This window comes from Rhopalosiphum padi, chromosome 1, assembly GCF_020882245.1.
Source record: "Rhopalosiphum padi isolate XX-2018 chromosome 1, ASM2088224v1, whole genome shotgun sequence".
NCBI lineage: Eukaryota > Metazoa > Arthropoda > Insecta > Hemiptera > Aphididae > Rhopalosiphum > Rhopalosiphum padi.
In genome coordinates this window covers 79,505,662-79,649,840 of record NC_083597.1, presented here as the reverse complement: position 1 = coordinate 79,649,840, position 144,179 = coordinate 79,505,662, and the positions used below count along the sequence as shown (strand labels likewise).

The following is a 144,179-nucleotide window of genomic DNA, read 5'->3' as shown; positions in this document are numbered from 1 at the left end:
TGGCTGTACGCCGCATACGACTCGACTGTATAGGTACGCCGCTCACGACCGTTCTGTCCCCGTGACTTTATGTTATAGCAATATTATGTGTTCTATATAATATTCAGAATGTGTGTATAAACATTTTTCGTATTTTATATTTTTAAAGGACGCGGTGACAACGGCGGTGGATGGTAAACACTATAATAATGTATAGTATCGGAATCATAAACGGCAACTGCAGGCTACGACTCTACGAGGATATTATTATATGAACGTGAATAGCAATAATACGTATAACGCGCGTAGAACGGCTGTGCGGCGTCTTATACGAACGACTTTTTTTCCATCAGTCGTTTTACGACTTTTTACGATCGAACGCCACTTTAAAAGCAGCTGATTTTCAAGGTCACTTTTTTCTCTTCTCCCTCTCACTCGCTCTTTCACTCTATCTCCTCCTCCCCTTCCCCCCCGACCACCAAATATAATATATCGTACATAACAGATGCACGCGCATAACCCCACGGATTGTTGATGATGTTTATGCCTACTGAGTGTTATTATTATTTTTTTATTATTATTATTATTATTATTATTATTATACTATGACTATTATATTAATATATGTGTGCCAAACCTCGTATGAGTAACTCGGCTCTAACTGCTGACTAAACGTACGCGTGATAAAGAAAAAATATAAATCTTACACCGGAGACGAAATAATTTCGATAAATGACGTCCATTGCTATTACTTTTGTCTCTTTGAAACGTGCCGACAAAACCTGAGGACGAAATGCGACCGCATCATCACCTCCACGCGCGCTGGATCAACAACCCATTCCACAATGTACATATTATAATAAATTTCGGACGACGATGAGAAGCGATTCTTTAATTAGAACTGTAATTACACATAATATAACAGCCTAGAAAGAATATTAACACAATTTATATACATATACATATTACTGTGTGATATGAAAAATGTTTTTTTTATTATACACATACCATCATCCATATTAAGTTTTGTTGTGTGTTAAGTATGTATAAACGCAATAATGTCCATCATTAGTATATAGTTTCCTATTAAAAATATAATATGTATCTTTTATATTCATCACCGTTTTTTTTTTCTGTAATCGTTTTCATTCCGTAAGAAGAAAGTGCTCGAATTATTTGTAACGATTTAACAGAAAAAAACAATTGATTGAAAGAAACATTTTTTTTTATTATTATATTATTATTTAATTACTTTTGCTAAAAAAATGTATACAGCAATAAATACTAATTACAGCACCTTATTGCATTCTTAGATAGGTACGAGTAGATTTTAAGAATTTTTTTTTTATAAAAATAATTTTTAATAGTTTCATTATAATACACAGCTGTTTTTCTTTTAATAAATATTTTATTGGTAATAGTAATATTGCGACAAGTCGGCTCATAATTTAATCAAAAACTTAATTAAAAACAAAACGGTATCATCACTGTATACTTCATAATCGTATACCACGGAAATATGTAAACAAAATAAACTTAAAAAAAATGAAATTTATTATGGTTTCAAATAATATTAATAATATATATATTGAAGGTAGGTAAAAGTGAATTAGCACATGCCGAAATGTTTTGAAATAGATATACCTACATAAAATTATAATTTAGCTTCTTTGAGTTTTGTATAAGACTATAATATATATATAATATATCATCCATATCACATTAAAATGTCTGTGTATTAAAACCATGCTCTATGTTTTAGACCCACAAAAACCCACAATGCTTTAAATTATCCAAGATAAGAAAAACATTAACTATATACCATATTTTGAATAAAATTACTAGATACATTTACTTGAGTATAACAACTTTAATTTGTTTTTTTCAAAATATAATAATTGATTTGTAAAATATTGTATAAACCACTGTAAATTAATAATTTATAGAACAAATTATAAACACTTAAATAGAGTCGATAAATAATATATATTTATTATTTGAATATTGATACTCGTATGCCATGTATGTGCCTACATCAGAATGGATGCATACAAAGTTTTTAACGTTTAGTAACATTCAGTTATTTTTGATTTTTCACTACGTCTGTATATAATATTATTTTCAAATTTTAAATATGTAAACGTCGAACAAAATCGTCAACGGCAAAATTGGTTTCTATAATGTATACGTTGTATACAAACAAACCATTCTTTTGTCACACCAGGTAATATAATATTTTAGTTAGCAAACATTCAAAATAAGCGATTACCAAGGGGTTTCAAGTTTATACTCTAAACGTATACGACGGTACCACAACTACGGTAACAATGATTAATATTTGCGATCAAATTCAAAAGCAACAAATCGTAGTCTCGATATCCATACCGTGTCGCGTCCGGTCGTCTCCGTATGAAATTGACGGGTTCCCCAGAGGGAAATAAACAGATTTTCCTTTTCCGATTTGGCCTCGGGTAAAGCTGTTTAAAATCGATCTCCCTTCTAGAAGTGTGCAGCGAAATCAACATTACTTTTCTTTTATTCAAAAAAAATATATATATATATATATATTATTTATACATGTGTATTTGATTAAAATAGCCCGTGGCAGTGTTTTACGCAGATGTTCTTTGAGAGCCATTTTGCAATGATTATATTGATACAACGTGAAAGGGAGCGATGCTGTAAAAAACTGTCGACTTTGAAATACTCTAAAGTGTTGAAAGATCGTGTTAGTTTCAAAAGTATATAATATACTATATACAGCAGGCTTATTATTTTGATTGAACGAGAAAAAAACCAAATAATTAAAATCAGTAGTTTTAAACCAGAATCGTTATTTTTTGTTTTGAATATCACCTTTGTATTCTTGCATTAGATTAAAACACCAATTTAAATAAAAAAATATTTAAGATAGTGTAAGAAGATATACATTTACAACAATATCATATCATTATGGGGATTTCGCATCATATCATACAGATTAAACTAGTCATCGAAATTTAAACTCATGTAGTGCTCGGTATACTATATAGGTAGTACTTTACATCGAACTTAAAACTAAAATCTGTTTTATTGTTGTTAAATATTTTGTTATACTAATTTTAAATGTAATTGTGATGTACATTTTTACTATTTATAGTTATTTAACTGAAAGCTAGTCAAATGGGTTATTATTATTAAAATAATAATATAAGTTAAGTAAAATCAGATAATTTTAAATAACACGTGTTTGTATACATATTTATATCATTCAATCATAATTTTTTAGTATTAAATTGTTAAGTTTTCGCATATTTTTTTTCAAATCCTTACTATCTCCTTGTATATTTACTGATAACACTAACGATTGGGATAAAAATCAATATGACTTATGCCACCTGTAAACAAATGAAGTGCGCTGATCGTTATATCGAGTGAGATGAACGATTGATATGATTTCTTATATCAACGAAACCTACACAATATATGAGTTATATACAGTGGATAACACGCGGTATGTATTATTAGTTGTCTACAATATACAATATCAAAACACGTATTTATAATATATAGGTGCGTACAAAAAAAAAGAACTGTTGACAACAGATTTCGATGTGGCAAGGACTTTAAAAGGTCACACGAGTATTTCCGTCGATGTCACTATATTCATGGGGGTAAAATATTAATAAAAAAAAAAAAAAAACCCTAGCTAAAAAAAAAATTAGTGAAGGAACGGAATAGCATAAGACAGGTGCGCGAGGACCGTACCGAATGTTGAATTCTGGAAACCAAGACGACGATGGTGTTGCGGCGGTGGTGGTGAGACAGAGAGAGCATGAGTGATAGCGAGCGAGGGAAATGTAGGGGAAAAAAATAAAGAAATACATATTTATGTCGTTTGGCACCTTTTGTGCGGTTTAACAATAAATTCTGATTAAACTCTCGGTCGCCTTAACCAATCGCCTTTTACGGGTCATTAGAGTACGAGGGGGCGGCGGCGGCGGCGGCCGATCGGTTGGGAAACGTATTTTTTCTCCTTGTGTTATTTTTTTATTTTTTTGTGATACAATGATTTACTGCCCTGTTATTTAAAATATATATATATGTGTATACGCTTTACAAGAAATATCCATAGCCACTTGGTTAATAACACGGACGCATGTGAACAGAACGGATTCCGAATTATGAGTTTTATCAATTTATTCGTGTATATACGATAATTTATTGCTTTTTGTGTTTACGTTTGGACCGAACAATATCAGGGGTGCCCGAGTAAAAAAAAAAAACAACTATCAACAGTATTTAATATTTTTTAAGTTATTCCCGTTTACGACTTCTGAATTGTGTTATTTATTATAATTTATATTATTAAATTTCTTTCGAGATGTACTCCATGTACCTACTGCATTTTTGTGGTTGGCCGCCTTACGTACAATTTATTATGATATTATCAGAAGCTTCCGAAATATCGATTTGAAAATCTTTTAAAAGTACACGCTGTTCAAGTACCCATTGGAAATCGATGAAGTCCTCAGATGTTTGCAACATATACGACGATGTCGTGTGCATTGTACTTTTCTGGTATAAGCCATGCGATCCGCTCGAAGCATAATGCATTCAATCAAGCGTGCTCGTAAAAATATTCGGCAACTATTCATTATCATTACAACGTGACATGTGCATTCGACGAGACCTTTCATCATCTCGGTGTGGGGTGTGATGTCGTGGGGGTCGTCGTCATAAACAAAGACGATGGGAAATTTTAATACTATTATATATTATGTGTGTACGCCGTGTACGTGCGTGTCATACTGTTACGATATTATACACATATAATGTATTATTATAGTTTATTGAACATCACTGCATAATGATATTATAAAGCCGACGGGTTTTGATTAGTAATTCTTTTTCGTTCGACATTTTTCGAGTCTCCGTATCGTTAACGAAAAACTCAGACAAAATAACTATCGAGTCATACTTATGTGTAGCTATATCATATATATATATACATACATAAAGAACAAACGAAAAAAAAGTACATAAAAAAGGTATCCACGATGCCAATTTGGAATCCTGCAATAACGCTGTTCCCCTCCGATCTCGTACACGCTTCCACCTCGCCTTGTGCATATCCCTCGGCGGCGACTGCGACCGGTGTTCGGGTGAGCATGCATTCTTCTTTCGGCGTCGACAAAAAGACCTGTCGATGATTGTCAACACTATAAGTACACTACGGTCCAAACATATTCAGCATATTTGCCACCTGCCTCGTATAACTATATATTTTTTTCCTCCTCTCGTTTTCTTTCTTCTTGCGTTCACACGGACGTCTCTTAATGGCCAATCAGACATATATTTCTTTTATGGATTTATTTATAAAAGTGTATTTTTACGATTGTTTATCAATGCGATTTTTATGGTGGCCATATAACAGGAAGCCGGCGGACCCCTTTGATCCCGGTCAGATCAAACACGATAATTTGTGCCGTGGGCTTACTCGGCAGCGGCAATGGAAATATACACTTTTACATGATAGTCCGCCGCCGCCGCCACCGCCACTGCTATGCTATACCAGAGACTATTATCAAAGTATTGGAAATATTCATCAACACGTTATTATTGTCGTTGGCGCCAAAACGGTTTGGCACAAAGTGATTGGATTCAATTTTTTTGGGGTAATTGTATAAACACCTTATCTCATTTCCGAATGTCGTCTTACAAACAACGCCTTGTGTTGATTTTTATATTCTTAAAAATACCTATTTTAATTTTTAGGTATTAGAATACAATCAAGTCGTTTGTTTAAAAATTTTAAAATAATGCAACCAGTAAAAAAATGTAAAATCAATATAATCAAACATGTTTATAATATAATTGTATGTATATAGTTAAAAAAAAAACTGTATAGCGGAAAAATTTATTACTTTTATTACATACTATTTACATGCTACGAGCATAAGTACTTTAAATGAGTGAATATTTTTTTAAATATAAAAGTTAAATGCTAAATAGTCAATGCAATTTAAATAAAAATATAAAAATATATGTTTATAATACTAGGTAATAATTTAAATTATAGTTATCAATATTATGCTCTATCTAATTCTTAATGTAAAAAAAAACGTGACATTTTATATATTTATATAATTTTTATACTAAATAATTATATGATACCATCAGTATCGGGTACATATAAAAGGAAACTGTGGTTTGATCCGATCGAAGATCAGAAAAATCTCAATAAAATGTCATACTAAAATATCACACGAGCACTGCGAATAAACGCAATTATTGAAATCGATTCGACAGCAGAATATATTATTTACACGTAGTCGTCATTCTACAATAGTTTGTGATGGTGATATTCTACGGTCGTCGGCACAATCGTTATAATAATTAGCATATGAAATGCGCACGTCAGACCTATACTATTTTAATTATTGTTATTTTATTTAAATTCACGACACCCAATATTGTTCATTTTCGTTATAGCGCTTCATCGTTTTCCAAATCCTCTCATCCACTGCCGCCGCCGCCACCGCCGCCGACACCTACTCGGCCACTTTTCTTCGCTATATAATAATAATGATAATATGTGTACACAGTATAATATAATATAAGAACGGGTTGAAAAAAAAAGTCAGTAGGTTTATCTTTATTGGTCGCTAATGGTCGAACGTTATAAATAACATAATAAAATCGAATGATAAAGGAACCGAAAAATGTTGCATTTTATTGCCGAACAGACGTTCTTATAATGGTCGGGTTACAATATTATGTTAATTGCGTTCGGTCGATTTGTGTGTGCGTGTGTCCGCGGTATACATATAAAAAACATTTAGCCGACTGAATATATTACGTTATTGCTTTAGAACCCGGGAGCCGCTCCGGTATAATAGGTGATGAACGATCGAATTCCGGGGCCACAAATCCATGATTTCCATCTTATATACATATATACGTAGGTATATATATATATATGACCTGCACGATCCTATAACTATACTGCCACGTGCATTATGTTCGAAAATTCCCATTCATGTCGGCCCCGTATATATATACAATCGTTATTTTTTCCCTATTTTGATTTTTATTTTTTGGCCGTCGTCGTACTCTCACGACATTAATCGTTCCTCAAATATTATTAATGGTGTTAAAACGCATAACCAGTATCTCGAAGTTAGTGCGGTGAATACGACACGAAACCCACAGTAGTTAATTTTGTATACCTACCAGTTATTTACTCATAAATATATAATACGAAAATCGTAATAATAATATTATTACAACATAAATCGATAGCGAAGAAATTAGTGAAGTCTGACGAATCGTTTTTAATAAAATTATTGTACGACTGTGGTTCTTTTTGTATCGAAACAAATAATTAAAAATAATATGACTGATACTCGTAAATGTATGATGACTTTAAATATAAACATTATGTGTGTTGTTGAAATAGATTTAGTGTAATAATCACTGATCATAATATAAATATAAATAATTGTACATATTTAAATATAATATAAATAAATACGGCGTACGACTCGATTTTTATGAAATAAACATTTTATATTGTGATACGGAGATATGCAATATACATATATTTTATCATTATGCTATATGGAATTAGGATTATAACAGTTTGTACCGATGAATGTATTATAGCTGATATAGTGATGTCGTATTAATTATTAAACGATTCACCAAACGTGTATACTGTTTTATGGTGAATGAAAGAGTTGACGCAAAATAAAAACTCTTTTACTTCTGAACTGGCTCACTGCATATAATAATATGTTGAAACGACTACATTATATTAAAGTCATTGCAACTGTAGTTATATTATTATATTTTATACTTATACAGTCTGTGTTCTCACAAAATACGCTTTTTAAAATATAACAGACAGTTCAAATGTTAATCTGTGTTCAATTGACGATTAGAGCAATTGTATTCTTTCTCGTATAAAATAAAAAGGTACGTGGTCGTATAATATATAAGTATGTTTCGCATAAAATACCTGATAGGAGTCCAATATGTCAAAAAGGTATAGTCAACAATTTTTATTTACATTTTAAAAACAAAATTAATACTGTTTTCAAACGTTAAAATAAAAGAATTCCTAAGATATTACTGCAGGTTCGCCATAAAATAATCACTCAGTATTCATACCTGTGTAGAATGTATATACTATATTGATAAGGTGTAATATAATATAAAAATCATATATTTCGTCGACCAAACTTTTAACGATCACGTCACTTTTGACTTTTCCACACGATTCACGATTTTCGTCGATATAAGTGCGACGCGTGCATGGAATTTGCAGTGTGATGAAAAAAATATATGTGAAAACCAATTACAGAAACTCTAATATAATAGTTGAACATCATAATAATATTCTTTCGTATAGATACGACACGAAAACGATTTCCTACTCGATACGTAATCTTCCACACTTTCGTCAGAGGTGTGAGTACACACACAACCGTGCGATATTGTATGTTTGACCGGGACGGGTATTATTTTCGAATTATCAATTTTTTATACTGCATGTCGCACGACGGCCGATTACACGCCTACGCGGCGTGCCATCTATAATCAACACGTGGATTACAATAGGATATTATTTCTCGGGCTATCGGTGTCGCGTCGGGGCTGAAATGTACATGGAAATATCAGCTCGCGCGTGTGTGTGTGTGTGTTCGATGCGACACGGAGACCTAATGGCGTGTGTATATTTATAAAAAAAAAAAAAAACGATAATAACAATAAGACATAAAAAAAAATGTACGACACGAAGTGTTAACGGTGATTTCCGATTATGAAATGATACATTGTGCACGGGGCGAACGAACCCAGTTCTGGAGAGGCGAAATTAAACAGACGCATAGAGGACAGAAATAATATAATGTCCGGCGGCGGCGTGTGTTTTAATTTTTCGGACTTCGTGGGCGTAGATACCTACTCCTCCACGCCGTTAGGTCGGGGTGTGAGAAAAAATTGTTTTATCGTGATTTTTGTCTTCTCCTTCCCACCGCGCATTTACTCCGCTCGCCCTGTAAAATAATATGACGTGAATTTCGAAATAACGGAAATCATCATCGTATATGAAATCGTTTCAAAATTTCTAGAAAATAATTCACGCACGAATAATAATAGGCATATATTGTGCACTCATTTGTTCGTATTGCAATATTGTTGCATTATATACGAGTGTTTATTATGCTTCGTTTGTACCCCAAATTTCGTCGCTTGTACTAAAAGCAACGAAGAGTTCCACGATTTCTTACAAAAATTTAATGTGGGGTAAAGGGCTAGTGTAAATCTCAAAAGAGCATAGGTCTCAGATTTTATTTTTTTCAGTTTCTTTAAGATTTTAAATAATTATACATATTACACTATTTTTTCTATGTATGAAATCATATTTAATTTCTCTTTTTACGGACAATTCTTGCTTTATAATATAGAATATTTTTTCTTTCATCACTTCATCTTTGGCTACTTTATTTCCAAATATCAAGTTTATATAATTTACTGCTATTGCGTTAAAAAAATTCTGAATATACTATTTGTATTGCATGTACATTGTATACATACAATATAATAATAATATATATAACTATACTGTAATCCGACAATACTGCGTCCTACGACTTATAGCAAAATATTATACACACACACATATATATATATATATATATAGTAGTATTACGAGCGATTGGCATTATATATATTACAAAATATATAGGTTGGTATTTATATAATGTATACGTCTTCTGAGGGGATAATAGCAGTGATCAATGGTCGCGGCGGAACTTTCTATCGGAGCTCATTGCAACTCCGTCATTGTAGGAAATATTATGCACACTGTATATATAGCTTCCTACTTTATTGTAATAAGAAGAGATATCCTATTAATATATATATATATATACATTCAGTATAGCTTATAAATGTATACAGTATGCATATGCCAGTCGATTATTGTAACGTGCCACGGATATATTATATGGTCTCAGCCTCATCTCAGGACACCTCGTAACGCCGCCGATTTCCGGTCGATTAATCACCACCGGAAGTATATATACATAGGTATAAACTTAGAGCGGGGGCCGAGGGGGTCAAGTTAAGTGTGTGCCGCTTGTACTTCTACTGCGAGATATACATATATATATACTTACTGTGTATATATTGTATAAAGGAAACGCCGCGAGAGCGGAGAAAGGGTTGCGAGAAGAAAGTGATGGATCCAGCGGCAGCGGCCCGTCGTTCGAACGATATAAATCAGGTATGCAGGACAGGAACAAAGGGGGTTCGATGCGCGTTGTATATATCCATTTATCAACCCGTTAAGTAATAGGGTCGAACGACTATACTGAGAGGGCAAGATCAGGGGGGAGGACGGGCGAGAGACGAAAGCCGCGATTATTCAACCAGATCATGATTCGTGATGCGCAAACACGAGACGTGTTCCTCACCAGGATAACCCTATACATATGTATACGAAATACGCGTACATATACGTATACTATATGTGCGTGTACTACATATTATATATATATTGATGATACGTATATAATATATAGAAAAGAGGAGACCATGAAGACCGTTTAACGAATATTTTATCAAACAGCTGGTATGAATTTTTTTTTACTCATATTTATTTATCGTAATTTTTTTTTTGTGTCTGTGTGTTTTGATTGCGTAAGAAAAGAACAGACAATAAATTTAGAGGATGCGCTTTCCTCGTGCCTATGAACTGCATTTAACCGCTGCACGGCTGTATACACATATACCTAATTATTATTATATGTCTCAACGCCATGGTTTGTATTATATTCATCCCCAAACGACAAACTATTTTTTAGTTGACAATATTGTCGTCTGCTTATGACCATGTTCGGTGCAAACTGTACAGTTTTCTATAGGTTCAAATTATATATGATCTTTTTTTTGGGCGGGGGAAGGGAGGGCGCGTGTCTGAAGTTGTCGCATTATCCTGGAGAGTGGAGATGATAAGATATTCAAAAAGAATACAAAAATTTATATAATTTAAAGTAAACTAATTTTTATTTCATTTCGATTTTATCGATGTCCAATATCACAAAATATATCTATTCTAATGTTATTATTATTATTATTTTTTATTTTGTTATCGTTAAGCTAGGAATATTCTATTATAATATTATATCAAACTTTTAAAAAAAAAGGATTTTAATAAATTTATATTGTTAGAATAAAAATTTTTCAACGAAATAAATGTCTATCTTATTTTAAGAATCTATACCCAAGACTTAGTTTACCACTTTCAATATTATATGCATATAAAAAATATGTGTATAGTATTCAAAATTCATATTATATTTTATATACGTTTCGATATGCCCTCCGTTGCAAAAATGCTAAATGTAACCCCGAAGTCAAAATGCGAATACGTTCGATATTATTATGATGAATTACCCGTACTATATAGTATAATTTATGAATAGTGAATACCCATATTGTCTACACAAATCGTCGAACAATCAAATGACCTCGTTTACAAGAAAGGTATAAAGAACATTATTTCTCGAATCGCGGTCGATCAACAACCCCAACGGGATCATCGCAAATCGTACATTTTATAAAGGCGGCTATATATCATATATTAGGCATGTACTATATAATAGTGTGTGCATGTGGTGTGTACCGATTGATGGGAAAAACAAACAACAGATTTCGATAATATGTTCTCTGATCTCATATTACTTTCGAATTCATAATAATCGCTGTCAGCCATATAAATGTATACAATATATATACGGTGTGTGGCGCCCTGATCCGTCCCCCTTTTCGCATACAATGTTTGCTCCGGACGTGTCGGAATAAAGCAGATTTATAAATGCAAAATGTATTTTTACACAGACTCCGATCTCGTATATTAGTATATATTTTAAAAGAAAAAAATGGCATACCGAACGCGCGTGTGACGTTCAATGATAACAACTGCGGCAATATGTTTAGTTCTTGACGCGAAATTGAAATAAATGAAACACCTACGACCCGTTAAAAGTATTATCGTTTTATGCGGTATAAATCATGTCCGTCTAATAATAGCGAAGAGACGATTATTTAATGCAAAACTGTATTAGAAAGAAAAAAAAAATTATAATACTCGTTCAATTAGTAAAATTTTAAATTTCGTCTTAACTCGCGCACACACCGCATCGTCGTCATTGTTATCCATCGTTTACTATAAAAGCCAAACAAAACGGTAAATCATTATTATTATAAAAAAACAAAACAAACCGTGCCAAAATGTCGTGTTCAAAATGAACGTATTTTTAAGATCCAGTTAAAAATGCATTATTATAAAACACGTCTATGAATTTAATAGTACAAAGCCAGTAAATACGGCTATTTTTTGGGAATAATTATATTATATAATGCGATTTTTTCTTTCAATTTTCGTTTTCATTCGCCCGACGGGTTCGGGGCTGACCACGCGCACTACGTCATAGTTACTTGGTTGTTACCTACACTATATACTATATAGGTACGTAATACCGAGTTAGTACAGGTATATGGTGGCATAGTGCTGGTTAGTGGTTATGTAGTAATGCCATAATGGTCATATACTGCGGCGTTTGGTCGATTCACGAGTGGCGCGTACATTTATCACACTGGTATTTAGCCCACGGAACGTCCAGGTTTTGATTTCACCTCGTCCGCCAGTCTACGCGTCGTATACATGAACGCGTAATAATAATAATAACGATACTAATGTGCTGTTGTCTTGTCAAGGGTCGTTAGGAAAATTTGCATTCGATTCGCGGGCGCGTCACTCGTGGACCATTTTATACGACACCCGTTTCGCGTGTAATTCATTGATATTGACATATTTCGGAAAAAAAATCCAAAAAAACGAATAATAAATAATAAAGAGGAAACCGGGTTACGGCGCGCGTGACTTAACATCTGTCGCCGACAGCAAATTTTCTGTTTCTGCTCTGCCGGCGGCCGTATACAAAGGAAACCAGATTGTCGCTGCCGTTTTTTTCTCTTTCGGTTTTTACGTTTCATATTTTACATATCAAACTCGACGGAGACAGCGGCAGTGGCGGGTCGAACGTAACTGCAGAAAAAACAACGATTAATCCCGTTTGGCGACTCTTGACGAGCGAGCAGCCGCCTCGTTGCATACGATCTAATATATGATCGAACGAATGCGTATACCACCGTACATCTAATACTATTATACCTGACCCACTTATATGCTGTATCGGTCGCGGAAATTCTGAATTAAATCGTCTAAAAAAGTATACGCCCCGGCATGAAGCTGCGTGAAATCCCAAAACGCTGCAATCTCATCCGCGTTCGTATATATGATGTATATACGCAGTTTGCTGCAGCTCTCTTAAAATCGTATCGCATATTCTCGATTATACGCGTATAGATACATACGTAAACATACAAAAAATAAGGCACCAGAAGAGGCGACCTACTCACCGTCGTCCTACTACCCCCTTTAATCATATATATGCTTCATAATGTTATTAAGACGAGACCGTGAGAACCGCTGAATTTTTGAATTATCATTACGTTTTATTGCCGTGGCGGCGGTCCGGCTTACACTATACTATACTATACGATGTTTCTATACACAGAATCGTATGAATTTAAATTTTTCCTAAAATATGTCACTGGAAAAACCGATGAGTTTGCAAATAATTTTTGATCACAGTACGTGTGTGATAATTCTAAGTATATCTACCTGCCAAAATTGTCTATGTTAATTTGATTTTTTGCAAACAAACGTGTATTCATCCGATTTTTAACCAATAAGTTTCTATTCGAATTTTAATTTTTGAAAATATAAGCAAAGTTTATATTTTTGAATGTTTAGATTGTTTTTATACACTCAATGATTGTTTTTTTTTTTTAGAAATACAAACTTTTTTTCAAGTGAGTATTTTCTATTTGTATTCTTATTTATATTGTTAAGCAAATGAATTTTTTTTTTAATGTTGATGTGCCGATACAAACAATGTTTGGACGAGTAATGATCAAACTATTGTACTTACGGTTGTGTATACTCACTACTGATAATAGGCTGGATAATATAATGTATTGAATATAATATAATAATGAATATCAATGCGGGTTTATCATCTATATGGTTACACATAAAACATAATTTGAATAAAATAAACTCAAATATTTCTATACATTACAAACAACTGATAAACATCTATAAGTATGTATTGCATATTATAACTATAGTTCATAAATTCTCAACATAATATATCTGTTTATAATATTGTATTCAATAGACTTTTATCCTCAGTACTCAGTATAGTTGTATCAAGTAAAAACATAATTAGGAAACTACTCGTTCGAATTTGAATATCAATACATCAACATTTTCAAAACAAATATGAAAAAGATGTTATCACCACAAGATATTTATAAAATTGTCATAAAAATATTTGAAAATATGGTCTAATAAGGCTTGAACTTAAAATATCTAAGAACTAAAATTTGAATAAATGCATAATTTCATCATAAACATAGGTCAACGATGCTAAAAATAATGCTTATATACGTCAAACACATCTTCGGTTGGAATATAATTAGGTACAGCGGCACGTTTGTTATCGCGAAATTTCAAACGAATTTTCGTCGTCCGATCATTCGTTTTTATTATTATGTACCTTCGTGTCTGACAATTTCCTATGTGACTTTTATAAATATGACACTCTCCGCACGCTGCAGAACAAATGGTTACCGGTTTACCGACCAACAGGTTTATCGATTATGGACAACAGATTAATATATAAGTAAACGGTTCGATTATTATAATGTAAGTATGCTGGTATATAATATTACTGGCAAAATTAGACGTCGGAGGTCGACGGGAATTAATTTTGAAATTTCCGAAGAATTTCGACGACAACAAAATCAAACGGGTCCGGATTGTTAACATATCTACTTGGTATTCATTTTTAGTATAATTTCTTTTAACAATATTTAATTTTAATGTCGATATTTACTATAATATTGTATAATTTTTAAATCGTTCATAAAGTACAAACATTTGATATAAAAATAATTCTTTTGATTTCTTTTTTTTTAATTATTAATATTATTAACAAAAGCAATAAATATTGAATAGTTTAAATCGTCATTGTGAATTAGTATTTAAGAAACAAAAATTAAGAACATATTAATAACATATTATATACATTTACACTTCTTTATATACCTACTTAATGTTATTGTAGATGATTAAAAAAAAAAATATACGTTGAATAAATAGGTTTTATGGTCGATTTGTCAAAATAATGTTTGAAGTTAAGAGAGAGTTTCTGGATTGTTTATGTGTAAATACTAAGTATACCTTTTAAATTATTAAAATATACTATACGAACCGTACTAAAATTATGATGTATGTATTTTTCAATGAAAGCTGCATTAGGGTGATAACATTTTTATGGCTACTTGGATGTCATAAATCGCGACTCTAAATGGTAAGAAAAAAATATGTAATTAATACCCAGAGAACCATAATGTGGAGCTAAAGATACGAAGATCGTTAAGTACTATAACTACACTTATACTGTAGTTTTTTGAATGAAAAAAAAAATTATTTAAAAATACTTAAAATTCAAACTTTTCAAGCCGATAAAACAGACTATGCGCTGGTTGGTTTTTGTACTGAGGTCATAGGTATCATAAAAGTTTAATACAATTTTCTGATATCGCATGAACTAATTTTAGGTATCGTTATTGGTACCTACCTAATTGAAAAAATATGCATTACTTTATAATATAAAACGGTATCGTATTCTATTGTAACAACGAATTCCGTAGATATTTGTGTAGTGGCAATAAAGTGTACTTATCCTGTACGTCATTATTACAATAATATTTTGATATCCTGGCCAAATACTATGTACATATATATTATATATATATTTATATACATATACATATACATATATATTGTACAGTGTGTGTAGTTTGTTTGGAGAACAGAGGAAATTATTCTGGACACCTTCCAATTAATTTATCTATACGACCAAGTTTTGATGCGCGAAGTAATAAGAAACACGTAGGTACCTACTTTAAATTACGCCGAACTTGCAGCAGGAATACGTATTAATGCCAACGTATACATACAGTGGAGTCACACACGCCCGTTAACAATATTATCGTACGAATTAACGCATTCGTGGGCTGCAATGCAGTGTGAGCATAAAACTTTAGACGCGATAGGCTTGAAGATTTTTCAAAATTTAATTTAATAATAACCACAGCTGTAATTGTTGAGTTTTGAATCGCTACAGCAGCTGCTGATCTCGAAATATATCGAATACGAGACGTGAACATAAGGGACAAAGTTTCTTTTCGAGAAACACGCTGCGATAGTTATAGAACCTAATGGTTGTCACATATTCGTCAGCCCTCCTTCGTCCGTCCACCTTCCCATGCGGAAAATAACACGTACCGAACAACCGAACCGACCAACATAGCGGATAATGTGGTCGATGTGCGGCGTTTAAGTGATATTTACAAGCGTTTCGTTCTGATACAAAACGTTTTTGTTGCAAACTGCGAGTAGGCCACAGTAAGAATACGGTGGTACGACGAGGAGTATAAATGAGAAACGCTAGTGTGTGTGTGTGTGTGTGTGTGTGTGTGTACGTTTGTAAATATATATCGACGGGGAAATTTCTGAGCACAGGGCCTCACGTACGCGATGAAAAGTTTGTCGATGAAGTTTGGCGAGAGAGAAAGAGCTGTACCACTGCCACATAACGTGCTTTGATATATTATAAATTGGCGGCGAAACCCGTTGTTCGGGCCAACTCATAAATAATCCAAAGAGATACACAAATCAAACTTGTCCATCTCTCTTTCTCTCTCTATATCTATATATCTATCTCTCTGTCTCTAACTCTTTCTGTCTTTTCTCACTTCCACTGACTCATACTTATTACTCGCAATCACTCGTCGTCTTCAACCCTTCCCTCTGTGTTTTCAAAGCAACACACATTGCACCCTTACCAATAGTCTTCGACTAATGATATTTGCTATGTCCGTCATCAGTAGGTCTAAAAGTGAATTAAAAAAAATAAAATCATAAATCTATATATATTATATATATATATATATTATTTGAAGAATAGGGGTTATGAAGCAAATTATTATTATAACACGCGGACAAGAAACTGCGACATATGTGGACCAAATAATTGGACCACACATACACTTGATGGTAGATTTATTATTAGTTTTTCGTAATCAAAGTGTATACCGTGAATGGTAATCGAACAATTTGCTGTAAATTGCACTTTGTGCTTTTTTCTTTATAATATCAATTATTTACGTTTATATCATTCGTAAACCAATATCACAATAACGGAAAAATCGGATTTAAGGTTTAGCAATATTAACATCATATAAGTTTAATCAGTGTCTTCATATTGCCTTATAGGTTCCGAGAATTTATTATATTTTGACAATGTTTTATTTCCTCCGGCTTACATTTAGACAATTCCAAAGAATACGCGTTATAGGAAATATTATAATATACCAAAGAATATACCGGAAGTATTACGTAGAATGAATTACAAAAGTAAATAAATACACTTGAATATAAACAATTATTTAAATCAACTCCAAGAAAACTAGCTTTAAAATAACTTGGTTTGAGGCAATATTATACTAAATTATAAAATTCAAGGTAAACTGAGAAAGAATTATTACTAAATTCACAAGTCGTACTACTGTCGTAATTTAAAAATATAAATCATTGAGTAAAATTAAAAGAAAACCATTTCCTCGTGCTCAATATCAACACATTTAAAATAATAAAGTATATTATGTTAAATTATTTAGTAAACAATAATTATTCTGGTAATAATTCTTTTATTTTAAAAGCATAGACCAGATTGAATCAATCAAAATATTCAAATTTTATTAAAATATAATAATTTCGTTTTTTATTTACACATCGTTCATAGTAGTACGTGATAATATCTTTGTACGATGGGTGTTATACTCGTATAGTCGTATACCACACCCCCTTTAAAGTTTGAAATTGGTTGAAAATCATTTAATGAAAACTTTAAGATCCTAATCCGTTGTCTACAGAAATATGTAAACTTATAGAATTGATGATATATTATATAGTATACAACCGGCGTGACGATAACATATTATAGTATTCTCTCGATATCAAACTTTCTGTCGTCATCATTAGCACCGATCCATCAAACCGTTTATCGAGCAAATACTATAAATTATAATTGTTATTAGTTTGTTTCATCCAATAAATAAAATCGCCTAAGACGATGTATTAAGTGTAAGTAATAATAATAATAGTTTAATGGCGATCTACTCATGATTGTAAGCAAGTGTCGCGTAGCATTCGTAGGTGTTACATTATTTCAATAATAATTGCTCACGAGTGTACGTTTAACGTACTTGTGCGTGAATGTGTGTATGTGTGTATACCTATAGGTTATAATATATATATATATATGTGTGTGTGTGTGTGTGTGTGTGTGTGTGTTATGGTGAAAAAAAAACAGCCCAAGAATCGTGTAAAAATATAAATATAAACGCTTTTTCACTTTTTCGTAATATAATTTACAGCGCGTCCAGACTTGTTTATGAAATATCCGTCGTTCAAGTAAAATATCGTGTTTTATGCATTTGTTTTCGGAATGTAGTGGGAAGCACATTGCACCAGTGTCCCTGGGGTGTACAGACTGTGCATTACCAGAATATCGTATTACGCACGTTATACTTATTGGCCATCCCTCGAATATGACTTTGTCTTCGTTATCTCCAAAACGTTGTGTCCCATGTATATACGGTCGGCAATATATTATGAATTCAACTTTATATTACTGTTTTTCTCTTCGAATATATAATGAATATCAATCACATATAATTATTGTTCATGTAATTTATTATTATTATTTTTTGGTTTGAAAATAGTATACATTGGCTCTGCATTCTGTAGGAATTTGTAGATTTCCAATGTTTAGAATAATTAATTTGTACGTAATGTATGTATTTATTATTTTAATCATATTTTCATTTACTCTACAATAATACAATTGTTTATTATAATATGATTATTACTCGTATTATGACTCATAATAAAATCAATGATATTTTACAATAACTTCTACGTATATTATAACATCGATTTATTCGTATTGTTAACTGTTATGTATCTCGAAATCCTATTTTTTTCTTAATACTCTTTTATGCAGGTTTATAGATCGGATCACGATAATATATAAGAATATAAGAAATAATAATATAAAGCGCGCCAATATCCGACAGCTATATAAAAATATCGCAGTAATAAAATTACAAGGGATGGGTTGGCCACGTTGAATATTTCAAGACGATTTTAATTTTCTATTTTATGGTGAAAACGTTTTTAAAAGTCAAATTATTTCAATATTTAATGTTTGATAAGTATAGTATTATGTAAAAATTAATAAAGGCGAACTTGTAAAATTAATATTTACGGTCATGGCGGCCTGCGATAGGTCTGGTGCTATACTGTGCACTATCAAATTAATATACAAACATTTTTTTTTTACCCACACGCACGGCGTTTGATCGATTTCGTCTTTGCTCTCACATCGATCGATTTCTTCGCCGGCTATTTGTCACCGCCGTGCTGATAATAATACATACATATACTGCTATTTATTTGTCAAGTGTCGCATGTATAGACAATACTTAACAATACATGGTAATGTAGGTACATGTGTGATATATCACGGGCACGGGCACCGAGCACGACATCCACTGCGATAATAATAATAATAATAATAATAATATAATCATTGGTCGTATGTATTATACACACACACACATATATACATATTGTTATATAAACGTAAAAATTGCAAAAACGAAAAATACAAAATCGACATACACACATATCATTATAATATGTGGTGTACAGAGGAAAGACGGACGGGGCCACACACCGATCGATATTAATTCTGCACGTCTCGAGTATACACGCGTGCGATATATAGGTGTACCTACCTGTATATACATATATATATATATAGTGTACGTATATAGGTACGCTTATATAAATGCGAGACGATGACAGCTCGGCGGTCGTATATTATTATTTTAGCGATATACGCGCGCAGTATTGTGCGCGCAGAGTATCGCGTTGTTCGCGTGATAAAATTCGAAAATAAAAGACACGAAAACAGCGAAAACCGGGCGATCCGCGAGGACATGGTCTTATTCGTCCTCGTTTCGCCCGGTCCGCGCGGCACATAAATCCTCCACATCCGACGCACGCACCGCGCACCGTCCGTCCATATCCTGTCCGTGCTCGTCTGTGGCGCGTGCGTTTATAATATTATTAAAATAATATTATATCACCGCTATACCTGTATACAATACAGTCGAGTACGGAGGTATATAATGCGCGTCTCGCCCGTTTTGTCTCGCGAACCACCACCAGAGCATTGCACGCGCGTGTGTCTCTGTGTCGTGTGCTATAACAATATACGTGTGTAGTCATCGGTGTATGCGTGTACGTTATATGTATATATATATATGTATACACTATACACGTATAATAGTCAGTGTGCAAAAACGACGATTTACGGCGCGCAAAGCCGTTTTTATTTTACACGAGTTTAAAACGTTAATTTACATACGGGGCCGACGCGGGCGATTTATTAGTCCCTTATCGATCGCACAACATCGTTTGTCGATTACGGACATATTATTATTATATACATCCGTTATTCCGGTTATTCGTATATATCGTATAAATTGCGGCCGATATCGTACCTGCGCAAGCCACCGCCGGTGCAGCTGCATAATAGGTATTACATAGGCACTGCAGTCATACCGACCGATCGCCGTCACCATATGATATTATTATTATTATTATTATTATACCCGGTATGTGGTCATCGTCGCCGTGTGGTATATGCGTGCGTGTGTGTTATAATATTATTCGCGGGCTGCGAACGGCCTGATTTATCGGTCGGGTAATCTGAGGCCAACGAGTTTCGGTGTGCGAGCGCGTACCTATACAATAATAATATATATTATATACGATATAGGTAACGTATATTATTATAACGCGATGCCTACAACAAACACACGAGATATGTTTATATATAATATAACGCATATTTTTCCGTTCTTTATGGCTCCAGCGACGCGTGGTTTCTTCTTCCCGCAGACCGATGAAACGACGACGACAAAATATTATGTCCTCTTGCTCGCGTGGTGCGTGTGTCCGATCCGATTCGTGCCAATAATATTATATGCTGTGCGTACGTATCATAAAACTGGTACGTGGACACCGTCTGCCGATAGATAGATCCGTCGCATTCGCCTTGGCCCGTGTGCGAGTCGTGTGTAAACGTTGTGCGTGTGTGCAGTGTACACAATAACAATAATATTATATACACAATATAATATACTGTGTGTAGGTAAACGGACGGAGGCGGCGGCGGAGTTCGAGTGTGGTCCGACCGTTTAAATCACCGCGTGTCGCCGTCGCCGAGTATACCTATAAACATTAAACATACTAATAATAATAATAATAATATGTCGTATAATTTATTTTTCGTCGAAAAAATAAAAGAACGTTTAAAAATATCGTAGACCAATTAATCTTGTTGACGCCAAAATCTCTCGATCCACGCCAATCGAATGCGCACGAGACGCGCGCTGCGTTGCAATAATATATTATTATAATACCGTTATAGGTTTAGCGTAAAACAATACTAATATTACCATCACACGAATGTCGTAGGTGACCATTATTGCGTATTAACATCGCAAGTTCGTATAGAAGTGATACGACGTATAGAGTTGTGCTTAATACCATTTAGCTCATCTCATCTCCGTTACCAAATCACTTCGAACAGTTAGAACTGCCTTCTTTCAATTTGAAACACACGCCATCGTTCATATACATACACACACACACATATATATATATTATACATGTGTACAAAAATAATTATACAGGTTTTGTCCGATTAGCATACGATTATAAATTCGTAAGATACCTATATAGGTATCAAACGCGGTTTATTATATTATTATATTAATGTCCGTTTCCATTTCGATGGTACATATATGCTGAGAATGCAGCACAATGGGATCCCATATGGTATTATGTGTTTATATATGTATATATAAGTTATATAGTATTTTTTTTTAAAGATTTATCCTATTCAGTAGGTCCTATTATAATTTATAATATATAATATTGTATCTTCTTTATTTTCTTGTTACTTTCTCCGGTTCTCGGTGTTAAATGCACCTGCAGCGTGAACAATTATTGTATATTTTTATATGATATATAATATTATTTATAATTCATATTATATTATAAATTGTATTCTAATATGTATTAACGATATCAAACCGTACGAATGTATCGAACTTTTTATGGTACTACTATAATAATCGACAAGTACGATTTTGCAGATTTCGTTTTCAACTGTGAAAATATATAGTTCATAATTTATACACTTGCAGTACATGATTTAATATAGTTTCAATTAACTATTATGTGCTTATAAATATTATGCCTATTACAATTATATGTCGTATATGTTCAGTTTAATCATGTGTTAAATATCAATTTAGTTTTCATACATGTATGAGGTTATAATATATTTTATTACGTACAATCGATGTCTGATATTAAGCTGAGATTGATATACCACGTATAAACTGAATTGTTGTAATTTTTATTTTTTATTTTGTATTCATAGTGTCAGTGCTCATTGGTATAATTGTATAGTGCTTTTAATGCATGATATATCGAATCATAAACTTTATGATTACAACTAACACAATCAAAGTGGCAAACATAAAGTTACTAAAATATATAGTAAGTATACACTGCACACGAGTTACCGACTGCTTTTCAAACTCAGGCGTAATTATACATTAAGTCATTTAAATTGACAGCCAAAAACTAAATTGAAATATAACTCGTAAGTTTCTAAACAATAATTATCATTTATAGCTAGCGTTATCAATGCAACAAATAATAATAATATGAACTGTTATAATATAGCAATATATACAACCCGATGAGTGTACACCACCGAGCTAAATTTAACCGAACAAACTTTCTCGACCTTAAATAGTAACTTAACCTAATTTCCTAAACATATATTTAACTGTCACCCCCGCCAACAACGACGACGGCGACGTTTCGGGTGAGAAGATATACCCTCGAAAGATCTGAATAATAATAACAACAATCGACTGTGAGAGATGAAAGGAAATTATTTACTCTTTGCAGTTTCCTACTAATCTTACCGGCTGAGTCGGTGCAATCTGCTAAAACACGTACACGCCGAGAAATCAAATCGGCCCGAAATTCCTTTGCGGACGTTTCGTTTAAATTGTTTCTTGAAATCCTTGCAACAATAATATATAATACCCCCATGTGCCCCAAGTCCGTACCGGTAGCTCGAAATGGAATTTCACGTTTTCGTTCTGGCAGATTTCAAATGCCAACCAATCTCGATAGCACCGACAACGTGGACGCTCAACGGTTGTACCATCTATATATTTGTTATGTAGTTGTACGTATAATATGCTGCAGTTTGTCAATGCGAAATCCTATACGATCGTACATTGTCTAGAAAGTCGATTATTTACGATATTTAAGCAATACGACTACGTTAAACGTTTCACGCGTTTGGTAAATGTTTTTAATTTCGATAAGCTCAAAACTTAAATGTAGTTGCCAAAAATATTCGCGTACATCTGTCAGATATATTATTTATATGCCTTTCCTTGTGCAGCGCAGTGTCCTTCTGTTATTCGCACTCCTTTACTCGCTATAACATACTATACACATTTAAACGGTAAATATTTTATATTTTATATACATAAAATGTGTACAACTTATATGTTTTGCGTGTTTATACCGTTGTTTGTATGTTCGACGAATAAGAAACAATATAGGTCTTGTACGTATTTTTATGATATAATTTATTTCGTTTAAATCGTTGTACGATTCAATCGCTGTCTGATCGCACCAATAAATTGTATTATGTTCTTTATTCAATATCGTTTGGTAGTAATATGTACAAACGAAGTGATACAATCCATACCGCATATCATCATAAGATTTATAGAATGCACTCGTCCAAGGATTGCGATTTCGTAACTCTGCTAACTGTAGTACAATACTGAAAACATCGAATAATACATTTTGACCATTACTGCGATTTCGTATGTTATCATTGTTAAATATTCGTGATCGATGGTACAATAATTTAACAACAATGCATTTATTATTATTATTATTATTGTTGTTATACTATAAACGAATATTGTGTAATCGAACGCTATAAGAAAATAACAGTCATCTCGTTTCGTTTATATAAAACATACGAGGCATAATGGTATATCTTACAAGTTACAATGTCGTATTACATCGAGAAGTGTGTGTCCCCGAAGGGAAACGATATAGGTAGTCGTGCGCTATCTTATGCACTATCGATCGCGGTGTATAATATTATAATAACGTATTATTGCCTCGTCGTGAAATCGATACTGATACAGAACCGATCGTCTGTACAATAGTATCGGGACGACACAAAGAGACACGACTCCGTACAAGGTAAATAGAGGACGGTTTTTATTTTATTTCCACGTCGGTATCTTTGTAGAAGATTATGATTAATCGATTGGACGTGCGCTTGTGACCCATCCGAACGCTGTGTACCAAACGTCTATATAATATTATAAATATTATTATAGGCACCTACCGTAAACTGCATTGACATTTACACGCGTATCACACGGCGAGCGTATTGCGATCGGAATAATATAATATGGACTGGGTATTGTACGACGACGGTATTTCTGTCGTGATTTCTGACTTACAATGATATTATACTCGTAATAACGTCTACCGACCGGTCGACACATCGGTATTAAATTTACTATATTTTATTGTTATATAATATATACTGTTAATTGTTATATTTTATTGGCGTTTTACTCGACTCGTTTGCCTTCGATCGCCATATAATGTTACCCATATGACACATAATTGTATACTTGTTCAATATTCTGTACTTGCCTATACTCTTTATATTTTACTAATAATTAGGTAAGTTTACTATTAATAATTTGAAATATATTATTTTTTTTTGTAATTATTTAATGATCGTCTTTTTTTAAACCTTTTCAAAGTATAAAATATATGATATTTTTAAAACAAATGTCAGTATTTTGTCTTTTTTCTGTGAGTTATAATATAATACATATATTATGCAATAGGCTTAATGTTTTTTCATGCTTACAAAAATGTTTAAATGATATTTACACTTGTATCATTGTCCTGGCTTAATATGAAATATAAAAAAATAAAGAGCCACAAAGAAATTCTCATCTTTAAGCTGTGACCTAAAAACATGATAATATACCTTGCGTTTCTGATACTCATCCTTACCCCATTCTGGGTTGGGAGAATCGTTGTGGATATCGATTTCCCATACTTTGTGACATAGAAGTCGAAAACATCATGGGCACCGTTGATTACCTTGTCGGTATCAAACTCATCTGGTATCTATTTTACTGTCAAGCGCACCGGCGGAAGACGGGTCGCGATCGGTTGGAAATCCGATTTCCGCTGGTGCATTGCGTCGCGTCATGACGTGTCTCCAAACGGTCGTTTATAGTCGTTTAGTCGCGACAGACACAAATTGTGTCGTCGGGTAAATGGGGGGAAGAGATGGCGAACTAGAAGACGTCAAATAGACTTACCCGAGAGGGTATAGTGATCTATAGTGTTTTGGTGTTTTTTTTTTCTAAAACGCAAATTGGTCCGTAACACATATTTGGGGGTGGGAGAGAAATCGCGCCACCCCACCTCTCGGGAAGATTTAAAACCACATCCGTAATGTAGAAAGGATATATTATTGTACGCGATATGTATTAAAATAATATTTATCGTTTGCACATGTCTTGGACCGATTTTTATTACTACCTGCTGCACACGGTTCCATTAGTGGTAAAACCGTCGTGCGCGCGTATATACACAATATGTATGTAGTGTACGTTTTTCCGTCGTGTGCTCTTTAAAAGACGAACAAGCCCGTTTACGATCAGAGCAGTTATTATTATTATTATTATTATTATACGGTGCTCTCACCTATATATGTATATATATAATATATATATAGTCTAACACACACGTGACGCCTTCGCTGCCGCCGCCGCCGCCACTGCAGCGCGATGACAGGACTGCAGGGGCGCGGGAAAAGTACGACTCTAGAGTAAACGCGGTAGCGTTTATATTATTATTATTATTATTATACATATATAATACGCGGTGCCCGGAAGCGTCGATCGTAAAACTCGCGTTCGTCCGATCGGTCGTATAATATATATATACGCGTACAATATTATATACACGCGCCGTCTCGCAGTAAAGAGTCATCATCTGCGGGTCTCTTAAGTACTAAATACCTATAATATAGAGTGGTACACTCTTATGTATGCGGGAGGTGTGCGAGGCGGGCAAAGTAGATGGAATACGAGTTTATTTTCTAGTCGGAAGTAACGCCTGAAACTCTGTATAACGCCGCTTGACGTCAACGCTGTGCGTACCTATGTGTATAGTAATATCATCTTCAGTGGTGATTTTTTTTTGATATTTTAATGCACGTTACACAATATCACAGCCGATACGTATTTATTTAAATCGATTATTATATAATTTATCAGTTATCAATAATTTATCGTGGGCAATAACCACGTTAACTACTGTGCATCGTTGTGAAGTTTATATTTTAATAGATTAATTTGTTTTACACGAAATTCGTTTTAAAATTTCAATTTAAGTAAAGGTCACTCAGATGAATTCTTATAGAGTTCATCAACAGTTAATGTATTAATAGGTTTAACTATAAAAGCAACTATAGTTTAATAATTATATTATTCATATGTTATATGTTACCATTAATGTGATATGTATATTTAAATTTTCTAAGACAAAAAAAAATATCAAAAACGTTTTTTTTTCTTTAGTGTCTGAAGACACTAAACAAAGTTTAAAATTATTTATGTTTTTAAATTTTGCCACGTTTCCAACGGACAAGAAGTTCGGTTCTCATAAAATATTATATTTGTCGTTGCACTAATTTAAAAATTAATTAATTTGATTATCAAAATATAACACAAACTTTTTTGGATAAAACGTTTTTGTTTTGAGAAATCAAATACATAAATAACTTTTTAACAAAATTAAATTAAATTTTTATTTTATAAAATTATAGTCTCACTTTGCGATAGATTTTTTTTTTAATTCCGCTATCTAATTAACTTTACAAAAATTATTACACCGAGGATTTTATTTTTCCATTGTAATAAATATTTTGTATAATATTTTATCTTTTTTATCATTTAGTATATTTACCATTTATTCAATTTTCAAACAGCCAACTTGTTTTTTCTTTTTTGAACTTAGCAAATCACGTTCAAAAATTATTTACATTTTTAATTGTATACAATAAAGTTTACAATTAAGTAATAATTTAACATCAAATATTTATTATTATTATTTTTAAACATATCAAATACTATGTTGAAACTATTGTAATATTATTCCACAAGTTATTATTATTATCATTTAATATTATATTCTATTATCATAATAATAATATCACATTATTTTAAATATTATTGTTTTAAGATAACATTTTCCTGTGAATAGACGACATAGTAAAATAAAACACAATAAGTATTAAGTTATGTATAGACTGTAGTTGTGCATGAATTATTTTTCCGAGCAATTGTTAGTATATTATACAATAATTTATATTCGTGACTTTTGTGTAAAATAAAAATTACGTTATAAAAATATACTTAAATTATTCATGGACAATAATGTATATTTGTTTGTTATTACAACTTGAAAGTTATTATTAATATTTGTCGCAATATCTGTCGTTTATTGATAGTAACTTGTGTTATTCAATTTTTTATTCGTTAAATAATATTAAGTTTTATTAACGGATTACCATTATTCCACAAAAAAATTATAATGCGTTAATACTTATTTTATTACGTTAAACGTACAGACATGCCATGCTTTCCAGACACAGCAGTGTACCTATAAAATATCTGTAAATATTGTTTACATTTAATCTTTTTTTTTTCTTGCATTATCCGGTTATTATTTATTTTACTTTTTACGTTAATATTATATCCTATACTTTAATTTCTTAACATTTGTTACAGCTAATATTATAATAGATTGCGCACCATAAATTACATCGCATATACGACCGATCGTGTGAGTGTAGTATTGCAAATTAATACACGCAGACGTTTAGCCTTTTATCCAAATTAATCGCTTATACGACCTATACACACTGGAAACGCGCGATCGGTGCACACGTTATAATGTACAACATAATGACCGTGCAGAGCATAAACACGTGTTGTCTTAACCGATGTATAGATTCATATATACAAGTGATTTGAACAGTAGTCTTGTGGGAATTAACAGAAGACCCGGCAGTCGATAATTTGTTATATTAAGGGCATCTGTTGCTGCTGGAAGTGATTTTCAATGTTCCTTATTGAACACAAGCCGTCTACAAAGTGTCGAAAAACACATGGTTTGATGTGTAGACACATCATAAATATTCATAGAGCACATAATAATAACAGTAACAACGGTCCTATACACAATTATGTATAATATTAGCTATTATTATATCGGTCGCATATTATATTGACAAAATCTTCAAATATAGCAGCATAATAATATAGTATCATCTATATATAACCGGATTACGTAGTTTCAATGTATTTATGATCAAATAATGCCTGCATTATGAGTTCCGGAATAAAAGTTAGCAATCTAAGGAGTGAAGGTAATAGAATACACAAAAGTTTATATAGGAACGAATATATAGATGTACACTACTTGTACGTATAATAATATAAGATTCATTTTAAAATAACTTGTTGTTGACAGCTTTCTCAAACAGTATAATTTTGTGGAATAAAATAAGATTAAAAGTTTTGAATTTTTGAATTTTAGAAAACGGCTTACGTACGAAGTCACTAATATGTAATAATATATTAATTAATTAAATACATTTTTTCATCGTCCGACTTCATGATTAAATGTTATTGTGTATTTTGTAAATAATTATAATTATATTGTAATTATATTGTAATAATAATATTATAAAATAAAATAATATCTAAAATATATTTATTTAGTATTGAAAATTATTTATTCATAGTCAGACATAATATAGTAGTATAATGTATTCATATGACATAATGCATAGATAGGTAAATATATCTACTAAATTTAAATACTTATATTTTTAAATAAATTTCATCACCTTATAAACATATTAAAATTTTCATTTTTTTTTTAAATTTACTTTCTTAAATAATAAAAAATAAAAATAAAAAAAACGTGACTTTAAATATTAAAACGGTTTCCATATTTCAATCAATTTACTTATTGCGAAACATTACATTGTTTAATTGTTAAAACACGTATTTCATCATGCTTCATTTATTAAATCCGACTACTTTAGTAATGCCATATTGTAAACAGACTAAACTAACTAAAATCATATTCAAATTGTCCATTAATTTGTATGAAAGTAACTGGGAGAAATATCAAAGTGACAGATAAGAAATAAATTCAAGCAACCATCCATTCACAATAATTTTTGGTTAAGTTTAGAATCTTTTTTCGAATGCAATGATTTATTATGGCTTTCGAATTCAAAGAAAGCCGCACAGTGGCCCACCCAACTGCCTATATCTCACTTTTTTATATTTCTATTTAATTAAAAAAAAATAGTAATAATAATAATAACCATGGGGGATATATGACACCCTCAGTCACCACTTGCCCATCGCGGACAACATCCCACGTGAACCCGTCCCGGGCTTGTATTAAAAATAAATAAAATAAATACCAATTCTTTTTCAATGAAATGCTAACGGGTGCGCATGGAGTCATATTAAAAAACTGGAAGTGGTTTCGCGAACGCAAACGACACAAAATACTCAATGCATACTTCGCGTGACATATGAATAATATTATACGGCGGTAATGCGTTTCCTTCGGGTCGAGTATATGATATATATTATATAGGTACGTACACGCGTATTATATACTGTGCGTCGTAACAGGCAATCCGAATCATTCGAGCACGATTGATAATAATATAATATTTCGTATTATGAAAATAATAATAATAATAAAATAAAGTACGTCATATATATATGTATATGATATTCTCGGAGCATAAAAGAAAGAATATTATATTATGTATGTTTTATACTATACACTTATAGATAATATGACGTTTGTGTGTGTGTGTGTGTCTCGGGTCTCTTTCTCTCCATCTCCGCGCGAGTGTATATGTCTATTCATCGAACTCGTTATACGTGGCGGCCATCCACGCACGTACAATAATAACAAATATAATATAATATATATATATATATACACACAACCCGGTCGCCCTCATCCGTTTCAATGAATATTTTACCAACTCTCTTCGTCGTCGTCGTCGTAGTCGTAGTCGTCGTCACCGTAGCCGCCGTACACGCACATAATATTATGTATACATACTATACGTATCCGATTTGGAACGTTGTGTGTGCTTATAATAATTCACGTGTATTATATACACACTTATAATATGTATATATATATATATATATATATATACGTATACCCTTCGTCTTTGATTACGGGGGAGGCTTCTTTTCATCGAAGTATATAGACACCCCCTACACCTGCTGCTGATGCCGCTTTATAATACACATATACATATATATTATATACGTTTCTCCTCGCATCGGCAGCAAGGGGCAATCATTTTTCATTCCTTTCACATTATTCGACTGCAGCGTACATAATAGCATAATGAATAGACGTGTTTGATTTTTGTTTTATTAAACGCGACTGAGCAAGCACACACACACACACACACACACACACATATTAATATTATATACGCGCGTGAGCATTCCGTGTATCTCTTATGTATATAGGTATAGCGCGCGCGTAGGTAGGCGCTGTGAGTGTATAATTCGTGTGTGTCTGCACTAATGATGGCCGTGACGTCGACGGTGGAAATACGCGCGAGAGAGGGTGGAAGACATAAAAAAAAAAAATAGTCTTTTTTAAAAAACACACTACTCGGTAAGTTTCATTCATGGCGAACACGCTTACACAAAACAGTTGACGTCTCGTCGATTACCGCCGGGCAGGTCGTTCATTATTATAATAATATAATAATAATAATTGTGTGGGTATTATTGCCTCGCTGCGGGTTGCGTCCAATCACACGACGACGACGACGACGACGACTGTACCAGCTACCTACGGCGTGCGTTGCTGGATCGGTCTGGACAGATTTCACCACATTGCATTATTATCGCGCAACGACACGCGTTCGATTGTAATCGGATTTCGGGACGAATATTAGACAAACCAATAACGACAAGAAAGGCGCACACAGACGTCTCACGAAGAATCGAGTCCACGAGCGTGTCGTAGATAATAGAAAATCATATTATTACAACTCCCGTTTTCACGATCTGTTTCATAATAGTATATCATATAATAATAATACGATATATACATAGAGACGTAGAGTAGGTATAATACGCGTCTATATAGGCACCCGCTATTATACATGTTTCGTTTTAAATACGTATCGGAGTGGCCGAAACGCATTCGGCGGGTATACGGGTTTATGGGATTTCATTGATGTACTTCGACAACTATTCAACGCCTCGCCGCGATAATAAGTGCGTGCCATGGGTACCTGTTTATTTCGTCTGTAAGTCTTTAACGAGGCGTGCTCACTAACAAAGTATGTCCGTCAAAATGTCCCTCGTTACACAAGCTACAATAATAATATATGCGTTATTCCAAACCCGAATGAATAGAACGAATGCATTGATACGTCCGGGCAAAAGAAATCGTTATTGAAATTGATTAATGACGCCCGAGTTGCACAGTAAAATATTTATTATAATACTACGGGACCGCATTCGTGTGTGTGTGTGTATACCTATATTTGCAGCGCAGACACTGACGACGGTGACATGCAGTGATATCTGCGATGACCTTCGTCTTGGCTGGCTATTGAGGAATAATAATAATATACGCAACAAACTATTACCATTAATCAACGAATCGATTTACCCGCGCGGCGGCGACAGTGTTATTGTACATAATAATACAATGTAATCGGTTATCTTTATACGTAACAATATTTGTATAAACAGGTGGTCGGTGATGTAGATTTGAAATGTCTATATTTTCTACTTATATAGTGCCTATATATACGTACAGTTAAAATTGACGACAAAGAATAACAACCACCCCGATCAAACCGTCTCATCCTTCTCGTCAACGACGTCGTTAGACAGATAGCTAACGCGCGAGTGTTTGACGACGACAATCATATGTCCATGCTCGACCGCAAGGAAAATTCCGAGTACTGACTACAAACAGACAAGTGTTGAACATTTTTCAAGTAGTCCCTCAGATCACAAAGTATATGTATAGGAAAACAGATCGATATTGACGTACCGTGAAACGCGATAATTGGCGAACTCATTAAATAATCTATCACTTAGCCGCAATGCGTTCTGCATCACATTACCGTATTCAACTCGACTCGCATACTTAATGATGGAAAAAAAACCACGCAGTAAAGTTTTGAAATCCATCTCGCTTTCAAATCACCTGTCCGATTCAACAAAAACTCGTCTACGAGGACTCTCGCCCGCCATCTGAGCAAATCACTCGGAGCGACGTCCGTAATAATTGTAACAACGTCTCGCCAGAGTGTTATAATGTATTATAGTTATGGCGTTAGCAAATCAAAGCAATCCGCTCTCGGATTCGCGCTCGTGATTAAACGCGGCAAGTCGTAAGTGCGTATATACCCTGCAGGACGACGACGACGACGGAGGAGTAGGATTATATATTACTATACACCTACCGCCTACCCGTGCCGTGCACACGGTCGCCGCCGCGTCGTGTCGTCTTTTCGGACACATTATACATCTTCCTTAGGACGTAAGCTCCTTTACACCGGCTCGGCATAATGAGACGTCCTTCACGCGCGCGTGTCTCGTCCCCGTGCACACACACTGCACAGTCGTCATTTTACATATTACGTAATATCTGACGGGCGTATACACACGACGTTTATTTGCGAGTGTTTTGCGTGCGCGCGTGTGAGAATAGATTAGATCCCTCGCACATTATAATGACGCTGCTGTGGCGGGACGCGGACTACGTGTCGCCCATCACTCTCGCCGACGACGATTCTGCAGTTAGCAGTAGTATTATAATAATACCTATATATATATATATTATATTCGCCTTTGCGAATCGCCTCCCGTTACCGTTTCGCGCTACGATCGCGTCATTATTTGTTACAACTGTATTATGATAATACGGCCGCTCCGTAGTTATTATCGTTATTACGCGAGACGACACGGCTGCAGATGAGACCATCAACCGTCTACGACAGACTACTCTGCCACTGCCCTCGCAGACGCGCTTCTAGCGGGGGCGGGGGGGGGTGCGTACCGACGACGACGTCGCCGTCCGCCGCCGGATCGCAATTTATCAAATCCGCGGACAACATTTGGCGTCACATTTGTCCAAGTCCCGCGGGCGCGCGCACACACGTGCAGTATACATAATATGTGTAATAATATAGCGTCTGCGGTCGTACGAGACGCGAACCGGACGCGGCCGGACGGACTTGACGGTTTCTGCGTTAGCGGATACGCGAAATTTATGGGATTACCATCGCGTACGCTGAAGACCTCGAGTGCTGTTATGCACGCTACTCTGACGCGTGTTGTGCCCGGTAGTATCCGCTCTCCCCGCGTCGCCGTCACATTATATAGACACTGCGAACGTTATACCTGCTCGCTTACTTTATAATAATAATATAATATAGTACAATGATAATAATAATATGTCCACTGTCAGGTAGTGCTGCATTATGAGGCGATTGTAATGATATATAGTGATACCGCGTAGAATGCGATGTAAGTGTTTTCGGTACACATCATGATATATTATATTATGCCAGTGTTCGGAAAGTTTACTCGAAAATTTAATTCGATCACGTTCACGTTTTTTTTTTTTTTAATAAACAAGTTCATCTGGGCCGTCAAATCGTTATTTTATATATACTTGCAGAAATCAAAAAAAAAAATGTTCGTGAATTAATAGCATTTTATTATTATATTGATATTATAATAACATATTATATAATATTAGATTATCTACAGTCAACAAGTATAATATATGCGTTATAATAAAGCATCATAATTTATTATACATATAACCAATATAATAACTATGAGAGTATAGTGGAGTACCAAATTTATTTAAATCAAAGCCATGTAATAATCATATACATTTAATATATGAATCGGTGCCAACAATTATTATGATAAACAACAGACCATGCATTCGGTGGACTATCATATTTCTGCTATTAACGGCTATTATATTTATTTTATTACTACTTTAGTTTCAACTCGGGTGAATGGTAAAAACAAAAAATAAATCATGATGTCGACGTGCATTGGTGATTTTGGTGGAAATATAAAATCAAAGTGGCTATTACTATGTAAACACCTTAGCGGAAACGCACTTTAACGTCATCCTAATGCGAAAACACCCGATATGTCATTATACGGATCTGTCAACGCCAAACAAGTACCTACACAATAAACAAAGAAAACATTGAATAACTAATATTATTATCCCTGTATAATAGGTAAAAAGCATGTGGATAACTATGATACTGTATATAATGTATACAGTATAGGTTGACAGTAATGTGTATAAATATTATAATTCATTAAAACGATAATAATTATAAATAGTCTAACTACATAAAAAAAATCACACATTTATTTTTATACATAAAAGATTATTAAAAATTGCATAAATCTTTTCAACAAAATAATTATATTCATTCTTTTATTTTTTTTTTTTTTTTTATATACTTTAAAACAATATAACACTATTTTCAACTGTTATACACGGCCGAAGACTATAATATAATTTTAAATTAAAAAAAACACGCACAAGTTTTTTGATGAAAACCCATTGTCATAATTTATGTCACAACATGTCTTCGATACGGGTCATTAGGGCTCGCGAAATAACATGTTTGTTCTTTGAAATAATAATTATAAAAACCATAATGAAAACTCATAAAAGTAGTCATAACTCAGTTTTATTGGACATTTTTGATACTAGTAGTTACGAAAAATTATTAAAATATCTCATGTTACTGTTTGATAAAAAAAAAAATGTGTGTATTTTTGCATGTTAAATAGTCAGTACTTTTAGTAGGTTTTCGAAAAGGTGTAATTCTCAATTATTTATTATCTTGTTTAAATTGTAATGTATTATGTGTATAATATAATATAATACAAGCGTGCATGATATTAAAAACAATTTTAAAGTTTTGACTACCTACCTATACAAAAATCATAATATTGTTTTATTAGTATAATATAAAAGAAATAATATTATATAATATTACATAAAATAAAGTTTAAAATAACCGTTTATTAAAAATCATATTAATACCTATATTATGAAAATATCTTTTTCCGTTTAAGTAAATATTATTTGTTTCCATGTTTGCTAGATATAAGTATTTATAACTCAAGTATAGAATTTAATAGCGTGTTGTTTATTTTATGTTCAAGAATTTCAATAATATTACAGTATCATTTAGCTCAAATTTTATCAATAAATTACGTTTGCTATGTATTATGAATATATGCTTATAAATATGTTATATATATATATATATATATATTACACCAGTTATTACAAAAATAACCATATTTTTTATTACATTCCCTTTTTAAAACGTCGGTGTTAATGAATAATTGAGTGTTATAACATTTTGCCATTAATCATTATATATTATTTTTAATTATTTCATATTAAATGCATGTATAATAATTTAATATTATGATACAGACACAACCAACGTGTTAATGCAATTTTGTTTGTGTGAATGATTGTTATTAACAGTTGAATGCAATGCTAGACAATGATACAGTATTAGAAATTCTTGAACTAAATATACCACTATGAAAATGATATAAACACACTAGTATGTGAGTCTTAGTAATTATTCTATAAGATTAAAGAGTTTATGATAGTTTATAATTTAACTCTATGTATGTATAAGACTATAAAGTATTGAACGTAAGTACGCCACACTTTGGTAAAAAAAAAATATAAATATTTGTATATCTATAAAAAATATCTTTTATACACACTATACTCTAACAAGTTATTATAGTACAAACGATTAGATAATTTAATAATGTAATAATATGAATATGATTAAGGGGAAATCATAATGATTAACGAACAATTAATAATATTATAAACGCATAAATATACACCGCGTATAAGAAACAAAATAGGTATCTATAGTTATCAACATTTTCACAGTATCTAAAATGTACATTGATACCTGATGTCATAATGATATATTATTAAGTATAATAGAACTGTAACATCATAAATGGAGGAGTAATCAAGTATTTTCTTAGAAGAATGGCAGGTGTCTTTTTATTTTTATAGATCCATAGTTTGAATAAAATAATTAACAAAAAACAAAATAGCTATTTATATCATATACATTTTGTATTCTGATTAACTTAATATAAATAAAATTATTATGTATTAATATTAATTTATTATGAAAAATCACATGATAAGTATCTAAATAAGAAAAACGGTTTAAAATGTTATTTTAAAAATAAAAATATTGGTAACTTTTTTAAAACTTTTTCCGAAGTCGGATACAGAAAATTAATAATTAAATATTTAATATTATTTGATAGCAGAAAGAAGGGTCAAACAGTATAAATACAACCTATGGGTCAAAAACATAAATAATAAATGAATGTATTGGATATAACCATTAACCATACTAATTAGTAATCACGTGTGAGATCATACGATACTTCCTAATGTTGATATGGATATTTTATTAAGTTAGTTTTAGTTTTTAAAATAGGTACACAATATGGTTTTTGTTATATTTTTATATTTTTATATTCATGTTACAAATGAGAAAAAAATCACCTCAAACTTAGCTTAATATTTGAATAAAAAATGTGAGTTTCTCCTATGCATTAATTTATATTGTCTATGATCAAAAACCTTAATTAAACATTTGCCTGTATCCAATCGAACATGACGTCACTAAGATGTCGAAAGTTCGAAAAGACTTGCTTAAATTTCTGCAAACAGAACCTTAATACTTACAGATCAACGTCTTAATATTATTTAGCTTATATATGAAAGTACACATAATAAGTGCGTTTATGATACTGCTTTCGGATTTTGGTTAAAGTATAATTATTTCGGATATCACGTCGTCGCGCAGTAAACGACCGATAATCGTTTGGATGTCTGTCGTGCATGTGGTCACCGTTATTAGTAGCAGTTAATCGTATGGCGTTTATTCGTTTTGGTCCATATTATTATTTTTTATTATTGTTACTCCCACTGTGTCGTCGGTGGTGCAAGCCGAGATGGTCTGCTACAGTGATGATGCCCTTGGCGTAGGGTGTGCCCCTCGAGCCGACCGGCCGGCGGGCCGACGACGACAATGAATCACGCGGCAGTGGCGGCGGACGGCAGCGTCATCGTCGTCGTCGTGAAGGTTAGTAAGTCGTTAATAATATTATTGTATTTATATAAATTTAATATCATATTATGTATACATTATTGTTATTATATATACGATAATAATATTATATAGTATTTTATACGACGCCCAATTTTCTGTCGTTGATATAGTCTCTCCGCGACGCCACGTCATCTATCTCTCCTTTTTCTAATAAATATTCACGATTGTTATACTATTATTATTATTACACGTGAACACCAAATATATGCATTATATACGTATATTACAATATAATATAGGTACGTCCACACCTGTGATTTCCGGAGTTATCTGGACGATGATTACCTGTTGATCGTTACAATAGACACGCCCGTGGGAGAACCTACGACGCTTACGGTAAGACGATTATTATTATTTATATATATAAAAACAAATTCAATCACATTATTTTGTAGTGAGTGATTCGAACCTCTGATTAAAATAATATTTTATTATTATTGTCTATACTGCAATATCACTAGGTTGACCGCTGCAACACAAATCACAATACTGAATATTATTGTAACGATTTATTAATTTCGTATACACAACTCGCGACGTATTATATTACATAAAACTGGGCATTATAACTAATTATGTAAATATTTTATTTGTTTAGGTTAAAGGGGAATAAACAGGAATAACCTCGTTGTTGATATCTTAAAAAAATAATAATAAACTTGCTGACACCAGTTTAAAATAATAATTAATAATACGATTTTTAAGATTGGGAAATTTGTATTAGCAGTTTTAATCGACGAACAACTATTTAACGTATTAAAATACAATTATATTTAATATCGCGTCGTCACGTCTGTTCGGCAATATAACAAAATATCGAAAATAGTGAACTAGTGTGTATAACTAAATTTAAAATTAATAAATTAAGTACAATTTATTATTTTTATTACTTTTTGGTTTTCATATTTTCTCATTCAAATACGACGTGTAGCATCACGTTGACCTGCAAGTTAAATACTTAGATACACATGAGCTTAAAATATATTATATTGCCTGTTTAAATGATTTATGTCGAAAGTATTGAGGACTTGTCTGCTTTGACAAATAATATAAGTGACGAAAATAAATAATACCCACTGTATGAGCAACTACATGTAAAAAATACTGTATACAATGGAGATTCTTATCTCTATTAAAAGAAATAACTTATCTGTCATCGCCAGTTACCAGCATGATTATTATACAAACAGTACCCTGTAGAATATAATTTGTATACATTTATATTATAGCTATATGTCTATAATTTTGTACGAACATGATGTTTACCTACCTATGTATTAAGTCAAAATTTCACCTCTGTCACTGTAAATACGATGTCAATTTACTAATTTGCCGGGGCGTGTTCCTGATCGTCATAGTGGAGTCGTTTTACTACGCATTGATCGCGGACCAATGTCCGGGTGTATATTGAATAACACAATATAATATTATACACCAAACGCAAACCCGAAATTCGGGACGCGTATTACCACGAAAAGCGAAGATCTCTGTCACTCACTGCACCGCGCGTATATCTAACATACGTTCGTCTTAAGAATTTCGATTTCGCTCGGTAATTCCTTCTTCTTAATAATTACTGCGCGGCGACGATGGCGAAATAATATCATCAACGCGACGACGACAAAGTGCGCGGCTGCAGACAAATCTGTCAGGTAAAAATGCATTGATTAAAATTCCTGGAAGCGTGCGTCCTTTGATGTGCATTCCTTCGTATCGGCAGCAGCGGTAACGGCCCGCGAAAGGCTTATTTATCATTCGGAAAGTATTTAAAAACTTTGAACTCAAAGGCACAGCTTTTTTAGGCTTGTCACCCGTGTTTTTGTTTCTGGATTTTTATATATCACCAAAGCTATATGCACGCGCGCACCCGGCGAGGAGCAGCAGTGTTTTACCGCGTTTTTTCTTCCTGGCGGCAATAATTTAATTAAAAATATTTTCCACCATATTTTCGTTTTGTTAACGATTTTATTCAGTTCTTTTATTATTATTATTGTTATTATTATTTTAATTTTTTTTAATTACCGAGCATATTTTTAATTTAATATAAACATCAAAGATGGATATGAATGGACGTATTAAAATGCAGTGCACGCGTTCAGACGAGTGTATATGTGCGTATATAGAGGTACGGTACATGGATACGTGTATGTGTATGTGTGTGTGTGTGTGTGTGTGTGTGTGTGTGTGTGTGTGTTTTTCTCCTTTTCTATATTATAGTATTATATCGTTGACCGACTACTATTAGCAAACGTGCCCGCAGCTACTCGGCTACGACAGCTGCCGCAAACAATTAGTCGGAGATACTGTCCGAATGAATGTAACTGCGCGCTAAATAATATAATGTTACACGAGATTATGTTTAAACAAAAATGTTTAAAAGACCTTTGTATTGTAAATTGGGCTGAGGATAATTGGTTTGTGTTTCGTCGCACTCCCGTTTAATAATATACCCACTATAGTGTAGTGCGTTCTAGGACGTTTGCGCAACGTCCACTTTGAATATTGTGTTACATAAATGTTCGCATAGCAACAATCCGACTTGATTTATAACCCCCGAAGAATATAAAAAATAACGAGTTCAATCGATTAATATTGCGTGGAAAAATATAACAATCTAGTTTTTAAACACGATTTTACTGGATTTTTTTTTTGTCCATTATTTTATGAGACTAAACTATTTTTAATATTCTTCACATGGTGAAAAAATACTATTGTTTACTAAACGTTTTATTAGAACATCATCTAATACATTATTATATTATATTAGTATTTTATACGTATTTATTTATTTAAATAATAATAAAAACAAATTATATTTATCATAAAAAAAAATAATGGCTATCGAGGAAACAAAAAAAAAAACTCGTTTATTCCAATAATACGCCGACAACAATCTCGACAAAAGACATTTAAGTACTATTGTTTAATCAATTGACAGTAGGTTCTTTAGTTCTTTTCTTTTCATTCAATAGTTGAACGGTTACCCAAATTCACTATTAGAACATCTCAACTTTCCTCGCTGTTCCTGATAATTCAACCGGAAGGACTAGACAGGCTCTAACTCAAAAAATGGTCAGTTTATTTTCTTCTTATTTATTTGAAATGTGAGTAGACATTAATTCACAAATATTATCAAACACTTCTATTAAAGTATGCTTCTTAATTTTAACATTGTTCTTTATATTTTTTAAATTGTACTTAGTTGTGTTATGCTTTAACGGCTATAATAACATAAATTTGTATAATTTATTTTTAATTTGAATAACTTGGGCCCATATTTTAATGCCTTTAAAATATACATTTTAACTGCAATATTAAAACACCCATTTTTAAAATTTTTTATTTCATTATAAAAAATCTGAAAATATATAATGAATGTGTTGGAGATGGTTTTGAGCATTGACCGGCATTAATCATCACTTGTGAGAGTGAATTAACTCATGTGATCAAAACTTACCAATATGTATAATTAAAAATGTTAAATATTATGGATTTACTTTAGTACCAGATGCACTACAGTCGTTACTTGTTAATCCGATTACTGATGGACATTATAAACGACTTAAACTATGAATAGAACGATTGACAAATAATATATGGTCAAATCAACATTTCTTGAACCAAAATTTTAAATTAGCAATAATTAGTAATTTAATTATTACACTTTTCTAAAAACTCATATAATGCATAATATTAATATATGCTTTAAAAATGACCAAAATTACATACAAAATATAGCGAATACTCTATAAAACTTATTTTGTACTTGAAAACAATTTCCAAAAAATAATGCATTTTATTCAAATCCAAACCCTATTGTATAATAACACTTTTTAACAAAATTACCACCTTTTTATTTATTGTATTATTGTTTTAAAAATATTTCTAAACCTAAAATTATGTTTAACTCAAACTAAAGGACTGTGTAATCATCATCAAAATAGTTAATAGTGTAGAGTAAGCGAAAAAATTAGATAAAAATTAAATTATTATCGAGACATTGAGTATTGTGAAAGATTAAATACTGAATATTTTGTAAGGTAAATATTGATTACGTTAGGAATTTAGGATTAGGTAATAAAATATGAATAGTAAATAGTTCCTCGACCGAGTTTATTTTTTCGTATTTGGGAGTTTTTGCACAGGCCGAACTACGTCAACCAATTTTTTAAACTGGCTCAAAGAAACATAACAAATAATAATATAATATACACACTTAGGTACGCCAAGGTAAACAAGGATCATTTGAAGTATCGATAAGTGTATCAATACCAATAACTAAAATTGTTTTGAATAAAGCAGAACTTTTAACTATAGTCTATCTGTCTCGATCATCAAAACTTTTGGCGTTTACTGTATATATCGGTCATAAGACGTTACGCAAATCAACTATAGGATTGTGATATAGAAACTTACTCTACGGATGGTGGAGAGACTACAGCAGTACAAATTTAACTTATATAAAAATATTGTTTATAACAATTTAAAAAAGAAAGATTAAAACCCTTGTAACTGGTTGATGATACCAAGTTTTAGGAACTCCAAAACTCAATTCTACATTTACGCTGTATCGTTGATGATACAATTTAAAAACTATAAATCTCCTCACATTCGAAAAATTAATCTCATGGAAGTTCGGTTATATTAAAAAGTTTTGAAACTTATAAGTTCATAGATAAATTATTTATAGTATTTGTATTACTGTTGTAACCAAATTAACACTGTTTTTACATAAATAAAAAATGAAATGTAATTACAATTTATCAATTTCTTGAAAAAGAAGTATTATTTAAATGAGAGTTTTATTATTAAATAGAACGGACTTGTTGAATTTAATATAAGAAATAATATAGTTTACCTTATATTAAAATCTGTGCACGCCCATGATTTGATTAATCAATATTTTGAATGGGGATATTTTAATTCGTTATCATCAAGTTTCTTGTATAATTATAAATACTGGTAGGCACAATAAAAAATGTCAAATCAGAACATAATTTAGTTTTTAGTAGCAAAAATTAAAATAATTAAACCATAAAACAGAAATCTGAATGTTTATTTTAATAATTTACAAAGCATAAAACAATTAATAAACTTATCACAAACTACGAACTACGGACTCAGTTTGTTGCAAATTTATGTATTATAATAAATATTATAATCGATTAAAAATACTTTACAAAGTTCTTTATGATTTAACGTTTTTAATTGAAATAAGTTAAATTTACTGGTATTTTATGGAATTTAAATAAAAACAAAAAAATCAAAATATTGTTTTTCAAAAAATAAATGAAAGAATTATATTTTATACAGGTGTCTTAGTTATAATATACATAAATTATACTTGTAACTTGTTTGATGTCCATAATGGTTTATTGTGAAATTAATTAAATTTTAATCGACTGTAAAAATTCAACTATATCAATACGCAGAAGACTTGCATAAAACTAGTTACCGTTTGGTTCATCTGTTATTCAAAACATTTGAATTTATTACAAAAATAATAATTCCAAGAACATGTTCAACGCGATTTATCTGCAGTCCCCGAAATATAAATACACGTATTATATGTGTTTTCTTATAAAAGTTCAAACGAGTAAATAAAAAATGAGCTTTTTATAATGACACATGATATCGAATCAAATAATACTGCAGATTGGTGTTTAGAATACAATACTAAAAATAAAAAAAACCATTAAGAAAATTGGAAGCGATGATTTTCTGTCTGTTTAACACACACGCAACATAGGATTATAGACGTGTTTTATTTCCAACGTACCAATTGATATAATGAAACGATAAGAATTCTGAATACAGATTTGGATTCGTCATCAAGTCTTCTTGAGATCGACTTTCACACATTTTTGATATTTTGATTTTTACTACTCTAAAAATTGAAATATGTCAATTTTTTAATTACTCTTTTTTAATATAACGTTTTTTGGATTTTGGAAGGATAAAATCAAAGATGTGGGAAAGTCCATCTTAAGTAGACTTTATGACGAATTCAAATCTGTATTCAGAATTCTTATAGCTTCATTATATCAATCGGTGCGTTGGAAATAGAACACGTCTATAATCTTATGTTGAGTGTGTGTTAGATAAAGACAGGAAATCATCGCTTCCAATCCTCTTAAATGTTTATATACAATTCTAATAGGTATAAGTAGCTGGTTTGCTTAATATGTAATAATAAACTATGTATAATATAATAGTATAACTACTGTACATATGTTAACTACGTATAATATACTACTGTAAACACGATTTTCACTGATTTTTCATATGCAGTTTGATGGTCAACATAGCTTATCTATTTCACGGCGGTTTCTGCCAAGACTTGCTGATCTATATAATAATGACGATATTTGTGCGAATATTTGATGTTTGATGTGACACCCGATCAGCGATCACTACAGTTGTTACCGGCCGAACATCAAGTCTTTGGAAGTTTTAGGGGGCTCAGCGGACTTACCGAAACGACAAAATCCCACTGCGCGTAGTGCATTTGTTAATTATATTGCGTTGCAGAGGGGGTCGCGCGAGGACTTATCGTCACCGCGATGGCTGTGGAGGCGAACGGTCGCGGGTCGGGCGAATTTATCGTACGGTATCGGATTATCGACGGACGCACGCGATGTTTACGTAAAAAATCGAGAAAAAAATCGGACCGGACCCATAAATCATGTGAAAAAAATCCCCGAAGAATGCGCCGAACACGATATTATTATTATTATAAATCGAACAGCAGTCTGTTGGCGCAGCTGGACGGCCGGCTAAACGCGATGTCCTACGACGGCGGCCACTCCCGGCGAGCATAACTACACGCGTATATAATACGAGGTTAAAAATATATACGTATATTATTATTATAATATAATATTATTGTGTGTACGTGAAAATAGTGTACCTGTTGTACGACTGTGTAGTATATAATATGTTTAATAATAATAATATGTATTATATGTATATACCGCTCGATGTTTTTTCATCGTCGTAATGTTATTGTAATATACATTTTATTAATAGGTCCTATAATTTATGTTATTGCCGGATTTCGATTTTTTCCCCTTTCCCCCGACCGAGCCGTTCAGACGGTTTTATTTTTTATTTTATTTTAATTGTCCGTCGCACGACACCTATTTATAATAATATTCCGGTATATGCACGCGGCCTCCTCCCGAGACGGATCGATTAATATATAATATTTTTTCTCTTTCGGTCGCCCGAGCATATTATACACATATTATTATCATCGTCGCCGTCATTCGTACGTACGTACGTAGGTAGGTAGGTATATTATATGAAAAAACTGCTTTTTTGCTCATAAATTACGCTGACGTCTATTGACGGATAGACTCGGCGTTGTACATATAATATGATATAGACACGCGCATATACATTAAAACATATGATACGATATTACGTTTAAAATGTTTAAATATAGTGTTTTGTCGGCAATCCCGTGGTCACCAACCAGCCGCTGTACATACATATTATAATACGTAAGTAATCCTACCTGCCTAACTGCTATTACGACAGCTTGGGAGTTTTTCGTATACGGTGGCAGCTATATAATAATACGCGATCGTGAAAAATCGATTCCTGCAATCCTACACGTCGCAGTGTGCAGTGGGTACGTATACCTACTTAAATAATATATAGTTTATACTCCGATACTGAAAGCGAGGAACGTGTTATTTTTAACACGATGAAGTTAATCTTTTTTAAATCATTTTTCATTTTTTGAAAATTGGGTAGTGATTCTATCTGTATCTCAGAAATGGCCACACACGACCTGCTTTTGATAATTGTACGACCCACGAGATTTATCATACTTTTACAAAATATTTGTGGTTTTTATCTTTTTTTATTTTTTTGTTATGAATCCAAATCTAATAGGTATGGGGATATTTAATTTTGTATACTGCCCGCAGGATTATAATGAATTTACAAACTGGCCTGTAAGTTCATTTTGGTTGGCCACCCATCACCCATGGGATAGGTAATTAATTAATGTTAATTGTATTTTATAAATGGCATGTATTAATTTTCTGAAAAATTCTCCGATTTATCTGAAACATCCGTTTTTATTATATAAGAAATAGTAGTGTTTAAGACATAATGAGACTCTTACTAATTGTATATAATTGCGATGTACAAAAAATGTTAAGCTAAATAAAAAAAATTGATTAGACGTTTTACAGAATAATCAAAAATATTGAACAATTTTTCTGTTATACTATATTGAATGTTCGCCTCAAAATTGTTTTTTTTTTTTTTAATTTTGTTTCGTAGCGATCGATCAAAATATATCGTATAACAACGATTTGTGATGACGTATGATGTTTATTTATACAAGACGGATTGTATTAATGTGTTATGCTATAATGTAGACCGATAGATGAAACGATTCAAGATTTAATAAAAAAACAAACTGCAAACTCATTTCAATTCGGTGACCCCGGAAATAGTAAGTATGGTTCGAAAAATCACAAGTCACGAGGAGGCGAAACCGTCGAATCCAGCTACCGTTATTGGTATTGGATTTAGGTATACAATAGATGTAGTATAATATTATGAACTGCTGCCGCGACGGTCGTGTAGTCAACACGTTGCTACTGAATCGGCGCCGGCGGAAAATTACACGGTATAGACGCAAACCGGTCGAAACAATTACCGCGGCAGAGTCGTATTATTATCCAATGTCTTTTTGGACGTGGTCTTATCCCCCCCTCTTCCCCTAGACCTTCCATTTTTAATGTTCAAAACTCGTCCATCGTCGTCACCAGCTTAAGAGTGTTTCGCGACGTTACCTCCTCATCATTTAGATAATGGTGCGATGTAGAGGACACGGTCTGCAGCAAACGATAATAATATATAGGGTATTCTATGAAAACTTGAAATTTTAAATAACTCTCAAAGAAATAAGCATAATGTATTTAAAAAATACTTTTATTGAAAGCAAAAACTACATTGAATGACATCAACGGAATCCAAATGTTAAAAATCGCATCTATTTAAATCGATATCTGTAAAAAATAATGGTGGTCAATTGTACATACCGTGTGTTTTTGCGCGATGACATCCATTGGTCCTCTACAAGGTCTCCAGCTGACTGTGTGATTTTTCCAACACAAAAATAAAGAGTATCCCACTCGTTCAACAGCAATATTGATGAGCTTAAAATTTATTTTTAAAAAGTTGTAACTGCATTTGACAGAGATATAGTGTAAATTAGACATGCTTAATATCGGCGTTATATTTCAGGAATGTGTGAATTTTACGGACATTAATACATGAGATTTTTAACCTTTAAACTTTCAATAGAACATAATTAAGTTTCTTTTTAACCTAACCTTTCATGATAAATTGAATAAATACATTTTTCTTAGGAAACATCCTATAATATAGGTTATCGATAGATTAGCGCGTAATATATATATACACACGGTTTATCACGGAGATTTGGCGATTTTACATTAAAATTACATTTGAATGTGTCAGATCATTGTGATACACTCTGTATATATATATATATATATATATACACACAACCAAAATATAAGTTACATTTGGACGCACAAACAGTTATGATCCAGTAGTACGTGATATTGGGCATCGAGGGTAGGTACTAATTATACTACCTCGACATCGACCCAGCGAATTATGAAATTTTTATTAAGATTATGCTATGTTAACGTACAAAGATAAAACTGAAACAGTCCGACGAACAGACCCAATAGTACATACATGTACCATATAGTGTACATGTACTCATACGAAGTGGGTACCCCGCGGGACCTTCTGTAGCACGTGGGCGACCGGCGCGCGTCTATAAATTTGATTTGAAATTTCAAGTTCGACGTCACGCGCTTGCTTTTCGAAAATTATTATTAAAACCGCACCGCGGCTGACCCGTCCGTCGCCAGCGGGCGGGGCAAACAGAAATTTACGACCCGCTGCGCGTGCCAACTTACACGGTAGCGGACCGGTTCCACGGCGCGGGGCACGCACACTAAATTCTCCGCGCGCACACATTATATTATATTATATACCGATATATATAGGTACACAATATTATTATATTTTATATATTACGCCGCGGTACACCTATAACCCACCTGTCGTACATCGTCCAAAACCAAAAACTAGTAGGTAATAATAACCGTAATGTACGTCGTACGCGACGACCGCGGCAACGAATGCGCTGCGGTTTCGCATCGGCCAAAATAATGCGTTATTTATGTTGTATTAATATTAATATCGACCGGGAAGAAATACGTTGTTGGATGTTATGAGCGATTCAACATGTATAATAATATATTTTATTTATTGTGCGCGACTCCGGCGATTGCGCATAATTATTGCATTAACGCACGAAAGGTTTTTCGATACATCGTCTATACCGCGCGATTAATATATTGTCCGTATCGCTTTATAAACGGAATGCGAAGAACAATAATTGCGATTTATATTCTCTTTCGCGTAGAGTAATACTTTTCGTTTTGGCGCAACACTCAAATCATATTTTTATGATGCGCTGTTTTGATGATGACTCTCGCGGGATTTGCGGCTAGAGACGATTTTAAGAATATGTAAGTACCTGTACGTATAATTATGGTATAAGATAATATATGCAATAGGTACGCAGTAGCTGCGCTTAGGCCACATGCATTGAAATTCATTTTTTTTGTAGATATGCAGTAACTCGCAGACTCGAAATCAAGAAATCGCCCATTCGTGTGTAATATGTATACTCGCAGATCGTATAAAAAATTCTCCGTCTTGTCTTTATAATGATATTGTTATTATGTCGAGAAACCGCGGCGGATACCGCGGTATTATACTGTTATATAATACAGGTATATTATACGAGGTATTTACCTATTAAATTGTACAAAGCTGCCGCTGTTGGAATTCAGCCGTCACTCGCCGCGAATAGATCATCTATGTTTAATAATATGTACATTATACACGTGGCGTTTTGGTTCTTTGAGTGTCTTTGTGCACAACAAGTATGTACGAGCTAGCTAAAACAACAGTCGAAACAATGTACAGTGATAATATTATATTATATTATATTATAGTTAAACGCGCGTGCGGTATGTAGGTATAAAGTACTGCAACTTCACGTTAAGATAACAATAATAATAATAACATATCGATGCATATTATTGTATATTACGCACATATGTGTTCACGTTAATTGCACCGGAAAACGAAATCATTTTGTTTCGAAGTTTCTGAAGCCAAACGTAAATTATTTTATTCAAATTTCATCTATGTATATATATTATTATAATACGCCGCAGAGTAAAATTATTACTTATTTTATTACCATTTTTCTTTTTCTTTTTCTTTTCGTTAATGATAACCGGAACCGCGGTTGATGAGTCGCATAGACAATATATATTTTATAAGTACATGTTCCTATAATAAAAACGAAGTCCACCTGTGTTCAACTGGCCAATAAGAAAATCATTACGCGCGATGACGTAGGTGGTTTAATTTAAATGTTTTATTTATAGAATAATTATAACGCGCGTTGCATCTGTTTAATAATTGTGTTCTGCAATGAACAACGATAGTATGATAATAAGTACTGTAATAAACACTTATTATTATTTTATGATAATGTTTCATAATAATTACTGATTATTTTTTACCGAATTTGAAGTCGATTGTTTATACACCAACGCATATAAAGCACCTCTATATATTTTGTACCTACACTCCTTACGCAGTAAATAATAATAATAATAAAAAAGATTATGTAACATATAACATATTCTATTAGAATATAACGCACATGGTATAGTAATAATATGTACGTCGCGTCGTCCTTTGTGCCTATATAGTGTTTATTTCAGAAGGTGATTCGAGAAGAGGGTTACGACTTATCCGAGGCATTGTTTAATCTTTATAGTTTTTAAATCCGGTCACATTCGAAAAGCATTATTGGCGCATATACGCGCTGACAATGAGATGTACGAACAACTGAGAAGATAAAATTGTCAAGACCATCAGCCGTAGTCTTTGAACTCGACGCTCCCCACCGGACGCGACGTCATGTCGTGTGGGCTACTACTTTTTTGAAATAAAGAGTATTATATCGCTGCCACAATGCGGCAGTTATTGCTGTCATCCGTACACAATTATTGATTAAATTCGGCCCGTTTCGTTGCTTGTACTCGGCCCGCGGAGAGCTCAACGGATACGATGACAAACGTTCGGACGACGAAATTACAGGGAATTACATACATACTGCGGCAGTATATCACGATATATACTCGTATGTTCGGATAAAGTTGTTTTGCAGTAAACCAGCAGCTAGGGGACTTTACACAAAAACCGTGTTTTTCCAGGACACATTATACCCGAATTACGCTCGTGCTATCGACACCGAAATTACTCACTCGCACATAGCAGTTATACGCCCATGTAGGTATAACCGCGCCTCCCGAGCGGTACAACTCGTGGTATACTGCGGCTAATAAGTCACGATTTCCGGGCCGTGTCGATAATGACGATTCAATAAACCGCGCGGTGTATTTGCCGTGCGTTTGTGTGCGTGTGTCTATGTGTGTGTGTGTATGTGTGTGTGCGTGTGTCGGCATGTGTGGGCTTCTCATACGATATATTGTGATGTGATATTATTCTTCTCGCAGGGTGGCCGCATCGCACAAACGTGTAATGACCGGCTATTATAGGAGGCGCGCGGGTTATGATTAGTAGGCGGCGCCCCTTTCGGGCGAAGAAACGCGTACAGACAGGCAGACAGACGGACGGATGGACGGACGTGTATGTGTGCGAGTTCGGTATAATATTATAGTGTTGTGGCTATATATATATATACACATGAGACGAACCAGAGCAGACGAAATTGTGTCATTCGAGTTCGATTTGGTTTCCTCGAAATATCTTATTATTATTGTTGTTGTTGTTATTATCGTCATCGTGCCATGCTGGTCTCTCCGTCTGGCGTTTAATTGTTTCGCGTCGGAAAAAAATATGACGCGGGTGCGCCTCCCCCCATTGTGTTACGGTTTAGACACCCAGACGCGGGCACCGATTGAGGCGCGTGCGTGTAACCGGAAATCTGAGTTCTAGAGTCGCTCGTGAAGTCGTGAGTACACCCAACAATGGGTCCTTATATATGCGTGGCCAGTGTACTGCACTTTCGCCAACGTCACCGTGGTACAGGTAGGTGTATGTAACGTGGTATACCGGTATCATCTCATAGACCTTTAATGTCATCAGTCATGTGGGTACAGCGTAACCGCGGTACATACGTATACTGTATACGATATACATAACTCGTCGAGTGTTTGTATAATAATATGTTTTTAGTGATTTTTAAATCCGTATGCGCACCGGTGACCTTACATCGATATAAAATATTATGTGCATATACGTTTGGTCGTTTTCTTTTCCTCTTCTCTAACACCATACAATATTATTATTATGTTATGTATAGTCTTCCGAAAACGTTACGCATTATATCGTATCGACTACTGCCTGCGAGTTTCGGAAACGAGCCGCGCGCAGCATAGTAGGCTAATATTTTCATTATATTTTTTTTTCCCCGCCGCCACAGTCGTATGGGCACCTCTATATACATATACACACGTATACATAATATAATATATATGAGCGCGACGTTCCGGGTCATAACAATGACTTACGGACGCTATAAATTTTCATTAGCACCGGCCGGCACGCGCATTTATCCGCCGCCGCCGAACGGCAATCGGAAATCTCACCGAACGTTATATATTTCTCCGCGTTATTTATTTATTTACAACAATTTATTTTTTATTTTTATATACATAACTCCGACCTGCCTTGATTATTACCACCGAACCTAGTATACCTTGTACCCACATAATATACAGTTTAACACCGAGTTTATATTCATCAAAAGTCGTCGGTTCCCTTGTCGAATAATTAATTACACGTCAGTCGCTATATATAGTTTATCTACATACTTAGCTATAGTGCCAATTAGCACATTTCGCGTGATATTGTAATATTCAGCACCGACTATCGCGATATTTCATATTATTACGAGCGTTCTATTCAATTATTTTATGGACGATATGTGGATCATCAGAGTTTGGGGGCCCTCACTGTCGGAGACGGTCGTCGACTGATGCGTATACTCGAACGATGGACGATGACTTCGTTTTGGTAATATATAAACTGTACTTCGCCGTCGTCGTTTTGATGATGGCAAATTATAAAACACTGTTAAATTTAATGTCGTTTCGATTTGACGTATCGTTTAATCATGTTAAAATATATTTTTATATATTTTACAAACGGTCATCGTCGTCTGCGAGCAGTACGTGTGTATCTATAAGGGGGATTTTACGAGTGAAACGAACAGTTCAAGATATACAATACGTATGCAAACCGAATTAATAATTATTAGCGCATCGTCGTCCTTTGGGATGTGTATACGTATTGCGATTTATCGCGAACGCCACTACTGGCAACTGCAGTGTCCGTCGTGTACGATTTTATTACGGCCATTACGCGCGTTATCGTATATATAGGAAAATACTGAAACACTGCGACGATCGTATATATATATATATATATATATACAATAATATTACGTCATCGAATAGACGATTGCGTTTATATGATGTACCTATTAATATAATAATATGATGTATTATAATTTATAATAAAAACAAGGACAACACTCAATCTGCGTTCACATTAAATCAGTTGGCTTTTGTCATCAGTTTTTTATTTGTTGTATTTTTGCACTGTTAGTTTAAATATGCATATGTATTATATAAATAGGTAATTACTACACATAACCGAATCTCTCTCTCTCTCTCTCTCTCTCTTTCTGTCTATGCTTGTATATTTTTTTATTATATACATAAATATTATATATTATTTTAATGTATACCTAATAGAATACGTCCATAATACTCTAAATGCGTTTTTTTTTTTTTATTCATATCTTTCACGCTGTGCTCATGTGTGTATTATAATGACGCGTTATATTATGTATGTATATAAATCTATACATATATGCATACGCGATATACCTAAATATGTATATGTATATGCACACCCATTATAAAACCGTGGCCTGGACGGCGTTTATTAATTTGCTCGTTATATTATGTGTAGCGCAATAAATATATTTTTTTTAAATCGAGCCTCGCTCTTATATACGTATTATATTATAAAATATTATTATGTATATATAAAATGTTTCGTCGTTGGACCAATATTATAACATGATGTATGATCGCAGCAATTAGTTTCGAACAACGCCGATTTGTATAGGTATATTCGTATACGAGACGTTATTCGCGACGGACGTTTAAAAGTATAAATCCTCTCAAGTCGTACACGCACACACACATATTAATAAATGTTACGTTTTTTTTTTTAAATTTACATCGCTTCACAGGACGACCATGTGTGGACTGCAAAACGGTGGTGTATTTTATCACGGACACGTTCGTGTTATACATATTTTATATTATATTCGGGTCATTGAAACCAATAAAACGACCATTACAAGGAATATTGTGAGTTGAATTCGACCAATCGCTCGAAAATCAGACATCGAGTATGATGGTGACAACGCGTCTTGCCGTAGAAAACTGTGCACGGCGTAGTGTATAGAGTATTATACATATAATAATAAACATATAAACTTACTATAGATAACCGACGACGATCGTTTATGAGACGCGTTATTGAACGTGTGATCTGTGATGGCAGCCATTTGCAAATACGGAAACGTTTACACGACTATGCGATACGTGTTGATAACGAACATGTAACGGGGAAACCGTTCGTAATAATATATGTGTGTGATTTCGACAAGGGCTGAGAAAACAGCGAAGCACTCGCGAATCGTGCCTAAAATATAATATACACGTAACAATATATGTATATAATATATACCTGGGTACGAAACCAGGAGCTATTATATATTATTATATTTATAACGGTGAAACACCGAATCCCTGTGTGCGTTTTTTCTCTATTACTCCGCGTTCGTCGCGTCTGCGGAATAAACTTTGGCTACAGAAGTAGATTTTCCGTCTAGTAAGTATAGGTATGCTGCAGCTACAGTGTCTGCAGTGTAACACGCACACGCCGTAATCGCGGTGCCCGTTGATCTGTCGCACGGTGCCCGTTGATCCGGAGCCAAATTTATCTCTCCGCATACGTGCCTACGCCCGGCACCTCGAAACGGAGAATAATAACGCGTGGCGCTTTATTACGATGTCGTTGGAAATCCACGAAAGCGGCAGCCGTATCAAACCGAAATCCCACCAACACACACACACACACACACACACACACACACACACACTAGACTATATTATTATTGTTACGACCATCTATATCTATGTATATACACATATCATATATTGTGTATAATAATATCGCATTTTCGGTGCCTCTCCCACTCACTTCAACCGTATACTTATATACAATATATATATATACGAGTATTATGCGAGAGTGGTATCACGGTGGTGCGTATATATTTTATGTCGGTGCAAGTTGAGTATGTGATATCGGCGATACGACCGTGTAGTATATATATACAGCTAGAGAGCGCACGTATGCACTGCACAAACGTTATAGTATAGTCGTCGAAAACCCGCAGATAAGCAGCTAAGCTAATTGCCGGGCGCCAACAGCAATAATTCGGCTGGAAGCAATTATTATATTATAGTGTGCATATATATATATATACAACGCTGATATGTATTAAAGGTAATGTATGTAGTATATTGTATGGTGGGACTGTTGTCGCGGAGGAAGGGTTACGCGTATATATATATATGTATATAGGGTTACAAGACTTCAGTGGCGGGCGGAGGTCGAAGCGCGGCAGGACGGTAAAGGATTTTCGCGGCCGAGCGGCGGGCGGGGAAGAGTCGAAACGAACGTTGCCTTTAATAATAATTATTATTATTATTTTATTATTATTATTATTATCGTCACCATTCTGCTCGCGCCAGACCAACGAGTGCGTGCGGTGCCAAAAGTCGAGAGAGTGGAACGTTTCGATAAGAGAGAAAAGCTTTCGGCCGACAGTTTGTTCGGCACAATTAAAACAGACGCCGTGCATATACGCGAAACTTTTCACCGATGAAAATATATTATACAGATGTTCGATATCGTTAAACTATATAATATATATATATATATGAATGTCCTTCTCGGAGAAAATCTTGCCGAGTAGAGAGGACGGGGATCGGGAACCGAGAATTCAAGATGTTGCAATAAATTGTACACATAAGGAGTAAGAAGTTTTATGCACTAATAATATTAATGATACTTTAAATCGAACCCAGTGCGTCGAGAATGCACGCAGAGAATCGGAAAAAGCGCGTTTTCAATTTAACAGTGAGCTAGTAAAAAAATTATTGGTCAAATTATTTTGAATATCTCCCTGAATTTGTTTTTTTATTACACGTTTTGTAGAAAAAAATATTCTATGTAGTTTTTACCGAGAAAACATGCGTATAGCTTATATTTTTGTTAGGTATTTTAAATTATTATTGGTGAGAAGAATGAAAAATACATTTATACATTCAAAACTGAAGGGATCAGTTTTTTTTTTTTTTTTGATTCGTGAAATGTTGGAGTTTTTGACTTTACCCAAAAAATGAGTGTCCGACTTAACTTTTATTTTTCAAAGTTTTGAGTTGAAGCTAATTATACAGAAAAACACTCTAGCACACCTCGTATAATATACAATGTACATATTATATTAGTTATAGGTATAATTTAAAAGCTATATAATTTATCCTTTGTTATTCATAAATCTTATAAACAGTGATCCCATTTATTTGTGTGTGTAATAATAACATTCACATGTAAGTGTGAAGTCATATCATTAAATGTATATTTTTTTTATTTTACTAGACACTTGAACTTATTGTATTTGTAAAAAATAATTATAAAAATGCTTCACAATAGCTTATTTATATTTAGGTACCATCAAATATTGTTTAAATATATGTATAATTAATTTTTAATGTAAAATAAGTTTTCCATTATATTGGTACTTGAGATTAGTTTCATTTAACATCATAATATTATACTATTCTACATTTATCTATTTAAAATTGAATGTAAACTTTAACTTCTATATTTCAAAGAAGTTTAAAATTGTTTTGAAATACGAATATTAAGTATTTTTTCACAAATTTATTTTTACTCTTTTAATAAACAAAAAATTATTAGAAATTTAGAAAATTCTATGCCTTCGCAACGTAAAACCTGTGACATAATTTGTCACGATGGCATGAGATGATGTATTGATGTTATTCCCATAATCCTATTGTGTTTTTTATTTGGTTTTCTGTCTGATTTCTACCTATTTAACGTCGTATTGTGTAATAATATATTGTTTATAACAATGCTCTATACTCACGGAAAGTAATCATAATATATTGTTTAATTTAAAAAATGCTTAAGATTTATTATAAACACACACATATATTACTATAATATATAAAATTAGGTTATAATGTAAAAGTCATGGTTCGAAGAATCGTTTAAACAAAACAATTCAAAAGATGTATGTTAAAATAATAAATGTTAAACGTTTCCAAAAATCTAAATAAATATCTAGAAAATTAGATTTCATACTTTTGTAAACGATGAACAACATAATATATCCTATTTTTTATTTGCGCACGACTGTTCATATTAAATGTGTAACTGAAAATAATTTTATTATTACAGCAGACTATCTTTATTGGTACAGTGGGAAGGGGGCACTGTGTTTCATTGTTTTGGCCCGTGTTGTATCTCTATGCAGTCTGATTAATAAAACAACAATTTCCCTTTATAATTGATGTACCTTATTCAATTTATATATGAACAAAAATAAGCAAATATATTTTGTAAAATAAGTTTACAAATGGTATTTAGACTTCAAGAATAGCCTCAGATGATTCATGAATGAGATAATCGAAAAACGATAATATTTTCTATAGGAAAAGTTCCAAATTACACCATCCGTTGATATTCAGTAAATATAACAGTTGAATGATAACATACTCATGTGTATTATATAATATTCTAAGTTGTTCAATCATCACACGTAGGTATTTGTATTTGTTTGTATTTTAATGTTTCAATTTATTTTTAAAACAGAATATCCGGTAAGTAGGTACCTATGCTATATTATCAGTTGTTGTTATTTAAATATACTATATCTTGAAAAAATTATGTAACTCAATGAACTACATAGTATAGTATTATTTAATTTAATTTGTATATGTTTATTTATATTTAACTGTATACTATATCAATATTTTTATTAAATTATACAATTTTATAATTTTATTAAGTCAAGTGTAACTTCCTATACATCTATATATTGTTTAATCTAGGATAGGCTATTGCGTTTAAATTATTATTATTTTAATTGTTTTTGTTTAATGACCTGAAGTCTCTAGTCTCTTTAGATCAATCCTACGCCTATTATGTAAATATACAAATAGAAATCAGAATCTATTATAATTGTCTTTTCTTCTTCTAGTTTCGAATTTTAAGAAAATATAACTTTTATTATTTGAGAAGTTCGTTTAATCACCTCCGATTGTTGTATACAACGTAATAATCATATATATTAATTTATTGTACCTTGAAATCATTAAACGAATCATCACAATATTATATTGCGATTATGTGTGCTGCATTCGGGTTTTTTTTTCATAAAAAACTTTCTTTTCACTGTTTTGAAAATCATAATAAAGTAGTGGAACTAAACGGCTACCACTGCAAAACACGGCAGTGTACATTTATTATTTACTGCAGTTATATTTAATCAAATTAATAAGACACTCTTAATACTTACTCCAGACACAGGTTTACAAGTATACACGGTTTTTCGTTCACAGATGGATTACTTTATGTCTCGAGTTCAAGGCGGTATACACATATGTATACTCGGTGAACCTATAATGTTGTGCGTATAATATGTATATACTGTATTCGCGCATCTGGTATTAGACGAACAAATTATTCAAAAGAAAGAAACCATCGGGGACTGGTATGAGGTTTTTAAAAGTTATTGTATCGAGGATATGAGACGTGAATGTTGAGTGGAATCGCGGTTCAATTTGAAACTTTACATGCTAACGAGCGACTTACTTTACACTAAGAAAATTGAGCTAAGTTGTGCGCCCCGTGATTTCTTATTTTTTCCGCGAGGCATTTTACGCGGTTTCTATGTTATGAACAATTTGATTAATATGTATAAAATGTATACATGTATATTGTATATTTTATATATATTATATAGAAAACCGAGAAAACTTTATGTAGTGTTTACTCAATAGAAATTTCGAAAACAAGCCGCTCGCTCCGAAGTTAAAGTTAGGTAAATGATCATTAAATCATTGCATCGCAACAAACATGGCAGATTAAATATTATTTCAACATCAATTATAGTTTGGCAAACAATTTTTTCTTAAACTAATACTGTCAGACGTATATTATATATTTATACACTATATAAAGCGGCTGTTATTATATGTATAATTATGTATATATATTATGTGTATGTGAAATACGCGTATTACCTATTATACCTATAACCTATAGAAGAGTGTACAGAGCGTGTGCTTCACGACGTCTTGTTAAAAGTTGACGTAGTGTGCGCATCACTTCACTTTTTTAATAAATCGTAAAATCTTGTGTGCACTGTAGACGTTCGATATGAATATGAGTGTACGCATTATAACAATATAATAATTATTATCATCATAATTTCATCGTGAGTTGGTTCGAAATATCCTATTATCATAATTTGGGGCTTCTGGCTCCATTTTAACAGGGAGATTGAATACACTGTAAGCAGAACATTCCAGCTTTAATTTTTTTTTTTCGTCTCTCTGTAAAAATGGAGCCAGAAGCCCCAAATTCATACTACTTATCATATCGTCTTCTGAGAGAACTATCATATTATTATAATGTTATATTTATATACAGTTGAGTTATACTATTTCCACTCATATATACCTATACACTTTTTATATTTACGCCGTTCGGGTAAAAAACTATTCGCACTCGGTGCCGTCCGGTCACACACCGTCGTGGCAGTCTATAAAACAATATATAAACGCGTTTAATAACAGTTTCTCCTCGTCGATCTTCCTTATACGAGAGCTGAACGTACGGATATTTAATATGGCGTCTTTGGAGAAAAAAATGATTCGAACACGCCGGACGAGGGAGACGGTAACGCGTACGGTGCTGAACACGACCGATACGGTTATGTTATTATTATTATCGTTATGCGTATAAGTAATAATATAAGACGCGTATATAGGACGGTGTGCATAATATAATAATAATAATAATAATATGGTACGGCGAAAGGATCACAAAGTTCGCTCGCGTTATTACTATATCCGTCCGGACGGATTCCGTCGGCTTCCATCGCATCGCATATACATATATACGCATAATATTCTTTCACGGGCATCTGCGGCAAAGGGTATATACCTGCAGCTCGGAGCGACCGCGTTTTTTCATCTTCGGTTCGCGCGTAAAACTTATAAGGGTTTTTGATCGAACGCGCGTTTACGCCGTCGCTAGTTGTTTTTGACAGACGCTCGCTATATATATATTATTGTATAGGACGCGTGCGCACCGCACAACGTGTGGTGTATAATACTTCGCCCGCACCTCCGCCGACGCCGCCAACCGTTTTTTCGAATGATTGATAACAAACGATCGCGCGTACAAAACTCTTTTGAAAACACGAACAGCGAGGAACCTACTCCCTCCCCCCTCCACCGCACACACACGCACACCGCCGGGAGAGTGTCGAGAGGGCGCGAGCTTTTAATTATTTTATAGACTTTCTCTTTCCCTCCCACTCTTCCTATCGTCCCGTCTCCGCGGCTCGTTATACATACGTCATATTATATTGTACTCGAAATTATATTAATATATATATGTATAAAATAATAACGCGCGTACAAAAATCTTCCGCTTATCCGAAAACCTGTCACAACGAAACTTTTCCGATGTTTCTGCACATATATATACGTACGCATCGCTGTTACGAACACGCCGTCCTCCTACTCATTCTCCTTCTCTTTCGTCCTCTCGTCCTGCTGTGGCCCGACGGGCGTACTCCGTCTCAGTGCAACACTCGAGCATGTTATCCCAATCTCCGTTCGTTATTTACCACGTGAAACCTCTACACACACACACACACACACACACACACATACACACACACCGACATACGGTACACCAGGCAGGTGAAGTTGAACATAATATTGTCGGGAGCGAGCACGTCGAGCACGTCGAACACTGTACACTTCCGCGATGTGATCATTGATATCCCGAATGTGACTGGTTTCTTATTGCAGCAGTCTTTAAAATATCAAGCACATTTGTCGACGTAATACAGGATGACTGGGTCACCGGGTTTCCGAGTCTACGTCATGACTCGGTTACTGCAACTGTGACATAAGAGTTTTACTTGTATCAAAATATTATAATAATATATTAATATGGCGCTAATAGAAGATATACTGATCTGTCAGTGGAATTTGGTATTCACACAATATAAACATATAGTGAGTAGGACTAAGATTTCAATGGCATTTGCATCAAGTGGTATAGCTATACCTAAATCTGTTTCGGTAAAGATGGTGTTGCATCTTGCGCACATATCTATTGACAAATGGATATTACAATGCACTTTTTAGAATGTTTGGTTATTGAAAGTATTTTTACGACATAATTATAAATATTTATGATATACATTATTATGATTGATATATTATATAATTGTTTACAAATCATAAATAATTGTACGGAAAAATTTTAATTGTATGATTATGTTTCAAGATTTCGACTATGAGGTGATCCCCATTTATGATTAAATATATAATCTTCAATCATCGCCAACAAATAGTATGTATCTGATCTTGAGTTTTATATTCCATATAAGTTATTGATACGGATAATATCTAATGGGCAATATATACCTGATATGTATATTGTATATAATATGTGTAAAATAATTTTATAATCATTAAAAATAAATAAACCAAACTCAGCGTCATAACACCAATTCACTGCCAAATTATCATATAAAATAATTTAAAAAAGATTTATTTATATACAAGTATATGTTGCATATATGTATGCATAAGTTAAATTTTAAAAATTTCGTATACCTATAATATTTTTGTTAAAGTATAGTTTCTAATTAATTTCATATAAGTATTTTAATCCAATAAATTTCAATTTTAATTTAATTTCCATCATTCTTGAGTTTCGAGTCATTGATACTTAAATATTCGACTACAATATAGTATTATAGTTTAATCTATATAGATACTTTATAATATAACGTTAAAATTCGCTTTTACGAATTTAAGTATAATATTAGTATTTAGGGTATAAAATAAAAAATAAGAATGACATTGACTTATATTTCTGCCAACCGTTTAAATGGATACCGCAAAAATAATGTTTATTGATCCTTGCACATTGCGTATATTTTTAAACCCTAGCTACTGCTGTGACAAACGTCGTCGTAGTTTAATTATTACGTGCGAACATAGAATTGCCAAGAGTTTTTCGTTTTTTTAGATACTTATAATATTTCACGCAAAATATCGCACGTGTTTGATATGATTTTGGCAATCGCATGACTTTTTTTCGGTCTGAATACGTCTTTCATAATAACGAATACGCGATCTTTAACCGGATTCACACTAATGACATGCATTATAAGCGACACTATACATTAAAAACGTTATTCTTTAAGTCGAAATTTCGTAATTTTAATATTTACCATTTTTTTTTCTTTTAAGCTCACGAAATGTCATAAAGTATCTATCAATAGAATATGCGTGTACAATTATAACATCACTCAGGGTTAAATGCCATTCTTTTGCGTCGCATGAACTGTATGTATGCATTACATTAAAAAAATAATGTTCATATATAATTTTTATGAAATTTTTATACGCAATGGACATTACATAATAATGCATGCACGCAAACGTATAATATACAATATACATACATACTCTCACCGGTGAGCGATATCGATGGTCACGACGATAGATATTTTATACATTATATTATATTATTAATATTACCCAGGCAAACGTCTACCACAGTAGGTATGTATGTTTATGTATACCTATACATATATTATACGAGTAGTCATCAGTACGTTAAACCGAAAACGCGATAATTTGTATGTCGTATAATATTTCGTGGAGGAATAATAAAAAAATAATACCTTCAAAACTCACCTACACGCGACAACGAGCTGTGTAACTGGTCTTGATTTGTTTCGCGGTCTACCGCGTTAATAAATGTTTTATTTTTTTTTTCTTATGGGTATATACCTATTTGTATGTACATTATAATATATAATCACTGTGTTTACATTTACAATATTATAATCTACAATCTTTATCTCGGCTGACGATCTTTTCTGAATAAATATTGTTTCGATATCGTCTCATAATAATTTTATATATTATTATGCATTCGACGTCATAATATTATCGGATATATATTATATCTAAGTAGGTACCTACGGGGCTCCGGTATTCTTAAAAATATCATATGTATACGTAGTATATTACATACGTCGCAAATTCTTATAAATGCAATTTAGTTATTTAAAGCATGTATTATAATACATACGTAAAACACGTTTTAGGAGAAACCAATTCATTCGATTTTTTTTTTGTTAAATAACTACACGCGGCAATTGCAGAATAAATAATTCTTCGATATAATTTTATAGGTACCGATTTTTCATGCATTCACTAACGACACTATAATTATTTCACAAAAAATAATTTAAATAAATGCAATATTTTGTCTAATAGGAAATTATTATTTTCAAACAGTTTTTACAAATTATACAATAATTTGAATATACTTATTAATAATTAATAACCCCTATATATATTTTAAATATATTATCATATTATATAGACTATATTATAATTTAAAATCGCTCGTACTACTTTTTTAAGTATAATTATTTATTTATAGTACCTATAAAATTGTTCTCTGCAATTAATTTCCATAATAATTTAAAATAATAAAGAATAGTTCCCATTTGAAAAAAAAAGAATTTTATACCACCCCAATACCCTTAAATACTCAATCATATAAGAAAAACTAAGTCATTAAAACAAAACGTTAACTTAATAAATATGATACATCCTACTATTTCTACTAGATATTTTAAGTTTTCAAAAATCTAAAATTGAGGCACCCTGTACAAATAATTTAACTCAAAAGGCTGTGCTGTATATTTCTATTATATGTGAAAAAATCTCAAAATGTTTCTATACAATATAAAAGATTGGTCATCGTCTGCAAAAATAAAAAGTCCAAATTTTTTATACATTAAATTTATTTTCCAAGAAACAGGTAACGCGGGGCTCTCAAACAGTTTTCGAACAATTGTATTTCATTATCGATAAGTGTAAAATATACACTAAACATATTGAAACTGTGCATTGTCCTTGCTTCGAAGGGAAGGTAGTTCACGTGGTTTTTATTCTCGATCGGTATATGAAATATTTGTTTACGTTTTTTACTTCTAATTGACTGCTATTATTCTTAAATATTATTCCTACAACATATAATTCGATTCGATTCGATTCGATTCCCTCAAACGAACCTTATACATAGCCCCCCGCGGTCAATATGCCTTCGAGTCGACCGCGGTGCCTAAATTTAATACATCGAAAAGATTTATCAGTAACGTTAAACAATATACGTATAATACTATAATGTAATATCGAGTAACTCATACAAGTAGGTAATATAAAAAAAAAAAAAATAATATTTTTCTCGATTTGTAACCACCTTTTCTGTGACGACTGTGTGTATGATGAGAAATTAACTTGAGGAATAGATAAAATAAAATATCGTATTTTTTTGACGATTAAAAAAGTTATTACAATTCGCCAATCCTCAACGTTAACGCTTATCTAAAATATTTTATTTTTAGAATCATAAATAACCGTACATAAAAGATACAGAAGAGACTATTTAAAAATATTCGTATAGGTTGATTTCGAGTAACATCCGAAGGTTTCTGAGCAAATTTTAATAGAATATTAGTTTGTTTTTACAGTTCATATTAAAACATTGTGGTCAACAAATATAACATGTACCTAATACGCTAATAATATAATATTACTGGTCTAACTCGTGATAATAAAAATACACCTCGTATAACACATAGCAACATCATATAACATATTCTAATAGTAAATCGTAGATGTCCATGTAATACAATATCTATGTATTGTCAATAATAACATATCATCTAAAGAACAATATATAGGTATCTCGCGCAACAAATTTCCGGTGCAACAAAATCGGTAGCGCTCAATGCTGCAGTACGGACGTGTGGGCATATGCAACGTAGTGTGTTATTATGGACTATGATGGTGTGTTACAGTGAGAATCTGGTCGTATAATAAAATATGTTCGACATCGACATTTTTTTATTTACTTATTTTTTTTTTTCATTTTTATTTTTCTCAGCGAGACCGCATAAATCTTAGAGACGAAATTGATTTATGCCGCGCGTAATACCTATGCATCCCATATAGCCGCCGCCGAACGCGCGCATGTTGGGTGGGCGACGGTTATTTTTATTTTTCGAAAAATACTTTTTTTTTAATCTTTTTGTTCCCCCTTCACGTCCCGATCTTCTAGCGTTCGTCCGTCGCGCGGGCATCTCTTTCCAAACAGTGATTATCGCACCTGGCCGCATGCTGAGCCGAATATACCAAAAACCACAATTTCTCGATATCGTTCAATCTGTAAGAATAAAATAAAAACGAATATGAATACATAATAATAATAATAATACGCTTGTGTATATACATGATATACCAAAGACAATACGGCGGTGGCGGCGGCGGGCACAGTCATATTTTAATATACGTCCAGCGCTCGCGCGCGCGCCCGTTCGGACACGCCGGGTCGATAAATAACTCACCGAGAGAACTTTTTACCGGGCCCCGATTATAATTTATTCGACGTGGTCTGCGCTGGAAAGGAAAAATGAGTAAAAATAAAAAACGAAGAAAAAAAAATTGTTGTTTTCCGTTGTCGGACACGTCGAACTACGTCGTCTCTCCGCCGCCGTGTCACTACCGCTTTGATGCATTGCCCGGTTATCGGTCCGCGCATTATGCCCATATATAATAATATATATATATCGTATACAAATATATATATACGCCTCGCTGGTACACACACCACACACACACACACATACATACAAACATTGGTTGATAAGTAGCTATTGGATTTCGAACCGATTATAATTTACCTCAACGTCATGATAATAACAATTTTTTAATAATAATAATAATATATTTATTATAAATTATAATAATATTATATTATCGTGTGCGATTGCCGCCGTACGTAAAATATATAATAATAACAGTATAATATTATATCTGCACCTATATCGTAATAATATTTAAGACAGTCGATTATCGTTCCCGCCGATCGACGCGTATATTTAATATTATTATACTAAATACACGAGCTTCGAGTTTTTTTCCTCGTTTTATTTTTTTTTTTCCTATCAAATTTTTTACACGAGCGACTTATTTACGCGTCGCATTACGTGTATAATGTTGTATATTATGATATTATAAATGGATCGTCGTTATTCGTTTTTTTTTATTTTTTTATATTAAAGACACATCGCGTATAGAAATATGTTAACACGAATCGATCAGTTCATTTAACACATCACATGATATAACAACCAACTATAGGTATACGTATCGGTCCGCTTTACACATGTATAATATATAATACTCAGTCCTATCCGTTCGGTTTATTACGCGTATATAATATGTTTAAACAAGCCGACCGTACTTATAGTAGTAGTTACACGGCGATTTACATATATTTAAATGATCACTCATTTTTTATCTAAAAATACATTGTTGCGGTGTGCATTGTGATGTACACATATACGACCTCTCTCTCGATCGGGTACGATTAGCATATTTAATATGTATAGGTAAATCGAAAAAGTGAGCCGCAAACAATAGAACAACGAAAACTCTTTTTCGTAACTAATTTGTTTGCTTGTAATTAAAAACAAAAGTTTTAAGCTGTTATATTAATTATATAGTACGTGTACGTACGCTGTAAAAATACCGGAAAGACATAGTTTTGATCGACATTAGTTCTTTAAAACATTTTAGCGATCGTATTCTCCGCGCCACGCATACTTGACGCTTGCAACTCCGCATTACATTATATTATAAAGTATTATACTATTGTAATATGTTGTGCACAGTAAACCTATCTGCAATAGTAGGCTTTATATTATAAGAAAACTCAGAATAATCATTTCCCCGACTTCTAAAAATTCGCAAAATATACGGCAGGTATCATGTACCTGCCCATCTACAATACTGTCAATACTGCATTATCTTTAATAATAATAATTTAACTATATAATTAATAATTATATATAAAAATCATTTGTATATAGGAAATATTAAATGTTGTAGGTACATTAGGAATTAAAACAAAATTTATACAATATATTATATACTAAATATTATATAAATATCGAACAAATCTATTATAATTCAATTTTTGTAAAAATACACATAATATAATGAGGTATATTGCACTTCTGCGTTTTAATTTATGATCGTATTAAAACGTGTCAAAATATTAAAATTAATTATGAGTTATATGTTTTTGACACATTATTTATTTTTCACTCGATAAATTATACATATAACGTCCAACGGGGAATGTATGCTGACCATGTGACGAATTTGATGTAGGTATTTAATAGCCATTATGCGTGACTTTTATATAATAAATAATATAATATCACTCTGCGTAATATATATTATATATATTGTGTGTATGTCATTGGTCATTTGGAAAAAGTTGTACGTTTGTGACAAAAAAAACTATGTTCTCAAAATTATTTGATTTTTTTCCTCGTCAAAAGTCAGCTTTCAATAGTGGTTGGCACCAGTCGTACCAATTATAATCATGGTAATATATAATTATTACCATTTATTTTTTATTATTATCATACAATATCTAGGTATATTTGTACGTAGTTAATTTTTAACAGCAGCATATTGAAATTTATTAAACTAACATCATTGTTTTATTAATTCAAAACATTTTTTTTATGTCCCAATTTAATAAAGTTATTATGAAAACACTTGAACAAATAATAATAATAAATATTTAGTGAATATTATTTGACCGGCTACCTTCGATTAACGCAATGTCTCTCTTTCTACGTGTGTGCACAATTGTAAAATTAATTTCTACAACTTGACTGTAAAAAACAATATAATTCCAAACTGGTTGCTCCTTGTATACAAAATCATAATTTATCACTCGTTATTAAAAAGACATAGTTTCTCGGTATGCACTTGAATTTATAGTGAGAGAGAGGGGGGGGAGGGAGATAGACACAGAAACCGTGCACTGGTGCAGCTACCGGTTTAGACCAGGTCCACGCGGACGCGAGCCCCGTTGAATATTGTTGTGTACAATGTACATATATTATTATTATAACATAATGACGACGTTGTACCGCTGGACGGTTAGCACTTAGTAGAGAGTGAGGGAAACAACACAACTAACGTTTTTTTGAAAATCAACTCGACGATTACCTGCCCCCCGTAAATACACTATGTACATACATATATATATATATATATATTTATAAGCGCTCGATTAAGAGGTTTGCACTTGAAATTACAACCCTTACGCATAAGGCGAATAATATTGTACACACGCGTAAACACAGCACAACAAGTACACACGCCGTACACAAGGACAGGATTCAGAATTTGAACCGCGCGGTGATATAAAGTATTATAGCTTCACAACGTTATAATATGGCACGGAATGCGAAACCCGATATCGATTCGATGCTAATGTATTAATTATAAATGTGTGTGTATAATAATAAATACGTATTATTGTGTCTACGTGTGTATATATAGGTAGATACTTACACACGTCAGCAGTGGCTGATGATGCATATCTGTTTTAGATTACCGAGATAATATTATATAATGTTATACGGGACGACGTTCCGGACACTTATCTCGTCTGTTGTAACTAAATCGTTTTACGATTATTTGACATTGCGAATTTTAGGTTCAATTATAGAATGTCTGACTATACGACTTGCACGGCGGTTGTACCGGAAATATTCCTAGTGCTGAAGCTGCTGTACAAAATCATTGTTACTTCGTGACTGTAGTATAACATAATATCATATATACCCTATATGATGTAAAATCGGAGCAATACATAACCAGGCGCATTCAAATTTCCAGCGTTTCTCGCTCGACGAATTTCTGTTCGGAGACATATCTTTGACGATGCGCCCATCGGCCGTCACACGCCGCGTAATATACAATACTTACATGTTCGGTTTATACGGATAAGAAAGAACGCGCTTTTGATGTCTTTGGCGGTGTGTGTGTGTGGGGGGGGGAAATAACACCGACCTTTGTGGTCGTGGCGACGACGGCGACCGAATCGTATAATGTATAGCCGTATAGGAGGTAGTGTAGGTACACGATATAATAATAATAATATTATGTACCTGCGCATTACGTTATTAAAATATTCCACAACACTCGGGAAATTAATTTTCATTAAATAAGACGGCCGCGCAGAGTCATGCGCGTCCGTATCAATTGATATGTACCTAATGGCGGCGGCGTGTGTATTCATATAACACGATAACATTCTATACTATTATAACGTCTGCATATACATATAGACGTATCTGTCTTATTTTTTTATTTTCCGTGTCAAAAACGTCATTGTGTCTCGCCTTTCGAGGGGCGGCGGCGGCGGCGGCGATGACGTCGTATTATAATGATATCCGTCCGCGTTGTATTTACAAAGCGTAATAAATAGCCGTGTAATTATTATAAAAGGCGATGTCCCGCCGACGTCACCGGCGAGCGGGGAACGCGTCGTCGTCCGCGGGGACACTGATGCAAATTAATGATTCCGGGGGATTTCGTGGCGTATATTATATAATAATAATAATAATAATATATACACAGCACAACCGCGCCGGACCCGTTGTTCGACGTCGACGACGTAAATATGATGATATTACTGCTGTGGTATTATATTATTATTATTGTGTGCATATATACATATACATATATATATAAGTAAAGTTCCTGGGTGTATATATAAATATATGTCTGTATGTATATATTTTTCAGTAGTATATATATACATATAGAATATTAATGTACGTGGCAGACGATATTCGTCCGTGTAAAATATTATATTATATACTATCGTAATTGTTGTCGTCATATTATTATATTATATTATATTATCTAATACGTATAATGGTTGCGCGCAGCATAATGATATGATGTATACGACAACTCCGAACTGTCGTCGACCGGTATAAATCGTCCGACCATTGTGCGGAGTTCGTCCGACGAAGACTAAATACAGTCGTCTGTACAGCGACGCCTTTTTGACAGGTAGTATAGGTGTACGTCACAATTATTATATGCCTTAAATCTGAATATAATGCGATACATGCACCACACGTCACGTACCTACCTATAAATGATATCGTACAATAAACGCACATCGGTGCTTATATAATATGAACGCTTTACATCAGTGACGACGAGTCTCTTACGAAAGGTATAGCTGCCTGCCGGTTCGCGTGTCTTTCTGAACGATAGTTTCGATATACGAGGAGTTTTTTAAACATATGTTGAGATTTGAGGGGCAAAAAATAATAACAAATTGTTAACGTCAGCACTGCGCAGTCACTTGACGGTCATCTCAGAATAATAATTTGGCTAGATATTATACTCCAGAAAATATTCGTAAATTATTTTTTATGAAAACTGGCTATATATCGTGTGTTATCAGCGTGCCATCAATGTTTGTCAATGCTCATAGAATACGGTATTCGTAGTTCGTACCCTAGCTATTATGCGATCTATCACATTAATTTGATACACATGTGGGTACATTTATGATAAACGCAAAAGAAAAAAAAAATATTATATTAATTGTTTTAATGAGCTAAGTATGGTTTGTATCACAATATAATTCAGACATTTTAAGTACCTATACCCTATAGCCCCTTATGATAAATAAATAGCTTAATTTAAAAAAACTATTGTGCATTTACTTGATATACTTACCTTTTAAAATTAAATAAATGTATCTTCAGATCTGCTTATAATGATCGATTTATTATGCTTCTGTGGCAACACTTCTGATGTTAATCCTAAAACATATTTTTAATAATTAACTGTTCTATGTTTATATCCTATAATATTCAAACATGAATATAATGTCCATTCATTCATCTGATATAATACATAGTAAAGGTTACACTAACGTATGGCGCGAATAACATTGTCTTAAAAAACGTAGATCACATAATTTAACACTTTATACTCACAAATTGGCAGGTCACATATAAAACATTGTTCTCAAACAAACAGGTTACATACAACACGAATGTCTGGGATACCAAGAACCTAACTTAACTACTTAACAGGGTAGATGCTGATTGTACGTTATAAATACGATAATATTATATTACCGTGTGCGTATAATTCTCACGCGCAATAATACAATAGTTATTGAACAACGCGACCTTTGCACGAACCGAGTGCTTTCGTATACAATATTATAGTATATACATATTATTAAACATAATAAACTTATAAAGTATAATCATACAATATAACTTCATTTCGTCGGACCGTTCCAAATGCCATTTCAAAACATTCTGTGGCCCGGAAACACTGCACAATATGTTTCTTAAATACGCAGGTACAATAACAAGTCATTTTAAGCACACACTCACGCACACATACACCATTACAATAAATTAAATATAGGTAAATAACGTGCGTCGACAACGTTGCAAGTGCATTTGTTATACGTGTGCGCGGTGTCGATGTGAAAAGGGTTCCTCGGCCCTTTCGCCGTTGAATAAATGCCATTGCATGTTTATACAATAATATCATATAAAGGAGTAAAGGACCCGCGTGGTCAGAGCAGTTGTTTACACTTCACAATAAAACGGGATTTTTAGACGATTGCACGTGCACAATTAATATATTATATTTTGTTATACAATTAAGTATCGCGTATACACGTCACGCTGTAAGTATATTATTATTATATTGGCTTGTAAATACGAAACAATAACTGCAATCAAAAACAGCCCCTCGTTGCCGAGTCATATTATTATTCGTTCGTTACGAATCGTTCGATCTACAACGACCCTCAAAAACGTCCAGATCTGTCTATATATATATATATATATATATATATGTATTTTTAAATGCAATATTACCGAACATATACCGTTCGTATTTTAACATTATTTTAATAAAATATTTTTAGTGTTTATGCAGCTTTAATATTAAATAAAAAAATTTATGAGAATTACACTGACTTATATAAATGAATAGCAATTAGACGCGGTATATATTATATTATGTTCCCGCGAACTTGAGTCAAACTTTCAAAAACGAACTGCCAGAGATTATGTAAATAATTTAATTTTAAACAACAGAACACAAACCATCGCAAAAGTGTTAAACACATCATTTCATATACTGTTTTGAAATTTGTCGAGCAAGTTTTTTTTTTTTTCGAACCATTTAATTATTTTTTAATAATTGACTGTGATAAAATCACTCTCGATGAGAATTATATGATATTAATAATCGTTTAAATTATTTTATTTTAAGAATATAATCGAAAACTAAATATTATATATTATATGTATATAATTATTATACTTTCTCTGTAAAATACGCATAAGATGTCTCACTCCTCTCGAAATGTGAAATATAGAAACTTTACCTGCATTGTTGGTTAAAAAGTCAAAAAATATACACATAAGTATTTAAAATCCATATTGATATTTAAAAAAATAAAAACTGTCGTCTCGTTGTACATCTTTTGCGTAGGATTACGCGATTTTCGTCGGAAAATAATTACCACCATAATACCCGGTCGCAGAACTGGTTACGAATTCACCGGTGAACCATTCATAATTGTCACAGCTATAACACTGCTGTGAATATTGTACTTATAACGAAAATAATTTAAAACGAATCACTTCTTATAATGTGTTCGGAATGAAGAAAAAACGTAGTCATAACAAATTACGACTGGTTATTATTTGATCGCGCGGCCTTTCGTCATCGTTTCGAATAATAACTTTCAGTCTGCTATTAATCATTATATATTTTTATATACGCGTATATTACATAATATATGCATATCTATAGGTAATATATTACCATAATTACGGTAGGTATATACGCGTAAGCGATTCCGATCGACCGACCGAGATAAGTCCAATAAACGCATTAATTGTCATTATAATATTATTCCAAAGCAATCAATTATCTGAACGTACATAATATACACTTACATATTATATTATACGTTTCCGTTAAACAACATTTTCTTTGGTAAAATTTGTTTTTCAATCCACCAAATTTAGCCGGATGCGTGGGACGACGTGGTTGCAGGTCTCAATGGCGCATACGCCAAGATGTTCGTCCCCTCTCCCCAATACCCGAGTTACATCCGGTATGGTTGAACATTGTACAATTTGTGTATATGCTTGCGGAGACTTTGATCTTGGTAGGTTAATGTGGCCAGTAAATATATATTTTTTTCTAATTTAATTTTTTTTTTCTTAAATGTTTAGTCGTAACCATCTATTTGCATTTCTGATCTTGTGTCAAAATCAAGTTTCTCACACAAATACACAATAATATAAATCAATCGTTCTAAAAAATATAGTCGTGATCATAATTATTATTTTTCAAATTCTTAATTCCCGAGTAGAATAAAAAATGTTTGTACAAAATCATAATTCTATATATTTAATTGGACAATTGTACTATTATAATAATACATAGATCATCATATTATTTAAGTGTTTACAAAAATTAATATTGACAATTAGTAATGCAGATTATAATATACATAATGTTATTACAATATATAATATGATTATATGAGTACCTACCTACTAATAAGATTTTTCGTTATATCTTGCAAGAATGACGTTTATGACTAATAGGTAGGTAACGATATAACCATTGTATATTTATACAATCAGCCCACGAAAAAAGATTCTGGCGCGACTGCTATACAGAGGTGTCGAAAGATATACACCTTAGAACCACCTTTAGACACCATATTTTAGGTTTTATCTAGATATGAAAACAAATCATTTATTTACGACTAGTAAACATTTAATATCCGTACTTATTATGAATTATAAAACTATATATGGTTTACTAATAATTTTTATTTTTATTTTAATATTGTTTATTACACCTTTTTTCCCGCAAATTTAGTCGCAGACAATATCATTACGTTTACTTAAACAAAATTCGTGATCAATTTTTGTAATACAAATGTAGAGTATACACTTCGTTTTATCTAAGACTATTACTGTACGATTACAAAAAACCTATCGCCATTAAACTATGGCAAAATATCGACTTTGGGATGTCGTGAAAATGGATAAACTATTAACCTAGATATACCTTTTGCGACCGGCCGATTCGACGTGTGTAAACTGTTGTCCGACGACATCCGTGTCGATTTTTCACAACCAATTGTTATTAGTAGTACCGGCGGTATTGTTATTATTATTATTATTATTATTGTTCTTCAGAACCCAATTGGTTCGAGTGCGTGAGAGCGATTATCAATTAATATCTCGTGTATATTAATATATATTATATGGACCCCCAGTCGATGATGTCATCCTGTACAATATAAATGATGTAACACGCGCGCACGCAGGATGTTCGTTCATTAACAGGCGAATGGTTGAAAATAATAATAAAAAAAACGAAAAAAATTGACTGATGTACGTCGGCGTCTATATGTATATATATATATATATAATAATATGATATGATTATGTACGCTATAAAATGTGTTACACGACTGAACACGCAGACGCGGTCGAATAATATACGCGTATATTATTATATAAATGCACAGACAATAATAATAATCGTAATAATAATAATAATAATATAGCCAATCGGCCAGGAAACCGATTATTGTCGCGGCGCGTTCGCGTTATCGTATGTGGGTAGTTTTTAACATATACGGGAATTAGTGATAATGGCCACTTGTGAAACAAGTCATTGAGCAAACGAACCGTAATGCATTAATATATCAATTATTATTATCAGTCATCATTCGACGCGCACACGATCGTCGTTTAATAGTTTAATACCCAATAATAATGACACTATATCGCGTTACCAATATAATTATTAATACCTATTAATAATAATAATAATATTATTGCGTAGTTAAGTCAATGATAGTACAATATACGCATACATTATAGGTACATTACTACATGAGGCGTTATAATCGTTATTTTATCGCTGTGTACTATAGGTAATAATCGTACAGACGACGACGATCGTAGTTCGGAAGTAGATACCTGTTGTAGAAACGTAATATTCGCTTTTCGTCGCAGCGCGTTAATAGAGGGAAGCGCGCGCGCGTGAATAAAACCAACAAGAGCCTTAGACGCCGACGCCTCCGCCGGTACTGAATATTGTATTAGTAAAAGTTTGGCATTTGTAATTCATTTGAAAAACTGAAAGAAAAAAAATAAGTAATAATAATAATAAAACAAAAGTTAAGAGTTCATTCTTCAAACAAACATCTGTTGGCAAAACGAAATACAATTAAAGAGAACGAAAGGGGTAAAGAGGAAAAATTATATTTATGGCCTCCCAAAATCTTAACCCTTTACCCCAATACGACGTCATCCCGCCATACGCACTTGGGTTTTATTTTGTTTTCACTTTTTTTTCCCGCTCTTAATATTTTTTAATCAAAGTGCAAACTTGAAATATCGTCGTATTATTGTCTTTCTCCCGCCGAGTTTGATTCAGTTATGACTTTGTTGTTGTTATTAATTTTTAATCTTTTTTTTATTTTAGTTTTTTTTCCACCCCCGCTGCGTCTCTTAAACTTTTTTCTACCACATTCGTATATATACATACACACAGGCGATGACGGATTGACGGGGGTAAAAAATCCCTCTATTTACTCGACTCTATGGTTTTAATAACTTCGAACCCTTTCGCGTAAGGCTTCTTTATTTTCATATTTCGTTTATTTTTATTTTATTTTCTTTTTTTTGCAAATAATCCCTGTAAGCAGATTTGACAGGTCATCGTTTAAATAACTATTTATAAAGTATTTTACGTTCACGTGCATTTCCGCATCATAACTTACGTATATTCTAATATATAAATACTTATATAAGTAGTATTAAATATCTATATCTATTTCCTATATATTATACTTATTATATACCTACATCTTATCATCATTATTGTTCTGTGCTGTTATCTATCTCAGTTTTGAAAAATTTCTAGTTTTCTAACTTTCGATGAAAAATTTTAAGAGTTTAGAAAATAAAAAATTGAAAAAAAGAAGATTATTGGAAGATAATTTTAGAAGAAAAAAATTAAAGTAGTAAGGGATTTAAGTATTTATTATCCGAGTGCACGCGATAGATGTTTTGACAAAACTTCAAGGGGGACAAACTGAATAAGTGTTATAAAATGTAAAAATATTAATGTTTATTCTATTGCAATCCTGCCGATAACTGTCCGAGCAAAGGTGTATACATTATCGGTACGATCTTTAGCACGTATTTTTGTTGTATAAAAGACATATTCTAACCGTCGAGTCTCATAACTTCGATTTTGGAAATGCGCTTTGCTAACCGATAAAAGTGGTGGTCGTATTTCTTTTATCGCTACATGTTTACAGTCCTACACGCAATATTAATTCATTTTCATAAAAAAACGCGCGTTTTCACATTGATTACAAGCGTTCGTTTGCATTAGAGTATATACATTTATTTAGGTGTGTAATAAAAATATATAGAGATATGAATATGACATTTACTTACATATATATTTATTTCCTTATTAACCTATCTCGCGGGAATGTATATGAATATGAGTATAATTTTCCGACTTTCAGTAAACGACGAGACGTATCCGCGTTTTTCCATTACTTATATGTAACCATAAAACAACTCAATTACTATCTTCTATACTTTCTGTATGTGCATATATTATATTATTATATGTGCGTGTGTATGTTATCCATTAAAACCAAGAAACTTCGCGGAGTACGAGGAGAAATTATGGCGGTTGTTATTCCGTCATCAATTCGTCCTGGTGGCTGGTGTGCTCTACTAATGGAATTATAGAAAACAAACAAGCTCGCAGACATCGCATAATCATCATATTATTTTTATTCAAACAAATTATTTTCGTTTCGGAAAGTACCATCGATAATTGCGACGGAAATACTTTCTACGACCACTATAAGAGGCCTCTAGATCTAAAGCTTATCATAAACAAAATGATTGTTATGTTAAATTATTTAACAATTCATTGGTCGGTATCGGATCATTTTATCATAGCAATATATTATATTAATATAAATTATTGGATTTTTGGTCACCGGAAATACGAATACAGCCGGTTTAATTCCGGCGCTATTATGGACATAATATTTCTAAATGTGATATGACTGAACAAAATATACTACGCACGTAAAGTATATATTTTTTTTACATTTGTATAACTTAATTGTTCGATCCTTGTTTAAACGGTTAGTTTTTTGGCGTTTGAATCGTGTGTACATGTAAAACTAAACCAAATTCAACAAAACGGTTGGGAAACCGTCGTCCGGAAGGAAAAACTAAACTATTAACATCAACAACAGGTATTTAGTATGATATTACATCATCTATCTATCTATTATATTTAATTAAAAAGGCAATATGTGTGTTTGTATGTGTGTGTTAAGGTATTCACAGCAATGTCTCTTGAACTCGTGGTTTTGAAATTTAGTACATAGGTAATTCTGTACTCCGTGTCTCCGTAAGATATGCACTTCGAAGCCAATTTTTTAAATTTTGCATTTAAAAAAGAGGTTCGTCAGGGAATGTCAGTTTACAAAAAAATAAATTGTTTTTATTTGTATAAACTTTAGGGTTGCCATTGGTTATAGAAAATTAAATAGTTATTAAATGATTGATTATCATGTTTTTAAACCTGTATCTTATATCTGGTCATTACCGCCCGAGTATGTTGAAAATATGTGTAGATTATATTTAACGGAGTTTATGATAGAGTAAATCCACTGGCTTAATTTAATTTGTCACAGGCTGAAACGCCGTGCAGGATCAGCTACCTAGTAATATAACAAAACCGACAGCGTTTGACGGCATATCCTCTTGGAGCAGTGTATATACAAGACGGCTTGGCGCCGTCGAATTTTCCATATTATTTTAACGTTTTTTCGCTTCGCACGTTGTAATATTATAATTATTAAGTCTCTCCGTCATCGTCGTCCCGAACGCGTTAATTGGAGCGCGAAACGCCCGCGCGCGTCTTGTTGTTGTTTTTCCATTAATTTACCAGCCGATAATATAATAATATAATAATATAATAGGACCGGCGCGGTGGCGGTGTGCAGTGCGTGTGTGATGTACAGCGGACGGACGAAGAAGTGTGCGGCGGCGGCTGCAAACGAGGAAATCTTCTTTATTATGCGATCCGTCAAAATCGCGGCTTTAGTCCCGGTCAAACCGTTCGTTTAAATTAAAACAAGCCTTTGTTTCAACGTCACATAGGCCCTGATCCAATCTATCTTAATAATCCCCTCTGGCTCGTTTTGGGGATTTCCACCCCCCACCCTCCCCGCTGAATACACATATACCGCCCTCTCCAGACGCTACCGCTAAATGAATTTTTTTCTCAGTTTTTATACACCGCACGCACCGCCTACCCAACACAACAATATTATATTGTATGTATAGGTAAACGCGTAACGCATGCAATACATTTTAATATAATAATATAATATATAATATATTATAATGTCGTGTATACGACGCCAACGCCACCTGTGCCGCGCTCCGCTTTTCATAATAGGCGGCTATATGTATATATGATTTAATAGAATATATTATATATTGTTATTAAAAAATACGTTTGGCTTTTCTTTTTTTGTTCTAACTTATATCTTCAATGCGCGTATAATACGTATGTATATATTACGTATATCGGTGGTTCGCTGTGGATACAATAAACCGTAAATTGTGCACGAAACCCGTTCGCAATGAAATTAGAACCCGGCCAGGTAGGTATATATATATATATATATTATATCATATATTACGCTGTGCGGCGCATACGAAGTATAATTTATACTATAATATATATTTATGTATATATGGTCCCGTTCGAATATCGCTGCGAGAAAGGACGTTGATTGATGCTGCGATGGCGGCAGCAGGTCGGTTAATTAATTAATATAGAATCTCTCCCTCGGACGAAAAACCCAAACCCTTTTTCCTAAGGGTTGCCTTTTCAACCCTTTTTCACAGCTTTTCCGATAAGTTTTTTCGTCAGTCTTTTTTTTTTTTTTTTTTAACCCGGCCGCCGCCAACTTGTTAAACTTTTGACGTCTGCCCAACCGGAAAAGGAGCGGTTTTTGAAAAGAGATCCGCCGTATCTGTGTCTTGGCCATCAGTCTAATTAAAATCAGACGTAATTAGCCAATAATTCGGGTGTTCAAGAGATAAGCAATTCACGGACGCGGATTATATCAAAGACGATTTTCCCGATCTTTAGAAAGCCGTTTTAATATTCGCGCATTCGAAGTACTTTTATATAGTATATATATATTCTTTATTATTCAGTAAAGGATTTTATCCGAATGTACCAGCTCGAGTCTCCTTTTATATTAAAGAACAACTCGAAATTATTTTCTCTTCGATTCCATTATCTAAGCGTGTATAATAGTTATCTCAAAATTCAATTTTCTTTTATGATATACGCTGACGGAACGCGTTTCAGATATCTAATCGAATATTATATTTTGTTTGCGGAAAATAAATGAGTGCGCGGATAAAATATTATATAGCTTTGACCGTTTCAAACTTCCGTCAAAACTGCTCCTATCGCAAACATTTCCATCTTTCGATTTTAATTATTCATTCCTCTTTATGTTTGTCGTTTGTGTGTTTATATATTAGGCATATATAGCTTATGTCGTATATAGCTTTTTCATAAAACCCATTTTCCCCGTTTCGGTCACAATACGCCTACTCTTTTGTGCCTCGATGTCTTGGCGACCATGATATATATGTAAAGCATTAACTGGTCTAAGAATTTCCACTTTATTTTCGTACTAGTTATATATAGATGCAGCAGTAATTAGTACGAAAATAATATTTATACAGTATATATATAACATAAATATTTTATAATAAGTAGACATCATAACTATTCAACCCTATACATTAACTTACTAATTTTGTCACATAAGTAACTTTTAATATTTCAAGTTTAAAACAATTAAAACTACATAGTAATGTTAACAAGAAACTACAAATTACAATAGATAACTTACAGGTAGGCGTATAACTAAACTTTATTATGTTGACAATCATGGGCGCCCGCAGAAAATTTATCAGGGAGGGCCATAATGAAATCAAATACCAACCTCACCCACTAAAGTAAAAATATCGATGAAATGTTTATAAATCAAAATAAAAGTTAAAATGTTCAACATTCTGTTTGAATTCCAGGGGTGGGCAAATGCCCCGTCTTGCCCTCCCCCCTCTGGGCGCCCATGTTGACAATATCTGTGATTTTTAATTTGTTTAAAAACTATACTATCTTCCTATTGTTAAAGTACACTATGTACATAGATAAATTCAATATAATATTTAAATAAATAAGATTATTTGTTTGCGTTTAGATAATTTGTCTGTTTGGCTCTGGCTTAAAATAATATATAACCATTAATCTAATCCATATATCCGCAACCTTCTTTTATGGTTTAAAGAGAGATAGAAAAGTAATGAAATGTAAGAAAAATAATAAAAATTTTACTATTTTATTATTTATTCAATATTGTAAGTATAATTTAACAAAAGAAAAAAAATGTAATATAATATGTCGCGTTGTTTAATGAGTTGTTTGAAATTTTGCTCGGACTTAAATATTTCTTGGTAGTGTTCATCAAACTTAATTGTTTTAATTAGCAGCATCGCTGCTTAATAAACACCTTTCATTTTATTGTCGAAATTAATATATTTTCTAAATAATATCGGTCAGTTTTATGTAGGTTGAGGGCCCCTGATCTAATCGATACCGTTAAAACAATTAATATTGTAATTTCGACTGCATATATACATGTTCTTTGTATACATTCTGAACGTATATATTATTTTATATAACTTCTAAAAAGTGATTTCCATACCTGTAATCGCTGTATAAATCGTAGACAATTTATTTATAAACACGATATCTACTCAGTAATAAATCAATGCCGGTAAGTAGACAATTGGCGAATTATTCACTATTGTTGGCCTACTTGCGTTGCTGGCGTAGCGTTACGTGTTTCGTATGGAGATTAAATCAAAAATGTTTTTTTTTTTTTAATTAATATAGGTACGTAGGTACACATGGATCATAGAATAATTAACTTAAATATTATAATTGCCGGTTTATTCGTGCGGTTTACCCGAAATATTAGGTCAACGGCCGGGACATGTTTGCTTTAGTAATAAACGTAATAATATTATTAATGACTATAAATAAGGCCAGACATCAGTAGATCGCATAAGATTACCTACGCCATTCGCCAACCACACGCATGTAAAATGTATTGATAATTTTAGGAATTTTTGTTTTTTCGCAAAATACAACTGCGGTTGACATGAATAATAACATAATACGCTCATACTAAGAGATTCCGATAATAGGTAATATCTACAATAAGTTTTTTCATTTGAGAATAACACTATAAAATCCGCAAACATAATTTACATTGTATTCTGAATACCTATACGCGACCAATTTAAAATTCTTCTGATTGACCTCGCGACGGCGTTCTATTTCATGTACAATATTATTTGTCGTTTCGCGTGTAAGTGCGTAACAATAGCTCGACGATAAGAATTATTAAAAAACTTATTCCGGCATGACGTGTGCGTTACTCGGTACGTGGCTGTAAAATAATAAAAACCATATACTTCATTCCTATACTTGTTACATCATTTTATCGTATACGTGTATGGTGTATACCTATTAAGTATGTGCATCGTGCACGCGTATTATACACGTATATAACACATTGACAATATTTCCCACCGAAAATCGCTACCGTTAACGACGAAGACCGTTTGGACTGGTGCGCGTTTAAATAATTATCATTATCGCCGTGATGAAAATAATAGTATCAAAGCGTTTTTCATAGTCCGCGATGGGTAACGTTACACGCGCATAATAATTTGTGTAATATAATTATTTGGACAATAGTATAATATCTGCGAGGTGAACAGTGCACACTAAATATGTCAATTATAAGAAACCATCATATACATATATAGGTATTATATAATGTGCATACTATATTATAATATTATATCTTATGATATACTTCTTCCGCGAATAATATGCATACGTGTTTTAATAACCGGAAACGTATTATCTGGTGTTAAAGTTACTGTATAGTATAAATTATACTGTATAATATAATGATACTCTTATGGTATAATGACGCGCCCATTATAACTAATTCTTTCGGAATTATTACTATTTAAAAACGTATAAATGTATATATAGGCAAGAAATATGTAAAAAAAAAAAATGTAATGTGTTTCGAATTATAAAAATTGAATCTTAAATATTCAGTTGACGAGACCTTAAAAACCCTTTTAATTTATTCGCTCACTCAGCAATACACGAGCCCTTGGTATAATATGAGTATACCAAACAATATAATAACCGCATTCAAGTAAATTTTAAACACTGCGTTTATAATATAAAACGTATAATACTTTAAAAAAATATAATAATCCAGTAAATAATGGTGTTTCGTTAATAATTTCTTGTTATTGTTATTATTCACCTATCTGTGTTTTAAAATTTCAGACATCGTTTTTAGTTGATTTACAATATGCTCACGATCACCGACTAAAATATCGCGATAATACAGATAAATTTACCAAGCATATTGACTCCATTTTTTTCCATTAACAATGAATTCATTCAAAATTCTAATTTTTTAAATTTACATTGTACCTACGTAAGGACTATAATATTCTAAATAATAACTAACAATATATAAATTATTAAATTAGATCAAATATAAATTATTATGTATTTAATGTTAATAGATTAACATCGATTTCTATCATTTTCGTATCACCATAGCGTTCAACATAATATTTTCTAAATCTATTATTACTCTATTATATCCTTGTAATTTTTGATACATCATATTTCATCATTTTCAAAACAATTATTTGATTAGCAATATTATTTATACAAAATAAATGTGATTTTAGTATGAAAAAAATTAATATTTGACACTAGTATATACCTAACTTGACAAAATAAAAATTCGAATAAATGTATTATAAAAATAAAAACACAGTTGAGCATGTTTGGTGAATCAGCCTTTATTATACACAAAAGAAAACTGTATATCTGCACCAGAATTGTATTCTTTTGATGTTTAATATAGGTATGCGTGCTGCAGATTGAAATATTCATAATTATTAAACATTAAACATTAAAATATTAGCAGTATACGTTCGGATTTTAGTAAAAACAATTATTACCCAAATATAACATCATCAACAAATATGCCTTTTAACGAGATAAATAATTTATTATTATTTTTGTTTAATTTCATCATGACTGAATAACTTGGATGTATAATATAAAAAATCAGACCAACGTGGCTCATAATATAACTTCAGTACATAAGAAATAGTTGAAAAATAAATAAATAGTTTTGTTTCGCAAACTAAAAACAACTTTGAAACTATTTACTTTTTGTGTTTGACGTGTACGTACCTATTGCTACAAGAATGCAAATAATAATAGCGATAAACATAAAACATAATATTGAGCGTGTGTACCTATACGTAGGTACATCACTCGCACACAAAGTACGATACCCCCCTCTTCTAATAAAGCAATCGATAGAAAAATACATATTTTCATCGCATTCCGTTTTATGAAAAAAAAACTCCGAGGAAGCCGTTCTGCTGTATAGTATAACATGTCGATTTGACCTCACCATTGAGTAAGTCACCGCCGTAATAGATGTGATGTTATTTTGAATTCAATATGATATATCATTATATATATATAAAAAAAAAACGTTTCTAAGCCAAGACTGTTTGTCAGCCTATATATTTTTAAAGATATTTTATTACGAAAACATAATGCTATTATACATATATATATTGCTATTAGTATAATATTTATTTTTATTTTAGTAACATGGTATTTATGTTCTACTACTTTTGATCAACAACAAATTACATACATTATAGATATACTAAGTATTTTGAGAATCATTATAATAATATTATATATGCTATAGCTGCTATTAACAATTTTGAAATTCTTCATTATTTTAAGTACTAGAATTATTTTTAATTTTGATCATTTAAAGTGCCAACTTTTGATCTGATTTACTACCGGAAACTACTCTTAAATTTAAATATTAAAGCATTTTTTCTAACTCAAGAATTAACTTCAGTCATGAAAAAAACTAAAAAAATACACACACATATACACATCATTATAAAACCAACACATCCATATCTTCACTAAAAGAATGTAATACTATGTGAGACATACGTAGTGCGACTTATGGTACAGTTGCAGTAAGTTGCAGCTGCAGGAGGTATCGCTCACCACGGCGCCTGGTAATAATAAACCGGTAACCTACAGCAATTGCGGACGTGTAACAAGGATCGTGGCACCAGTGATTTTTGCGATTAATCGTATCCGTTTTAGTTTGTTCGACTATAAATTATCTAATAGCTCCGGTTAAACGGGTGAGTATGAAACAATTTCAGCAGCAGAAAAACACTGGTAGGAGCGGTTTGGCCATAAATCACTATGAACGCGCACACACATTTTTGTAAAAAGTTAGGTTTTTTATAAATAAAATTACAGAAAACGAATGTATATGATAGTATTTTACATCGCACGGGGATGATATTAATCGAGTATGCATTTTTTTTTGTTCGCTGCACTGCTACAGATTCACGAGGATCTATCATAGGTAATGCAATCACGACGGTGCCCAAGTATATGAGCGCTAGCTGTGTACCCGAGGGCTGTTATAGGTTCAATGTTGATACATATTATAAAAAACATTATGATACAACGTGTTGTGTAACCATACTACGTGCGATCTATCAATGTCGATCGATATTATTTCATAGCGGTGATAACATATTAAACGAGGGTGGCTGACGTGTGTTATATAATAGTACCTACATAATATAATATACCAGCCGGTACGAGAAATCGCCAGCCACTCGGAAATAAATAATAATAATAACGAAGAGGATTTAAAAAGAAAAAAAAGAAACGTGTAATGACCAGTTTGGCTTATAATATACTAACGTTCGTCTAGTTTATTAATTTCCGGTCAATTGTCGACCGCCGTCTCATCGTTATAATAATACATATTTTGTGGTGCTCATTAATCCGGTCTGCGGACGGTGTGGCGGCTGGTGTGGAATGAGGATTTTGCTGGCGCATGCAATACCATCACAACATATACATACATATACTTATCTTATATTAATATCGTATACTATTATGAGCTTCTGCAATGTGTATAATGTGTGTAATGTTGAATTGATATCGTCTTCCACCTTCCACCCCCTGGATAAGCTACCCACGTATAAATGCCCATAAAGCACATAGTTTATTTTGTTACGCGTTTGTAACTTATTTTTTAAATGTTATAAAATCATTTGAATTTATTTTAACTCTTTCAAGCTTAGTAGTAATTGTATATAAATATATATTGTATCTTTTCATGTCTGTTTACTGTCTGGAGAACGCTTCTTTAGAAAACTAAAATTAATCAAAACGTACTTACAATCTACCGTATCCAAAGAAAGATTAAAAAACTCAATGGTATTACCGATTTAGAATAAAATAATGATAGACAATTTCGATTTTAAAGGCGTCATAGAAGATTTTACTTCAATCTAGTCGAGAAAAAATAAATATTAATTAATATATATTATAATAAATAAGAATCATATTATTATCGGCGTTTATTGGTAGCTATTCAAATATTTATTTTTATTATTTTTTTTTTCATATCTTAATTTACACTATTTAGTATTGCTATCTTATTTTAGTAATAACTTGTTTTGTATCATTATGTTATTTTTACAAACATGTTTAAACATTTGTAAGAAAATGCCAATAAGTATACAATACATTAAACAATGGCAAATCATAACGGCACTTGCTCTGAGTTTGTTATAAACCACGAACCGAACGATTGTAGCAAAAACAGACCGTAGAATCGCAGCATATATATTATATACATGATGATGGTGGCACCCTATGCACACAAATATTATACTATTATACACCCCGAGTAGTGGCTATTATGGGTGGAGGCGAGGGTCCGACGAATAGACGCACACTGACCCAGTGGCCTAGTGAGCGGACGGGTGACGAACTCACGCGTGCCGGGCCTCGTGTATATATATATATATGTGTGTGTGTGTGTGTATGTATATGTATATGTATATAGTATATATATACTTGAGTATATATAGGAGCGGTACGCGAAGGGGTTTGCAACCGGCAACAAGTGGCGTGTATATATACACACCGCGGTCGTCAACGACGCGGCATAGGATCGCCACCACCGCCGTCATCGCCGCAACCGAGAGAGTGGAGCTACTAAACACTGTTTTTGTAGTAGTCAATATTTATTTTATATCCCTCTCGATATAACACCGTGTCGAAGGGTGTCCGAAGGGATGTCGACGAGGGAAACCGGACGGAAGGAAAATGAAAAAAAAAACGGGGGAAATATCTTGTATATATATATATAGTAAAAGAGAGAAGTTTATAGCACGCTGATGACACTGATTTCATACTCAGCTGTGTAAGAGGGTGAAAAAGAAAATAATATTATCAATAGTGCCTGTTTTATCGTGTAATTCTGTAATATTGTTTATGTATAATATCAGCACAGCAGATTAGCAGCAACATTTTTAACAGGCGATCACGCTCCATGTTACGACTGTGTGTTTACTAGCCACTTCGACGATGGCCAGACCAGAAAATTTGAACTAATGAAAAAATTAACTTTTAGACATTTTAATCAGCACTGCAGATTTCATAATGAAATTACCATAAGTACTTCTTTCGGTAGATCTATGAAACAGTTCTTGACGTACCGAATATATATGTAGATACTGTGAGAGAAGTTATTTTCGCAGTTGAATGTATTATTATTTATTGATTTTTTTATATAATAATCTATATTATATATCTGCTGCACTAGGCGCGAACGCACGTATAGCAACAACCAATATGCTATAGGTATAATAAGTGGTACCTATAACAAGCGTATATATTATATATTACGCAAAAAAGATTCATTATTTACGATTATTATCCACATTATACTCATCAAAATATCACAAATATTATTGAACAAAAAAAAATATCTATGAGGGTCTATCGAAGAGCACCTATTTATCTAAGAGCCTCCTCGTCGCTAAATCCTGACCCATTTGTCATAATATCATAATATCGATTTGTCGTTGGTGTACATTTTGTCCACCAGCTGCAGTTCGATTTTAACATCGTTAGTCGATACATAGAATATAGATTATACCTCCGTGAAGTATACATTATAATAATCGTACATCGTCGTGCAGCGCGGACGTAAACCATTTACGAAATCGACACGCAGTTAACGCGCGATGAAAACACATCACACACCGACGACAACGGCTGTCGCGCATGAATATTTTTCGACAATAACAGTATAATAATATCGTTAAAAAAAAACATGATCAGCAGCAGCGACAGAGTAGCCTACAGGCACACTGTCGCGATATCGTGTGCCAGGTATACGCACGTCTTCGCCTCCGCCGCCGCCGTGTTATAGAATTCGACGTGTGGCATCGTAGCTAATTATACACCTATGCCGTGTCCTATATATTTATACAGCGGATTATCGAAGACTACAACTCTCCGGACTGCTGCCGGTGTGTGCGATGAGCATATAATAATAATAAAGTAATGCGATGGCGATGATGTACGAGATCGACGTTTTCCCTTTTTTATTTTTTATTTTGTTACCGCGACCGCTTCAGGGGCACTTGTCGCTAAAATAATATTTATATTCGCCGCCGTCGTACATCATTAGCACCTGACGACTCGCGTGCGGAGAGACGAACAAAAAATAGAAACACGCGCACTATATAATATACCTAACTAATATATATAGTATATAATATACGCGTTGTTTCATTTCGATCGGTCTATATAATTATTATTGTATTACACTGGAAGGTATATACCGTCTCGAGCACATTATAATAACACTATATAAAGTATATATACTTTTATTAATAAACCCCGTGTGTGTGTGTGTGTGTGTGTGTGTGTGTAGGAGAGTTCGGAGGCGTGCGGGAGTGAAAAAGACGGGTAAAACGACGGGGCAGGTGACAGACGTCTCCAATTACTGTATTATATACTATATAGACGGCTGGCAATAATAATAATTACGCTCGCTCGTGTATATTATAATAATATTATATATGTACAATGATGGCATTGCGGTGGCGGCGGCGTGTGCGGATCGCATAATATCGGTGGGCGTATCGATGACGAAGGAATATTCCGCGCGCGCATAAATTTACTGCTGCCGCTGCAGGAAAAATGAATATAATATACAGTGCGTGTGTATGTGTGTGTGTGTGTGTGTTTATGAGTGTTTATGTGAGTGCGTATGCGTCGCTATAACCTGTAGAGGAATAAATACGTCGGTTTTCGTACGTAATAAATATATATATATAACGTGTGTAGACGAACGCAGGTGAACGACAAACGAGCCGTGTGTGCAGTAGAAGCCGTTTTTTACTGTTTAATTTTAATTTTTTTTTTGTTTTGTTTTAGAGACACACGCTATTGCTGAAGCGATGACCGCGGTAAAAAGTCGTTTGACCACGCGCATGCAACTGCAGCGAAACGTATGTATATAATATGTGTATGTATCAGATGATGTGCGGTGCGCAGTAAGTCGATATTAACTGCATCGCCTGCGATTATTTGTTTTTATTTTTTTTTCCGCAGAAATGACGCCACTGCAGCAATATTATAACGTTTGCTCTCAGCCATCAGTACAAACCGATATTTTAATATCATATCATATTTATTTTAATATTATCGTTATTATTTTATTTCGATTTCCACCATATATACATAATATTATATAGGTGCGCGTGTAATATATTATTGTATAATAACAATGGAAACACGCACAACTTTCATACATGCCTCTTATATGCAGATATATTATATTTCGGTGGGCGCCTACGACTATATAATATATTAGGTATATGTACATAAATTCGCCGTTGTCGTTGTTTTAATTTTGATTAAGTTATCAAAAAAAAGAAAAAATATGTATAGACCCGTAGAACCACTCCCACGTCGTAAATATGGACTTCATCGAATTTTATGGCTCATACCCCGACGTGTACTTATCGCCGGCCGATCAACAGGGAAATCGCATTATAAAAATGATTAATTACTCGGATTTACATAAACGTATTAAAAGGTCACAAGGGTGTCCCGCGTGTACCTATGCTGTGTATACGAATATATACGTATATTTACACGCGTACTATACGTTTTTATTTTTTAATCTAGTCGCGCAATTATATTCGGCTGCAATTACCCAGTTTGTGCAAGGGCTGAAACAAAAATGTCAGCCAAATTACAGTTCAGTAATAATTCGCCTATATATGTATAAGTAGTGTGCCTATATTTGGACACATTGACGTTACAATATTTAGTATGTACCTGCACACAAACGATATGTTAATAGTATATTAACCCAGAGTAATAATTTATCGCCAAGTTTCGAGTAAAATGTGCCTCCTACATACACCAACCTACATTTTGATTTATATTGTGTTTTTCATAATTTTTTCATATCAGCCGTACTTCGGTTTTTTCCTCAGCTTTTAATGTTTTATTTTTTGTTATATACCTATTTTTAGATACTTACAAATGTTTGAAGAAAAAACGGAAGTTAACCTTATAAATACACGCGCGATAGCAAAAAAAAAACTCTTTAAAACGTTACGGTTAAAATGTAGAAAAAAATTAATTTTTTTCAACAACTTTCGTTGGGAAGTATTAATGTACCGATAAATGATAGTTTGATCCACAGCCATTGATGAATTTCTAGCGAAAAACTCAGATGATGCTACGTAATATACAATTTTGAAATTTAGCATAATTATTAATATCCGTTCAAACTTCGTATAATTTTATAATAAAATATTATATCGTCTGATTTGAAAAAAATCTATTAGTTTTTATGACGTGTAAATATATTTTATTTGTATTTGTTTTAAAATGTTAATTGGTTTATCTTGTTTCAATTTTTATACATTTTACAATTTTTACCTGAAAATAACGGCGCTCTAAATATTTATCCAAGGAAACAATGATCGTCAACGTTTATTCTTCGTTATGAAATATTTAGTAATCAGAGTTTATAATTGTATTTAATTGTTCGTTACGACAGATCACACGTAATTATTATGCAATGGCTAAACCTACTAATACCTAACCTGCATATGTATTATTATCTATTGTATTTGTATTAGCTGTATTAAAAATGTTTACACGTTTCGAAAAGTCAAAATGATATTATTTAATCACAACCGAATAACGTAACAAAAAAATGTCCGTCTAAACATTATAAACATTTGAAATAAAATCCAGACGATTTGAAGGAAAAAATAAATATCTTTTGTATATAATAATTTATAATACGTAACGTGATTAATATGTACATTATGTACCTATTTGTTTCCGTAAGTTATAAATACATCTACTGTATTATTATAAACATTCGTGACGTCTAGTCTGCATTATATAATTATTCGTGTCAAATTCTACCAAAATTATTCATTTTTAATACAATAACGAAGTCTTAAAATATTCGTCCATCGTTCAATATGAAACTGACAATGTTTTTTTTAGGGCCTGTCCAAAGCTTTTAACACACCAAGACCAAATCATTATTTTCCATCATGTTATTAATTATTAATACTGTTAATATTTATGTAGGTAACTACGTACATATACATAAATATATTTTAATGTCCTTCCTAATCTCAAAAAAAAGCACATATGGTATAATTTATTTATCGCTTCTATTATTAAACTATTGACTGCCGTATCAATAATAATAGGTCTAAATAAGTCTATTCTTTAAGCTATGTATCTTTTGAGTTAAAAAACGCCAAATTCCTTCGATAGTTGAGTTTAATGCGTGTTCTTTGATTATAAAACCATAGCAGGATCGAGACCAAAATGCTGTTGTCGATGGTTTACCATACAGCGATGTAGGAAGGTATACAGCCCATTTCACCTAAGCATTTGTAATCAGCCCTTCTCATTCATCCGTATGGATGGTTGTCCCTTTTTTTAAGCATCGTTTTAAATCGTCACTTATAAAACAGTTATCGCATGGTTTATATTGTAGATGAAATAAAAAAAATAAAATCTTCTCTGTGCGATTTCATCAGAACGATTGGAATGTGACAAATATAAGCTGATAAGATACATATTTTATAGTTATTTGTTATTATAGGTAGGTTGTATTTTTGTACATGATAAATTAAACAGCGAACAATATTAATGTCGATATTGCACATTTTTTTTTAACTTGTCTATAAATAAACCTTACCTATATAATATGTGTAATTGTGTATAATTATTATGCGACGTTTCCGTAGAACAAAAAAAAAATTCCACCGTCAACACGTGCAAAATGTATATGTTGGTAAAATGTCGTCGAGAACAATTGTAATAAATAATATTGTAAAAGCGGTTATATTATTATGCATTTATCGATAATATAATGCTTTGTTAGATAATTTGTCGAACCCATAAAATGTATAGAAAAAAAAGTGAAAGATAATTAATAAAAAAAAAAAAGTGTTCCTATATGATGTAGGTATATATTGGTTATTACCCGCGAGGAACTATATATAACGACTTAGTATTAAATATAGGTATATAAATGCATTGCATTTATGTTATATATCTGCGTAAGTGCTACTTTAATAATGAAACTTTTTCACAGGGAGACTTTTTTGTTGGACGTTCGATGTAATTTATGTATGCACTATGCACGCAGAAAAGTCGGTGATATGTATAAATCATCAATTCCGCGAAGTATCGTCCATTGTTTTATCGCACCGTTGAGTAATGTTTCTTTTTACATTTTCCTGCGGTTTGATTCGTTACCTATACTCACACACACACGGTTTATAATGTGTGTACGCGTCGTTAATATAATATATTATAAATTATATTAACTATATAGCGTGTGAGCAATAATAGGTGAGAATGAAATGGAAAAATTATACACGGTCGGAACAATTAAAACGGTATCGCAGCCGCCGACGTCGTGGGCGTATATATACGTATATTATATACCTACTGTCTACCTGCTCGAGAGCACATTATCTAGACGCACACACACGTCATATAAAGCGTAATAATAATAATAATAATAACAATATTATGTCGTGCGAATTAGGCGATGATTTTTGGACGACGACGGTTGATCCCCGACGACGTGTGTGTTCCCGTCCGTCCGCTGTCGATCTACCGAATAATCATTATCGGGGGGCCACGGGCACCCACCAATCATTGCGCACGCACGGCAACCTGTTATTTGCCGTCTTGGACACACATAATATTTTACACCGGTGATATTCAAATCTCCGGGCTCTTCGCGTCGTCCGCGCTGCAGTGTGTCTATATTATAATATACCTGTGATATTATGCTTGCGCGAGGTGGCGGTCTAGTCACGATCGACTGCATCAGCATCGATCGGATTTAATGGTTAATTTGTTTTCCCCATATTTTATTTCACTGTATATCAAATGGATAAGGCTTAATAACGGTGTCTCTGTTGCCGAGCATTATTACGAATTCTTCGCGTATTCGATTCGTTATTCGTATACACGCCATTGTAATATTATTATATTATTACAATATGCTATACGTTCGCCGATATACTCGCGACACTTATCGCGTTTTTCCTGCACGTGTACCGTGTAGATTTTATTTTCGTTGTCGTTCCTCGTCCGTAGGAACTCTAGTTTTCCTCGTTTTACCTGTGTGTATGTGTTGTATGTTATATTATTTAAATTCTTGTTTCGGAGTTTTCCTCAAAGTTTGTGAAAACATGCGTCATCGTGTAGAATATTATCGTAAATGATAATAAAGGAATATTTAATAACAAAACTGAACTGGAGAAAACATTTTTTGTTCAAAAAAAAAAAAACCGTTTTAGTAAAACAAAACTTTGTGTGCCGCACATACCTGCATACTCCACGTCTCCGCCTGTTTACTTTTGCTTGCGAAAACAACAACAATATGCATATACATACCGTATAGGTACAAGTACTGCATATATGTTTTGGGCGCGTATATACTTCAATCAACGTAAAAACCGATTACGCTCTCACTGCATGATGTGTATAGTTTTTGACTATAATACATTTTAAAAATGTTATATAGGTACTGATAGTTTCAACGATGAATTAGGATAAACATAATACATATTCAGTATAAGAAACTAGTCTAAGATCAAAATTTGATTAGTTTTTTTCCAACCTCGTGTATTTTTTTTTAAAATTGTAGTCTTAAAATAATCACTTTAACTTTCAAATAATAATTCCGAGTTTGTAATTGTTGAACTATATTAATTGGGATATCGGAAGCTATTAAAATATATATATATATATATACATATATATGTCATATAATTCTCATCGTAGTATTGTACTTATTTCTACCCATACGTTAAAAAAATTATACATGCCAAAATTTTATTTGAGAACATTTTTATTGTACAATTAATATAATAATAATTATTATTATGCATTATTATTATGATGCAAATAGGTACCAAATCATATTTTTGTTTACTAATTAATATTATTGTTTTTATTATCGTATCTAGTTGATAATAAATGTATATATAAGTCGATAACATACACGAACATTGGTACACACATTGACATCAAAATTACTCAGTACAAGTAGATATCCACAGGTAGATGAGAATTGTTTATCTACTTCAAATTATTACAAGTCGTTTGACAGAAAGCTTAATTCAGGATTTCATTCCGCCAGTCCATAATATTTAATCGACGACTGCTGCAAGAACTAGTTAAAAGATAACACTCCGTTTGTTCATTTGTTGTGCAGTACATAAGCTTGCTGTGTATTACATTTTTCTGGTTTTAATTTCCCCGTAATGCATCTAAATTATTCAGTGGCATGTACCGAACGTATTCCAATTTACTGTTATAAGAACTAAGGAGGCTAAAAGTCGTTTAACTAAAAACCAAAAAATAATAATAATAACAACTATAAAAAAAAAAATGATTCTAATAAATTCGTTACTGTACGAAACAAGAGCGCATAATAGTTTCGTTTGATAACGTTCAGATAAAACTATACGCATTAACGTTCGCCGTCACGCAAGTTTTTCATATCATATAGCTAATATACTGTGCGAGCGTTTATCTCGTTTATATTAATCAGTCGTCTATATTATAAGAGTAATTAAAAAAATGCAATATCATTATGATATTTATGAGAGGGGTGACGTGGAATAAATAAAAAGGCGTTTTTAAAAAAAAAAAATATTTAAAAAAATAGGGCCGTAAAAAGAAGTTAACAGTATCGAATAAACTATATGTATATAATGTAACTCGCGTTTGTTGTAATAATTATATGCTTGCAGCAGTTGTTGATTTGTGATAATATGTGAACGTAGTTAATGTTTAGTCGGAAAACTTTTTATTTAAATACAATATTATATTATAACGATGATGTGTAGACATCGTAATTAAGTCGAGTACTTGGTTATGCATATAAAGTACACGCATGTACGCAAAATATAGTGTTGAATTCTATAATTATATATATTCGTTTTAACTATATTGAAATCTTTTCGGAGCTTTATTCAAAGTAAATCGCACGTAAGTGCGCTCAGCGTTATTGCAAAATAATATAAATATTATAGGATATTATAAAATTCAAAAATTGTAATATAACGCGTTGCATGATATACAAACGCCTATGCACACCGCGTGTATGAGTTGGTACACAACAGTGTATGATATTATACTATATATATGTGTATTATATACATCGCGTTATACAATATATCGTATATTAGAAGCATTATTAATGGGTACCTATAATACGTGCATTATGTATACAATAATATAATAAATGGCGTGTAATATTCATCTGGTCTTTCAATGGGGTTTAGGGGATCGGATCGGGCACGCGGAAAAACGTCCAATTAAAAAATTTAATAAACACTGTGACGATCCGCGGGGTGCAGGAGTATTTTTTTCTCGTTCCCGCCGTTTCTTCCATCGAACTTTCCCCGTTCTACCTCTCCTTGTGATCGTCGGCGACGGACGATTCGTTCTTTCGCCCTCGCACTGTTCTTCGCCACACCCTTCCCATGTATATTGTGTATATATATATAGGTATGTATTGCGCCGCAGTAGTGGCGACGACGGCGGTGGCAGACGATACCTCTGGGATAAGGCACACCCGTAAAAGACAAAATTACACTCTTAATATTTATGACAAGCCGAATCCCTTATCGACCCTAAAAACACACCAACCCTTTCTCTCCGTTTACACTATAAAAACCCGATCGCAACGAGACGCGCGGTACAGGCACGGCGACGGTGCGGTTGTAATATACTCGTGTATATATATATATATATTTATACAAGAGCAAAAGCCATAGCTGCCGCCGCCACTGTTTACGACTTCCGATGCCTTAAATAAGCTCTCCGCCACTTTTAAGCTTTTATCTTTGCCGGCGATATTATATACATATACATACGCTCTCGAGGTTATTGTAAAAACCACCGTCGCGACTTGTCCGCACGCCGCCACTTGCAGGGTATATATTATATATATATACAAGATACGCAGGACGATGCTGCACAGCAACAGTAGCAACCCCTTCGGACTGCCGTCTTGTATACATAATAAATATATGTAAATATAATACGACTATACAGTGATCCTGTACCATCGCACAATGTTTTTTTCAACAGCTGTGCTCGTCCACTGCAACAATTAAACAGCAGACCATATTTGTGTAATTAGAGCTGTACGCCGAACAATTTTATCGATCTCCGTGACTTCTGTATAACAGTATGGTGGTAAATCACGGCATTCGCTGTCGTACTTGTCATTTGCTAAAAATTCAAATTCAGGATGACTATTTTGTGCCATTGTGTATAGGTATAAGGTATATAAATATGTGCACAAATACGTTTAAATCATAGACATTAGGAAGTTTAAATAGTTGAGAAACTTACGCACGACCGTTTTCTGAATTTGATCGGATTTCGTATATAATATTTGTTTATTGGCATATGCGTGACATGTTTGAGATTGTGATATTGCATGTATAAAAGTGACAAAAATTATTCTCTGTCTGGGACTATAAAATAATATATAAATGTATAAAAATAAATTTGTTTGTATGAATCGTATAAACCTATAAATTAATGAGTTTGAGAGAGAACTTTATGACGAAATTGAGTGAATAGAGAAGAAACTAAGAAAGTGTATGGTAAATCACAGAGCGCCCGACACTCAAATAAAAATTATGTTGCCAGATGACGACATATTTTTAAAAAAGATCACTCTGCTTACTAAAAAATGTAATAGTTTATTTTGTAAACATTTTCGTACTACAATTGTTTATAATATATATGTGGTGTAAACAAAGGTATATTTAGATATCTCATCTGATTAAAATTTCTATTAATAATATTCGCTAAATTTAACTAAAGACAGCAAGCGACGAACACTGCTGCGAAATGTGACCATTTTAGATAATATAATATTATGTATATATTATAATATAGCCAAGTCTGATATCGAAATTACTAAATTTTAAACGGCGCGTATTGCAATAGACGTGTGATGAGTATAGTTGACAACTGCAGCTATACATTATAATATTATGTGTCATGGGCGTACATCTTGTATACTTAAATGGTTTATCTGATAGGTGTAATCATTTGATTATGATATCCCTCGGAGTAAGAATATAACCACACTAATTGCACTTGAAACGCACACCACTTACACCGTGGTACACGTAATATTATAATATTTAGACGCGTGATATTGTATTTGACATGTACAATTGCCATCGAACAATCGGCCGTTGTAAGTATACGTACATAATATCCGCTTTCGAAAATAACCTAACCAAAGCGTCTAGCAATGGGGTCGTCATACGCCAATTTCGCCGGTTATATCGCGTGTATTGTTGGACCTAACCGAACCGTACTCGCCGCTGCGCTGCATTTGCAACAGTATAGTGTAGTCTCGACATTGGTGAACTGGGAGGTAATAGCGGTCGAGTATTCTATACGTCGATAGACAGCTAATATTAATCATATTATTATGATTGGCTTTTACATATTATTATATCGACGTATTTAATCAGCTCGGTGTGCAAACTAACATCACGTTGTGCAAGAAAGTCTCCGCTCCCGGATGTATGTATACGGTATAATATGGTACTGCACTGCGGGGACGGCGGGTTAATTAACGAAAAAGATTTAAAAATCCCGTTTGCTCGGGTCCTCATTTAAACTTGCGGTTGGCGTTGCAGCACTCGTAAATCTGTCTTTGAAGACGCGCTAGCGGTGCCGTATACCTACGATACGAATAAGTGAACCTGAAAAAAAACCGCGAGTAATCTGTTGGAAACGCAACGATACTGGGGCGGAAAAAAACGGATTATTTGAAGTAAAGAGATACACGCGAAATTAACGATGAAAATATAATGAACTTTTATATAAAATCATCGTACCTATATATATTTAAATATAATACGTATACATACCGTTACGCTATCATACAAACCGTTGTGTGTAATAGGCATACATATATATATATATATATATATATTATGCGTGTATACCACCGCATATAATAACATGTATATATTTTGAATGGGGCTTTTACCCTCGACGACCTCGAAATCGTTAAAAACAAGCTCGTGTGATCCTTAAAACTCACGGCGCGGGCGGAGACGACTGCTGTTAAAACGTATACAATTACACGGCCTTTGAAACGGTTCTTTTTTTCATTTAGATTTTTTTTTTTATACGTTAACCTCCGGTCGACGTAAACGATTGACGACGATTTCCTGCAGTCCGATGAGCACCCGCGGTTGAAAGAGACGACCCGGTGATGTACATTTTATTATTATTATAGACGCGGCGCACATATTATTATTATTATTATATATCTATACGTAATATTGTGTATACGCTGTCTGATATTACAAAGTTTTTTTTTAAATATTAAGAGTGACCGAAAAGCAGTATCTTCCGACGTGCCATCAAAGGCCGGTCGAGTGGTTTATTATGAAATTCAACGGTTTGGAATTTTCGAGAAAAAAAAAGTCCCTTTGAACCGAGTCGAGTGGCTTCGTTTAATTTGCCCTTGTCATCCCTCCCATCACTTTATAATATACACCGTTACCATGGCCTATATCATATAGGGTTATCATACAAATTATATATAAATACGTCATATTTCAAGTAGATGTAAATTTAATATAAGTTCCATATATTTTATTTATATACGTAAATAATATAAGTATAATATAAAACTTTTGTAATGATGTAAAACTTAAGTTTAAAAATTATATAAACAGATTGCAGATCACGTCCCCATTTCGCGTTACAAAATGTCAGGTGCATATATAAACTAGGACGTTATAACTTTATAAGCGACATTCCCATCGGATATTGTCCTGACATTTTGACCACCATACGCGCAATTAATACGCTGTTGTATTGTCGTCATTTGGGAAGTAGCAGTACACTTTCACACACTATTCATATATGTAGGAATTGTTTTTGAATTATAAAGGGATGTTTAATTTCACGAATATCACTACTGAAATAAAAGTACTATTGAGTGTAGTCAGTGTAGACGACCGCATATTTAGTCATTATATATATATATTATGCTCTATTTTAAACTGAATCTACAAAAAGAATAAAGAATGATAGGCAACTTACATTATTTTGTATTGTAATACTGTATATAGTTTAACATAACTATATTTGAATTCTAAAACAAAATACAATATCAATGTGTGATATAAAAGTTCGGATGGATATTATTCATTTACAATCATAATGTTTAATATTATAATGTACACAGCGCATTATATGCACGATCTACGGCTACGCATATACGCGGTCAAAGGAATATATAGCGATTACGGTCACACGTTTCGGAAAAAAAAAATAATACCATACCACTAACGACCGGAAAAAACCCCACAACTTTTAGGGGTGGACATTTATTTAATTTCAGTATTTATTTATTTTTTATCCCCTTCTTTTTTTTTTTTTTTGAGAATTGATGTTGCGGTTTTTAACGATCGTCGCACTAAATCTTGTGTATCAAAAAATATCCGCGGACGTTTTTTTTCACCCTCGCGCGTGAACAAAGATTCACCGATACCGTCGGAATTTAAATAATTAAAAAAACTGGCGTAACCTCAAAAAAAAATAAACCATTATCTTTTGAACCCTTTTTCGTTTTTTTTTTTTGTTTTCAGTATAGTATAGAGGACCCTTTATCTTACATGTATATATACGCAAATTTAGTTCGCCCCGTTTGATTTATATTTATCGTCCGACTATCGTTACTTTTTTACGTTATTTCGCTGTTGTTGTTTTTTTATATTTAGTTTTTGTTACCTTTCTGTTCTTTTTTAATCCTACATCGACTGCCATTTACTTCTTTTTTTTTTTTGTTATTCCACGTTTGCCATACGCATGCCTTTTTGTGCCCTTTTCCCATTAATTCCTCGATCTTTTTGCGTAAACAAAGAAAGGGTGTGGTGTTAGTGTTCGCAATTATTTTTAATCAGACCCCTTTGTTCGAGCAGCTCATAAATAGTAATGACGAAACGCTACACGATACGCCTACGCACGGCGCTAATAATCTTCAGAGGGTATAGCCGATGAAATATGCCTTTTTACCGCTAATGTCCAATTTTCTGAATGTGCATCGCGTTTATATGTATATACTTATACTGTGTATTATACACATATACCTAGTTAGAATCTGCCGCGTCGAAATATTGTGAAATATTGTTCTTCCGTCGGTGTTGATGCTTCAGTCATCACTCGAATAAAACCAAGCTGTGACGCGCGTAGGTAAGAGGTATACTTATTATATACGTACAATATACACAATACATGTATATATATTTTATATTATGATAAGGCCGAGCGTCGGGGCCGTCGCGAATTTCCGGCTTATATTATTATTATTATTATTATATTATTATATATAGGTGAACATATTTTTTTAATTACGAATTAAGTTTTTCCGAGTAACCCTCGTCCAGGTATCTCCATGGTTTTTTTTCTCTAAGAAATATTTTAACTGGAAATAATAGGTGAAACTTGATAATTAAAACAGAATGTGCAAGTTTTAAATTATTTTAATAATGAAAGTTGAAAAGAAAATGTTTGCTTTATAAAACGTATACTATAGGAATTCCACGTAAAAATAAATAAATCTACCGGATGATATAACTTTGTTTACATTTATTATAATTTATATGGAGAGATAGTGATGTTTGACTAATTAAAAGTTAAGGATGACTTCATTAGACAACGCGTTTTTCCCCTTCTTTTTTGAATTTATAACAAAATAAAATGTTTTACTCGCGTATTGAAATGTTCGAATTCGGTGAAATACAACGATTGAAAAAAACTAAAGATAAATAGATATCATAGACATAATATTGTATACCTTCAACCAATTAGTTATATCAAACTTAGACACGAGTCAAAAAAGTTTCATCAACAATTTTTTATTCCGTTTTCCCCACGGTATGTCCATGACAATGTAGCTATGATATGATAATATTCGCGTTGGTATTTAACATTTCCGAGTATGCCACTCTTTTACTTTTAATAACATAATTAATACTTCGCATTGTGCGCTTAAAACAAAAAAAAAAAAAAAAAAGAAATATCTATTTTATATCATCACTATAATATTATGCACGTACATATTATTATTATTGCGTTGAATGTGATATAAACGCATAATAATATAATTGATATGATGTATTATATTATATATATTATTTTTTCACGGTACATTATTTGCAGTCGATATTTGAAGTATACGTTTGGAGAAAGTATTTTCTCATAAAAACGAAATTCTCAGAATTTTTTTCCAATAACACGTGTGCGAATAACGCACAGTGCATTTTTTCTCGCGAATATCAAATAATTCCGCAATGGCAATACGTGGGTGCGAGATCATTTTTTACCACACGATATTCCACGAAATATAACGTATTAACTTCAATGTTATATTATCATATTCTGGTTTATCGTCGTCGTTCTAAAATATAAACGGATGAATAACTTTTGTCGGGATTGTACACCAAAACGGTATATTATTATAATTATTATTATCAGGTATTTAGGTAGGTATATGATGAGCACGGACCAGTTGCACCTATATTACAAAAATTTATATTAAATTATTTAATAATATATTTTTAATAAATTTCGTATTTTTATTTTTTTATTTTAGCATAGCATATAACAAATAGATGATTTACATGATATAAACGTATAGATACGCGATAATATACCTGCATATTATTATTATAATATAGAGATAGGGTGAAGGATCTCTTAAAAATCGTCTTTGCGGAGAAACAATCATATTACAATATTATGTAGGTACCTATATAGATATATGTGTACGTAATATTATATTGTCATGTACAACTCGCGTATTAGGTACAATGTAGTTATGTAATAGCACTGTTCAAGCGTATACACGGACGGCGATGATATATTGTACATAATTACTGTCGAAAAAATTGTTGGCCGTGGGATTATCAGGGTTATTAAAACGTTAATTAATCCGCAGCTCGGAGCTAATTGTTCTGGGATCGGTGCTGATGGGCAAATAATGTAAATTTTTTTTTCTATTATTGTAACTAATATACAACATGACATCAATGTACGTATGATACTCCTATACGTGATGCACGTAATAGGTACGACAAATACGTATATATACATGTATGATGCAAGTAGTATATACGATTATAGGTATCATAATATATATTATACATTTACATATTCTCCTTTTTTTTTTGTGCATTTCCTGTTGACTGTGACGAATGATATTAACATATTATAATATAAAATATACAGTGCACAATCCGAACACAATTTTATGTAATGATTATTAGCACCGCAACAAACGATATTTATCGATATAATATTCGAGTCAACAGATGCTGTAATATATATTATAGTACAATACTAGGCGATAAACGGTTTAGTTTTTTTTTTTTTAATCACCTCTGTATATAATATGTATGTGCAATATAATACATTTCGAAATACTTCAATCAATAGTTCGTCCTAGGATTACGGAAAATTCCCACCTTTATGAAATACGAATTATCTGAATACGCGTTTGTTACGAAATAGTTCTTATCGCGTATTTATGCTTCCCTAAATATTATTAAGTCTTGTTCGTTCATGGTCGAACTCAAACTCACAGTCATCGAATACGCTGCATATTTTACAGCGTTACAATACACGCGCACCTACACAATCAATCGTATTCATCGAACACCGCAGCAGTAATATATTATAATACGTATAATACGTACCTATATATGCGCGGTGTACGCGTGTGTCCATATCTACTGCGAGTATATACCTACTTACCGCAAACGTCGGTTATTGCTCTTCGGTTTTCGACAAATAATAAATTATTTTCTCTTGATATCGGAATGTTCCTTGTTTTTGCAACATTTTTTAATAGCTACGCGAATGAATATATATTATTTTAAAACAGTAAATAATAAAAACAGTTACATAGTATATGACTCAAGTGCAAAAAAAAAAGTATAAATAAACAAAATTTAAATTTAAAAATAATATGTATTAAGTATTTATAAGTAAAACATTTACGTACACTGTGTTTGTAATAATATATATTATATTACATAAAAACAAACATCATATTTTTGTCGTATGTATATATTCTATTTTATAGTACGTGTGTGTGCCATAATAATGTAGAATGAGATTTTCGAAAACGATTTCGAAACCACTCGACATTATTTCCTGGTATTGTTATTGGAAAGAAAATAAAAAGTAAAAAATCACGGGCGAGTACACCTGAATTATCGATGCCATCGGACGGTGGAAAAATATGTCTGCACCGTGAGCTGTGCTATTATTATATTGTTATTATTATTACGTAGGTCGTAAGTACAAGTGCGACGGCGTAACACTAAATGAATAACGGGCCAATTTTTCAAATTTAGTGTGCGAAAATCGTACACACGATAAAGAATATTGAAAAAATAATAATAATAACTATTATTGTTAACCACGTACTTGCATAGGTACCTATAAAATACCTATAAAAATATAAATCTATGCGGTTGTTTTCTTTAGCGCTGCAAATAAAAAAAAAGTTTTTGTTGGTATTCGTCTTTAGAGACTTGGTAATATCGGTATATATATATATGTATGTGTGCATATATGTCTACACCACTGTAAAATATAATATATATTACACATTATGCTTAAATTTAAAACGTGCGCATACACCTATAATATTATAATATGTAGATATACGTGCTATATGTATGCTGAAGAGCGCTAAGAACAACTTATATTATTTAAAGAATATTATGTGTGCCGTGTGTATTATGTATATTATTACCGGATTTCTCTTTATAAACCGTCTCTGATTCATTGTTTTTATGACACGTAAAACACGTTATCTGCGCAGAGAATATTTACGATTAATAATAGGTAAATATGTATATATATATATATATATATATTTATTATATTATCGGTACATCTAGGTTTATATCTATACGTTATATAAATACACTATCAGGCGAGTCTATAAGCGCCAAGCTAAAAGCGATAGGAAGCATGTGCGCATTAAGGTTTCAATGGCGTAAATTAAAATATATTACCCTCATTGTATTTTAGTAAATTATTGAAATATATTTTTGAACAAAAAGCGTATTTCATCGTATCGTCATATTATGATAATGTGATGCATAACAACGGTATATTTCGCCTTCAACGAATCACAAGAAAATAATTTATGCTCAATCGTGAACGTCTAGAACAAATTCTATGTAATTATGGATAGGTAGGATCAGTATACTTATTAACTCACATGCTGAGCATATAAAATTATAGGTAAAAGTGCCGATATTGTTTCCTGCAATATGTTTTACCGGTTTGGTTTATTAAAAATGATACAAAATACATCCCCGAGCTTGAGAAATTTACCGAAATTTAGTATAATATAACATACATGCTACATTGCTACATATACCAATGTAAAATATTATAATATATAATTTATACTGCATGATGTGTACTCGAGAGGAGCAAAGAAATTTATCAAGATCGTAGAGCGATTTATAGCTCTCGTATTGACTGTTCTGTTTGTGTGTAAATTGTATTATAACAGTGATAATTAAAACGGGAAAAACAAAGATAAAAATTACAATCGTAAAATAAATACATTTAATTCACTTAAAACTGTTGTTAAAAAGTTTTAATCGTAAAAACGCACAATATTTAGAACGAACTCACGAGCTGATTTATATACAAAATATAATTATAAGTGTATCGTTGTTTTATACGTTATACATAACTATATATTACAAGCATCGTGTGAAAATTTCAGTTCTAGAGAAAACTGTTTTCAAAAAATAATTTATAATTATATAATATTATGTAGTAAATTTTCAAATTTATACAATGCCAACTATAACTGTTTTATATAGATATATATACATACATAAAAATGACTCATTTAAAAAACATTTTACCACGTATTGCAGTGTATAAACATATCATGTGTAGTGTGTACTATATAAAGTACAAACAATTGTTTTACTTTTACCTAGCAAATTATAATCGCACGGATTACATTAAAAATGTATGCTAGGTATGAACTAATACGGTTAAACAATATATATGTACATCATGAGCAACTTAAATTTAATTCATTTTTATAATTCATTCGTATATATTATTATCATTTGTACGTTTCTTAAACTTGTTTTTAAACAATTTATGCTATACAAAATACTTGGAAACGTATTCAAAATTACATTGGTTCTAACGAATTTAATAATAAACACAATTATATGATTTAATTAATTTTATTCATAAACAACTTTAAAACAATGTCTTCAAAAATATCGTATTGTTTTCGGACTTTAATTTATCACTTTGAAATAAACAATTTTTCTGAGGTCAATTTCTCCTCTTTATTCATAATTTAATTGAAAATCTTAAGCTAATTCACTCTCGCGATTTTTCAAGCGAATGCCGACAGAAAAATGCAGCAAGAAGCTTTGTGTAGCTGAATAATACGCGAATCTCTCCGAGATGAGACTTACGGAACACGTCCCGTCGAAAATTTATAAATATTATGTTTTCCTTTGTGACCTCAATCGGGAGGTTATTTTATTTTTATTATTCAGGTCCAAAAGGATTTTCAGAGATCACGAGTAGGTACCATAATATATAATATATACAGTCAAAGAAATCCAAAAGGGATAAAAGATAAAGTTTTTTGGTCCAATTGTAAATCATACAGTCAAACCGTGCGTCGTATTTTAGTGGCATGCGCTGTTGAATGATACGATATAATAACTCTCGTCTATATAATACAAACATTTGATCCTCTAAAATAAAAACGTTTTTAAGTTTTCGACGTACGAGGCTTTATTGCGATGATTTTGGATTTATAACTCATATATTTTTTGCGTATACAAGCCGCGTGAATTCTGCCGACACGTTTTGCATTTGATATCATATAATATATTATATTATATACGTATTCAACTCTACGGCTTTTTGATCATTTAAGTAATATGATACAATTTTAATCAAAACCGATGGTATTATATTGTATTGACATTTAGTATAACTATTGTATTTACATATTTTAATTGACTATAATAAAATATCAACTCAAATTTTTGCGATTTTAAAAAAATAAAAAATAAATAATTTTATGTATAGTTTCAAATATTTTTGATTGGAATGATGATTAGAATCAAATATTAAATAATTTTGTAAGAGAAAAATGTTACTTAATTTTGCTTAAGCATAATTTTTATTATTAATTTAGAATTAATGGAATATTGTGCTGATAATTTGAAGATTATGTTTTAAAATTATTTAAAAAAAAAAGTCCGAATTTTACGAAAAATAAGAAATTACACTTGTACGTTCCAATTGAAAGCATAGGGTTTAGATGTACACAATATTATAAATGCGTATAATTATACACATTATGCTTTATTACGTGTGCACTGCCATCAACTGGATACGTCGGACAAACGACACGAAAATCTGTCGTCATTAAAATATATGTATTATATGCAAACGTATATGTATACTCGTACGCGCCGCATTATAATACATATTAGAATATTTGTAACAGACCCGCACGGTGGTGCGACGTGGTGCAGGAGACGATTTGCATCTATTCTTTTCCGGGCCACACAATAATTATTATATATTATACCGTTTGTCGTCGTCATCGTCATCATCGTCGTGCCTATATAATTGATCCTCGTGTGTTTTAATACGGTTCGTTTACAGGCTGCTGGTCTTGAGAGTTGTTTCGATTAACATCGCACACGACACACACACACACTCGCATGAATATAATACGTACCAATTATTATTATTTTCGGAATATACACGTGTATATAGGTGTGTGAGTGATAGCTTTGGCGATAAGGTAGGAAGCGGTTCGAGGGGAGGGGGGCGATGGCGTAGGACAGGAGGGTCGCCTGCAGAAGGAAAAAAATAAATAATTATACCGCGTCGTGATAATAATATTATTATTGCGTATTATTTAGGCACCGAACACAATCGTATCAAGATTGTGAGTATTATACACCACATGTATATGCGATATATAAAAATGTCCAATTTTCCCCCGAGTTTTTCCGAGTGAAACGAAACGAAAACTAGTCCTCTTACAAGGACAATTATTTAGATTAATATCTCGGCGAGTATGTGCGTGGCGTGTGTGCGCGGTGGCGTATAACAATGACGATCATAATAATAATAATAATAATAATAATAATAATAATGCGCTCCTCCGCCGCAGTCGCAGTCGTTGTCGTCGTCATTTTCTTGACATTTTTATTCGGAATTAAAATAATTGCCGGCATACGATTTCATCCGTAAAATACATAGTTGTAGCGTTTTTATTTCACCTGGTTATCAGTCCACTCACTTCTGCGATACGAATATTTCTTTTTCGGATTTTTTTAATTATTGTGATCTGTTAAATTTATTTTATGCGGCTAACAACCCATTATGTTCAACAGTCGACCATGACTATTTGTACATTATACAATTTAATTCATCAACAGTGCTCATCCCCGTTGTTTTCTCCGTTCTAACTTTTGAAATTCTCATATCTCTGCATATTATGTATATAACGATCATATATTATTTTATACTCAATTCAATTATATAAAGGTATACATCGATAATATAAGATTTTTACACATGGGCCACAACATCTCAACTCAATTGAAGAAACTCTCCGGTACAGAATTAAAAATAAATAATTGAAACCAGGTCTCCCTCAAAATGTCCCGCTTCTTCTTTTATCATCATCGATTTAAATTTGCATGTAATTTTATATACATTTAAATTTATGATGAAAGTGTATAATATTAACTATATTTAATGATAATTTTTTATTTTATAGTAATTACAATTTTTTACCATAAATTGTTAAACTGATAATTTTGTTGAAAATTTTGATGTAATATACTTAAATCAAAATTAAAATTAATTAGTTTTTGAATTATTAAACTTTTTTTTTTAATAATATTCTATGACAATTTTACTTAGATATTGTATGAACAATTATGATGTATTAAAAATTAAACTTATTAATATGAATCAATTAAAATGTTATAATTAAATTGCATTATAATTGCTATTAATGTTTAATAATTCAGAAACTATTCATTCAACAGTCAACTAAAATGCATTATTTTTTTCAAAAAATTACTTAAAAATGTACTGTATAAAAGTGCAATTCTTATTTGAAAAAAAAAATTTTGTATAGTGTTTCTAATGTTTCTATATCCGCTTTATCAACCGAGTTTATCTAATAAGTTTGTGACAACGTTTCAGAAAATCAATTAATTGATCTTTTGATGCGTCTAATATGTAAAACATACATTACTCAAATTTCTTCTAAAATAAGATGATATTATATACAAATACATAATAAATTAAAATCCGTTAATATTACACTTAGTTTTGTATATTTACCTGTTGTCGTCAACTTGTATACTGCCATATAATAATAGCTGACCGTCTTTACAATGGACCATTTTTATCTATAGTGAGGATGTTGCCATTATATATCGTAACATTAGTAACTTAAAACGGCATTGGTTGCCATTTATCGAGTATCGACACGTATTTAAAATTTTAAAATATTGAATTTAATTTTACTGGTGTCACGTTAGAAGTGGAATGTTGTCATAATTGACCTCTAAATCATCGATTTGTTAAGGTATGCTTTTGGTTCACTTGCGGAATTCGGTTTTACTGAAACGTGCAAAATAAATATAGTCAATAAAGAGATAAATAAAAACTAATAACTCTAATTATTTAGTTAGGTAGTGCATATTATTTTAACGAAGTAATTTTATAATATTCAACGATTAACGAACAATAGAAAAACAAATGTTTGAGAAATATTTGCCTTATCTCAAAAACTGTTTATAACTTAATTACGTCAAGGACCGAATATAATAAATTTTATTATAATAGTCCTTGATTTATGTTGCATAACCTAAAATATATCTAAATATATATTTAATAAGGATATAAATTACTAATTCCAAAGGATGCATTATAGGCAACAACTTAATTGAATTAATATTTAACGATGTTTATAATAATGTGCAAGAAAAAAAATATAAAACACATAAACATTATAGCACACAATACATTACCAGTAAAATCATTTTTGTTTTATATTCTTAATACATCAAACAATATCTGCAGTGACCCTCTTTTGTTGTTAGATATTTGTTCATCATGGATCATAAGTACTGATAAACAAGTCGAACAAAATATCTATTATACCTATTATAATGCTATAATAGTACGTCCCATTTACATCAACATTTTCTCAAAATGGAGTTCATTTTTTTTTGTAATGCATTTATCAAATTCGGTAAAATTGGGGACTATATCAATTAGAATAATAGTTTAATAATATAATTTTTTTTTTGTATTAATTAAACTATGAAGTATACCTATATATTAATATTAAATACGTATATTTTTTTTAAATTAATTTTCTATTAGTACCTAACCGTATTATCATTTAAAACATGTATTACCAATAAAAAACTATAATTTAAAGTTTTTGTACTTTGTACATTATAAAAATAACCTCACTTTTAAAATAGAACAAGAATATTAGTCAATTATCTAATATCAATGCACCGATTATTATGCATAGAAAACTGACATAATCCACTTATACTTATATTCAAGTATTCAATCATACAAGTCCAAAAATCTAGAATAATTTATCGATTACTATTATATACAGTAACTTTTCAAGATTTAAAAAGAAAACAAAATCACTACTTTACTATAGTAAAAACAAAATACAGATGTACAAACAATTAATATCAGTAATCTGTCATTAAATTTACTTGTATTAATTAAAGGTTTCAATAATAATTAATAAAATTGGTTTTATTAGCTTAATATTTTACGCATTTATTATATTATATAAAATATGATATACTCGTAAAATAAACAATAAATAGAGAATGCGTGCCTATATTAATAATTAAAAATATTTATACATAATAAACTCTTTTTTTTTCTGATACCTTCTTCAAATAACTTTTCAAACATATCATACATTTTATCAGAAAAAGTAAACGTATGGGTCGCCTCCACACTAATATGTTCAGTGGGGCCCATTATCTTCTCGAAGAATAAAAATAAATAAATATTTAAATTTAACTCGTATAGGTAATATTCAGAATGTTCTATTATATACAAATTCGGTGCTACGATATTGTTGTTATCTACCAAACACGTAGGTATACGCTATACGCAACATAATTACGTTCCGTTGATACAGTAGGTAAACCTCATACGGCTATACTACCTATCACTGGATAAGTATATTAGCGATAAAGTGATGATATTATCGACTTGTTGTGAACCGTAAGTAGGAAAATTGCAGTGTCTGCGGATGTGGTGTGAGTGTGGGTGTTGGGTATGCGCGCGGGTATTGTACATGTGTGTGTGTGTGTGTGTGTGCTCTTCGTTTTCGAAACCAACGTGAATATTATACTCGTATGCCTATAGCAGACGGCAATTAAATTTCAATGAAAATATTATTAAAAATTCAATTACTAATTGTTCGCGTTCAGAGTATGAAAACGCGTAGCAAAAGCAAATCCATAATCAAATGTATAATTTATACATAATAATAAATTATACGCGATTACAGGATATTATTATATGTACTATTCTCTAATTATTATTGTTTCCTTGATAATAAAATAACTAATTGATACGCAGGTCCAATCTGTAGACGATCTACAGTTTTGGTTTACGGTGAGTGATTTTCCTTATACCACTAATATTATGCATCACAGTACGAGCATAGGTAATGCGATAAAACTAAAGCCTTAATACGAAATTGATTAAATTGTTTATATACGTCGGAAATTCTATGCGATACTATCACAAAAAAAAAAATAATAATAATGGTATAATAAAAACCGAACGCCAACGTATATAGTTATGTACACATTTCACGTATAAAACACCTACCTACTGGTAAATAATCAGAACGGTCATAAAAATGATAATTACATCGGCGATATTTTAAAGCACGAGAGCTATACTTAATAGTGTTATTATTATTATTATTGCTATCGTTTCGCCTTTCTTTATATTTTCATATATTGTATTTTTAGTATGAAATCATAAAACAAAACGTGTGCGCGTGAATCGTGTTTTAAAAATATAAAACGTCAGTGAGCGATACATAGTAGTGGTCTAAACCGAAACCGAATAACATTTAAAAACACTGCCACAGAATCATGTGATGTTACGACGTCTCGGAACGGTGTACACATACGTAAGCGACACACACACACACACACACACACACACGTACATAGCATAATATTATTGTATGTATATATTCGACTGTACGCAGCGAGCAATTAAAATCCTAAGTGTATTGGACGTCTCGCGCTTTAAAGCTAATATTTTGGGAGTAGCACACACGACTAGCGTTTTCCATTTTTTATTTTATTTTTATGGATAAAAGCTAATAATACATTTGAATTATTGCCCTTCTAAAATTTATTCGTTCGCGGTCGTCGGTCGTGTTTGCTACTGCAGCGGTTTGTATCTTATACACACGCAAACGTATTATATTTACAGAAGTCTCTGTCGTCCAGTGACGTGACGGTGTAACGGGCCGGACGGCGGGGGAGACGTATAATATTATGACAAAACAATATTATTGAAAACTTAATTACGCGGGTTGCGACGGATAAACGAACCGAGTCGAAAAACAAAACTATTTTTATATTTATTTTTTTTTTAATGCGTATCGAATTATCCCCCTCCCCCTCACCGTTATTACTACGCGGATCATCGTACTCGTATAATAATAATAATAATAATATATTAGACTCGAGAACGCACCCGATACCGATTTTAACACCACATAACGTATAATATAATAATTATAATGTTACATATTATAATAGCTTCGGTGTACGCAGCGATTATGCGCTGTATGCGTATGGGCGCGTAGTTCGTTTGGAGACACGTTTAAGTAATAATACATCACAATATTATGAAATGTCACTGCGAGCACATTATATTAAACACTTTTCGTATTTAATATCGTGTGCCTAATACTATGAGCCTATACGCACTATTTTGTAGCGGATAAGTCGACGACACGACGAGGGGCTTCGTGATATTTTAGTTGATAATGACGCGTACGATTTCGAGGGCTATAGGGGACCGCGCATATAATATATTATACTCTGTGTGTGTATATAGCTGCAGCCTGCGTACCATATAATATACCAAAGCGTTAATTCAACGTTAATAATAATTATTAGTATATATATTATGCATACATATATGTACATGTGTAATTTTTATTTTTTATTTTTTTCTTAAATTTATTACCGACAGTCGCGGTGGTATATTATAAGGCATTATACTGCGGCGCGGCTCGGGAGATATTTTTATCTCGTCTTCAAAAAACGGGTCTATGAACGCGGATCGAACAGCGATACGCCAAGCTATACGCCTATATAATGTAGCCGGTGCGCAAGACGGTCTACTGCCACCGGAGGAGCAGTGGTCCCGTGGTCTAGAGAATAGAAAAAAAAAATTTTGACAACCGCCACACAATAACATAACGACGACGATAATAATAATAATATAATATACGCTTCGTCGCGTCTATGCGCAACACTTATAGACGACTGGTATACCCACACACGGCGCGCTCGAGAGTTTTTGTCTTAGCTGCAGTATTTTTTATTTATTTTTTTTTTCAGAAGTCACATAAATATACCTATGCATATTATAATATTATTGTTTTATACCGCAGTAGACCGAACAGTCTCGGCCTATTCGTCGTCGTTACGCGTTATACGACGCACATTATAATAATATATATTATATCCAGCACACGTGCCTCGCGTTTCAGATCGAAAATATAATACGTTTCGGCTGTGTAGAACACTGCAGATATACGACCCATTTTCGTTTTTATGGCCATCGAAAACCGCATCGGATCTGCCGAGTCATCTCCGTTTGTCCACGGCGATACGCGCGTGTGTACCTACCTACTACACTGCTGCTGTATATATATATACGTATCGAAGAAAGCCACGAACGTTCGTTTACATAATACGTGCACTTAAACCTATACCTGGTACCTGCTGCATACCTAAAATAATATATTAATGTATATTATTGGTACGTACACGCGCCGCGCACCGAACTCGGTTTATTGCCCATAAATCGTACTACGCGGAGTTTCCAATTTTCGTCGGTAGGACGGTCGCCATACAGCTATATAGGCCGGTGTACCTATCCTATATAATATTATAGATAGACATAGTAAAAAGTGCGATATTCCGGTGTGTGTGTGTGTGTGTGTGTGTGTGTGTGTGTGTGTGTGTGTGTGTGTAGCACAGTCTGTCCGTCAGTAATCGAACCCATAAAAATCGCGCGATAATGTGAAATTATGTACATTTAATATTATATTTTATGCGCGTGTTTGAGAACACAAACGGATTTCGACAACAGATTTCGGCGACACGTGTACGCTCAATAAATCCTCCGGGTCGGTTTTTAAAATACTATTTTATAGTACGTATAATAATAACACGGCGTGTTACATTGTATATACGCGAAGGAGATGGAAATGCACGAGCGGCACTGGTGCAGAGGTAGAAGTTTAAGTACGCGAGTGTGTGTGTGTGTGTGTGTGTGTGTGTGTGTGTGTGTGTGTGTGTATACATGCACAAACTTGTATAGATGCGCGTGTTGTATTACGCGGAGAATAAGAAAATACAAATTTTAGAGTTTTTGTTCCGGCGCGTATATAATATATAAACTTATAGGTACGGTAGCGCATGGACGAGAGGGTTGAGCGGAGAGAGTGCGCGCTCGCCCCCACCACGTAACCCCCGTATAATGATAACAATGAGACACGCTTTTAAAAACGAGTTTTATCGCATAACCGTCTGCTCAACCCGTTTGAATTATTATTTAACTTTGTTTTTTTTTTTTATATATCAATTTTTCCCCTTTTCAAAGAACCAAAAGTCGTTATTAAGAACGAGTGTTATTAAGAAGAACTTCTTAGCGGCCGTTTCGGCGAGGGGAATAAATCGGTTCGGGTTTTAATACTATCCATATTTTCAACCCTTTCTACACGGAGTAGAGTATAAAAAAACCACACTTTTCCCGTCGCTTTTAGCGCCTCCGCAGACGCCTTTTGAAAATATTGGCTTTGCACCCTCTCCGCCCTCTTATCTGCCGCTCACCGCCACCGTTGTCGAGTGTGCTGCGCCGGAGTGAGTGTGGACGGAGAGAGTGCCGAAAGAGTGTTCGAGCACCACCGCTTCCAGATGGTTTTATTTTCATAAATTATCGGTTTACTCTGTACAAATTTAATTAATGCGCTTAAAAACGGCTTCGGGAAATTCCGAAACTGTTTTAAGGAGTCTCCTCTTCCCCCTTCAGGATAATTTTCGATTTCTGTGTAAAGCCACCGTCGCCGCCGCACCACGCGAAGTACCTCGCTCCCACGCCATCTTAGACCGAATCCCAATGATAATAATTATGCAAATAAACGCAGTTAGAATATCATCGTGCACGGGTAGGTTATTTGCCTCTATAGAGTTAACAAATTGTTTGCTCTTATAAACTCTACATTTATTGTGTTGCCGTAAAAAATTAACCGATCGCAAATCACAACACGTTGCATCATATTGTATATAAATATATTTTATGAATTATCAGTCAGCAATCAGGAAAATTATCTTCAATAAATTGCACAATAGTTTTCCATCGAATTGGACTCTAATAAGATTTCAATAGTAAACAGTAATAATAATAATAAATATACCTGTATAGTAAAAATAATAATAATAGTATTCAAATACACTCTCAATAACCTACTTATATTACCTCAAACTATATAGAGCTATTATAGTTGACTACTATTTACTATTGTATAATAACTTATGCGTCTGTTAAAATTTAATAAAGGGATTGGTTCGAGTTGATTTGAGTATTACTAGGAAAAGTTTGATAATACAAGAGTAGAACGTGGTTATTTTATTTGTTGAAGAATTTTAATCTCGCTGGCATTATCGATATCACTGTAGGTGATACATTTTCTACACAATATTATTTTTATTTTGCAAAGTCCAGATCAGAAATAATAAAATATAAACTAAAATTGAAAATTAATTTTTAAAATTAATGAATTCTATTTTAATTTATTCATATTATAGGATTTATTATTATTAAATTAATAATATCAATCTGCACTTGTGGTTTAATTCTTAGTACAAATTCCTTAAATCTACTACCTAACTTAAGTATTTGTTTACATTATACCTCCCCTAATATCAAATCTCTCTTCTCTCACTCTCCCGGGTAATCCTTCCCGTCGGTTAAAGCGTATAATTGGCCACGCGATCTCCTAAACATATAATTGAGAAAAAAACACATAATAAAAACCCTTTCAAGTTGAAGTAGCATTACTGGACACTCCATTCACCAAGCCGCCAAGCCCTGTAAATTATATCAATTATATTACTTATTGTATTTTTTTTCGTGCAGATTGTATATATTTGTTTTAAAATGATAAAAAAAAACCATTATACCTATTAAACGATATAGTTGTGAACAAAACATAAAACTATTACTTATACATATTATTTTCTTTTTTTAATAAAAATAGCTATAAATTGTACAAAAAAAAAAAAATTACAATATATTATGTAATGTTAAAACTTGAAAGTTATTTTTTATATCATTATAAATTATAAATTCATAACACATAAATTACAAAAATATTTAGTTATGTATATTCGTATAATATAAACATAACAATATATATTATATATTATACAAGTGCAACAAATTACAAAATCTATTATTAGTGTAGTTTACTTTTTTTCTGATATATAATTTAACTTTCTTGTGGTGAAAACTATATGCAACAGCTACTAGTTGGTATACGTCTACTTATACAGTTATACGTAATAATGATAATATATAATACAAAATAATTTCTGCAATAATCAAGAAAGTAAATAACTGCAGTTTGGTTTATATACCTATATATTAATAACATATGATACAATGATTCATTATTATTATCATTATTATTAATATCATATTATGTTTGTAAAAACTAATCGTTAATAAGATTATATAACATATTATTATAATAGTAGGTGTTCGTGACTAGTATTTAAAATTCCTTATAAATAATTCATTATTAATCTACAAACAATAATTAAAATAAACTGGTAAATTAATCATGATTTATATAATAAATACATATATTTATATTCTTATCTGCGTGATAAATATTTTTGAGTGGCAATTTTATTTTTAATATTAACGTTAATTTTTGCGTGAATTATATATTGTATTCCTCGGAAAACTGCACGAAGATTGTTTTTCAACAATTTATTTGGTTTTATGATAAAGTATGAGTTTTGTTCTAAATGCTCCGCCCGATGACAACCAAATATAGAATTGAAAAGTTTTCGGTGTGCTGCACGTCTGTGTGGTGAGGTTGGGGTTAAGGAGTGAAGGGGGAGGATCGGCTCGGCGTTTTTGCGATGTACAAGTAGTTTGTCTTATGTATTTTTCAATTTGCCCTTAATTTCGTATCCAATCCCATTTCCGAGGGTAAACGGAAGAATCCCCCCAGCTAAAATTCGGCGTGCACGGAAAATCCTACGCGATGGTAGAGGGATGGAAAAAAACTTATTATAATACTTCGGGTCCCTTTTAACCAATTATCGTATTTCTTTACAGTCGTAAATGTTATTTTTTCCCTTCGTCCTATACAGTGAGTTCCTCGTCGACAGCGAAAAACGAAGACGACTGCGTACAACGACAATATAACAACAACAAAAACAACAACAACTATACTACCGTCTACCACTACGACAAGGCATTATATATAAATTATAACCTAAGTGGTTTCGGATAACGAAAGACATTCGTTTTCATATCCTGTGCGGCACCCTGCCATGTCTTTCACCCCGCAACTGTATACTGCTACAATTTTACGGGCAACGAAATTTTATATTTCAGGCGCCACCGGTATTTTTTTATTATTATTAAAATAAGTGTCAGCCCGGAACGTTTCGCTTTAGTAAAAACAAGTCAAGGGATGGGAAAATAGATTTCATTATTATTATTGTTTTTGTTTGTTTTGTTTTTATATATATAACATAAACTAAAGATACCGTTTTTCGACACTAGACCCTCAGTATGTTTTTCATTCAAACGTTATGATTTTAGTTTGAATTACGTCATTTTCTTGTTATACTCTAAAAACATGTGCACACACGTCAAATATATTCGCATTATGATGCGTCACTTACAAAGAATTTACCCTCACAAGATGTGTTTATCGTTCAAGTTTCGTTCAATTAGTCAAAGTACAAATATGTGCTCGAGAATAATATAACTCAAAAAATGTTCCATAGCTACAGCGCGAAAAAAAGCTACAGATATAATATATAGATATTCCACTCGGCCCCCGAAGATACAAACACAGTACCTATATAATATATTCAGCTTAAAAATTGCGTTCGTGTCTTCTCGAAAACTGTACATCACATTGCAGCATTGCAGTCTCTCCCAAAAGTTATATACACTCATCGTACCTATAACATTATACAATATTATACGTGTTTATTGATATTAGCACCATAGAAATGTCTGAATATTATGTCTTTTTCTTCGATTCATATCGATAGTATATAGTGCAGTGTTTCACAACTTCTTTTACTCGCAGAACCTTTGTAGGAGCTTGAACGTTTTGTGGAACCCCCATATAAATTTTGGAGCTATTCTATGTTCACAATCATAATCAGAATCATAATTCAAATCAAAAATATTATTAATTAATTTATATTTTCCCAAATTTCTCACGGAACCCTTAGGTTCCGCGGAACATCAGTTAGGAAACACTGGTATAGTGTTCACATACTGTAAGTAAATATATAAACAACTAGAGAGTAATTATTTTATCTTTAACGGGGAAATATCTTGAGAGTTTTTTAATTATTAGAAAAAACGTATGGTCAAACATATATAAAACTTTTGTCATTGAAGGTCATGCATATCTATATACTTAGGTATATGTCATATGCTTTTACCATCTTAAGTTTATAATAAATAGATATTTTAAAAATTCCTCTATTTCCTAAGATCTATACATACTATAATATAGTATATAATATTATGTACCTACGGGTTATACCTAAACTCGCGATTTATTTGTATTTTGTGTACGAAAATTATTTTATTTTAATTTTATACAGTCGATATTCAGAACTTTAAGCGATAATATTATAAACAAATAGCATAACTGAACTGTAGTTTTTTATCTTAATAATAAATAACAATTAATGACGTTTAAACGGAACCATCGAATTGAATCGTTCTTTATTATTTATTATATTATCTTGATTTCTTCGCGTTATCGTATAATATTATAATATATTAATATATAATAGTATAATATGCACGTAAATGATAGAAATTATGCACATTATTCGACTATGGTGAGAACAGCAACAATCGAATAGTAAAAAAAAAAAAAAACCTAACCGTACATTTCATGTGCAATAATATAGTAATATCAAGCGCGCTTAATGTTTTTCCGTGTACTCGTGTATGTGCATCGAACGGTTTTATACTTTGGCAACACAAATTGCTTTAGTTATTTGAGAGTTGCATTGCCCGTATATACATACCTACGGTAAGTTTTTACAGTATAAATATTGCAAAGCAAATTAGTGCCCGCACATGCAAAGTATAATATTATACGTACAATTCCGGCAAATCGAATCTGTAACTAGTACTTTAGTCGTTAACTTTAACAATAATTGCGAACGTCGCATCGTTTAAAATCTTATAATCTGTGCAATTTCGAAGTAATTTTATTTCGTTTCGTATATTACGTATATATAGTAGTCGAGAAACATTTCATGATCAAATAACATTTCATTTTATGTCTGATGGTTATTTTTTAAATTTTATATTCATAGTGCGATTCTTTGGGATATTACGATATTGTATGATACCTATAACCTATTATATATAAATATATAATACACACAATATTACATACATTATTTTATTATTAAAACAACAGTCGAATAATTATAATTATTCTTTTCATATGAACAATGGTCATCGCGCAACCGTTAAGTACAATATTAAAATATACGTACTAATATAGATATGCTGTCTTCAGTAATGTTTATATTATATAATGCATAGTATATAATATTATTTATAATATACAACGATAATAACAATAACAATGGTATAGGTATAGTAATAAAAGTAATAATAATACGCTTTATTTTATATATTAATTTAATAATAATAAAAAATAATAAAAACAATAAAAATAAAGAGGAGAAATTATTTTTCAAACTTTATCAATTTTTTTAGTTCCCCCTTCCCTCCCACTTACATCATATGCCGGCCGATTGTTTTCGTCTATTCGTAAAGGTAATATACCGCATTTATGTCCGCTGTATATATATATATATGTTTGTGTGTGTGTGTGTGTGTGTGTGTGTGTGTGTGTGTGTGTGTATGTGTATGTTTTTTTTTTCAAGAATGAACCGAATAATAAAAAATACCGTTGTCCAGGTACGCTGTTAATAATAAGAAAAAACACATAGTTCTGTGCTAATAAAATATCATAAAAATAATGATAACGAATGAAAATAATACGAACAAATTTAATGGGTTCGGTATCGGCAATCGGCATTTCTCAATAACACACGATGAGACGACTCTGTCACTGGATGTCTCGGTTTCTCACGGTTGTCGATCGGAATGCCACTACTCACTAGTCGCTGGAGTTTCAATTCGTTTTGTCCACCGTAATTATTATTATACCGCCGATATTATATAAGTCTGACAATTCGATTGTGACTACACACACTGACGTACACTAAAACGCATGCGCGTGCGCGTATTATAAACAGCATGCGAAGAAAAAAAGATGACATATATTAATAATGAGATATAAACAAAAGACCGTCTTAAATACGGTTCACACTTCGTGGTGTCATCGAGTCCGTGTAACATAAAAACCTATTATAATCGTGTATTATATTTTAACATATATTTTGTAGGTTATATTATTGTCGCTATTAAATATTATTTCTATATATAAATTAAGTAATTAATTTTTTTCTTTTTGTTCCGTCGAATTTTATACAATATTTTTCGTGAGAAGTTAGAAATTGCCGCGTGGAACTCCCACGACGAGTCTCGGTCTTCGATTATCGTCGAGTTTATATACCTTTTCCTATACCTGTAATATATATATATGCAATATAATATGTAATTGCTTTGTAAGACGTGTGTTGTTGCATGTGCGGATTTCTTTTCGAGATCAATAAATGTTATATAATTTATCTGAAAACTAATTTTCTAACACGGTACACACAAGTAGTCATTATTTATAGTTGCAGCGATTGTAATAAAAGATATGTTTCAACAAACCGTTTTTATTTTAAATTTGATGTTGATTTTCACTCGTACAAAACCAGATCAACATCACCTGTACTACCGGAAATGATATTCATCACATAATCTTGAGTCTCTTCGACCCAGAAACCATATATAACCATTGATATAGTAATAATATGTACGAATAATCGTGGGGTGAAATGACCTATGATACCGTCTGACGAGAATCGTTTTGGTTAAAACCAAATAATACTGCTACTGCAGCGGTTTTTACCACTTTGTCATATCTATAAAACCAATAAATCTATAAGCTAATGAGAATATATTTTTAAATATGTGCATTTTATACACTTTACCATTTCAAAGGTATACAATCTTAAGAAAATGTTATACGTAATACGTTATATGAATTTTTTATCTAATTACTAATTTATAATGCATAATGCATATTATACATATATATATATTATAATAAATAAAAACGAAATATAAATGAAAACTAATCGACTGTAATAATGATTAATGAAACATATTATATATTGTATACACTTCTATTCTAAAACCCAGTATGATGTCATAGCATGTTATGTTGTATTTATATCTATGACAAAAGACTTTTATTTCCAAATTAATCACAAATTGTTCATAATATAATAAAATGCATAATTATCGATTTATAATAACGACACATAATTATGCAGTTATTTTTAATTGCTTTGGTCCATTCTATAAACTTTTTGCTGACACACGATATTCAATTATCATTAACGCTATTTGAAAATGCAGAATACTAAAAAAAAAAACAATTATTAGCTGTAAATTAATAAAAAAATGTAATTAATTTGCCATTTCAGTTTATAATCTTAGAAATGATATGTCTTGGTGTAATTTTGTTAAAATAAATGTATTTATATTATAGAAATTAGATTATATTTAAAATGTAAATGTAATATATTTACATACATTAATAATATTATAATAATATACGTATAATAATATATTATTATACAAGATACAACATAAGTTATGAGTTCATCATATTACTGTCTAATGATCGAAAATAATTAATACTAAATAAAATAATGAAGGTAAAATTTAAAATTAAAAAAAAATCATAATTTATCATGCAATACTTATTATAATAAAATATATTAATTAATTAAACGTATACGCTACACGCATATAATCTATTAATTACTATGCCATTATTAATAAACCTTAATACGAACTGCAGAATATTATTATACTTTGTTCAACTAAATAGCAACTACTGTGTTTATTGAACCCTCTGTTGATATTATAATATTCGTCTATGAGTAATTGCATTACACGGCAGTGTGATCGAAAACGCCGTTGAAACACGAGTGTTGCCGCAGGTTGTTATTACATCTATGTAATGACATACAATTATTATATTGCTCTAAATTTAAATTACAAGTTGAAATTGATTAATAAAATACTAGTTTACTGCTAAGAGTGATCACGAGAATATTGCGCAATTACTCGTTTTTATTTGAATGTTACAATATGATCCATCACAGAAAAAAATGTACAATACGTCTTATAAATACGGTTTAGAAAGCCGATAAATTTGTAACCTTAAATTTAACCTAATAAATTAATATAATCAACATTCATATGCATAAATTATTGGCCAATTGTAAAATACTATGAATGATTTGCCAATATTATTTTAATTTTTAATAAATACATTTATTATTTGCTTTATAAAATTATCATACTAAAAATGTTCACTTTGCTTAATTTTCTCGATTGTTTTCTTTATGAAATATAGAACTAATCATTATAATTTACATTTTATAGCATATTTAAGTGTAGTAAAATTCCAATAAGACTAATTCTCTGTTAGCAAAAAGACCAATCTTTTAATATATTTAAATATATTATAAATAAATATTATCAATTTTTGTTTAAAATAATTATATTAATTTACTAAAATACTTATAAGATAAAATACCAACTTCTTTATTTATAATAGCTTAATTTTTAATTCAAAAACTTACTTTATAGGTTTATAATTTTATATTACCAAAAACTAATATTAAATATTTTACATTTTGTTAGGTGGTATATACATATATATATATATAACATTCTTCTGTTAGTCAGTGATCTAATAAAGGAGAACGCTATTTTAAATATAATTTGGTCTTGACTAATATTTCCACAATGATTTTTTAGTTTCAGTGATAGTTATATAATAGGCACCCGTACCTAACTATTTGTATCCACGACATTTTCACTATGATTTAAACATTTGTTGATATAATTCTTGGTCTTTGAGAGTGTACTATATATGGTCACCATTGATTACTGTGCATTTTTGAATCTATTTATATCTCTTTAATCTCTTTCTATAAATTAATAAAAGTCGATCTCTCTTTTTGACTATGACAAATTGACGTCGTCATTTAGTGATTAAACTATATTATGTATCATTATTTTTTAGAGCGGTAACTGCAATTGTTAGTTATCGGTAGATCGCATTCGTTTTACCTGTAACGATTTATCTACGCATAGATCGTTGTTTGTCTGTAAATCATACATCGATCTGGCCTGAGATTAAGATTATTTGTAAAAGTCTGATAAAAATAAAAAGTATTTCAGATGATAAAATTTTCAAAACCACATAAATTGACTAATTGTAACTATAGTTAAATGGATCTTTCTGTATATACATATAAACCACAGTATTGGTAGGTATATTGATGTATATAGATACGTAATAGATCTTAGATATTAATCATTACTGATAAATAACATTTTACTGGTTTTTATAGCGTATATATAAATATATACAGTAATTTCGAAAGCATATTACCTTTATAATATAGTAAGTATACCGACAAAAATTCATTAAAACAAAAAAGGAAGACTTCGTTTACGTGTAATAAATAATAATAATATTTACAGCGGTAAACTCGTAAAAACACATTGTCCAAATCATTGAGTCTAGACCATTTATGTATACAATATTATGTTATGGTGGTAGGTGTATAAAAATCCAAAACGATTTCTATATCGCCTATTATCGTCCGCACTCCTCTAATATACCTACACAAAATACATAATATATATATATGTATGTATCGTAAATACGGTGCGTATAGTTTATACATAAATAGATAGAAATGTGTTATATAGGTATACATAATATAAATATAGCAATTCGCCATTGTGGTGCTAATGCAAGTTATATGTACATATACAGAGTGTTCACCAAACACGCTTATCTCCTTTTTTTAAACAATGTTATTCAAAATCTAATATTTGAAGACCATATTTTCAAATTGTTGAAATTGTTGTACTATTAAAAAAATATAAACTTCTGTTTTTAAGATTAAAACCTCCCTTTTCACTTTAAATTATTTAGTAGATCATTTTTCTGAAAATGTTGACGTATTAAAATCAAAATGCAAACGGGTCGTTTTTGAATTAAACTGTGTGAACTAAAGATAATAGGTTAATCCACGATAATGAGTTTGGAAGATATGAGGGCTAGACTGACATGAAAATGTTAGTAATTAATAATAATCTATCAACATATTTTATAATTTGTAGAAATAATCCGAAAAATAATAAACACTAAATATAGTATCACATATCTTTTATATTTTAGTGAACCCATTTTTTAGGACTGTTCGCATTTAATTTTAGTATAAATATTTTAAAAACTACTCGTGTCATTTTTAAATTAAAATTACATCGAAAATTTCAATAAAATATTCTACTGAATAATTTACAATAAAAAAAGCCATTCTCATTTAAAAAATAATCGTTTGTATCATTAAAGATCACTCATTAAGTAGTACCTACAAAAAATTGCAATAATTTAAAAACTTTGACTCGAGTTTTATAAAAATTCCAAAAATGAGGATTCGAATAAGTTAATTACTAAATGAAAAAACGAGGGTAAGCATGCTTGGAAAATCAGCAAATCATCCTGTACATGCAATTCACTTAAACCTATTTAAGACCCGCATATACCTATATACTGTAGGCACTATATATTTTTATAGGAATATAATATGTATACGAACATAGTACCTATATGTACACCGGTCTATGGTAGACTATGACGTGTGCATGTGCGCGCGCGCGAGTATGTGAACGGATGCGCCAGGGTGATTTGTGCGGAAAGATCGAAATCTAAAGATTAGGCACTCGAAGTAATTAAACTCAATTATACACACCGAATGAAGTGTTCTATTTCTTTCTATTTTTTTTTCCCGTTTTTACATTATAGTTTATTCCCTCGGCCCATTCACGGCACAGCAGCAGTAAGTATGAACAACATATTTATTTTATATACGTGTATGTGTGCGATGAATATCGTGTGCGAACGTAGATCCATTCGATGTTTATGAGACCATGTAGTCTTGGCCGTATACGTATATATATATATGCAATATATGTCGGTTAAGTGTAACCATTAATACGTTACATAGGTGTATATATAATGAGCGTATATGGCTAAAAAATAAAATTACACGTCTTATTGTGTACCACCAAGTAGGTGTTTACCGTCGACGGACGGACGTTCGTTCGGTTGTAAAACAAAAATAATAATTGTTTTAAAACTTCGAACCGTGCCGACTGCGGAGGTCTACACGTCCGGAGATCGAACTCGATTTTTGAACACTAAATATACGTATGCAATATATATTATGTATGTAATACTTATTTATTCATTTTATACGTTATACCATTATCATATTATACATGTATATACTTAATTGTACAAACGCAATTATTTCGGACCTATAAAAACAATATAATTATTATTATTCGCTATTTTTTTTTTCTATTCATATGCGCAGCATTACAGCAATATAATATAATGGACATTATAATACATAGGTATATAGTACTGAACCAGTGCATGAGAGTAAACTCTAATCGAGTTAAAGCTAATTAAAGTTATTTGTATTGATGATTTAACAAAAACAATGTGTACTAACTCGATAGGAAGGTAATTATAATAACTACGGACATAAGTATAACAACGTGTGTAGATTAGTATCCGAAATACTTTAGTATACCGTCTATACCCATCTCTGCGATCATCTAGGTAGTAGTAGGTACTAACTTAAATACAAAATTATTTTAACACAAATCGACTTTTCAACCATTTATAAACAATTTTTACTATGCATATACGCATAAGCATAATATACATAAAAAATAAATATATTTTGATTTTTTTTAATTTCCATCGATTTATAATTTGCGTTGCATAAACGTATACGTCTATCTAAATGCAATATTCAGATGTAATTATATTTAAAATAAATAGATATTTAGATCCAAGAAAAAATACAAAAATTATATTACGATGATAATACATTTCATTGTGTTGACCAAAAATATACGTCATCGTACACAATGGAGTAATCTTTTAAGTTTTTTTTTTACTTTAAAAAGTTTATAATATATTATTATTACAATTATACCTACTCGTAGATACATATGAAGGTATGGAGTAAAGTTTTGAAAGTTGTTACAGCAACCATGAAAATTGGCTGCGATGTAGATCGATTTGGAAATTATTTTCGTAATACCTATATAATCAGGAAACTAATTTTATATTTTCGAAATTGCGGTCCTATGTCTATATATACGTAGCTAATCGCAATAGCAAACGAGTTCGTTAACCATTGTGATAATGCTGTTTTATAAATTGTACATTGTACACGATTTTTTCAGCAGTAGAAAATTTAATAACAATAACATATACCGCGATTTAAAGGTACCTACTTCGAATTGGTACTTACCCGTATATAGGTACATTATAGTTTTAAAATGTTTTCCGACAATACCACATAGGTATAATATATTTTATACTGTTGTAGTGTAAGTTCTAAGTGTGTTGTACCATATGCCTGTACTCAATATAATATAATGTGCACCTATGAGGTTGAAAAAATCCCATCAAACGTGGCTTTCAATTTCATATAGGAACTTTATACCGTTCGTAAATACAACAAAATACTTTTATTCGAGCTAGGTATATGCAATTTATTTTATATTATTACCTATTGTTAATAGACGATTAAATGAATTTTTTGTACACCAAAACATCGCCTATTTGAACGCCGTTAGATGTAGAACATTATATATTATTATAAAACGATGGTCAATCGATTAAATTGATGCATTTGGGTTATGTATATTAATAATATTATAACCGTAATAACTACTATAGTTAATAAGCGATGTTATATAAACTACAAGCGAATATAATTATTGTCAAATCAATAGACCAAACGTCATCGCCAGCTATATCTATACAACAATCAAAAAACAAATGCATGTACAACCAATTGTGTTTATATCCAATGACAGTATTAACAGTTTATTATTACCTATAATACATCGCACTAGTACCACCTGCAGGTGTATTATACGATTCTATAAATAATCTATACCTATATGAAATGATTATAATAAAGTGCGTATAGGTATATATGGGTATATTATAGGTACGAATAAGGTATACATTTAATTTTTTTAATTATCTGACGATTGTCTATAATATTAAGTATAGGGAACCCAATTAAGCCATATGCGTATAATTAACATAATACACACACATGCGCAAGATCTATACAGAAACAACAATATATATATATAAGAGACGCGTATCGATAAGTGTTTGACCATGCGAAAATGCTGCATAATTAATAAGTAGCGTGTAATGTATAATAGTATATGTATATATTGTATAATATTAGGAGTGAACCCAAAATTTTAAACGTATACTTTATTGTAGCAACAGATAATTATTGAATCTTATAATGAAATCAATTCAAGGTCGAAATTCACTTTGTGTATATGTGTGTATGTGTGTGTGTGTGTGTGTTAATATTATAAATTATAATATATAATGTTTTGATGTACATACCCATTATATTAGTGCTGCGGAAAACCCAAGAAACTAAACTCACTACATAGACACGTCCAAAATGCATTTATAATATATCCAGGTATACTATATGGTAATAAATATCATATTTGTATGTTTTATTGTGTACCTATAATGCATATATTACGTTCAATTATTTAAAACCATCGGACCTGCAGAACAACGGATGAACGACTGTGAACATAAAAAAAAAAAAAAATCATAAAAATAAAAGTCTAATGGGTATTAATTATTTGCCCTTGACTATAATATCATACTATTTAATACAATATGTAAACTAACCCATTATAACTCTCAAAAATATTATTAATACACGCATACACATTACAATATTATAGTCGCGGTGTATATTATAGGTATGGGTTACTCGCAGTACCCACACGCGTATATAATAGCCAATACCTGTATAAAAACTAAAATGATGGGTTGTTTTTAATACGTCGCATTTACCAGCTGTTTATTTTTTTATAACATATAATAATATTATATTATGATCTGTAATAAATTTAATTATCCGCGTATACGCTGAAACCTATAATATGTATACCTATAGGGTTTTCGCGTTCCGTTTTCCTCAAAAGGCTTAAACCCGACTGTCGGGTCGTACGTGTCAATACAATATTACGGCCGCAGATGTAGAATCTGATGCGAAAAACTTGCGTTATGTCGCTGGGGAAAACCCAAACCCCCAGGCGAATACGTATACCTATTTCCATATTATAACGGCAGTTGATTAAAACGATACATATTATAATAATATATAATATGCTGTATGCATGTAATATATAAGTTATAATAAGCTCGCATTTATCGTTAAAATATTGTGTATGTGTGTGTGTTTGTGGTTTTTTTTTTTTAAGTATTATACAAAATTAATTATAATTTAGTATTTACATAATATTTACAATAGTAGATAGCTACACATACCCACAGGCTACAACCGTTTTTTTACGACCAGTGCAGATACCTGTGCGCAATAAAGTTGTTAATTTTGTTAATTAATAATTTATTTAGAGTAGTTTACATAATAAAACTATTGTTTCACGTTATGGAACAGCGAAGCTCTTATAAATTATGTATATTAAAAGCAAGAAAATTCCAATCGAATCTGAATGTAAAACATACGTCCTATAGGATAAGGAAAAAAATCTAAAACTACGACACGGTATATACGAAGACGGAAAATGTCAAAGAACAAAATACTCGGGACAAGAATTATAAATATTCTATATATTTATACAGATACACAATATGGTCGTCGATTTTGATTGACCGCGATGTGGTCTCCCGTACGAAACAGCAAATATTATACAGATGACGTGCCGTCTACATATAGGTACTATTACCTACGTTGCACGCGCGATTAATATTATATATTTTAGTAGCCAAGTATTTTATGATGTATACGAATAACAATGACGAAATGAGATTTTCGTGTACAACATCCCGTAAAACTTATATTAACACATCCGAATAATGATCGACAAAGTTATTCGGAAAAGATGTGTTATTATACATAAGGAAACTCGGTTGATATTAGGTATATATATAAAAGCCATGCCTATATATGCCTACATATATAAAGACTAGACCCCCGGCGGCCATATAAACCGCCCGGACGTCCGGTCGGCTACATAATTATTATTATTTAAACCATACTCACACAGACACACACATCACGGTTACTTCGACTCGTCCCGCGCGACATCATACTTTACACCTTAGAAAATAATATATAGATAGATATATTTAGAGATAGAGATAGAGAGATAGATAGATAGAGAGAAACACAGCCGCCGCAGACGATAAATTTCCAGTCTGACGGATATCTCACACGCACACACGTATACACACACGTGTATATGTAATATTCTAATTTGCCCGTCCGATTACGACTTTTCCGGTTCGTTACAAATCGTACGCGGTGTACATCGTACTATATATATAATAATCCGCGCGAGTGCAATTATACGGTTCAAAATTGCGCACCACTATATACGCGTCATCCCTTCCCCCCGCGCGCCAATGTGCTATATCTGCAATCCGCATATATATATAAATATATATACACATATACATATATAGGTGCATTTATATTTCACATAGACACGCTCACACACAAAAGCGTCGCATGTCCCTCCCTATATATTATAATATACAAATCCACACCAATTCTCCTCAAAATATGGTGGGAGGGTCGTCGCTTCTGCAATCACTATATATAGTTCAATTCCATTAATAACCGACTACGATTGTATATTTAGTGACTATAATATGTGTATAATGTATATATATATACCTAACACGCGCTGAGGATACGATATATACATAGGTAGGTATATTTGGTATCGGTACATTTACGTAGATGTATATTTTGATGTATTGGACGCCACACAGATCTAAGACCGTGCGTAATGACTTGGAAACGTAAACGCATGTGGGTCGGAGAGAAAAACCGAAAGACGTCAATACGAGGTCGTATAAATATATAGGCATGTGTGTGTGTGGGAGAGAGAGAGAGAGAGAGAGAGTACTCGTGTGAGGAGAGGGAAAGAGCGTGGTCCGTGGAGTGGGCCCCCCTCGGGCGGATCGATAACGGGTGGACCGCAATTTTGAAAAGACTTGGATAGTGGCGGGTGGGGGACAGCGCGGGTCACGTTCAATTTTTTTTTTTTTTTTTTTTAATCAAATATTATAGAAACCCGTCCGACCGTCTTTGGGTTTTTATTTCACGGAGAAAAAAATCGTTAAGTTCCATTGTTCCATTATTTATATATATAATATATAAAGCCTCTACGGTTGTGAAGAGTGGCGAGAAAAATTTCCGCACACACTTTTATTGCGCACCTGTTTATTAACAATTGGATTCACGCGCGGCGGCAGCAGTCGGTGTTTTTTTTTACATTTTGTGTCATTGTATATATTTATATATACTATATATGTATAAATTATAAGCTGTTAATTTTATATTATTCGTGTGCGTAGGTATATATATATATATCATAGCTCCTCTGCCAATATGAATCTCTAAACATATAGGTACTATTGTACATGGGCCAGCCATATATATAACGAATAATAAATTACGATATATCGATGCGGTGTACATATATGTATATAATATAGGTATTCTATAATAATTATATTTCTCTCGATTCAGTATTATATATAGGCAACAATAATAAATATATACGAATATTACTGTGTAGATAAACAGGTTGAATAATGAATGGTATATAACGCGTGCAAGAAATCGATTTCAGTCCACGCCAAATGCGTATATATACATATATATATATACGTGTATACCTATATATATATATATGACGTTCGTCGCTTGAAATTATCGTATCTGCAGCCTCAATTAATATTCGGTAAGATTTTACGAAGTGAATTATGGTCCCATAAATAAATTATACAATCAGCCCATCCGTTGTAGGTGATTTCTATACATGTATATATATATATTATATAATATACACCATGCACTGTGCGCAACGTTCAATAATAATAATATTGTGATTATATTATACATATATTATATATATTAATGATAGTAAAATAGTCGATGAATTATTGTTTCGTCTGGCAGAAACTAACGCGAAGTTTATATATTTATTTCGAAAACGTTTTTATGGACGTGTTTTTTATACGTTTATAAAATATCTATTTTACATAAAAGTTATAAAAATTATTAGAAATTCGAGAAAAAACATCATAGCTTTATTCGATGCGTATTGTTTCAAATCGGTAGATGTATATGTGATATACATATGTATATATTAACATAAGCAGAGTATTTCAAAATGGAAATTATTGTTTAAAACAGAAAAAAGTAAATATACCTATATATACTATATTATATAGTAATATAATCCCCTGCAGATCGTTGGCGTATGTAGTTTTCTGCAATAAATCATGAGACTATTAATAATTCAGCGCGAAACTCGATTTGCGTGTAGAGCGGAGGAAAACTATTTAAATTTTAAAGTTGAACTCATATCAATATAAAAGGATATATATATATATTTAGGTATATTATACACAATATACATTTTAGAATAACGAGCTATTTTGTGTTCATTTCTCATAGACCGCGCTGTATTGATATTTTTTTCGCGCAATGTAGGTATCTATATATAGATATATAAAAATGCCTGCTTACCTATTGATTTTATCTACCTCTTCAACCCACCTCCTATATAGATTTTGTTTACATCGCTGAAAAAATATGTTCTACAGCGTACCTATATGTACATCGTTTAACATTGAGTGATTTAGTTTTGACGGCATAAATATATATAAAATGTTTATAGTGTTATTACGGTTATTCATTAAAACTTATTCGAAAACTATTACGAACATTTAATTTATACATTAACGCGGTATGGGTGCATATATATATATATATACAAATAATACTTTCAGTATAACATTAAGATCAATTAAATCTTTAAGAAAAAATTATTATTATATAATATATATAAAGTCAATAATTACACAATTAAAAATGTGAATTTCACGCAATTGTTTTCATCATTTTTGTTTTTAAATGTTCTATATATTATATTGTACACGCAACAATAATATAAATATCATGGCCTTTATTATTTTATTAATATTACTGCAGCATGATACGAGAATCCTGATGTCATGTATATGTTTACTCGGTCACTCAGCAGATATTAAATAAACGCGCATAATTAAAACTAAAAGTACAAAACTTTTTTTTGATGAAGAGTATAATAATACAATATATATACAAGGACGCGCAGATAATACATTATTATAGGTATATATTAACTCATTGCGTAGTGATAATACATATATATATATTATTGTATATATAATCATCATTCAAGCTATATATCGTGGCCGAGGACTATTAATTTATATCATGCGATTCAGCAGCGGTTTAAAACGTTAAAAACGTCGCCATTTTCGTTAATATTTTATTTTTAAAATATATATTTTATATTACCTATATATATATATATATATATATATATATATATAAATATATATATATTATTGTGCTGAACTGTTCAGTAAAATCTAATTAACTATACATAATACTTACATCGTAACGCGTATAATAATGGATGTCTATATATACTCCAGTATGGCAGTATATTCATACATATATATAACTATTTATACATGACTATAGGTCTATAGATACATAATGATTTGACAGAAATCCAAAATATTAAATGTTTATTCGTTAGCTCGCGACGTCCACGTCTCGGTCACAACGAGCTGAATGTACATAATGATCTAAATTAAGTTTTCGCGTAAAAAATATACATAATATAATATTATTATATATTTTTTTCCTAGTGCCTAAGACGAGTTTCGACAGTTCATTGGTGACGCGTTTGCGCGCGCATGTTTTAAATATATAACAAAATGTTGGCATTTAAAAAGTATAGTTTTTAGAAATATTTTCTCGGGCCATTTGACATTGTTCCAACTCGAAAACACGACCGAAATGCGTATAGCTTTTATGATTATTGTTATTGACCTTTTATACCTACCTATATGTGTATGTATAGTTTACGCGTTCTATTTGTGTTCACCTATACATGTTATATACCTATTATACTATACATTTGACTATGTGAGTATTAGTCTACTTTCTGTAGCCATAATATGTCATCTTCATCATAATATATTGTGAATAATAAGCTTTCAAAATTTCAAAATAGGAAATAACATAAGTCAGCGTTTTTCAAACCATTATTATAAGTCCCGGCTCACGACTAAGATCGTAAATAGGTACCTAAAACCAATGATTATTATTCTAGAACTTCCATCAACCCATTTTTCTTATCTGAGTTTTTTCGACTCTATAATACAACGAATCTCGATAGTTTTACATTTTGATCTCTGTGCTGGACAATTTAGGAAGTACTACGTTGCAAGCTTCATAATAAACAATTTTTTTACCACAGCCACAATCCTCACCACAGCTTTACTACAGTTGTATCTATCTAAGTATATATTACTTACATCTGTACACATTATAGTTTACTATGTGCAGCCTATAGGTATAATATAACCTATATTATACAATTTATAATAAATATAATATTAAATTTTCAAGGTGCTATATAGTGTGTATAGTGACGTACTTATGTATCATATTATGAAGGAGGACTGCAAAAGTGAAGTATAAAGCTAATACACCTATATATATATGTGTGTATTGCGTATTTGATATAATATAATATTCAATATTCGCATTGTAAAACGTTATTGTTTTATTATTTATATTATACAATCACACGGCCTTATTTAATATATATATATATATATAACTTATATACACATAATATATAAATACTTATGCCAATATATATATATATACTATTAAATGTATATACCTATGCATAATTATGTACACGTGATTGACAGGCGTGAAATGCTATTATTAGATTTTGTTATACATAAAAACGTTATTACCTATACGTATTATATATATATATCAATATCATATACTAATATAAGTTTACATGAGCATATTGTTATATTATATACTTATGTACATATATTATATACCTGCCTACCGATACAGGATGCAATGCAAAGGTGGAGGTTATGGGAAAAAGTAATAAAATATAATGCTTTTGTTGCGGAAAGAGATTAAACGAATCGGAAAACACGAGTCGAAAAATATCCGTGTAAAAATTAATAAAATGAAAGAGAAAAAAAATATTAAATAAATATGCAGCTCGTGCGTGCGCGTGTTCACGTATATATCTATAACACACCACGGGGCGACACGTATTAGTCGCCGCATTAGCTATTATAATTTTATGACTTTGATATAATGATAATAACAGATATTATATAACAACGTATTTATAATATATACTAGGTAAAATAATATATATATATATATACATAAGGATCTGCTAAACTTGACTTACACTGAACACGGTACTGTATAGTAGTACCTATCACCTATATATAGCTTTATACTGCAGACTTCGGTGAAATAGCGCCTAAAAAATATTATTATACATTATTATCTATACCCCCGGAATCTCTAAATGAATATTTAATCGAATAATTGTCAGCCAGAAAACGTCATCTCATGTTTAACTTCTATATAACACGGAAGAACCGAACTAGAGAATACGAGTGTATAGTTAATATATTATTCAATATAAATTACGTTTTTTTTTTCGTTCAGTTGAAATAATCTGCACGGTCGCCCGTTTTCAAAACCTATAGATTTATTGTTAATATATTCTTCGTTTTAAATTATAATCGTGTATAAAATATAATTTTTAAAAATAAACCTAAGTAGAAATAAAAAGCCAATACAGTAAAACAACACTATAAATTTAATAATACATAATAGCTGCTGTCCGAAAAACACGGAAACAATATAATTGTACGTCGATAAAATAATGGTAACGTACAATAATAACGTTAATAATATATAACACGATTACAACACCATCATCAGAGCGTCTAGCGGGCGGCGGCGTCGGCGAGTTAACCGCCGAGCAGCACATGTGCGGCGGCGGCGGCGGTGGGCGCGTCGCGCGTACATATTATATTATATTATAGCGATGTGTATTATTGGAAAACCGTCGATACGGAATACAATAATTTATCCGTTACCCTCCGCCGCGCCGGAATACACGAAAATACAATATAAAAGCGTCGGCGGCGCGCGCGCGGCTCCGCGGCTGCCCTCCCCTCGCACGCACGCCGCCGGCGTCGATCGAACGGTTATCGGCGGCGTATAGAAGAACGACGACGACGTTCCGCCCGCAGCCGCCGCCGCCGATACTCGCGGCTATTGGCGGCGGGTGGCCTCCGATGACACGCTCACGCACACGTACACACCGATTCCGATCAATCGGTCTGCGGCGGCGGCGGCGGCGTCGGTAGTGTTCTGCGCGCGGCGCATGACGACGCTTTTTTTCCCCACCACCGTCCTCCGCTCCGCCGCGGCTACCGACGACGACCAATACCTCCGCCGCCGCCGCCACCGCCACCGCAGCCGCCGCAGACACACTATATAATACAACACTACCGCACCGGCGGCGGCGATCAGGTACGAACGTAAAATGTGAACGTCGCGTGTGTGTGTGTGCTTGTGTGCGTGTGGCCGCTCCCCGCCGCCGCCGCGCCGCCGTGCGCTCATCGATATCGGCAGCGGCCGACGCGCCCAACGGGTTTCCGATCGCTCCACCCACGTACCGATTTTCCCTCGTGTTCGAACGGCACACCACACCCCGTTTTATCGGCCCAAACTCCTCCTCGATATTATATATTGTCCTATATATTATTATTATTATTATTGTTATTATTCGTGTCGCGTGCGCTGTTGTGGCGAGATGACCCTCCTCCCCCCCGCCGAACCGCGATGCGTAGTCCATGGCCGTCATCGTATTGAATATAAAAATCTCATGATATACCGACCTTTCTCCGATTAGTTTTTGTTTCCTCCGTAATACACCCGTTCTCTTGCGATACAACTGCATTATATACTATTATATGGAATATAAGAATACGCACGTGGCACATCGCAAACGCGGCGACCGGAAATGCGACTATAAAAATATATACCTATTATATAGATGAGATCAGCTGATGTCATACGTAGAAAAAACCGATTTCAGATATTATCGTAGTTGTATACGGCGCATACAATAGGTACATCGTCGAATATAATGTTATACATAACAAAAATAAAACATGTCCGTTGTGAACGAGTCCTCTGCACATAATGAGACGATGAACATTATTGGTTTATTATATGTTTATATTACAACACACGATATTATGAGGTTTAACTATATATATATATATATACTTGAAATATCCAATCGACGAGACTGTTTATGTTGGGCACTTCTATCAGGTTAGGCTGTTCTTTGTTGAGTAATGTCAATAATATTTCACAATCGCAACTGATCCAACCAATACAATATGCAGATATACTCGTATTATCGCATTTGTTGTAGATAAGGCCGCAATATCGTTATTTTCGTTCATTTTATTATACTATTGTTTCCATATGGTTTATACGGTGTATCTATTTTTAATAATTTAATTGGCTAAATCTTCATAGGTATTTAAACGTGTTTTTATATAGATATTGACTTTTTGTTTTATTTTGTTATCAGTAGTGTATTGACAGATGACATCATAATGAAATTCACCCATCATCTCATATTAATACGTAGATACCTATACCTACTATAATCCAATACAAATATAGACGACTTGATTTGTACTTGAGTAGATACATGTTTCGATGTTAGAAATTAATTTGAATGTATAGGTATAATATATGTGCGTGTATAGTATAGGTAAACCTAAGTAAACTATTGTAATTCGCATGCATTTACTTTTACCTATATACATAGGTATACGATATGTATATACGTATAGGTATATGATATCTGTTTTCGTAATCAATCGCATACGTATTTATTCAGTAGTATGAATATTATATTATATAATCTAACTACCTATATAATCAGCATACACCAGTGTGATATACAAATAACAATAATGTTTTGCAATCTCTCGTGCGGTGGTGGCGCACATTTTACTGTTCAATTTGAATATTTACCGATGTGGCTCATTAATAATTCGTTATTTCAATTCCGCTTCTCCTTCGCACCGCCCCACTCCTCAGTATAATATATTTAATATGTAACGATATAGATGTATTATGGGTACGTTATACCACAAATATTTATTACCAACTATAAATCTATTCAATAGGTAGATACCTATACTAATCTATATATTTTAAAATTGTGTAGATACAATAATATACATATAGTATAGGTGAACAATAGGCGCCTAGCTATTTATACTATATTTATAACCTATTATTACCTATATCTCGTGCTTACTTTTATATGTATATAAACGTCCGTGCATAGATATCTACAATTTTTAAATGTCAACCTTGAATCGCGACACTGATCAATATTAATGTAATATGTCTATATATGTAATTCGACATTACAAAATTATTTTTAAATATATATTCATATAATTAAACTAAAATTACTATACACATAAAGATTTTGGTAAGACCATTATAAATAATAGTAATAGAATGTCATTGATGTTTGTGGACACGACACTATATAGTTATATATAATGCATATAGATAAATATCTATAAATAATATACCTATAAAGTATGTAGGTATACAATGTACATATATTATATTATATATAATAAAAAAAAAGGTTATAATTTTATTGATTACAGTAAAAAATTATAACAATCTAAACCTTGCTGCACAGTGCACATATATATTATATTACTATATAAACCCGAATCACCTTGAACGAACCTATATATAATAATGCCTTAAAATTACTGCGATAATCATAATTTTTTTTTAAATATAATATAATTATTATATATCTATATTACCTATACATAATATACTGCAATTTGTAAACACAATACGACTTCTTGAGGGACAAATAATATAATAAAAAAATGGGTCCCACAGGACTTTTGACTTTAATATACACAAGACAGTTTTCACTGAGCCCATGTGTGTATAGTCTGTCTAGATGATATTTACATCATATATGTTGTATATTATAGTAATATACACATCATAATACAAACCCATCTTTAATAAATCATATTTTTTGGCCGTCCGTGTAAAAAGTTTTCCATTTTTAAATACTCGAACGACCTGGAAAATAATGTTATACGTTCATGGCCAATGATTTTTTTTCGAAAGAAAGAACCTTCGGTTGCCTAATCACCTAGCACGTCGTTATATTATGTGGTTTAATTCTAAAAAAAGAGAACATTCCTACCAAACGTATGCGGTACTAACGCTGTCACGCGCTTATTAATAAGTGCCCAAACTGTGACGGGTTATGGACGGAGTCATATGTTACAGGTATACAATATTATGTTGTATAATACACGGCGACAACAAACAAATGACTTTTTGTGACTTAAATTGTTAACGTGAAAAATTAACAACAAATAAGTATGCAATAAGTGTTATTATACTTATATAAATTGTAATATTGATTTTTATCGAGAAAAATTGTATCATAATATACTTATCATATATTATACAATCATATTTATGTCTATAAATAATAGCAGGTATCTATATATTATAGCTGAATAAAACTTTTATGTACCTATACTTATAAGTTATAATAGAATAATATACGTATAATGATGTTATATTATATAGATAGATACTAATCAATTTGCAAATAAGATAACCATCATTAAATTTAATAGTCGGTATCTACATTTATAAAAAAAGTATAAATATATATAATTTATTTATTACATAAAATCTAAGTATATTTTAGATCATAATTTGTACTTTGTATTTTTTTAATATAACCAATAATTATAAACTATAATGTATTATATATGTTTAAAAATACATACTTTTACAGTTTTACCTACATAAAATAAGTCACTAAAATAATATTATATTATTACTTTAAGCTTTACATGCACAACATTATTATATCATGTATGAAAAAATGTAAAACTAATATAGAAAGTACATCTGTCTGTTCCATGACAAGGATATAACTATACATATACATATATATTAAACAGATATGTGCTGTATAGTTGCTGAGTTATGTAGATTCAAAGTACCTCATAAAGACATTACATACAAATATTCAAACAACGATTCTGCTGCATGATCATGCTTTATTTAAATATTTATCATTAAGCTATCTAACTATCATAAAGTTCAAAAGACGTGTTTTAGTATTTTTTTTTCCTACATATAATACGTATATACCTACTTTTCTAGCCACAATGTATAAAAATCGACCTGTTTTATAAACATAGCTATGATGACAGCGGTATTCGTACAGCATTTCAAAACTTTAAATTGGCGTTGAAAATGTGTTTAAAATAAACAAATTAAAAAAAAAAAAACAATCAATAATTAAACAACATAAAATTATATTATTATAAAAAAGAAATTAAATTATCCACCGGAACTGGTATTATGCATTATATAAACGGCGAAAAATCATGCAATGCGACGCTATCTGTAAAACAGTAATTTGGAACGATCAAGCATATACATAAGTAGAATGTAGATAATAAGTATAAATACAGTGTGGACGCGTAATATCGTATAGTAGTTATACCTATTATTAGTAATATTTTACCAATAAATCAATCATAATAAATATAACCGTGTAATGGAATATTAATTATATAAACCACATTAATAATAAACGTACCTGTGCGTTTATTATTTTACAGGTACGTACTTGACACATTCGTGAAGCCAAACGTTACGAGGTCCACCAACAACCGTCCACATCGTATTATACCATATTATATATTATATTATACTTCCTCGCAATAATAATCATCAAGTTATATCGTTTGATATATGTATAAACACAGAAACAGAGAGGCGCTTACCGCGAGTATATAATATGCGATAATATATACGCGTATGATAAGCACTCAAAAGTCATTCTGACTTTCACTATGTCCGTTGCAGAAAGCTTTTGACGTGTTTACCTATCTATACACTGTTGAATAGGAGTAGCTATATATCGTATGTGTGTGTACATGTACGACATCAAATTATATAACAGAATTGAGCACTGAGCTTTAGAGGCGATAAACTTATATACAATATATATAATATATATGTTATAGATCCTGCCACACACACACACATATAATATATATATTATTATCCGCAGCAGCGATAGGCGGCGGATGAAGCAGTTTCCCCGCCCGCGTCTATATATAATATATTGTCACTCGCGTCGTTATTGCCGTTACTGCTCCAGCCGCTCCGTGGGGCGTGCGGAACTTTTTTCACCGTGCGCGAACATAAAATATGTATTCCACGCCGCACACGCTCACCCACACACCCACACACATGGGCGGGTGCACGCTTACATACATACACTCTGGTCGCTCGGGGTTATATGTGTATATATATGTACGCGCGCTCGTGTACAAACAGCACACATGACGCGAACCGTACCCCATCAACCAACCCCCCGGTGATGGGTGTAGGGGGGATGTGGGTTGACGGGTTTGGCTCGTGGAATGGTGGGTTTTGGCCGTCGTGGGGGGTATAGCGGCGGCGATCCGACAGGGCGCGCGGCGAGCGACCAGAAAGAACGGCGCGGGCGGACGGAAAAACCCGGGCCATCCTATTATCGGCATTTCGCCGTGTATACGTTTCGTCCCGCGCGCGCAAACTTTCCGTTCGATCGTCGCCACCCCCACGCCGCGACCGCCCGACACCGTTTTTTCGTAACCCCCCCACACCGGCCACCGGTCGCGGTGTGCGCGTCGCCGCGCGGGGGGGGGACGGTTGCCAACGCCCTCCACGGCACCACCGACCCCGTGGCCGTCGCGTGTGGGTGGCAAAAGACACGGAAAAGGGGTACCACCGGTCGTAGGGGGGGGCCGGCGAGAGAGATATTTTTTCCCGGCTTATTCTCCGCACCGCAAAACGGGATGACCCGATAACGGCGGTGGCGGCGTCGTAGTCCTCGTCGTCGTCGTCGTCGTCGTCGTCGTCGTCGCCGCCGCCGCCGTCGTAGTGTAGTCGTTCGATTTTTAACCAGCCACCCGACGCGCCTCCCGAACAACCCCACCGCCACCGTCCCCCCGGCCCATACTTACACGACCAACTCTCCGCCACCACTGACTAATCGTTCCTCTGCAGGCTGCCACCGACGCTATGCAGTATATAAGCGCGCGCGCACACACACACATGCGGTGACGGCCTCCGAAAAACGCTCAGTTTGTTCTCTGCCAAATATGTGATGTTTAATATTTATACCATATTATATTATCGTACACGATATAATATTATTGTTTTCGAAAATATAATATTATTTAGTACCCGACCATTATATTTTATGTTTTAGGTGACATGACGTCGTTATATTATACTGACACGTCGTGGTGTGCATCATCTACAATATTGTACATAATTATAATTTATTCCTATGCGCGAAGCGTATATACTGCTGCAGAAGTGACACGTTATACAAAACGATAAGTGAATGCTCTGAATCGCGAAAAAATATTAAAGACTGCCGATTCGGACGAAGCCATAAGCTTCTATATACTATTGAACGTTTTCGAGATCACAGTTTTATTTTTTAAAACGATCTAATTGTTACAACGGTACGACAAGAATTCCACGCCAATCGACGGGCTCCTCAAATATTTAAAAATATTTTATATTTGAGTAGTATTTAGGTACCTGCAATGTGGTTTTTTTACCGTATATATTATCGCATGGGTATAATAGGTGATAAACATTTATATTATATACAATAATATACGGCATATTGTGTTTTAAAAATTGTTTTGCAAGTTATCTAAAAAATATTATTTGATTAATCGTACATATATAATAACTGCACAAATAGAGATTCCAGTTCAATCTGATATACCTATACATTATAATTTATATATGAATAAAATTCATCAATTTTTAAGATAGGTTTATCGCTATTTTGAATTAGGTATATATGCAACAATAATTTCATTAAAACACATATAAGTATTAATAGTAGAACACAAAAAACAATATTTTATTTGTTTTAAAATTATTATTATATATAATAATACTTATATATAACAAATAACTAGACGATTATTCGTCACTATGTCAAAACCATGTAAATAATTAAAATAGTAAAAAAAAACTTTATTAGTTATTTTCATTTAAATCGTTTTGATGTATTATATATTATAACGAATTGTAAAGCATATTTAAAACGTTGCTATAGTAATATATTATATATACTTATAACTTAATAGTACATTAGTACACCTGCAGCACCTCACATTATAACAAAACACCGATAATTACAAAATAACTAGATTATAACTTTTTTTAAATAATTTATAATTTAAATCAAAATGTAATTAAACGTGTCATACGTGATGCAATGGGAATCATCAGAATATATTAAATATTCCAATAACTTTCACGCGAAAACCTCCAAAGTGTTTAATTTTATAATCTCGCAAAACACAGAAAGTTTTATTAACTAATTATTATATTCTGGACAAATGTATATCCTAAACATTAATAAAATGACAATTTAATTACATAAGTTTTTTACAACTAAAAGTTCACCGTTTTATTTATTTATATTTTTAGTCCATTATTTATTCATACTTTTTTTTGCGCAAAATCTATACACTCAAGTGATACTTATTTAATTCAACTAATATTTAATTATGTTAAAGTTCATTATAATTTTAAAAAATAGTCTTTTCTCGTGTTTTTTATTGCACGAGTAAAACTTTATTTATATTTTATGGACACGACACGCTTATATATATATATGTGTGTATGTATAAACGAGTATATGTATAACTGTATAAGTAAACTTACCTTATTTTATTATATTGTTAATAGAAAAAAAAAGTTTTTTCTTGTTTAAGTCCAGCTTTAACACCTAATATTGTCGGTAAAACATTGAGAAAGTGTCACAATTATATATAAATGACATTTTTACTTTTATTTCATCTACACAGTTCGTCTATGGTTATTGTTCAAACTTAGTAAAGCTCATTTTAGCATCCGGAAATACAACGAGGTGATCACACTGAATGAACCGCAACACAAAACATTTTTAATAATGTTCATCGTTTTGCGTTACACTTTCTCCTCCTAAATACCCAACTACCAATAGATATAGGTACCTTACCGATTCCTTATAGAACTAATTCGTCCTTCAAGTAGTTTTGTGTGCATTATAATATAATCATCGTAATATAATAATAATTGCAGGTATATGACCTGTGTCACGGCCTACAAGGGCAAGCAAATGAACAAAAACTAGTTTGGATAACTGCAACACATATTAATAAAACTGTTTATTGGAATAGATTGTCAATTTTTGAATAGAAGTGTAGGTATACAATTTTAAAGTAAAATTTAAAACATAGAAAAACTTGTTTTTTGAATTATTCTTTTTGACCGAACGAAGAATGGTGAACTGCTACCATATTTATTTTATTAAGCTAATAGGCCAACTACAGCAATTATTGATATCTCATATAATGCATATATTAAATATACATAATGTAATATAATATTGCCTCAGTAAAACGTGAGATAATACATAATGACACGGATATTATATATATATATGTACACGCATCTTTGCTAATCGTCATTTCAACCTTTAACGATTATGATATTTACGCGCGATACGTATATTATTATTTGTTATCAATGTGTCTATAACGGATGTATAATATTAATACTCAACACACTATCAATTAGGTACAGAATATCATATTCTGTGGACGATAATAAATAACTATTCGCCATATCATATGTTACGTACCTATATGTAATTAGTAATCTGCAGTTGAGAAAATTTATTGAAATATTAACAAAAATTGAAGACACATTAAATTATAATAACATAATATATGTATATATTATAACTGAAACGGTTTGGTAACAGAAACTTTATATTTATGCATAGGACGTGTAGCTGCGGTGAATTTGACAATTATTGCTCATTTTAAATTTTATTTAATATAACTCTGTTACATCACGATCATGAATATTGAATATGCATTAATACTGCTGCTGCAGTCTTGTGGTATAAGAAAATTGAAAACACCAGACAATTCCTTATTCCCAACACTATTACTATTCATCCGCGTAGGTAGCTATATATATATTGGTATTATATAGGTTATCTCATTTCCTATACAAATATACTTATTTAATATTAATACTATTAATTTAATAGGTGTGTATGTTCCTCCAATAAATGGATCGTATCCAATCGAATAGTTGTACACAAAACAGTATTAAATAATGAACAAACGAGTGCTGTGGTGGCGTATCATCTGTGTAGATCATTGATGCCCAACCCGTCGCACACCAAGGCCTCAGAAGTGGACCGCGGCCAATTATTAAGTTCAAACAAAATACATGAAAAATACAATTATATCCAAGATATTAAAATTTAATTTTTTTCCTATTATTTGTAATTTATTGCTTTTTTATAAGTATTATTAGTGGCCTACATTAATGCAACATTTTATTCACAATAGTATAGATTTTTAAAATATACCTTTTATACCCATGTTTGATTATGATAAAATTATTATTTTGATTTTGTATCACGCTCGAGACTATTCAACGTTCCTATAATACGTATTATACAGTGCCAAATCAGTCCTACAGATGTAAAATTTATATTAATAATATATAAGTATGCCTAATAAAACATATCAAAAACCATATTGTACGTGTTATTTTAATATACCTAAATCACAACTTTAAAAGTTAGGATATATTATATCTGCAGGTGTTGATCTGACAGAAATTTCCAAACTGAAATACAATACACATATAGTGTTGAATAAGTATTATGCTGCAAACGATCAGTATATTATAGACTGATTGGATATGATAAACGATAATATAATATATAATTATTGAGGTTATTAATATTTTACATTATAAATGTGCAGCAGTGTCATCTGTTATTGCTCCGTGTAGGTATTAAAATATGCATACAGCTAGTAATTAAGAGTTTTCAAACTTAGTGAATTATATTTATTATACTATAATATATGAGGTATAATATGCATTGTGATTAATGAAATAATATG

The 144,179-nt window shown here is 32.1% G+C and overlaps 1 long non-coding RNA gene across 2 annotated transcripts; it reads left to right on the top strand.

Annotated features, from left to right (window-relative positions):
• Positions 1 to 37,715: 37,715 nt before the first annotated feature.
• LOC132918251 (uncharacterized) lies at positions 37,716 to 143,734 on the top strand. 2 transcript variants are annotated; one of them, XR_009660433.1, is made up of 4 exons: positions 37,716 to 37,760; positions 38,027 to 38,123; positions 87,962 to 88,035; positions 143,309 to 143,734. It is a non-coding gene; the product is annotated as an uncharacterized LOC132918251 (long non-coding RNA). The 2 variants fall into 2 exon arrangements; XR_009660432.1 differs by lacking the exons at positions 37,716 to 37,760; positions 38,027 to 38,123 and adding an exon at positions 54,914 to 55,089.
• Positions 143,735 to 144,179: the final 445 nt, after the last annotated feature.